This window comes from Bos indicus x Bos taurus, chromosome 5 (assembly GCF_003369695.1).
Source record: "Bos indicus x Bos taurus breed Angus x Brahman F1 hybrid chromosome 5, Bos_hybrid_MaternalHap_v2.0, whole genome shotgun sequence".
In the NCBI taxonomy this organism is placed as follows: Eukaryota; Metazoa; Chordata; class Mammalia; order Artiodactyla; family Bovidae; genus Bos; species Bos indicus x Bos taurus.
The window spans coordinates 62939077-63077561 of record NC_040080.1 but is presented as its reverse complement, the minus strand read 5'-3'; the positions used below and the strand labels follow the sequence as shown (position 1 = coordinate 63077561).

General features: G+C 45.6%; 7 protein-coding genes across 22 annotated transcripts; 1 reads left to right on the top strand and 6 right to left on the bottom strand.

Moving 5' to 3' along the window:
- Positions 1–42729: 42729 nt before the first annotated feature.
- On the bottom strand, positions 42730–45242 carry RPS26 (ribosomal protein S26). The gene is made up of 4 exons (XM_027542187.1): positions 44935–45242; positions 44494–44671; positions 43587–43717; positions 42730–42836 (listed from the first exon to the last, which is right to left on the bottom strand). Exons 1-4 carry the CDS (start codon positions 44935–44937, stop codon positions 42801–42803), a joined length of 348 nt encoding a protein of 115 aa, XP_027397988.1. The 5' UTR covers positions 44938–45242; the 3' UTR covers positions 42730–42800.
- A 6300-nt stretch (positions 45243–51542) lies between these two features.
- Positions 51543–76446, bottom strand: IKZF4 (IKAROS family zinc finger 4). 5 transcript variants are annotated; one of them, XM_027542184.1, is made up of 8 exons: positions 76208–76446; positions 67908–67962; positions 61589–61693; positions 60344–60604; positions 59205–59372; positions 56636–56785; positions 56054–56185; positions 51543–55372 (listed from the first exon to the last, which is right to left on the bottom strand). In XM_027542184.1, exons 2-8 carry the CDS (start codon positions 67945–67947, stop codon positions 54612–54614), a joined length of 1617 nt encoding a protein of 538 aa, XP_027397985.1. In that variant the 5' UTR covers positions 67948–67962; positions 76208–76446; the 3' UTR covers positions 51543–54611. The 5 variants fall into 5 exon arrangements, with proteins under 5 accessions (XP_027397985.1, XP_027397986.1, XP_027397984.1 ...); XM_027542185.1 differs by having other exon boundaries at positions 67908–67959; XM_027542183.1 differs by lacking the exons at positions 67908–67962; positions 76208–76446 and adding exons at positions 62978–63071; positions 64803–65110.
- Positions 76447–77059: 613 nt separating this feature from the next.
- Positions 77060–81588, bottom strand: SUOX (sulfite oxidase). Its single transcript, XM_027542176.1, has 4 exons — positions 81306–81588; positions 79828–79893; positions 79396–79573; positions 77060–78963 (listed from the first exon to the last, which is right to left on the bottom strand). The coding sequence occupies exons 2-4, from the start codon at positions 79881–79883 to the stop codon at positions 77554–77556; spliced, it is 1644 nt and encodes a 547-aa protein (XP_027397977.1). The 5' UTR covers positions 79884–79893; positions 81306–81588; the 3' UTR covers positions 77060–77553.
- A 2260-nt stretch (positions 81589–83848) lies between these two features.
- RAB5B (RAB5B, member RAS oncogene family) lies at positions 83849–99530 on the bottom strand. Of its 4 annotated transcripts, XM_027542178.1 has the most exons (7): positions 99422–99519; positions 98131–98189; positions 89038–89299; positions 87811–87962; positions 87419–87541; positions 86773–86866; positions 83849–86459 (listed from the first exon to the last, which is right to left on the bottom strand). In XM_027542178.1, exons 3-7 carry the CDS (start codon positions 89198–89200, stop codon positions 86344–86346), a joined length of 648 nt encoding a protein of 215 aa, XP_027397979.1. In that variant the 5' UTR covers positions 89201–89299; positions 98131–98189; positions 99422–99519; the 3' UTR covers positions 83849–86343. The 4 variants fall into 4 exon arrangements, with proteins under 4 accessions (XP_027397979.1, XP_027397980.1, XP_027397982.1 ...); XM_027542179.1 differs by lacking the exon at positions 98131–98189 and having other exon boundaries at positions 99422–99530; XM_027542181.1 differs by lacking the exon at positions 98131–98189 and having other exon boundaries at positions 99222–99440.
- A 1486-nt stretch (positions 99531–101016) lies between these two features.
- On the bottom strand, positions 101017–106582 carry CDK2 (cyclin dependent kinase 2). Of its 2 annotated transcripts, XM_027542172.1 has the most exons (8): positions 106231–106566; positions 105420–105497; positions 105182–105302; positions 104362–104532; positions 103811–103912; positions 103001–103144; positions 102494–102697; positions 101017–102239 (listed from the first exon to the last, which is right to left on the bottom strand). In XM_027542172.1, exons 1-8 carry the CDS (start codon positions 106344–106346, stop codon positions 102135–102137), a joined length of 1041 nt encoding a protein of 346 aa, XP_027397973.1. In that variant the 5' UTR covers positions 106347–106566; the 3' UTR covers positions 101017–102134. The 2 variants fall into 2 exon arrangements, with proteins under 2 accessions (XP_027397973.1, XP_027397974.1); XM_027542173.1 differs by lacking the exon at positions 103001–103144 and having other exon boundaries at positions 106231–106582.
- Positions 106583–106681: 99 nt separating this feature from the next.
- PMEL (premelanosome protein) lies at positions 106682–115480 on the top strand. Of its 3 annotated transcripts, none has more exons than XM_027542170.1 (12): positions 106682–107076; positions 107328–107432; positions 109653–109763; positions 109909–110055; positions 111128–111262; positions 111639–111800; positions 112057–112737; positions 113643–113759; positions 114003–114087; positions 114197–114402; positions 114510–114597; positions 115223–115480. In XM_027542170.1, exons 2-12 carry the CDS (start codon positions 107357–107359, stop codon positions 115362–115364), a joined length of 1950 nt encoding a protein of 649 aa, XP_027397971.1. In that variant the 5' UTR covers positions 106682–107076; positions 107328–107356; the 3' UTR covers positions 115365–115480. The 3 variants fall into 3 exon arrangements, with proteins under 3 accessions (XP_027397971.1, XP_027397972.1, XP_027397970.1); XM_027542171.1 differs by having other exon boundaries at positions 107308–107432; positions 112057–112728; XM_027542169.1 differs by having other exon boundaries at positions 107308–107432.
- A 71-nt stretch (positions 115481–115551) lies between these two features.
- DGKA (diacylglycerol kinase alpha) lies at positions 115552–138082 on the bottom strand. Of its 6 annotated transcripts, none has more exons than XM_027542164.1 (24): positions 137874–138082; positions 131997–132144; positions 131504–131577; positions 131046–131178; positions 130703–130777; positions 130280–130329; positions 129630–129704; positions 129321–129440; positions 129094–129208; positions 127958–128046; positions 127707–127826; positions 127415–127513; positions 127152–127235; positions 126890–126963; positions 126538–126612; positions 126053–126138; positions 125872–125961; positions 117792–117952; positions 117470–117534; positions 117147–117237; positions 116659–116857; positions 116418–116538; positions 116165–116225; positions 115552–115911 (listed from the first exon to the last, which is right to left on the bottom strand). In XM_027542164.1, the coding sequence occupies exons 2-24, from the start codon at positions 132058–132060 to the stop codon at positions 115828–115830; spliced, it is 2205 nt and encodes a 734-aa protein (XP_027397965.1). In that variant the 5' UTR covers positions 132061–132144; positions 137874–138082; the 3' UTR covers positions 115552–115827. The 6 variants fall into 6 exon arrangements, with proteins under 6 accessions (XP_027397965.1, XP_027397964.1, XP_027397967.1 ...); XM_027542163.1 differs by lacking the exon at positions 137874–138082 and adding an exon at positions 137063–137167; XM_027542166.1 differs by lacking the exon at positions 137874–138082 and adding an exon at positions 132756–132773.
- Positions 138083–138485: the final 403 nt, after the last annotated feature.

The window sequence follows — 138485 nt, the reverse complement described above, 5'->3', positions numbered from 1 at the left end:
TAAAATTCTTTAAACTTGCTTTGCACCCTGGAGGGCCCGTTCTGTGATTGGAGGCTACCTTTGCCCTCTGAGTGTTGACCTTGTCCTGACCACTTACTTAACAGTCATGATAGTAATAGCAACATTAACATATACATTAGTATACAAGATCGTTTGCAAGTACTTTCTCAAACTTAGAGAATGTTTCACTTAATATAAAAATTATGTGAATTAGGTGACATCACTCTCAGTTTTACAGAACTGGAAATGTGGGACTACTCCAAGATCATCCACCTGGTGACAGTGCTGAGATGATCAGGTGATCAGAAGGAGGGGATCAGGTCTTTGCATAGGACTTCTTGGGTTACAAGCTCTAGACTGGAGCTTCATCTGCTCAGAATTAAAATCCTATCAGATAATCGAGCTATTACCACTTACGGGGCCTTTCATTTGATCACTCATGCATTTTGACCTAGTGTTCAAGGCTCTCATTTCGAAGCAGGAACCCCTCCCTAGTTTCTTTGTTTGTAGAGCAGTCATATTTATAAAGGTTGTTGTCTGTATTTACTAAGAAAAGGCAGGGAGATCTTCATTACTGAATGCTAGCTGTATTTATCTTATTATTATATCTTATGTATCTTATGTATTATATATTCATATATCTTATGTATCTTATGTAGCTGTATGTATCTTATTATTATCAGCAACCCTAATCCTTCCCTCTGCAACCAGATATATCCAGGTGTGCTTGCTGGTATTCACTCTTCAATACGTTATGCTAAATATCAGGGATGTAAGCACTGGAAATATCTGACAAGTAAGGGGCCATCTCTGTTGGGTGCTGTGCTGACCCAGTAAATGAACCAATGGAGACTTTATTTACCAACACTCTCTGCAGTTAGCAGTTATCCTGCATCCCTTTATTTTTCCTTACTCTTAGCTGATAACTTCGGTTCTTATTTTACTGTGAAAGTAATCCAAAGAAATCCTTAGGACTTCCCCGGTGGTCCAGGGAAGAATCCACCTTCCAATACAGGGGACACAGGTTCAATTCCCTGGTCAGGGAACTAAGATCCCACATGCCACAATATTTTAAAAAATAGTAATAATAATAAAGGACTTCCTGGTGATCCAGTGGTTAAGAATCTGCTTGCCAATGCAGGGAACACAGGTTTGATCCCTGGTCCGGGAAGATTCCACATGACTCGAGGCAACTGAACCCTTGCACCACAACTGCTGTGAGCTTCCATGCTCTAAAACCTGTGCTCAAAAAAAGAAGCCACTGCAATGAGAAACCAGTGCACTACAACTAGAGTAGCCCACGCTCACCACAATTAGAGACAGCCTGCATGAAGCAACAAGACCCAGCACAGACAAAAGTAAATAAATTTTAAAAGGAAAAAAAAAGGAAAGCATCCTTATCTACCAGCAATCTGGCCAATTTACCTTCATCCTCGCTTAGGTACTCTGACTTCCATCACATTAAAGTGAATTGTCTTTGTTGCTAGTTAAGCCAGCTGTCCGGCTTCTATGGTGGCTCAGACGGTGAAGAATTCACCTGCAATGCAGGAGACCGGGGTTGGATCCCTGTGGTGGGAAGATCCCCTGGAGAAGGGAATAGCTACCCACTCCAGTATTCTTGCCTGGAGAATTCCATGGGCAGAGGAGCCTGGTGGGCTACAGTCCATGGGGTCACAAAGAGTCGGATACGACTGAGCAACTAAGCACACAGCACAAGCCAGCTGTCGGCCTCCCATTCCTGTCCCTCACCCTGCCCTCTTGTTCTATACCTCAGTCTTCTTGTCTTTCCCCTGTATTATCAATATTTCTCTCTACTGGATAATTTTTTATTTTTTCAATTTGGCTTCCTCCTGTCTTAGTTGCAGCATGCTAGGGCTGGAGGCACTCAGGCTTAGCTGTCCTGCCCTGAATCTTAGTTCCCCAACCAGGGATCTAGTCTGTGTCCCCTACATTGCAAGGTGGATTCTTAACCACAGGACCACCAGAAAAGTCCAAAATGGGCATTTTTTAAAAGCTATTTTTTAGGAGAGAAAACTTCAGAGGAGGTATTTTACATATAGAATCCTATGAACTGGACCTTGTCAAATAAATACTTAGTAGAGGTAAAAGCTATATGCCAAGTACGTTTCACTTAACGTAAAGCCTTGGCAAGAGTAATTAATGCAGAAAGAAACAAATAAAACCCCACATACACAATTACAACTAATAAGAACATTAAAAAGATTTCTGGGAGCTTCCCTGGGGGTCCAGTGGTTAAGAATCCACTTTCCAATACAAAGAACATGAGTTCAATCCCTGATTGGGGAACTAAGAGCCCATCGGATGTGGGGCAGCTAAGCTCACATGGCACAACTAAAGCCCAGGCTTCGAAGACCCAGTACAACCAAAAAAAAAAAAAAAACCTGCACAATTCTTTTTCTAGTTTCTGAAAAGCTTGCATAAAAGTAGCAAGAAACTGTTTTTGAAGGTCAGTAGAACATATCTGTAAAATCATCTGGGTCAAAAGTTTTGGTAGGAAAGTCCTTTAAAAATTTTCAAAAAATATTTCTTTATCTGGCTTTGATGGGTCTTAGTTGCCACAAGGGAGAAGGCAATGGCACCCCACTCCAGTACTCTTGCCTGGAAAATCCCATGGGCGGAGGAGCCTGATGGGCTGCAGTCCGTGGGGTCGCTAACAGTCAGACACGACTGAGCGACTTCACTTTCACTTTTTCACTTTTATGCATTGGAGAAGGAAATGGCAACCCACTCCAGTGTTCTTACCTGGAGAATCCCAGGGACAGGGGAGACTGGTGGGCTGCCGTCTACGGGGTCGCACAGAGTCGGACACGACTGAAGCGACTTAGCAGTAGTAGCAGCAGCAGTTGCCGCAAGGCAGGATCCTCGATCTTTGTACACCAGGCAAGATATTTGTTGTGGCTTGCAAACTCTTAGTAGCGACATGTGGGATCTAGTTCCCTGAACCAGGGATCGAACCTGGGGACCCTGTATTGGGAGCACCAAGTCTTAGCCCAGGCACCTCAGAGGAAGTCCCAGTGAAAGTCTTTGATTAACATTTTATGTATTTATTTATCTTTAAACTTCATTTGTTTATGGCCCCTTTGGGCCCTCCGCAGTGAAAGCATGGAGTCCTAACCACTGGATGGCCAGGGAAGTCCATTTTGCTATTTGTATTTTCCCAGAAATTTATACATTTCGTCTAGGCTTATAAATTCATTAGTGTACGGTTGTTAATACTATTGTACTGTTTTATTTCGTTTCTGGCCACATGGCACGTGGGACTTTACCCCAACCAGGGATGGAATTATCACCCCCTGCAGTGGAAGCACAGAGTCTTCAGCACTGGACCGCCAGGGAAGTCCAATATTGTTTTTTTTTTTTTTTTTTAATCTGTTGAGGGAGCTTCTTAGTTGGGGAACATGTGGAGATGCAGGGACAATGGTACCTGAAAAGGGGATGGAAACTCCCACATACTTTGCCCTTTACATCTCTTCCATTAGACTGTTCCCTGAGTTGTATCCTTTTATAATAAACCAATAATCTAGTGAATAAAATTTTAAAAACCTGTTGTGTCAAAATAAATTCTTAATGGCTTAAAGACTTAAACATAAGATATAACACTATAAAACTCCTAGAAGAAAACATAGGCAAAGCATTCTCTGACATAAATTTACCAGTGTTTTCTTAGCTTAGTCTCCCAAGGGAATAGAAATAAAGCCAAAAATAAACAAATGGTACCTAATCAAACTTATAAGCTTTTGCATAGCAAAGGAAACCATAAAACAAAAAGACAACCTACGGACTGAGAGAAACATTTGCAAATGATGCTACCAACATGGGCTTAATTCCCAAAATATATCAACAGCTTGTTATATATATCAAAATATATCAACAGTTTGTTATAATTCAATAACAAACAACACAATCAGAAAATGGGCAGAAGATTTAATTTTTTTTGGCCACACCACATGGCTTGTAGTCCTAAACACTGGACTGCCAGGGAATTCCCCAGAAGACCCAAATAGACATGTCTCCAAAGAAAACATGTAGATGGCCAATAGGCACATGAAAAAATGCTCATCATTGCTAATTATTAGAGAAATGCAAATCAAAACAATGAGGTGCCATGTTCCACCAGACAGAATGACCATTTTTTTAAGAAATCTACAAACAATCTATGCTGGAAAGGGTGTGGAGAAAATGGAACCCTCCCAAACTGTTGGTGGGAATGTAAGACGATGCAGCCACTATGGTAAACAGTATGAAGATTCCTCAGAAAACTAGAGTTGCCATATGACCCAGCAATCCCACTCCTCTGGGCATTTACCTGGACAAAACTATAATTCAGAAAGATGGGTGCACTCCTATGTTCATAGCAACACTATTTACAATAGCCAAGACATGGAAATAAAAATGTCCATCGACAGATGAATGGATAAAGAAAATGTGGTCTATATATATATAGCGACCCCAGGGAGCCCACTAGGCTCCTCTGTCCATGGGATTTCCCAGCAAGAATACTGGAGTGGGTTGCCATTTTCTTCTTTTATTTATATATACACACACACACACACACACACATATGTATATATATATATACACACATATATATATATACACAAACACACAGACAATGGAATATAGGCCATTAAAAAGAATGAAATAATGCCATTTGCAGCTGCATGGATGGACCTAGAGATTATCATACTAAGCAATGTAAGTCAGAAAAAGACAAATACCATATGATATGACTTGTATGTGGAATCTAAAATACAACAAATGAACATATCTATGAAACAGAAAACAGACTTGTGGTTGCCAAGGGAAGGGGTATCTGGGAGGGAGGAATGGGAGTGTGGGACTAGCAGATGAAAACTATTATGTACAGAGAGGCTAAACTACAAGGTCCTACTGTATAGCACAGAGCACTATAGCACAATTCAATATCCTGTGATAAGCCATAATGGAGAACTGCATTTAAATTAACATAAAACAATCTGTTGTGTTTGTGTTGTGTCTGTGGAGTCTGTCCCATTTTCATTCTATATTTTGCTTATTTGCTGCAGCTGCTGCCGCTCTTTTGTCTTATTATTCTAGATACTGTTCTCTTGTTTCCTCTCTTGTTCACAGGTTATAGTTATTCTATTTCCTCATCATATATTTGACATTGGACTTCCCAAGTGGAGCAGTGGTAAAAAATCACCTACCAATGCAGAAATCCCAGAAGACAGGAGTTTAGTCCCTGGATCGGCAAGATCCCTTGGAGGAGGAAATGGCAACCCACTCCAGTATTCTTGTCTGGAGAATCCCATGGACAGAGGAACTCAGCAGGCTACAGCCCATGTGGTCACAAAGAGTCAGACACAACTGAGCATGCACATGATGGGATATTTCATAAATTTAGCTTCTTAATGCTATCCTTCAGATCTTCTGTACTTCACCCTATTGTTTGCCTGAGAGGGTATGTTAAAAACTACAGTTCTAATAGTTGATTCATTCTTGAGTTGAATGCTTTGTTCATTAGTTTCCAAAATTTTCTTGGTTTCTTTCAAGTATATTTAACATTCTCAGTTCAGTTCAGTCGCTCAGTCATGTCCGACTCTTTGCGACCCCATGAATCGCAGCACGACAGGCCTCCCTGTCCATCACCAACTCCCGGAGTTCACCCAGACTCACGTCCATCGAGTCAGTGATGCCATCCAGCCATCTCATCCTCTGTCGTCCCCTTCTCCTCCTGCCCTCAATCCCTCCCAGCATCAGAGTCTTTTCCAATGAGTCAACTCTTCGCATGAGGTGGCCAAAGTACTGGAGTTTCAGCTTTAGCATCATTCCTTCCAAAGAAATCCCAGAGCTGATCTCCTTCAGAATGGACTGGTTGGATCTCCTTGCAGTCCAAGGGACTCTCAAGAGTCTTCTCCAACACCACAGTTCAAAAGCATCAATTCTTCGGCACTCAGTCTTCTTCACAGTCCAACTCTCACATCCATACATGACTACAGGAAAAACCATAGCCTTGACTAGACAGACCTTTGTTGGCAAAGTAATGTCTCTGCTTCTGAATATGCTATCTAGGTTGGTCATAACTTTCCTTCCAAGGAGGAAACGTCTTTTAATGTCATGGCTACAGTCACCATCTGCAGTGATTTTGGAGCCCCCCAAAATAAAGTCTGACAATGTTTCCACTGTTTCCCCATCTATTTCCCATGAAGTGATGGGACCGGATGCCATGATCTTAGTTTTCTGAATGTTGAGCTTTAAGCCAACTTTTTCACTCTCCACTTTCACTTTCATCAAGAGGCTTTTTAGTTCCTCTTCACTTTCTGCCATAAGGGTAGTGTCATCTGCATATCTGAGGTTATTGCTATTTCTCCCGGCAATCTTGATTCCAGCTTGTGTTTCTTCCAGTCCAGTGTTTCTCATGATGTACTCTGCATATAAGTTAAATAAGCAGGGTGACAATATACAGCCTTGACGTACTCCTTTTCCTATTTGGAAGCAGTCTGTTGTTCCATGTCCAGTTCTAACTGTTGCTTCCTGACCTGCATACAGATTTCTCAAGAGGCAGGTCAGGTGGTCTGGTATTCCCATCTCTTTCAGAATTTTCCACAGTTTCTTGTGATCCACACAGTCAAAGGCTTTGGCATAGTCAATGAAGCAGAAATAGATGTTTTTCTGGAACTCTCTTGCTTTTTCCATGATCCAGTGGATGTTGACAATTTGATCTCTTGTTCCTCTGCTTTTTCTAAAAGCAGCTTGAACATCAGGAAGTTCACGGTTCACATATTGCTGAAGTCTGGCTTGGAGAATTTTGAGCATTACTTTACTAGCATGTGAGATGACTGCAATTGTGCAGTAGTTTGAGCATTCTTTGGCATTGCCTTTCTTTGGGATTGGAATGAAAACTGCCCTTTTCCAGTCCTGTGGCCACTGCTGAGTTTTCCAAATTTGCTGGCGTATTGAGTGCAACACTTTCACAGCATCATCTTTCAGGATTTGAAATAGCTCAACTGGAATTCCATCACCTCCACTAGCTTTGTTCGTAGTGATGCTTTCTAAGGCCCACTTGACTTACATTCCAGGATGTATGGCTCTAGATGAGTGATCACACCATCGTGATTATCTTGGTCGTGAAGCTCTTTTTGTACAGTTCTTCTGTGTATTCTTGCCACCTCTTCTTAATATCTTCTGCTTCTGTTAGGTCCATACCATTTCTGTTCTTTATCGAGCCCATCTTTGCATGAAATGTTCCCTTGGTATCTCTAGTTTTCTTGAAGAGATCTCTAGTCTTTCCCATTCTGCTGTTTTCCTCTATTTCTTTGCATTGATCACTCAGGAAGGCTTTCTTATCTCTTCTTGCTATTCTTTGGAACTCTGCATTCAGATGCTTATACATCTCTAATTAAAGCCTTAGTTGTAGCCTAGAAAGTCGGATAAACTTTTATTTAAAGTATTTCATCATTTCTCTGACTTTTTTTAACCCAAATTTCACTATTAGTGATATGTTTTTAGTCTCCAGACATTTGTCAACTTTAAAAAGTTATCCTTTGCTTAGTAATTTCTCATGTTATTGTATTACAGTCATAGAACATGGCTGTGTAAAACGTATTCTTTAAAACGTAATATTAAGGCTTCCTTTGTAATTTTGTACATGGTCATTTTTTGTAAATGTTTTACACGTGCTAAAAAAAAGTCTATTATCTGTTAGATGTAGAATTCTTCATATATAATATATTGAGCTTATTAATTGTATTATTCAGATATTTTATATCTCTGCTTATTGTCTTTCCTTATTTATTATTTTTGTTTTTTTGGCTGCTTCACATCTTAATTGCTATGAGGCTTATGGGATGTTACTTCCTCAACCAGGTATCAAACCCTCTTCCCATGCATTGCAAGGTGGATTCTTAACCACTGGACCATCGGAGAAGTCCCTGTTTGTCTTCTAGATCCATCTGTTTCTAAGAGACCTATGTAAATATTTCCAGTTCTAACAGTTGATTTATTTTTTTCTTTCCTAAATTTTTAAGTTGTTTTATAACTGCAAAATAGGGAGAATAATAGTATTTTTTTTTTTTGGCTGCACAGTGTGCAGGATCTTAGTTCCCAACCAGGGATCAAACCTGTGCCCCCTGCAGTGGAAGCACAGAGTTTTAACCACTGGACCATCAGGGAATTCTCAGTACTTTCTTATAGGATTGTAATAAAAAGTAAGAATTAATGCATGTAAAGCCTGTAGAGCATGCCCAACAGAAAGAAGGTACTCAATAAAGTTAACTATTAAAATGTGTATATTTTGAGCCTACATTGCTAAACATATTTATTATGATTATATTTTCTTGTTCTCTCTGTGGCAAGAATACACAGAAGAACTGTACAGAAAAGATCTTCACGACCCAGATAATCACGATGGTGTGATCACTCACCTAGAGCCAGATATCCTGAAATGTAAGTCAAGTGGGCCTTAGGAAGCATCACTACGAACAAAGCTAGTGGAGGTGATGGAATTCCAGTTGAGCTATTTCAAATCCTGAAAGATGATGGTGTGAAAGTGCTGCACTCAATATGCCAGCAAATTTGGAAAACTCAGCAATGGCCACAGGACTGGAAAAGGGCAGTTTTCATTCCAATCCCAAAGAAAGGCAATGCCAAAGAATGCTCAAACTACTGCACAGTTGTACTCATCTCACATGCTAGTAAAGTAATGCTCAAAATTCTTCAAGCCAGACTTCAGCAATATGTGAACCGTGAACTTCCTGATGTTCAAGCTGCTTTTAGAAAAGGCAGAGGAACAAGAGATCAAGTCGCCAACATCCACTGGATCATGGAAAAAGCAAGAGAGTTCCAGAAAAACATCTATTTCTGCTTCATTGACTATGCCAAAGCCTTTGACTGTGTGGATCACAAGAAACTGTGGAAAATTCTGAAAGAGATGGGAATACCAGACCACCTGACCTGCCTTTTAAGAAATCTGTATGCAGGTCAGGAAGCAACAGTTAGAACTGGACATGGAACAACAGACTGCTTCCAAATAGGAAAAGGAGTACGTCAAGGCTGTATATTGTCACCCTGCTTATTTAACTTATATGCAGAGTACATCATGAGAAACGCTGGACTGGAAGAAACACAAGCTGGAATCAAGATTGCCAGGAGAAATAGCAATAACCTCAGATATGCAGATGACACCACCCTTATGGCAGAAAGTGAAGAACTAAACAGCCTCTTGATGAAAGTGAAAGAGGAGAGTGAAAAAGTTGGCTTAAAGGTCAACATTCAGAAAACAAAATCATGGCATCCAGTGCCATCACTTCATGGGAAATAGATGGGAAAACAGTGGAAACAGTGTCACACTTTATTTTGGGGGCTCCAAAATCACTGCAGATGGTGACTGCAGCTGTGAAATTAAAAGGCACTTACTCCTTGGAAGGAAAGTTATGACCAACCTAGACAGCATATTAAAAAGCAGAGACATTACTTTGTCAACAAAGGTCCATCTAGTCAAGGCTATGGTTTTTCCAGTGGTCATGTATGGATGTGAGAGTTGGACTATAAAGAAAGCTGAGCACCAAAGAATTGATGCTTTTGAACTGTGGTGTTTGAGAAGACTCTTGAGAGTCCCTTGGATTGCAAGGAGATCTAACCAGTCCATCCTAAAGGAGATCAGTCCTGGGTGTTCTTTGGTAAGACTGATTTTGAAGCTGAAACTCCAGTACTTTGGTCACCTGAGGCGAAGAGCTAACTCACTTGAAAAGACCCTGATGCTGAGAGGGATTGGGGGTAGGAGGAGAAGGGGATGACAGAGGATGAGATGGTTGGATGACATCACAGACTCGATGGATGTGAGTTTGAGTGAACTCTGGGAGTTGGTGATGGACAGGGAGGCCTGGCGTGCTGCGATTCATGGGGTCACAAAGAGTCAGACTGAACTGAGCTGAACTGAACTATCTTCGCCTGGTAAACCTTTCCCTTGGTCACAGGTTGAGTTTCCAGGGAAGCCAATTCTAAGGTGGAGGTTAGAGTGCAGGCAGTTTATTAGTGAGTGCTCTTGGAATCAACACTTGCAAGAAAGGAGGGAAACAGGACTGGACAGAAGGAGAAGTTGGACTGCTGAGCAGTCACAATGCAATAGCTAATTCTGAAAGGAACTCTGAAAAAAGGTTAATACCTCTGTTGCAGGGGAAAGCCAATTCTGACTCCATGTTGGAACTGTTTCTTTGACTTGCTTTTTGTTGCTTTTGTTATGTTGTTGTTGTTCAGTCGCTAAGTTGTGTCATACTCTTTATGATCCCATGGACCGCAGCACACCAGGCTCCCCTGTCTTTCACTGTCTCCTGGAGTTTGCCCAGATTCATGTCCATTGAATCAGTGATGCTATCTAACCATCTCATCCTCTGCCACCCCCTTCTCCTTTTGTCTTCAATCTTTCCCAGCATCAGGGTCTTTTCCAATGAGTCGGCTGTTTGAATCAGGTGGCCAAAGTATTGGAGCTTCAGTTTAAGCATCAGTCCTAATGGACTGATGAATATTCTAATGAATATTCAGGGTTGATCTCCTTTAGGATTGATTGGTTTGATCTCCTTGCAGGCCCTCTCAAGAGTCTTCTCCAGCACCACAATTTGAAAGCATCAGTTCTTTTTTTTTTTTTTAATTTTATTTTATTTTTAAACTTTACATAATTGTATTAGTTTTGCCAAATATCAAAATGAATCCACCACAGGTATACATGTGTTCCCCATCCTGAACCCTCCTCCCTCCTCCCTCCCCATACCATCCCTCTGGGTCATCCCAGTGCACTAGCCCCAAGCATCCAGTATCGTGCATCGAACCTGGACTGGCATCTCGTTTCATACATGATATTTTACATGTTTCAATGCCATTCTCCCAAATCTTCCCACCCTCTCCCTCTCCCACAGAGTCCATAAGACTGTTCTATACATCAGTTCTTTAGTGCTTAGCCTTCTTTATGGTACAGCTCTCACATCCATACATGACTGCTGGAAAAACCGTAGCTTTGACTATAGGGACCTTTGTAAATAAAATGGTGTCTCTGCTTTTTAATATGCTGTCTAGGTTTGTCATAGCTTTTTTTGTCAAGCATCTTTTTTTGTTTGTGTATTTTTAGCTGTGCTGGGTCTTTGTTGCTTTGCAGGCTTTTCTCTAGTTGTAAGTTGGGGCTTCTCATTGTGGCTGCTTCTCTTGGTGCAGTTCCTGGGCTCTAGGGCACAAGCTCAATACTTGTGGTGCATAGGTTTTAGTTGCTCGGCAGCATGTAGGATCTTCTTGGACCAGGGACCTGTGTGTCTTGCATTGGCAGGCAGATTCTTTACCACTGAACCACCAGGGAAGTCCTAGCACGAGTCTTAATTTCATGGCTGCAGTCACCATCCACAGTGATTTTGGAGCCCAAGGAAATAAAATATTTTACTGCTTCCACTTTTTTCCCTTCTGTTTGCTTTGAAGTGTTGGGACCGATGCCATGATCTTAGCTTTTTAATGTTGAGGTTTAAGCCAGCTTTTTCACTCACTTCTTTCACTTCTTTTAGTTTCTCTTCACTTTCTGCCATTAGAGTGGTATCATCCACATATCTGAGGTTGTTGATATTTCTCCCAGCAATCTTGATTTCAGTTTGTGATTTATTCAGCCCAGCCTTTGGTATGATGTTCTCTGCATATAAGTTAAATAACCAAGGTGACTATATACAGCGTTGTCGTACTCCTTTCACAGTTTTGAACCAGTCAGTTGTTCCATGCCTGGTTCTAACAACCAGTCAGTTGTTTGTGTTGCTTCTTGAACCGCATACAGGTTTCTCAGGAGACAGGTAGGGTGGTCTGGTAGGTATTCTCTTCTTTTTAAGAATTTTCTACAGTTTGTAGAGATCCACACAGTCAAAGGCTTTAGCATAGTCAGTGAAGCTGGAGTAGATGTTTTTCTGGAATTCCCTTGCTTTCTCTATGATCCAACGAATGTTGGTAATTTGATCTCTGGTTCTTCTGTCTCTTCTAAACTTGCACATCTGGAAGTTCTTGGTTCATGTACTGTTGAAGCCTAGCTTAAAGGATTTTGAGAATAACTTTACTAGCATGTGAAATGAGCACAATCATATGCTTATTTGTTATTATAATCATAGATAATGGCCTGCCTCAGAGGACCCTGATCCTCTACCTGACTGTTAAACTAAAGTACCTTTGTTCGGAACCTTGTCTACCTGTGGATGGCAAGAAGGAAGAAATTAACACATCCCCTGCCTGAGGCCTGTCATTCTAGGAGATATTTGCAAGATTAATGGCCTTTTTACTTTGTTCTTCACCTCCCCGCATCTCTGATCTATAAACAACCTGGCCTCTAGACCTTGATAAAGTGGTTATTTTGAGACATTAGTCTGCCAAATTCTTATTCCTTGCCTCAACATCTCGTCTCTGATTCATTGGCCTTGGCCTGTCATGCAGCGAGCAGAGCAAGCTTAGACTTGGTAACATACTACCCTCTAGAAAACAAGTGTCTTATCAAAAGGCATCTGACATACTTGCCACTTTCTGCTCAACCAGTCCAATTTACATGATGTTATTAATATAGCAGATCAATATAGTGATGTTCTGAGAGATGTACAGCTGAAGCTGGTCAGGTCCCTTTAGACTCTTTTCTCTTTTTTAAATTTTTTCATTTTGGGGGATGTGCCGGGTGTTGCTGCTCGGGGGCTTTCTCTAGTTGCAGTGAGCGGAGGCCTACTCTCTAGATGCAGTGCAAGGGCTTCTCTTGCTGTGGAGCATGGGCTCCAGGTGCCTGGGATTCAGTAGCTGTGGCGCTTGGCCTTGTTCCCCTGTAGCAGGTGGGATCTTCCTTACCAGAGATCAAACCAGCATCCCCCGCACTGGCGGTGGATTCTCAACTACTGGACCACCAGGGAAGCCCCTAGACTACTTTCTGACAAAGGGTAGGAGATTTAACATAGCCTTGGGGCCAGACTGAAAATGTATATTGTTGCCTTTTCCAAGAGAATGTGAACTGTGTCTGTTCTACTTTCTGATAGGGATGGAAAAGAAAGTTTTCCAGAGCGGTGGTTGCATACCATGTGCTTGCTGCTGCTGCTGCTAAGTCGCTTCAGTCATGTCTGACTCTGTGCGACCCCATAGACGGCAGCCCACTAGGCTCCCCCGTCCCTGGGATTCTCCAGGCAAGAATACTGGAGTGGGTTGCCATTTCCTTCTCCAATGCATGAAAGTGAAAAGTGAAAGTGAAGTCGCTCAGTCATATCCGACTGTTAGCAACCCCATGGACTGCAGCCCACCAGGCTCCCCCGTCCCTGGGATTCTCCAGGCAAGAGCACTGGAGTGGGCTGCTATTGCCTTCTCCACCATGTGCTTAGTGGTGGTGGTTTAACTAAGTCATGTCCCACTCTATATGACCCCATGGATTGGAGCCTGCCAGGCTACCCTGTCCATGGAATTTCCCAGGCAAGAATACTAGAGTGGGTCGCCATTTCTTTCTCCAAGGGATTTTCCCAACCCAGGGATTGAACCTGTATCTCCTGCTTGGCAGGTGGATTCTTTATCAGTGAGCCACCTGGGAAGCCCATACCATATACTTAAGGCCTATTTATTTTTCCACTCTGCAATGATACCACATATGGAAAAGCATCTGCAACTATGGCTAGTAGTTGGTTTAGTTTGCAGTAGTTCACTGCAATCCTCCAGGATCTATTTGTTTTCTGCAGGGAGCAGATTGGTAAATTAAAGATAACAAGTGCAATCATTACCTTTGCATCCTTTAGGTCTTTGTTGTCCAACATGGTAGCCCTACCCATAAGCATCCATTTCGAGAAATCAGAAAAAGAGAACAAATTAAACTCAAAGCAAGTAGAAGAAAGTAAATAATAAAGGTAAGAACTGAAATTAATGAAATACAAAATAATTAAGCAATATTGAAGATCAACAAAACTAAGCTTGTTTCTGTATCAGGAATAAAAAAGGAGACTTCCTATAATTCTACAGATAACAAGAGAATATTATGAGTAACTTTATTAAAATAAGTTTTAAGATTTGGTTGAAAGAAAAATATTCTTAGGAAAACAAACTTACCTAAGCTGATCAAAGAAGTAACAGAAAATTCTGAGGACGTCCCTGGTGGTCCGGTGGCTAAAAGTTGGAGTTTCCAATTCAAGGGGCTTGGGTTCCATCTGTGGTCAGGGAACTAGATCCCACATGCCATAATTAAGAGCTTGCATGCCCCAGCTGAAAAATCCTGCATGCTGCAACTGAAAGATCCCACATAATACAATTAAGACCTGCTGCAGCCAAATAAATTAAAAAAGAAAAAAGAAAACCCTGAATGGTTTCATATTGCTTAAATAAATTGAATACATAATATAAAAACTTTCCCACAAGAAACTTCTAGACCCCAATAGATGTACTGGTCAATTATTCCATTTAAGGAAGATCTTACAAAAACTTTTCTAGATAATAGATAAAAAGAAACAATTTCCTGCAAGCCACAACTACTGAAGCCTGAGCACCCTAGAGCCCCTGCTCTGCAGCAAGAGAAGCCTCTGCAATGAGAGAGTAGCCCCTGTTCGCAGCAACTAGAGAATACCTACACACAGCAATGAAGACCTGGTAGAAGCCATAAATAAATAAACATTTTATTTTTTTTTTTCACTTTAAATAAACATTTTAAAAAGAAACAATTTCGTATTCATTTTATGAGACAATGCAACTTGAACAAATTTATTAAGAAACAGGAAAATTATAAGCCCATCTCTCATTAACTTTGATGCAAAATATTAGCTACACAAAATATTAGCAAACAGAATCCATTGATATGCTAAAATTATACAACATTGTAGTCAGGTAAGATTTATTTCAGGAATTCCAGTGAACGCTGGAAAACCAAGTAATATGATTTACTACATTAACAGTATAAAGGAGAAAAATCATATAAGCCTCTCAATGAATGTAGGAAAACTATTTGATAAAACTCAACACCCATTGATGATTTTTTAAAAAAACACGGGAATTCCCTGGCAGTTCAGTGGTTAGGATTCACTGCCAAGGCCCAGGTTTGATCTCTGGTTGGGGAACTAAGATCTTGCATGTGGCATGGCAGAAAAATAAAAAATAAATGTAAAATATTAAAAAATAAAAATATTGGACTTCCTTGATGGTCCAGCGGTTAGGAATCCTCCTGCCCACGCAGGGGACATGAGTTCCATCCCTGGTCTGGGAAGATTCCACATGTCTTGGAGCAACTAAGCCCATGGGCCACAACTACTGAAGCCCAAGTGCCTACAGCCAGTGCTCCATAATAAAAGAAGCCACTGCAACGAGAAGCTCTCAGACTGCAGCTAGAGTAGCCTCCACTCACTGAAGCTACAGAAAGCGTAAGCAGCAACAAAGACCTAGCACAGCCAATATATATATATATATATATGTTAACTAACTAGGAATAGATAGGAACTTTGAAAAATTTGGTACGGAGTACTTAGCAAAATTACAGTCCATGGAGCTGCGAAAAGTCAGACACGACTGAAGCAACTCAGCAGTAGCAGCAAACCTGATTTAGACTGGATTGAAGAGAGAATGGGAGAAACTATCCAAGACTACTAAGGTTATGTCAGAAGAACTCAAGAGGACCTCCCTGGTGGCTCAGTGGTTACGAATCCACGTGCCAGTGCAGGGGACACGGGTTCAGACCCTGGTCAAGGTCAATCCCATGTGCCACATGGCAACAAAACCTGTTCAGTGCAACTAAACCCATGTAACAGCTACTGAAGCCCTAATGCCCTACAGCCCGTGCTCTGTGACTAGAGAAGCCACTGCGATGAGAAGCCCAGTAATTGAACTAGAGAGTGGCCACCACTCGCTGCAACAAGAGAAAGCTCACATGTAACAGTGAAGATCCAGCGCAGCCAAAAATGAATAAATAAATTAATAAAATTTTATAGTCAAATTATACCTAGAAGGACACATCAAACGATAAACTGCCTGTGATAATGAACTGACTTTGGTTTTTTTCTCTTCCTTTTTTTTTTTGCATTTTTATTTTATATTTTATTTTATTTTTTAACTTTACAATATGTTTTTTTTTTCTTGTAGTGTTTGGTTTCCTATTATGTACATGTTAACTTTTAAGAAATAAATAAAAACCTTTTAAAAATTAATTACTTGATTTAAAAAAATAAAATAATTGGAAAGGAAAGAAGGAGAGAGTAAGGAAAGAAGAAAGGAAGGGAGGAAAATCTTCAGACCAATTATGTTTCTCTGTGATTTCTACCAAGTAGGCCTCATTCTATCCTGTGGTTAATCCCTCTTCTATGTCACAATCCTTCAGATGTTTGAGGATGTCTCTTGTTTCCTCTTTAGTTTTCTTTTCTCCAGCTAAATGCCTCTAAATCCTCCCGCTGTTCTTCAAGCGACTCACTTAACAATCTCTTCCCTATCACCCTGTCTCTCTTGACTGTACATGGTCCAGTTTGTCAAAATGTGTAGCCCAAGACTATAAATCAGATGACAGATGGCACTATCCCTTAGCACATCCTGAACACTGTCTATTAATGGAGCCAAAGACCAAATTAAATGGCCCAGCAATTCCATTTCTGGTTATATACCCAAAAGAATGGAGAAGGGCATGGTAACCCACTCCAGTATCCTTGCCTGGAGAATCCCATGGACAGAGGAGCCTGCTGGGCTACAGTCCATAGGGTCCCAAAGAGTCGGACACACTCAAAAGAAATGAAAACACGTGTCCTCACCAAAACTTGTACATGAATGTTTATTACAGCATGATTCCTAATAGCCAAAATATGCTGAAGGAAACCAGACTATGTCATCTCAAAATATGTCTCTTTGACCAAAAAATATATATATATTTGAGCTTAAGGCAATTAAAAACAGCAAACAGAGAAAAAGCTCTCTCTCTACCCTCCTCCTTTTCTGCCTAAAGGCAGGCTATAAATTCTCCTTTACTAGAGACACTCCACAGTCTAGACTCTTATCAGCCCAGAGATGGCACCAGAAAAATCTGCAGACAAACCTTACTGCATTAGTTTCCTCCCATTTATTTATCTCCCCATAGTTGGCCACCCTTAGAGGCCTAAAACCCTTTTCTTTTGTCCTAGCATTTCTCCACAGATTTATTGTCTTTTTCTTGAAGATACCATGTTAGCTGGAGTTCTAAGTCACTGCTTTGAGTTACTCTTTGCTGAAGTTTCTCATGTGTGATATGCATTGCATGTGTTAATAAATTTATTTTTCTCCTGTTAATCTATCTTTTTGTTAAAGAGCTCCAGCTGAGGACTTGAGATGGGTAGAAGTAAAGTTCTGCCTGCCCTACAATGGAAACAACCCAAATGTCTATAAACAGAAAATGGAGAAACCAAATGTGGTGTATACATACAATTGAATATTATTTGCCCATAAAAAGAATGCTGCTGTTTAGTTGCTAAGTCGTATCTGACTCTTTGTGCCCCATGGACTGTAGCCCACCAGGCTCCTTCTGTCCATGGGATTCTCTAGGCAAGAATACTGGAGTTGGTTGCCATTTCCTTCTAGAGGGGATCTTCCCAACCCAGGGATCAAATCTGCATCTCCTGTTTGGCAGGTGGATTCTTTACCACTGAGCCACCTGGGAAGCCATAGAAAGAATGAAGCACTGATAGTTTTCAATTTCAATTTAATGTATCTTGAAAGCATTACGCTAAATGAAAGAAGCCAGTCAGAAAAGGCCACATAATATATAATTCCATTTTTATGGAAGTCCTGAAATGGATAACCTATAGAGACAAAAAGACAGAGAAGGCAATGGCAACCCACTCCAGTACTCTTGCCCAGAAAGTCCCATGGATGGAGGAGCCTGGTGGGCTGCAGTCCATGGGGTCGCACGGACACGACTGAAGCGACTTAGCAGTAGCAGTAGCAGAGACAAAAAGTAGATTAGTGGTTGCTTAGCGTGGAGAGAAGGGTAATTAGGGGTAGGAGGATGATATTGAATGGGTATGAGGTTTCTTTTTGAGGTGATGGAAATGTTCTAAAATTGATTATAGTAATGGTTGCACATATCTGTGAATATACTAAAAATACTGAATCATATATTTTACTGGATCAATAATGTCATACATGAATCATATCTCAATGTGATTTTTTTTTTTTTTTTGGCTGTGCTGGGTCTTCGTTGCTGCTCAGACTTTTCTCTAGTTGCAGAGAACAGGGCCACTCTCTAGTTGTGGTGCACAGGCTTCTCATGCAGTGGTTTCTCCTGTTGTGGAGTACACACATGGGCTCCAGTAGTTGTGGCTCCTGGGCTCTAGAGCACAGGCTCAGTAGCTGTGGTGAATGGGCTTAGTTGCCCCATGGCACATGGGATATTCCCAGACCGGGGTCAAACCTGTGTGCCCTGTGTTGACAGGCAGATTCTTTACCATTGTGACACCAGGGAAGCCCTCAATGTGAATTTTTAAAACAAGCTATTTTTGTTTTAAAAAAAAAAGCAAGTTAACATTTTTGTTCAACTTAACCATAGTGTCACTTCGTATATTGCTGTTACACAAGCTATTACTTTTCTTATTTGAACTATAGTTGATTTATAATATTGTGTTAATTTCAGATGTACAGGGACTTCATGGTGGTCCAGTGGTTAAGAATCTGCCTGCCAATGCAGGGGACTCAGGCTTGATCCCTGGTCTGGGAACTAAGATCCTGCATGTCACAGGGCAAGTAAACCTGAGATCCCCAACTACTGAGGCCCATGTGCTCTAGGGCCCATGCTTCCCAACAAGAGAAGCCACTGCAGTGGGAAGTCCACCGACAGCAACAAAGACCAGCACAACCAAAAATAAAAATAAATCAATAAAGATAAATTTCAGGTGTATAGCAAAGTATTTCAGTTATATATATTCTTTTTGAGATTCTTTTCCATTATAGGTTATTATAAGATACTAAATATAGTTCTCTGTGCTGTGTCGCTCAGTCATGTCTGACTCTTGGTGGCTGCACAGTCTGTAGCCCACCAGGCTCCTCTGTCATGGGATTTCCCAGGCAAGAATACTGGAGTCGGGTGCCATTGCCTACTCCAGGGATCTTCCCCCTTCCCAGGGATTGAACTCACATCTCTTGCATCTCCTGCATTGGCAGTCGGATTCTTTACCACTAGCGCCACCTGGATTGGAGAAGGAAATGGCAACCCATTCCAGTGTTCTTGCCTGGAGAAGCCCAGGGACAGGGGAGCCTGGTGGGTTGCCGTCTATGGGGTCACACAGAGTTGGACACGACTGAAGCAACTTAGCAGCAGCAGCGCCACCTGGGAAGCCCCATGGTTTCTTGTGCTATACAGTAAATCCTTATTGCTTATCTATTTTATGTATAGCAGTGTATATCTGTTAATCCCATACTCCTAATTTATCCCTCCATCCCTTTAGAAATGTTTGTTTTCTAAGTCAGTGAGTCTGTTTCTGTTTTGTAAATATGTTCATTTGTATTAGTTTTCAGATTCCACATATGTGAAATCACATAATATTTATCTTCCACAAGCTATAATTAAACCAGCCTTACTTGTTCATCAGTTACGAATTAGAGGCCTGAATGAGTGAGCTTTCATTTATCTAGGCTAACTATCATCTTTTTGAGATTCAACCTTCTTCTGGTCATTCTATTGCCCTTTGGGTTCTAATTATGTTTTCCACTGCGTAAGCTATCTGAAAATCAGGTCACTTCAATTCAGTTTTTTTATTCATTATTTATACTCGAATGCTATATTATTCCGATGGAGTCTAATCTCCAGTTTTGCCTCCCACAATCCATTCTCTTTACTGCAGTTTCTGATGTTAAACAAAACAAAACAAAACAAAGTAGATCATCAGATCACTCCCTTGTCTAAATCTTTTAAAGGATTTTCATTGCCTTCAGTATAAAGGACAACCTCCTTAACTGGCTTACAAGACCCTACACTGACCTGGCCCAGTCTTTCAGCTTTATTTCTTACCACTTCTATCCTCCTTTGTGTATCTGCCACAGACTGACTCTTTTCTCTCAACCTCCAAGTAAGGAACATTTTTCTTTCACCAACTATTTTTTGAGCCCCAACTATATCTCCAGGTTCTGTTCCTGAGCTCCCATGGCATTTAGAGTCTATGGATAAAGAGATAATAGACAAGCACACATGTCACTACAACATGAAAAGAGAAGAAAGCATAAGCAGAGTCCCATACCAAAGTAAGAGAGAGGGGTATGTGTGGTGGGGGATATGGCAGCCCTACCTGGCTTTGGGATTTAGCAAATCCTCATCAAAACAAATATGAACACAAAATAGTAACTAGTAGGCAAAAACAAAAAATTACGGGCAGCAACTACAATAAGGTATCCCCACAAACCCCAAATACAAGCAGTGAGAATGACCACCAGAAATCACTAGACCTGCTTGTTATGGGTGTCTATGGAGCAGAGGAAAGAACCGGAGTGTCAGAGAAATACGAGAACAGGAGGAGTTCCAAATGGAAAGCCTGGCAGGCCAGTCTTGACAACTGCAGTTGCAACTGAGAGAAGTTTTGCGCCCCCCAGTGGTGGATAAAGGCAAGGGCCCGCACATTTAGTAAGAACTGAAGTGAAGTGAAAGTCGCTCAGTCGTGTCTGACTCTGCGACCCCATGGACTGTACAGTCCATGGAATTCTCCAGGCAGAATACTGGAGTGGATAGCCTTTCCGTTCTACAGGGAATCTTCCCAACCCAGGGATCAAACCCAGGTCTCCTGCATTGCGTGCGGTTTCTTTACCAGCTGAGCCACAAGGGAAGCCCAAGAATACTGGAGTGAGCAGCCTATCCCTTTTCCAGTGTATCTCCCTGACCCAGGAATCTGGAGTTCGGGGTAATTCTCATATTAAGTATTGTTATTCATGGGCTGCCCAGGTGGCCTAGAGGTAAAGAACCCACCTGCCAGTGCAGAAGACTAACAGATACATGTTCAATCCCTAGGTTGGGAAGATCCCCTGGAGGAGGGCATGGCAACCCACTCCAGAGTTCTTGCCTGGAGAATCCCATGGACAGAGGAGCCTGGTAGGCTGTAGTCCATAGGGTCGTGCAGAGTCGGACAACTGAAATGACTTAGCATCAGCATCCCTTTGAACTCTCCAAACTGACCATCAAGGCTTCCTTTTAGGGAAGGTCCTATACTGAAGAAAGACTGCTGAGAGAGGAATCAAAATTGAGAAGGACAGGGTCAACAGAGACAAAGGAAGAGAAGGTCTGGAGAAAAGAGTGGTGGGGATACAAAGCTGGAAAATCTGAGAGCACGCCACTGTATATTTGCTGCTGCTGCTAAGTCGCTTCAGTCATGTCCAACTCTGTGCAACCCCATAGACCCCCCACCAGGCTCCCCCATCCCTGGGATTCTCCAGGCAAGAATACTGGAGTGGGTTGCCATTTCTTTCTCCAATGCATGAAAGGAAAAGTGAAAGTGAAGTCGCTCAGCCGTGTCCGACTGTTAGCAACCCCATGGACTGCAGCCTACCAGGCTCCCCCATCCCTGGGATTTTCCAGGCAAGAGTACTGGACTGGGGTACCACTGCCTTCTCCAACTGTATATTTGAATACTATTCAAAGCAACAAACAAAAAAGCATTGTCTAGATTGGAAAGCTATCTGAACAAATCCTTCAGAAAATTAAATTCTGCTAAAAATGAGCAGCAGAAAGTATCAACTTAAATGCTATACAAAATTACTAAAAGAATAAAGAGACTCAGGGACTTCCCTGGTTGTCCGGTGGTTAAGAATCTGCCTTCCAACATAGGGAACTCAGATTCAGTCCTGGTCAGGGAACTAAGATCCTACGAGCCTCACAGTGCGGCCAAAGAAAAAGTAAGGGGAAGGAAGTCAAGCAAATAAACACACAAATAATGTCTTTTAAAAAGAAGAAAAAGAGGTAAATTTTTAAAGTAAAAAGAAGTGAAGTAAAAGAATTCAAGAGAAAATGAAAAATCTTAAAACAGATAAGGAAAATATAAAATCCTTGGCTCATGTTTTCTTTTTCTTTCTTTGGCCATAACACTTGGCTTGTGGGAACCTAGTTCCCTGCATTTGGAGCGCAGAGTCTTTTTTTTTAATATTTATTTATTTAATTTTATTTGGCTCCCCCAGGTCTTAGTTGCGGCACACAGAATCTTTAGTTGCAGCATGTGGGATCTAGTTTCTTGAGCAGGGACTGAACCCTGGCTCCTTGCGTTGGGAGCACAGAGTCTCAACCACTGGATCACCGGGGAAGTCCTGATAATGATTTATTTTTAAATAAACATTTCATTTGATTCCATTCATTGCTATTTTTAAACTTTATTGACGTATAACTGACATACAGTGAACTGCAAGTGTATAAGTTGATGCTGTGTGCTAAGTTGCTTCGGTATTGTCTGACTTCATGCAACCCTATGAACTGTAGCCCACCAGGCTCCTCTGTCCATGGGATTCTCCAGGCAAGAATACTTGAGTGGGTTGCCATTCCCTTCTCCAGGGATCTTCCCAACCCAGGGATCGAACCCTTCTCCTCCGTGTCTCCCGCACTGTAGGCAGATTCTTTACCACTGAACCACCAGAAAAGCCCCAAGTATAAGCTGATGTGTGTGTTAGTCACTCAGTTGTGTTCGAGTGTTTGTGACCCCATAGACTGTAGCCCACCAGGCTCCTCTGTCCATGGGATTCTCCAGGCAAGGATATCGGAGTAGGTAGCCTTTCCCTTCTCCAGGGGATCTTTTCGACCTAGGGATCGAACTCCAGTCTCCTGCATTGCAAGCGGATTCTTTACCCTCTGAGACACCAGGGAAGCCCGTATTAGTTGATAAGCTTTGACAAATGTATATGAGGACATAATCACAGTCAAGATAATGAATGTGTCTACGACTCCCACAGTTTCCTCAGCAGCACTTATTTCTAATGCATCACTTGAGTGTGGTGGCTTGGGGGGCACCTGCCCACTGTGTCTGGACTCAGTGGTGTGGGGTTCGCACTGGTGGCAGTGACACTGCCTCAGTAGTGGTTGGGGGGCTGCTCCCTCAGGTTGCACTCCTGGCTAATTTCTCCTCATCCCTGACCCTCAGCCAAGATCAGGTTACTCTTAGAAGCTTTCTCTGACACCGCTAAGTGAGAGGCTGCTTCTGTTCTGCTCTCCCATTGCACCTGCCCCATTGCTGGTCCTTTTTCACAGTTAGTGGTTTCACTGACTTCTTTTCCAAATAGATTATAAGCTTTTTCAGGGCACAGACCATCTCTGTGTTGGTAGCACTATATCCCCAGTACCTTGAGCATAGCAGGCCCTCAAGAAATATTTTTGAATGAATGAATGCTCACTCAGCATTTTAAGTGTTGAAGATGCAAAGGTGAATAAACATTGGATCCTGCCCCGCCCCATATAACCTAATGGAGGAACATATAGGTAAATAGATCCAGTGAAAGTGAAAGTGGCTCAGTCGTGTCTGACTCTTTGAGACCCCATGGACTATACAACCCATGGAATTCTCCAGGCCAGAACACTGGAGTGGGTAGCCTTTCCCTTCTCCAGGGGATCTTCCCAACCTAGGGATTGAACCCAGGCCTCCCACATTGCAGGTGTATTCTTTACCAACTGAACCACAAGAGAAACCCAAGAATACTGGAGTGGGTAGCCTATCCCTTCTCCAGGGGATCTTCCTGACCCAGGAATTGAACCAGGGTCTCCTGCATTGCAGGCAGATTCTTTACCAACTGAGCTACCAGGGAAGCCTAATAGATCCATTACTTTCTATTAAGTTCTGTCAATGCTGATACAGAATACAGAATCATGCAGGTAAAATAGGACTGGTTATCTGTTTCTGCAGGGGACAGGGTCTGAGAAGGTTTCAGGGTGGAACCCCATGAACAGTATGACAAGGCAAAAAGATATGACACTGAAAGATAAACTCCCCAGGTTGGTAGGTGCCCAATAAACTACTGAAGAAGAGCGGAGAAATAACTCTAGAAAGAATGAAGAGACAGAGCCAAAGTGAAAACAACACCCAGTTGTGGATGTGACTGGTGATGGAAGTAAAGTCTGATGCTATAAAGAAGAATATCACTTAGGAACCTGGAATGTTAGGTCCATGAATCAAGGTAAATTGGAAGTGATCAACAGGAGATGGCAAGAGTGAACATCAACATTTTAGGAATCAGTGAACTAAAATGGACTGGAATGGGTGAATTTAACTCAGATGACCATTTTATCTACTATTGTGGGCAAGAATCCCTTAGAGGAAATGAAGTAACCCTCACAGTCAACAAGAATCCAAAATGCAGTACTTGGGTGCAGTCTCAAAAATGGCAGAATGATCTCTGTTCATTTTCAAGGCAAACCATTCAGTATCACAGTAATCCAAGTCTATGCCCCAACCAGTAATGCTAAAGAAGCTGAATGGTTCTGTGAAGACCTACAAGACCTTCTAGAACTAACACCCAAAAAAGATGTCCTTTTCACCATAGGGGACTGGAATGCAAAAGCAGGAAGCCAAGAGATATGTGGAGTAACAGGCAAATTTGGCCTTGCTGTACAAAACGAAGCAGGGTAAAGGCTAATAGAGTTTTGCCAACAGAACACACTGGTCATAGCAAACACCCTCTTCCAACAACACAAGAGATGACTCTATACATGGACATCACCAGATGGTCAATACCAAAGTCAGATTGATAATATTCTTTTTTATATACATATATTCTTTGCAGACAAAGATGGAGAAGCTCTATATAATCAGCAAAACAAGAGCTGGAGCTGACTGTGGCTCAGATCATGAACTCCTTATTGCCAAATTCAGACTAAAATTGAAGAAAGTAGGGAATACCATTAGACCATTCAGGTATGACCTAAATCAAATCCCTTATGATTATACAGTGGAAGTGACAAATAGATTCAAGGGATTAGATCTAATAGAGTGCCTGAAGAACTATGGATGGAGGTTCGTGACATCGTACAGGAGGCAGGGATCAAGACCATCCCCAAGAAAAAAAAATGCAAAAAGGCAAAATGATTGTCTGAGGAAGCCTTACAAATAGCTGTGAAAAGAAGAGAATCTAAAGGCAAAGAAGAAAAGGAAAGATATACCCATTTGAATGCAGAGTTCCAAAGAATAGCAAGGAGAGATAAGGAAGCCTTCCTCAGTGATCAATGCAAAGAAATAGAGGAAAAAAATAGAATGGGAAGACTAGAGATGTCTTCAAGAAAACTAGAGATACCAAGGAAACATTTCATGCAAAGGTGAACACAATAAAGGACAGAAATGGTATGGACCTAACAGAAGCAGAAGATATTAAGAAGAGATGGCAAGAATACACAGAAGAACTATACAAAAAAGATCTTCACGACCCAGATAATGATGATGGTGTGATCATTCACCTAGAGCCAGACATCCTGGAATGTGAAGTCAAGTGGTCCTTAGGAAGCATCACTACAAGCAAAGCTAGTGGAAGTGATGGAATTCCAGTTGAGCTATTTCAAATCCTAAACGATGATGCTGTGAAAGTGTTGCACTCAATATGCCAGCAAATTTGGAAAACTCAGCAGTGGCCACAGGACTGGAAAAGGTCAGTTTTCATTCCAATCCCAAAGAAAAGTGATGCCAAAGAATGTTCAAACTACCACACAATTACACTCATCTCACACGCTAGTAAAGTAATGCTAAAAATTTTCCAATCGAGGCTTCAACAGTACATGAACTGAGAACTTCCAGATGTTCAAGCTGGATTTAGAAAAGGCAGAGGAACAAGAGATCAAATTGCCAACATTCACTGGATCATCAAAAAAGCAAGAGAGTTCCAGAAAAACATCTACTTCTGCTTTATTGACTATGCCAAAGCTTTTGACTGTGAATCACAGCAAACTGTGGAAAATTCTTAAAGAGATGGGAATACCAGACCACCTGACCTGCCTCCTGAGAAATCTGTATGCAGCTCAAGAAGCAACAGTTAGAACTGGACATGGAACAACAGACTGGTTCCAAATTGGGAATGAAGTGTGTCAAGGCTGTATATTGTCACCTTGCTTATTTAACTTAATGCAGAATACATCATGTGAAATTCCAGGCTGGAAGAAGCAAAAGCTGGAATCAAGATTGCTGGGAGAAATATAATAACCTCAGATATGCAGATGACACCACTCCTATGGCAGAAAGAGAAGAACTAAAGAGCCTCCTGATAAAAGTGAAAAAGGAGAGTGAAAAAGTTGGCTTAAAACTCAACATTCAGACAACTAAGATCATGGCATCTGGTCCCATCACTTCATGGCAAACAGATGGGGAAACAGTGGAAACAGTGACAGACTTTATTCTGGGGGGCTCCAAAATCACTGCAGATGGTGACTGCAGCCATGAAATTAAAAGATGCTTGCTCCTTGGAAGAAAAGCTATGACCTACCTAGACAGCATATTACAAAGCAGAGACATTACTTTGCCAACAAAGGTCCATCTTAGTCAAAGGTATGATTTTTCCAATAGTCATATATGGATGTGAGAGTTGAACTATAAAGAAAGCTGAGCGCCAAAGAATTGATGCTTTTGAACTATGGTGTTGGAGAAGACTCTTGAGAGTCCCTTGGACTGCAAGGAGATCCAACCAGTCCATCCTAAAGGAAATCAATCCTGAATATTCATTGGAAGGACTGATGTTGAAGCTGAAACTCCAATACTTTGGCCACCTGATGGGAAGAACTGACTCATTGGAAAAGACCCTGATGCTGGGAAAGATTGAAGGCAGGAAGAGAAGGGGATGACAGAGTGTAAGATGGTTGGATGACATCACGGACTTGATGAACATGAGTTTGAGCAAGCCCCGGGAGTTGGTGATAGACAGAGAAGCCTGGCGTGCTGCAGTCCATGGAGTGGCAAAGAATTGGACACGACTGAGCAACTGAACTGACTGACTGCTCTGTTTCTGCAGGAGCAGGGTCTGAGAAGGTTTCAGGGTGGAAGCAATCCTTGAGTTAGGGTGACTAAACTAGGATAGATACTTTTGGTTGTTGTAGTCTGATTAATGACCCCCAAAGATGTCCAGATCCTAATCTATGAAGGCTGTGAATATGTTACCTGACATGGTAAAAGAGACTTTGAAGATGTGATGTAGTTAAGAATCTTGAGACTGGAAAATTACCCTGCTTTATCTGGGTTGGCCCATTGAGATTATAAGGATCTTTACAAGAGGGAGGTACAACTGTCAGGGAAATCTGAAGATGCTACGGTGCTGACCCTGAAGAGGGAAAGAGAGGCCACACAGCCAAGGAATGCAGATAGCCTGTCAAAACTGGAAGATGGAAGAAAGTGGATTCTCCATGAGCCTCTAGAAGGAACTCAGCTCTACTGCTGTCTTTTTCTTTTTTCCCTTTTTTATGGCCGCACCACGAAGCTTGTGGGATCTTAGATCTCTGACCAGGAGTCAAACCTGGGCTCCTGACAGTGAAAGTCTGGAATCCTAACCACTGGACCACCATGGAATTCCACTTTTACATATTTTTAATCAATTTTTTATTAGGGTATAATTGATTTACAATATTGCATTAGTTTTTGCTGTACAGCAAAGTGAATCTGTAATACATATATCCACTCTTTTTTAGAGTCTTTTTCCATATAGGCCATTGTACAGTATTGAGTAGAATTCCCTGTGCTGTACAGTAGGTCCTTATTAGTTATCTATTTTACATGTAATAGTGTGTATGTGTCAATCCCAGTCTCCCAATTTATCCCTCCTCCTCCATTCTCCGCAGTAACCATAAGCTTGTCTTTTACATCTGTGACTGCATTTCTGCTTTGTTAATAAGTTCATTTGTATCATTTCTTTAGATTCCACATGTGAGTGATATTATTCTGCTGCTGTCTTGATTTTAGCTCTGTATGACTCATATCAGCCTTCTGACATTTAGAACTGTAAGATAATAAAGCTATGCTGTTTTAAGCCACTGACTTTGTGGTAATTAGTTACAACCACCATGGGAACTAACAACAGTCGACAACCTGAAGCCTTCTTATGTGACTTCAAACGTTATCCCACTGCAATGTCGGTGAGAGGTGGTGATGGTTAGACCAGGGTCCACAGCCTGGAGGCAACCACAGCAGTTTCTTGAAAATCCTAGAACTGTTCCATGTACAAACACAGCAAGTGTATTTTAAAATTTTTTTTGCAAATTTGTTTTTGTTGATTTTTTTGGCTGCCCTGGGTCTTCACTGCTGGGAGAGTATTTTCTCTAGTTGCAGCGAGTGGGTGTTATTCTCTAGTTGTGGTGCAGGAACTTCTCATTGTGGGGGAGGGAGGGCTTCTCTTGTTGCAGAGCTCAGGCTCTAGAGCACGCAGACTCAATAGTTGTTCACAGGTTTAGTTGCCCCGTGACATGTGAAATCTTCCTAGAGCAGGGATTGAACTCATGTCCCTTGCATTGGCAGGTGGATTCTTAACCACTGAAAGTGAAAATTGCTTAGTCGTGTCCAGCTGTTTGCGACCCCATGGACTATATAGCCCATGGAATTCTCCAGACCAGAATACTGGAGTGGGTAGCCTTTCCCTTCTCCAGGGGTTCTTCCCAACCCAGGGATTGAACCCAGGTCTCCTGCATTGCAGGCAGATTTTTTACCAGCTGAGCCACCAGGGAAGCCCTTAACCACTGAACCAACATGGCAGTCCCATTTTTTTTTTTTTAATGACAATTTTAAAAGGTTAACAGGAATGCATCCTTCTTACAGAAGGAGGGTGTGTTGTGTTTATACTGAAATGATCTTCTCTAGATAAAATTGTCCCTAGAGGAGAGAGGGGCAATTTACTTCTTCAGCCCTGATCCTGTGCTGATTAAACAATCCTGTTTTTCACTTTGGTCTCCTGAGTTAACCCACTTGCCTGGAGGGACTGACTCACAGAAGTAACTGATGTTGATTCTTTTGTTAGGGATAGGTGTTATTAGAAATACATACATAGATTGGCACCTTCATTTTAGGAGACAGCTGAACAAAGAATAAATCTGGGCCTTTAAAAAAAAAAAATCTGGGCCTTTTTATTGTGTTTAATAATTAGAAAAAAAGAGAGCAGGAGTAAGCAGAAAACCACGCCCTTGGTACAGAAGGTGAGGTCCGTTTGGACTATGCCGAGTTGGAAGGCAACAGCACTAGGGGCTGGTGGCACCCAGGCTGCAGGCCGCACTGATGGAGCAGGGAGGCCTGGAGGGAAAGACCTCAGAGGATTTGGGCAGCAGGATTCTAAGCCCCTGTCTTCAGTGGCCACTGTAGATGGATAACATAAGGGTCCTCAGCTTTTCTACATTCAGCTTTTAATGCCAGCATTTTTGCATCTTATATTTGCACTCTCAATCTCCTTCTTAACATCAGTAGAGGAATTATTCCCATCATGTGGTTGCACGATGATGCTTCCTAGAAGCCAACAGTTTGGTTTCAACAGTGACACTTTCTTTACTTTTGGAGCTATTCTGCAATTATAGCACCTGTGTGGGGTGGTTTCCTTTGTTTTTTACTTTTTCTGAAATATTTTTCAAACTGTGTGCCTGGGATCCCTAGAGGTAGTGCCCTCAAAGAGCTAACAATCGGCCTGGAAAGGGAGACAAACCATCAGTAACCTTACAGGGAGACCAACGCTGGGGCAGGTGCAATGGGAGAACAGACAGGAGCAGTCACCTCTTTGGAGGTGTCAGAGACGGCTTCTAAGAGTATGTGGTCTTGGCTGAGGGTCAAGGATGAGAAGGCATTAACCAGGAGTGCAACCTGAGGGACCACTTACTATGAAGCCTCAGTGATCAAGATAATGTGATATTGGAATAGAGAGAGACAAGCAGATCAATGGAACAGAAAAGAGTCCAGAAATAGTCCTCCAAATATATAGTCAAGTGATTTTTGAGAAAAGTGCAAAGGGAATTCAAGAAAGGGTAGTCTTTTCAACAAATAGCACTGGAAGACTTCCCTGGTGGCTCAGTGGTAAAGAATCCACCTACAAATGATATTTAGTCCAGGAAGGGCCCACGTGCCTCGGGGCAACTAAGCGCACGCACCCCAATTTCTGAATCCTGTGAATCCTAGAGCCTGCACTCTGTAACAAGAGAAGCCACCACAGTGAGAAGTCTGAGCACCGCGACAAGGAGTCATCCCCAATAACCACAACTAGAGAAAGTTCACACACAGCGTGGGAGACCAAGCGCTGCCGAAAAGAAAGAAATCAATTTAACATGGGCTTCCCTGGTGGCTCAGTGGTAAAGAATCTGCCTGCCAGTGCAGGAGACACAGGCTCAATCCTCTGGTCCAGAAAGATCCCACATGTCTTGGAACAACTAAGCCTGTATGCCACAACTATTGAGCTTGTTCTCTAGAGCCCAGGAACTGCAATTACTTTGCCCACACTGCCGTAACTACTGAAGCCCACACCCTAGAGCTGGTGCTCCACGACAAGAGAAGTCACTGCAATGAGAAGGCTGAGCATCGCAATGAAGACCCATCAAAGCCAAAAATAAATATATAAAATTATTAACTAAATACATAAAAACAAAGTACTGGAACAATGGAATATCATTAAGCAAAAAAAAAAAAAAATTCAATATTTACCTCATACTGGATACAAAAATTAATTTAAATGCATCACAAGGACTTCCCTGGTGGTCCAGTGGTTAAGACTTGAGGGGGCATGGGTTCAATCCCTAGGCAGGGAACTAAAGATCCCGCATCCCACATTCCACAGGGTATGGCCAAAATTTTTTAAATAATTAATTAAATGCGTCACAAACCTGATGTAAAACCTACATGTACAAAGCTTCCAGGAGAAAAGCTTTGTGACACTGAGTAAGGAACATATCTTAGTTTCAATACCAAAAGCAGGATCCATAAAAGAAAACAAACTTGATTAACAAAATTAATGACCTCTGCTTTCAGAAGACACTGTTCAAACAATGAAAGGGTAAGTGGAAGGAAAAATATGCACATTGTATATTTGATAAATGATTTGCATTCAGAATAAGGGACTTGAAAAACTCAGTAATAAAAAAAAAGCAATCTGTGATATAAAATATCAAATTATTACGTTATGCATTAAGAACTAATATCGTGTTGTAGGTCAGTTATACTTTAAAAACAAAGAAAAAAACTCAGAAAAAGATTAGATTTGTGTTACCAGCATGGGGTGTGGGAGGAATTGGAAAAAGGGGGTAAAAAGTTACAAATTTCAAGTTATAAGATAAATAAGTACTAGAAATGTAGTATGCAATATGTACCTCTATAGTTTTTTGTAATTCATTCATTAATTTACCTATTTTTGGCTGCCCTGGGTCTTCATCGTGGGCTCAGGCTCTTCATTGCTGCCCTAGGGCTTTCTCTAGGTAAGGTGCGTGGGCTTCTCGTTTCTGTGGTTTCTCTTGTTGCCCAGCACAGCTTTTGGGCCTGAGGGCTCAGTAGTTGTGGCTCTCCGGGTTAGTTACTCTGGGGCACATGGGATCTTATTTCCTGGACCAGAGATGGAATGTTCCTCCCCTCCCTTGGCAGGCCAATTCTTAACTGCTGACCACCAGGCAAGTCCCACCTAGAGTTTTTAATTGAGTGAACCAATACATTTCCTTTATTACAGAAAACAAAAAAAAAAGTTAAGAGTAAATCCTAAGAGTTCTCATCACAAGGAAAAAACATTTCTTTCTTTTATTTTGTATCTTTATGAGATGATACATGGTCACTAAACTGATACTGCTGCTGCTAAGTCACTTCAGTCGTGTCAGACTCTGTGCAACCCCATAGACGGCAGCCCATCAGGCTCCCCCGTCCCTGGGATTCTCCAGGCAAGAACACTGGAGTGGGTTGCCATTTCCTTCTCCAATGCATGCAAGTGAAAAGTGAAAGTGAAGTCGCTCAGTCGTGTCCGACTGTTAGCGACCCCTTGGACTGCAGCCCACCAGGCTCCTCTGTCCATGGGACTTTCCAGGCAAGAATACTGGAGTGGGGTGCCATCGCCTTCTCCGAAACTGACACATATAAGTCAAATCTTTATGTTGTACACTTTTAACTTATACAGTGCTGTATGCCAATTATATTTCAATAAAACTGGAAAAAAAAAAAAAGCAGCCTAATTTTAAAAATAGGAGAAAAAGATTCGAAAAGACATTTCACTAAGGAAGCTGTATATCTGTGGACTTCCCTGGCAGTCCAGGAATAAGACTCTTAACTTCCACTACAAGCAGCACATTTTGATCCCTGCTCAGGGAACTAAGATCCTGAATGCTGTGTGGCAGAGAAAAAAAAAAAAAGATATATCTGGCAAATAAGCACATGAAAAGATGCTAGACGTCATTAGTTATTATGGAAAAACAAAAAAGTCTTTATGGAAAAACAGATTAAAACTACAATGAGACATCATTAAACATCTGTTAGAATTTCTAAAATTAAAAAGACAGACAAGTGTTGAAGAGAATGTCAGGAAACAGGGACTCTCATACACTGCTGGTAGGAATGTAAAATGATACAATCACTTTTGGAAAACAATTTGGCAGTTTTTTAAAAAGTTAAGTATATACCTACAGTGTGACTCATTCAGTGCTTCCATTCCTAGGCATTCATACCGAGAAATAAAAACATATGTCCACACAAACTGTACATAAATGTTTGTAACAGCTTTATTTATAATAGCCAAGATTAGAAACACACACAAATGCCCATCAGCAGGTGAATGGATAAACAAACTGGGATATTTATAAAATGAAATCCTACTCAGGAATAAAAATGAAACAACTACTGATATATGCAATAGTGAAGACTCTCAAAATAATTGAGTGAAAAAAAAGCCAAGGCAAAGAAGTATCTACTGTGGGATTTCATTGATATAAAATTCTAAAGAATGCAAACCAATATATAGTGACAAAAAGCAGAGTAGTGATTGTCTGGGTATGGGACTGGGAGTTACAGGATAGTGAGATTACAAAGGAGGAAGAAACTTTTGGGGTGACCTATATGTTCATTATCCTGAGTATTGTGATGGTTTCATAGGAACACATGTCAAAATTTTTCAAATAGTACACTTTAAATATCTACAATTTATTGTATATCAATTACCTTCAATAAAGCTTTTTTTTTGGCCATGCCACCTGCCTTGCGGGATTTTAGTTCCCAGACGAGGGATTGAACTTGTGGCCCCTGTAGGGGAATCACTGTACTGCCAGGGAAGTTCCTAATAAAGCTATTTTTTAAATTGAGTTTTTTGGGCTTCCTTGGCGGCTCAGTGGTAAAGAATCCGCCTGCCAATGCCAGGTATACAGGTTCAATCCCTGGTTCTGGGAAGATCCCACATGCCTCAGAACAACTAAGCCCTTGCACCACAATTATTAAGCCTATGCTCCAGAGCCTGGAAGCTGCAACAAGAGAAACCATGGCAACGAGGAGCCCCAACACCACAACTAGATAGTAGCCCCAACCTCCGAAACGAGAGAAAAGCCTGTGGAGCAATGAAGAACTAGCACAGCCAAAAATACATAAATAAATACATAAAGTTATTTTTTTTTAAAGTTGACTCAAAAAATAAATAAATAAAATCTGAGTTTGTAAAACATGCAAAGCTGAAGCCTGGGCCAGGAATAATAGGTACCACCATTTGTAATGCCAAATTACCTAGCAGGTTTTATGCAAAGTCCCTTGCATATATTATTTTATTCTCAAAACAGTCCCGTGGAATAACTACTACTACCATTTTTATTTTTTATTTATTTTTTAAAATTTTGTTGGAGTATAGTTTCTCTACAGTGTTGAGTCAGTTTCTCCTGTGCGTACAGTCAGTCGTGTCTGGCTCTTTTGCAACCCCAAGGACGATAGCTTGCCAGGCTTTCCTGTCCATGGGATTTTCCAAGCAAGAATACTGAAGTGGGTTGCCATGCCCTCCTCCAGAGTTTCTACTGCACAGCAAAGTGAATCAGCTATACATAAACATATATCCCTCTTTTTTGGATTGCCTTCCCATTTAGGTCACCACAGAGCATTGACTAGAGTTTCCTGTGCTATACAGCTACTACTATTTTTAAATGAATGTATGGAGGTTCAGGGGCTTCCCTGGTGGCTCAGTGGGTAAAGAATCCACCTGCGATGCAGGAGACAAAGCATTTGTCTGGGTGCCTGTAGACAGGTGAGCTGGGACTCAGTGCTCCACTGCACGTGGGGCTTGTGAGCCATAATGTCTGCCAGGAGTCATTGTACCAGGACTCATTGTACCTCGGCCCTCATCCTTGTTCATGTGCAGTGAGGTCACCATAAGGGGCCTAGGACTCCAGGTCACCCTTCAGGCATCTCCCAGGTTCAAATGCCCATGCAGTCATTTCTGATCCCATTTTTTTTCTCCATCTCCTGAAACATTTTCACGGCCCTCAGACCTCAGGGTTCATTATCAGTAAAAACCCCCAACTTTAACACTCCCTTCACCATCTGCTCTAAAGGAAACCTGGTTCTCCCAAAAGGACCCTTGACCAGTAACGAAAACTCTCTGCTTCCTGCCCCCACAGCCCCAACTGCAGGGTCTTTTTACATATTTATTTATTCAACTGTGCCAGGTCTCAGTTGTGGCGTGAGGGATCTTCGATCTTTGTTGCAGCATGAGAGATTTTTAGTTTTGGCACATGGGATCTAGTTAACTGTTGCTGTTGTTTAGTCACTATGTCCCCTCCAATTCTTTTGAGACCCCATGGGCTGTAACCTGCCAGGCTTCTCTGCCCATGGAATTCTCCAGGCAAGAATACTGGAGTGGGTTACCATTTCCTTCTCCAGGGGATCTTCCCAACCGGGGGATCAAACCCACGTCTCCTGTTTGGCAGGCGGATTCTTTACTGCTGAGCCACAATCCAGCCTCCTGCATTGGGAACATGGAGTCTTAGCCGCTGGACAACCAGGGAAGTCCCAGCTTGCACAATCTTAATTCCCTGATTAGGTTTGATTTCCTTGCAGTCCAATGGACTCTCAAGAATCTTCTCCAACATCACAGTTCAAAAGCATCATTTCAGAGAGTGGGATGTGGCATTCTACTGGTTAGGACTCAACACTTTCACTGCTGAGGGTTCAATGCCTAGTCAGGGACAAAAAAAAATCAATATTTTCAATATGTTTTATTTATTGCTGTGCTGCACAGCTTGCAGGATCTTAATTCCCTGACAAGGGAGGGAACCCATTCCCCTGCAGTGAAAGTGCAGAGCCTTAACTACTGGACCACCAGGGAAGTCCCAATTTTCTTCTCTTGCAGAGTATAGTGTGCCACCATGTGTCTGGGCTTTCCAGGTGGCTTTTGGTAAAAAACCCACCTGCCAATGAAGGAGATACAGAGGGGAGTTTGATCCCTGGGTCAGGCAGATCCCCTGGAGGAGGAAATGGCAACCCACTCTAGTATTCTTGCCTGGAGAATCCCATGGACAAAGGAGCCTGGAGGGATACAGTCCATAGGGTTGAAAAGAATCTGACATGACTGAGCAACTGAGCACACTCACACAATGTGTAAAATATATATGTATTTGCTTGTGTGCTGCATGCTAAGTCACTTTAGTCACACCTGACTCTTTGTGATCCTATGGACTGTAGCCCGCCAGGTTTCTCTGTCCATGAGATTCTCCAGGCAAGAATCCTGGAGTGGGTTGCCAGGTCTTCCTTCAGGGGATCTTCCCAATCCAGGGATCAAACCTGCGTCTCTTGCATCTCCTGCTTTGGCAGGCAGGTTCTTTACTGCTGGCGCCACTTGGGAAGCCCTGTATTTGCTTGTAGTATATATATTTATTCAGGAAACTAGTTATAAAAGTTTATCTCCTGTATAGCTGGGGGGATTTAAGTTATTTTCACCCTGTATGCTTTTGCACTTTTTGAATTCCTTACTTTCTGCATTATAACTAGTTGTGAAGGGGGATCAAGCCACTTCCCCCATACCATACCTTTTGAATTTGCCCTTTTGCTCAAGACTCTGAGTCCCTCAGTCACTCTTGTTTTTCCCAATCAGTTCCTTTTTGGCCTTCCTTTTCTCTCGGTTGATCTTGGACTCCTCCATCCACCAATCAGCCATGACTGAAAGAGCACCATGATTTCCATGTTTATATTCTCAAACCAGAGCAAACCAATCATGCTTAGTCTTCTTCTTTCCCTAGAACAATTCTTTAATATTTTTCAAAGTGTGGTCTGCAGACCAATTGTGTCAGAATTTTGGGGGTATGCTGTAAAATTGCAGATTTCCAGACCGAATCCCAGGCACTTTGAATCATGCTGTGCATTGTATTTAAATGGTAGGGGTGATTCTACAAGGGAAATTATTTCATTAACCCCTGACTTTTCCATTGGTCAAGCATATTTATTCATCCACCAATGTTGAGCTCCTGCTGTATGTCAGGCAATATAACTGACTATCTAGACACTGCCCCTGACCTTGTGAAGCACTTCCCAGGGACATTCTTGGGATGCTACCAGTTTTTTTTGTACCATTTTGGTGATAAAAAGTAGTGATGAACCCTTTTAAAAATTACTTATTTTTGACTGTGCTGTGTTGTGGTGCACAGGCTCTTTGTTGCTGTGAGTTGCAGTGGGTTCTCTTGTTGTGGAGCACAGGCTCTAGGGCTCTCAGCCTCAGTATACAATACTGAGGCTTAGTTGCCTGGTGGCATGTGGGATCCTATTTCTCGGACCATGGATTGAACCCATGTTCTGCATTGGCAGTCGGATTCTTGACCACTGGACCACCAGGGAAGTCCCCGGTGGACCCCAAATTTACACTGTAGAGTTTAAAAATTACCTTCTAAGAGTTGTTAGTTTTCCAGGAGGAATACTGATACAATTTTTTTCTTTGCTAATAAACATATGACCAAATGGAAACAATAAAGCTTTTTGCAGCAGATAATAAACATATGTGAAAAGTGAGTCAATTTAAAGAAAATGACTGCATATGTACACCAGAAATAGCAAGAGGTACAAAAATGCCTGACGTTTGGGAGATACTCATCTGGCCTCCAGAGGTACCTATGATATAAGAAAAAGAATCAGAGGGACTTCCATGTGGTCCAGTGGTTAAGACTCCGTGCTTCCACTGCAGGGTGCACACAGGTATGGTCCCTTGTGGGGGAACTATTAATAAGATCCCACATGCTGTGCAGCATGGCCCAAAACCAACCAAGCAAAAGTATCAGAAAAAGGATAGCTGGGCATGAGGAGAGGGGGGATTGGATGAAGGTGGTCACAGGCACAAATTTCCAGTTATAAGATAGATAAGTACTAGGGATTAATGTACATGATAAATCGCTGTATGTTATATATGAAAGATGTTACGAGTAAATCCTAAGAATTCTCATCACAAGGAAAAAAATATTTCTTTAATTTTGTGTTTAAATGAGACAGTGTTCACTATTGTGGTAGTAATTTCTGATTTATGTTAAGTCAAATCGTTATGCTATACATCTTAAACTTATACAGTGTTGTATGTTAATTATATTTCAATAAAACTGGAAGAAAAAAAAGAAAAAGAAAAGCTAGTATTTTTTATGAACTGACTAGATCAGTCAGATTATGTCACTGCTCTGCTCAAAATTTTCCAATAGATTACTATCACATTTTTTGTGTGATATATTTTTGTAATAGGTTTATTGAGCTGTAAATTCACATACCACACTAATCACATCACCCACATAAAATGTGCAACTCAGTAGTTTTTAATAGCTTCACAGAACTGTGCAACTGTACTGCAATTTCAGAATATTTTCATTACCTCTAAAAGAAATCCCATACCATTTAACAACTGGTCCCCTTTCCCCCACCTTCCTATCCCTAATCTATTTTCTGTCTTTATTGATCTATTTATACAATCAGCAGTTGATGGACATTTTTTCCTATTTTTCAGCTATCATGCTGTTCTGAACATTCATGTACAAGTCTTTGTGTGGATATGTGTAAGTTTCATGTTCTTTTGGGTACATGGAATGCTGGGTGATATGGTAACTCCCTGTTGAATATTTTTAGGAAACTGCCAGATTGTTTTCCAAAGTGGTTACACCATTTTACATTTTTATCAGAAGTGTGTAAAGGTTCGTTTCACCACACTGTCACCAGCACTTTATTATTATAGCTGTCTTAGTAGTGTGAAGTGATATCTCATTGTTTACTATCAGACTTTGAGTAGAGTCCAGAGTCTGCCAGGGCCTAAAAGGCCCCATGTGATCTGGACATGTCTTTTGTTATATTTTTTAGTATCTGTCTATCTGCTGGCTGCTTTGGGTCTTTGTTGCAGCACACAATATCTTCATTGTGGCATGTGGACTGCAGAGCACTTGGGCTCAGAAGTCGTAGCTTTGGGGTTTAGTTGCCCCTCGGCACCGCCCATGGGATCTTAGTTCCTGGATCAGAAATTGAACTTGTGTCTCCTGCTCTGTAAGGTGGATTCTTTTTTTTTTTTTGTAAGGTGGATTCTTAACCACTGGACCACCAGGGAAGTCCTCTGGACCTGTCTTCTCTAACTTTGTGTATCAGTTACACAATCCCTTGTTTGCAACTGAAAAAACAAAACAGCTCTAAAACTCAAGATTTTTTGAACTCATGGCAGCAAAACCTGACATGAAATATAGTCTTCCTTTTTTCTACTTAACATGACCATTTTTGTATTTTACTGCAGAAACCCTCGGAGAAGGCAATGGCACCCCACTCCAGTACTCTTGCCTGGAAAATCCCACGGACGGAGGAGCCTGGTAGGCTGCAGTCCATGGGGTTGCTAAGAGTTGGACACGACTGAGCGACTTCACTTTCACTTTTTACTTTCATGTATTGGAGAAGGAAATGGCAACCCACTCCAGTACTCTTGCCTGGAAAATCCCATGGACAGAGGAGCCTGGGGGCTACAGTCCATGGGGTTGCAGAGTTGGACACGACTGAGCGACTAACACTTTCATGTCACTTTGAGAATGTTATCTATTAAATAGTATATGGTCTGTATTACCGTTCTAAAATCAAAAAGTAATTCCAATGCAAATAAGTTTTCAAGGATTTCAAATAAAGGATTTTAGACCTGAACCACTTTCCCCCAGTCCACTGGAATTCAGCCAGTGACTGCTTTGCTTTTTGTGACATGCCAGGTGCTAATAAAGGTCCATCTAGTCAAAGCTATGGTTTTTCCAGTAGTCATGTATGCATGTGAGTTGGACCATAAAGAAAACAGAGCACTGAAGAACTGATGCTTTTGAACTGTGGTGTTGGAGAGGACTCTTGAATGTCCCTTGGACTGCAAGATCAAACCTGTCAATCCTAAAGGAAATCAGTCCTGAATATTCATTGGAAGGACTGATGCTGAAGCTGAAGTTCTAATACTTTGGCCACCTGATGCGAAGAGCTGACTTATTGGAAAAGACCCTGATGCTGGGAAATGAAGGTGGGAGAAGATTACGACAGAGGATGAGATGGTTAGCCTGCATCACCGACTTGATGGACGTGAGTTTGAGCAAGCTCCAGGAGTTGGTGATGGACAGGGAAGCCTGGTGCCCTGCAGTCCATGGGGTTGCAAAGGTCAGACACGACTGAGTGACTGAACTGAACCGAGGGATACTCTTGCCTCAGGGCATTTGTAGTTGTTATTATCTCTGCTGGAGAGCTATTTCTCCATTTATGTAAATGGCTTCTCTTTCACTTTTTCTAATTGTTATCTATCAATCTTACTAGACCATCTTTTATAAAACTGTAGCCCTTCCTCAGGCCTAACCACCCTCTCACACTCCTCCCCAAATAAAATGTAATGCTCTGAGACCAGAGTCTTGGTCACCACTTATGTCTTTAGCACTTAGAAATGTTGGCACCTAGTAGGTTCTCAATATTTCTTGAATAAAAGATCGTTTTGTATCACTTAAGCCACACCAAAATACTGATATAGGAATGACTTTCCTAAAGATTAGAAAATTGAAGGCAGAGGTTAGGTAACTCACCCACTGTGGTTGGAGAAGACTCTTGAGAGTCCCTTGGATTGCAAGATCCCCAGTCCATCCTAAAGGAGATCAGTCCTGGGTGTTCATTGGAAGGACTGATGTTGAAGCTGAAACTCCAATACTTTGGCCACTTCATGTGAAGAGTTGACTCATTGGAAAAGACCCTAATGCTGGGAAGGATTGGGGGCAGGAGAAGGGGTGACAGAGGATGAGATGGTTGGATGACATCACTGACTCGATGGACATGGGTTTGGGTAGACTCCGGAGTTGGTGATGGACAGGGAGGCCTGGAGTGCTGCAGTTCATGGGGTCAGAGTCAGACACGACTGAGCGACTGTACTGAACTTACCCAAGGTCGCATAGTTCCAAGTATGAGGTGAGATTTACATTTAGAAGTCAGGTCTCTTAAATCAACTAGCATTTTGTGTATTTATTTAGCTGTGCCAGGTCTTAACTGCACACACAGCATCTTTTTAGTTGCAACTTTCAAACTCTTAGCTGTCGCATGTGGGATCTAGTTCCCTGACCAGGGATTGAACCCAGGCCCCCTGCATTGGGAGCAGTCTTAGCCACTGATCACGAGACAGTCAGATGCTTGTTTTAATAGAGAACTTGTACTCAAACAAAGTACCCATACATGCTAAGTTATGGAGAGAGAGGCAAACAAATATGAAAAGCCAGGAATTGAGGTTGAAGGAAAGGATGGTCCAGGACCTCAATGAAACCTGGTTACCACAGGGAATTGACTTGAAATCCAATAACCTCACAGGTGGACATTGGACCAATGACTGAAAAGCCCTGAAGCTTCTACCTGGCTTGAATACTCTTCACCAGAAATGTTACAGAGGTGAGGCGGTGAGACTGCAATTCTCCCGTTTCTAATAGTCCATTAGAACAAGCTGAGGGTGAGGGGTAAGAGGTAAGGGCTCAAAGATCTGTTATCATCTTTTTTGTGACTAACTGTCTCAGAGAGTAAAGCTCCTGCCTGCAATCCCTGGGTCAGGAAGTTCCCCTGGAGAAGGAAATGGCAACCCACTCCAGTATTCTTGCCTGGAGAATCCCATGGATGGCAGAGCCTGGTGGGCTACAGTCCACGGGGTTGCAGAGTCGGACTCCGACTGAGAGAGCTCGCTTCACTTCACTAAAATTATCAGCCCACAAGAGCTTAAGAACAGACCACTGATCTTGCAGTGCAAACATCTGAAAATGATCTGTGGGCTACTTCTAAGTGGCATTCTTTCCTAAGACAAATTATGGATGTCTATATAGGGCTTAAACTTTTAACAGGTGGAACATTAGATATCCTGATTGCCCATTAGACACAACTTCGAAACTGGTGGTAGATTGGGAGGTGGGGTGGGGCTATTTTAAAGCCTGAAGCATGTGGAGTCCTTTTGTGAGTTTTTTCTGGCAGTCAAAAGTCAGAGATTATCTTCTAGTCGACAGCTACACCAATTCTTAGCCTTCAGGCTCTTGAATCCTTGGAGATAGGATTGTACTTTGCACATTAATCCATTTTTAAACCCATGGGAGAGCCAAGGATAGGTTGTGCCTACCTATAAACATCTCAAGAGATATCTCACAGCAGTTATATGGTTGATTTACTACTTGAACCTGGTTTTACTGAGCAAACTGGGATTTGGGACCACCAGGTTTACCATTTGTTTTCACCATGAACGGGACTTTCTTCTATCCAATGTTTTATCATTGGTGTTAACGGGGTCATAAATGTAGAGGAATGAAGGAGCACAGATATTGGCGGAAGTCTCCCCAAAGGATGGAAACCCACACCTACAGTGTTCTAACAAATCCAGGACTTGCCACAGCTGTTTCAGCACATGTATAAGTATGCAGACCATAAGCAAGACAGAGCAACAATTTCCAACTGGGTTTCTTTAGTTAAAGGTTCTCCCATTAACAGGACCACCATTCTGCTCCAAAACAATCCACCCCTTCTTTGCTATCATATCCTTTGAATACAAACATTTGCGAAAACTTGTTTCCCAGAACAATGTGTACTTTAATCAAAACTTCCAAGCTACTAGTTTAGCTTAAGGTAAAAAATTCATACAACCTAACCAGCAAAAGTCCTTAGCACACATTTACATATAATTTTGGACAAAGCATTGGTTAGGGGCACCATCTCTTCAAAAATCCGTATATAATTAATTTTAGAGTTAGCCTTTTGTATCTGTCTGTACTTTCACACTTGAGGATTCAACAACTGTGGATGGTGTATTATGTATTTACTGAAAACAAAACCACCCCCGCCCCCTGCAGTTAAACCCATGTTGTTAAAGGGTCAACTGTGTATTGCTAGCTGGGAACCCTCTAATTTCTGAATTCTGAAACAAATGAGCCATTGTCACACAGACTACAGCCTTTTCCCAGACTTTCTGCACAAAGTTCCCTCTTATGGGACTTCCACAAATTTCTACAAATGCCTGCCATTCAGGGCATTGTCACCTCACAGAGCAATGTACCACAGAAAGATGAAGGCTGGGTGATTAGCTTAGCAGCAGATCAAGGTAGGCAGGTAAACCTGACTTGAGGTTAAGGACCTGAATACAGATCCCCTTATGCTATTCAAGTTGTGGACTTTTATTAAAGTCTTCATGTTGCCACAAGAGGAATGCACACCTTAGTCTAAGTGACTTCCTGATGCACTCCTCCCTCTGCTAGTTTCCTCCCCATTTTTAAGACACCAACTTAAGCCATTTGCCAAGCTGAATTAATCAAACACAGATGCCCTAATTCCTCGCCCTCATCCCTAAGCTATGCAAACTGGGGAGACCAAATGTACACGACCCCCACTTCATCTGACAACATATATTCAACATGCAACATAAAGTATAATTTCCATTTTATTGTCTTTTCAGAGAAACCAATATTCTTCAGTCTTTAAGGACTTGGATCCTTACATGGGCTTTGGTGGAGGACGTGGGGCAGCACCCTGAAAGACAAAGTGAAAGAATTAAAAAACCATCCATGGAAGCGTCCCCTCAAAAAACCCAACCACTACCTCCCCATCACTAACAGTGTATTATTTGGTCCATAAAGGCATGGATAGATGTGGAAGGAGATGACATTACTCAATCTGAAACAGACTAACTTGAAAGCAAATGTTTCAGGTGTGGGTTTTACCAGACTTAGTTGACCCCACCCATAGGCAGAGATCTTAATTTGATTTTCCTTGTCCTCATTTATCTTTCCTCTATTACCCCAACAAAACAGATCTTCATGACCCAGATACTAAATCCCAGATCTGGTTTTGTCCCATTCATGGTGAAAACAAATGGTAAACCTGGTGGTCCCAAATCCCAGTTTGCTCAGTAAAACCAGGTTCAAGTAGTAAATCCGGACCATGTAACTGCTGTGGGATGTCTCCTGAGATGTTTATAGATAGGCACAGCCTATCCTTGGCTCTCCCATGGGTTTAAAAATGGATTAATGTGCAAAGTACAATCCTATCTCCAAGGATTCAAGAACCTGAAGGCTAAGAATTGGTGCAGCTGTCTACTAGAAGATAATCTCTGACTTTTGACTGCCAAAAAAAACTCACAAAAAGGACTTTCTACTTGCTTTTCAAATGTGGTATTGGAGAAGTCTCGCTGCAGTCCATGGGGTTGCAAAGAGTCAGACACGACTGAGTGACTAAACTGAACTACCCCTCTCATTTCCATACCTCTTTTAAGGTACTCACCGCAGGTCTAAATCGGGGTGGAGGTGTTCGGTCCTTACGGGCTTCCCGAGAGCGATTCCTGACTACCTTGCTGTGAATGGCACAACTCACGCAGTAATGTAGTTTCACATACAGCTTGGGAAGTACATAGGCTAAGAAACAAAAATAATTAGAGCTGTGATATTAGATACAGTACCCACTTTGCCCTGTTCTTCTTTGTTCCTTCTAACCCTCAAAAATAAACTCACAAGTCAGGCATACCTACAAGATTTCACTCCCAAAGCCAACTGTTCGGTTTATACCTAAACACAGGCACAGAGTTCACAAATAAATGATCCCCTACCAGCCCATCCTGTCACCACAGGGACTAAATCCACACCAGATGCAATAGGATGGAATGCAGTTCCTTCAGTAATTGCACCAGCCCTAATGCCTACTTCTGTCCCCATTCCCAATTACCTAAGAAATCTAACAAGTCTTATAAAAAGAAAATGACAAGAAAACACATAGCTCTAAAAATTACCCTTGTCAACCCAACTAGACTCCTTCCAGTCTTAAAAAACTCCTTTCCACAAGTTTGCCAACTCAAACGTTTACCAACAATTCAAAACGTTTTTTTACATTTACCACGTTTACAGCCAGTGCTCCCCAAGTTTTCATACAGGATAAGCACTGAAAGTGCTTCTAGAATCTCATCCCCTATAAGACTCAAAGACTGTGCAAGACCACAAAAAAAACTCTCTGTCCAGACAGGGCTCAAAACGGCACATAACGCAGCAAAAACACCATTCTCCTCTACCGACAACAACCGTTAACAGTGCAAGAAAGTGCTGGGGATGCTCCAAAGAACGGAGCCCACGAATGGGGTGGCGGCGGGAGGTGGTTTTAGGTTATCAGGATACTCGCACATTTCGAGCTGCGGACTCACCATCGAAAACACTCGCTTCAGAAATGTCCCTGACGGCTGCGGCCTCTACGATGTTCCGAATGACAAACTTCTTAATGGCCTTATCCTTGGGCACACATCGGGCACAGTTGGTGCAGCGAATAGGCTGCACATGGCCGCGGCCCTTTTTGGCACGACCGTTGTTCCTTCTTTTCTTGGTCTGCGTCAGGATGAAGATTCCATTAAGGAGGAGCAACTTACCCGGCCTTAGCCCCCATCCCGCCACATTCCTTGCCGACCACCCCCAAGAAAGCGCGACTCACATCTCCAGTCCCTCCGCAGATCCCTCCAAGCCGGGAAGAAACATACCCTCTTTCCTTTCTTCCACCGCTGTCCAGGCTTTCAACCCTCCCCGCAATCTCAGAATCGGCTCCTCTCAGTCTCCACCCGGCCCCGAACTATTCCCCACGCGCTAGCACTCACCATCTTGGAAGCACCGAGGCGAGAGAGGACCCAGCTACGGGGCCGGCTCTCTTATATAGAGTGAGATCCCTCCGCTCGCGCCCCCTAGATGTCTCCAGGCCGCACGCCAAAACAGGAATCCATTTTACTCAAATTTTCTTTATTATTCAGTGTTCCTACTTAAATCTAGAGTAGGAAGGTGCTCTTCGAGTTTATTTTCCGTTGCGCAAGGTGACTATGGGACTATTTAATCAACTGGCGGAAGAAAATTAGAGTTATATGTTTCCCAGCAACCCTTGCGACGCCCTGCTCCGGAGGTAATTCTGGCCACTATAACTATCCGTTTTTGCGATGCTAGGCGCGGAAGTTGCCCCACGCAGAACGCAAGTTACAATACCTATTGAGAGGCCAGAGGGGAAGAGATGCATGGTGGGAGTTGTAGTGTGAGGTTGGCAGGCCATGGCCCCCAAGCACTTAGACCGAAGTCTGCACCACACCACTGGGAGACGCTGTTTCTCTGACATTCCAGTTGGTGCAAGATTGAGAAACCCAAGGTGGGGCGTGGTGGGAGGGGAATAAAACATTTTAATTCCTCCTTCCAATACAACATCCACTCAAGGGACCTGAGTCTGAACAAACTCTGGGAGATAGTGAAGGACAGGGAAGCCTGGCATGGTGCAGTACATGGGGTCGCAAAGAGTCGGACACAACTGAGCAACTGAACAACCACCGACCAATGAATATGGAGGAAAACCTACTGATGTGTTGATGCTAGGGCTGTTTCTCACTTTTAAAAAAATTTCTGGAACCTGCTACCACAATGCTAGGCGCTGTAGTAAGCATTATGTAAATACTAACTCATTTAAACCTCAACAAGCCTATAACCTATAAAGTAGGTTATGTTACTATCCTTAATTTACAGATTGAAGAACCGTGTAGACAAGTTGAAATTGAAATTGGCCAAAGTCACATAGTGCTAATAAGAGGTGTTCTGGCTTCACTATACTATGCTGCCTCTTAGCTAACAAATAAATGGATGCGGAAATAGCCTGGACTAGTGACTTAAGACGATTTGACTCAGAATGCTAGTAGAAATATATTTTACATTGGTACTCAGTACATATACAAATACACACACACAAAAGTGAAACACAAACTTCATGAAACCATGCCCTTACAACATAAGGTGCACTGTTATGCTTTATTTTCTTTTAATAAATGTTGATCAATCCACACCAAGGTGATTGCACCACTCTCTGATGAATCTGACCCCCTTCTGAAAATACTTTGTCTTTTCCAAGTTCTCGAACAAGAATGGCTATACATGGGTAGCCAACCACACAGTTCAGTTCAGTTGCTCAGTCATGTCTGATTCTTTGTGACCCCATGGACTGAAGCACGCCAGGCCTCCCTGTCCATCACCAACTCCCAGAGTTTACTCAAGCTCATGTCCATTGAGTCGGTGATGCCATCCAACCATCTCATCCTCTGTTGTCCCCTTCTCCTCCTGCCCTCAATCTTTCCCAGCATGCAGGTGTTTTCCAGTGAGTCAGTTCTTTATCAGGTGGCCAAAGTATTGGAGTTTCAGCTTCAACATCAGTCCTTCCAATGAATATTCAGGACTGATTTCCTTTAGGATGGACTGGTCAGATCTCCTTGCAGTTCAAGGGACTCTCAAGAGTCTTCTCCAACACCACAGTTCAAAAGCATCAATTCTTCGGTGCTCAGCTTTCTTTATAGTTCAACTCTCACATCTGTACATGACTACTGGAAAAACCATAGCTTTGACTAGATGGACCTTTGTTGGCAAAGTAATGTCTCTGCTTTTTAATATGCTGTCTAGGTAGGTCATAGCTTTTCTTCCAAGGGGCAAGTATATTTTAATTTCATGGCTGCAGTCACCATCTGCAGTGATTTTGGAACCCAAAAAAATAAAGTCTGTCACTGTTTCCACTGTATCCCCATCTATTTGCCATGAAGTGATGGGACCAGATGTCATGATCTTAGTTTTCTGAATGTTGAGTTTTAAGCCAACTTTTTCACTCTCCTTTTTCACTTTCATGAGGAGGCTCTTTAGTTTTTCTTTCTGCCATAAGGGTGGTGTCATCTGCATATCTGAGGTTATTATATTTCTCCCAGCAATCTTGATTCCAGCTTGTGCTTCATCCAGCCCAGAATTTCACATGATGTACTCTGTATATAAGCTAAATAAGCAGGGTGACAATATATAGCCTTGAAGTACTCCTTTCCCAATTTGGAACCAGTCTGTTCCATGTCCAGTTCTAACTGTTGCTTCCTGACGTGCATATAGATTTCTCAGGAGGCAGGTCAGGTGGTCTGGTATTCTCAGCTCTTTAAGAATTTTCCACGGTATGTGGTGATCCACACAGTCAAAGGCTTTGGCATAGTCAATAAAGCAGAAGTAGATGTTTTTCTGGAACTCTCTTGCTTTTTCGATGATCCAGCGGATGTTGGCAATTTGATATCCGGTTCCTCTGCCTTTTCTAAATCCAGCTTGAACATCTGGAAGTTCTCGGTTCATGTACTGTTGAAGTCTTGATTGGAGAATTTTGAGCATTACTTTGCTAGCGTGTGAGATGAGTGTAATTGTGTGGTAGTTTGAACATTCTTTGGCATTGCCTTTCTTTGGGATTGGAATGAAAACTGAGCTTTTCCAGTCCTGTGGCCACTGCTGACTTTTCCAAATTTGCTGACATATTGAGTGGAGCACTTTTACAGCATCATCTTCTAGGATTTGAAATAGCTCAACTGAAATTCCATCACTTCCACCAGCTTTGTTCGTAGTGATGCTTCCTAAGGGCCACTTGACTTCGCATTCCAGGATGTCTGGCTCTAGGTGAGTGATCACACCATCGTCATTATCTGGGTCATGAAGATCTTTTTTGTACAGTTCTTCTGTGTGTTCTTGCCACCTCTTCTTAGTATCTTCTGCTTCTGTTAGGTTCATACCATTTCTGTCCTTTATCGAGCCCATCTTTGCATGAAATGTTCCATTGGTATCTCTAATTTTCTTGAAGATATCTCTAGTCTTTCCCATTCTATTATTTTCCTCTATTTCTTTGCATTGATCGCTGAGGAAGGCTTTCTTATCTCTCCTTGCTATACTTTGGAACTCTGCATTCAAATGGATGTATCTTTCCTTTAGCCTTTGCTTTTCGTGTCTCTTCACAGCTATTTGTAAGGCCTCCTCAGACAGCCATTTTGCCTTTTTGCATTTTTTTTCTTGGGGTACAATGTCACAAACCTCTGTCCATAGTTCTTCAGGCACTCTGTCTATCAGATCTAATCCCCTGAATCTATTTATCACTTCTACTGTATAATTGTAAGGGATTTGATTTCGGTCATACCTGAATGGTCTAGTGGTTTTCCCTACTTTCTTCAATTTCAATCTGAATTTGGCAATAAGGAGTTCATGATCTGAGCTACAGTCAGCCCTGGTTTTTGCTGACTGTATAGAGCTTCTCCATCTTTGGCTGCAAATAATATAATCAATCTGATTTTGGTATTGACCATCTCTTGATGTCTAATGTGTAGAGTCTTCTCTTGTGTTGTTGAAAGAGGGTGTTTGCTGTGACCAGTGCGTTCTCTTGGCAAAACTCTATTAGCCTTTGGCCTGCTTCATTCTCTACTCCAAGGCCAGATTTGCCTGTTACTCCAGGTATTTCTTGACTTCCTACTTTTGCATTCCAGTCCCCTATAATGAAAAGGACATCTTTTTAGGTATTAGTTCTAGAAGGTCTTGTAGGTCTGATAAAACGTGGTCCACTGGAGAAGGGAAAGGCAAACCAGTTCAGTATTCTTGCCTTGAGAACCCCGTGAACAGTATGAAAAGACAAAAAGATAGGACACTGAAAGATGAACTCCCTAGGTTGGTAAGTGCCCAATATGCTACTGGAGATCAGTGGAGAAATAACTCCAGAAAGAATGAAGAGATGGAGCCAAAGCAAAAACAACATCCAGTTGTGGATGTGACTGATGATGGAAGTAAAGTCCGATGCTATAAAGAGCAGTATTGCATAGGAACCTGGAATGTTAGGTCCATGAATCAAGGCAGATTGAAAGTGGTCAAACAGGAGATGGCAAGATTGAACATCGACATTTTAGGAATCAGCGAACTAAAATGGACTGGAATGGGTGAATTTAACTCAGACGACCATTATATCTACTACTGTGGACAAGAATATCTTAGAAGAAATGGAGTAGCCATCATAGTCAACAGGAGTCCAAAATGCCTTACTTGGATGCAATCTCAAAAATGACAGAATTATCTCTGTTCATTTCCAAGGCAAACCATTCAATATTACAGTAAGCCAATTCTATGCATCCACCAGTAATGCTGAATGAAGAAGCTGAAGTTGAATGGTTCTTTGAAGACCTACAAGACCTTCTAGAACTAACCACACAATTGTCTCCAAAATTGAAGAAACTTTGGTATCAATGTGACCTCCCAGCATTCAGATCCAAGATAGTACAGATGGAGACGGACCCTTCATTTGTGAGTCATTCAGGAGTCTAAACACACCAGATTCACTGTCCATCTAACAACCCATTATGGTTTCTGCTAATTTGTAACCCATGTAATTGGAGTTAAAATTTATTTCTTAACTTTTGTTTTGGCTTCAAAACAATTATGTTTGTGGTCTTTTCTAGTTTCAATTTGCTAGTTTCAATGGGATATAGGAAATGATAGACTCTAGATGGAAGTGTCTCCAGTTTTCACTTCAACATAGTCTCATGGAAAACACAAAGCAGACAATATTGTATGGAATGGTAATAAGGTAGATAGGACCGATAAAAACTTCAGTGATGGGGACAGAAAATAGTTAATATTTAAGAACAAATAGGAAAAGGAGTATGTCAAGGCTGTATATTGTCACCCTGCTTAGTTAACTTATATGCAGAGTACATCATGAGAAACGCTGGGCTGGAGGAAGCACAAGCTGGAATCAAGATTGCCAGAAGAAATATCAATAACCTCAGATATGCAGATGACACCACCCTTATGGCAGAAAGTGAAGAGGAACTAAAAACCCTCTTGATGAAAGTGAAAGAGGAAAGTGAAAAAGTTGGCTTAAAACTCAACATTCAGAAAGCTAAGATCATGGCATCTGGTCCCATCACTTCATGGGAAATAGATGGGGAAACAGTGGAAACAGTGTCAGACTTTATTTTTTTGGGTTCCAAAATCACTGCAGATGGTGATTGCAGCCATGAAATTAAAAGACGCTTACTCCTTGGAAGGAAAGTTATGACCAACCTAGATAGCATATTAAAAAGCAGAGACATTACTTTGCCAACAAAGGTCTGTCTAGTCAAGGCTATGGTTTTTCCAATGGTCATGTATGGATGTGAGAATTGGACTGTGAAGAAAGCTGAGTGCCAAAGAATTGATGCTTTTGAACTGTGGTATTGGAGAAGACTCTTGAGAGTCCCTTGGACTGCAAGGAGATCCAACCAGTCCATTCTAAAGGAGATCAGTCCTGGGTGTTCTTTGGAAGTAATGATGCTAAAGCTGAAACTCCAGTACTTTGGCCACCTCATGCGAAGAGTTGACTCATTGGAAAAGACTCTGATGCTGGGAGGGATTGGGGGCAGGAGGAGAAGGGGACAACAGAGGATGAGATGGCTGAATAGCATCACTGACTCGATGAACGTGAGTCTGAGTGAACTCCGGGAGTTGGACAGGGAGGCCTGGCATGCTGCAATTCATGGGGTCACAGAAAGTCGGACACAACTGAGTGACTGAACTGAACTGAATGTTCCTATGTTGATTTTTCTTTGGATTTTCATAGCCTGAGTTTTACTGGCTGGATTTCTGGGGTTTAAGGGAAAAACACAGACTTTGGAATAAGACTCCATGTCCTTGGGTTCAAATATGGGTTCTGTCACTTATTGATAAGTCTTAGACAAGTTATTTATTCTCTCTTGGTTTTTAATTCTTCACTAGTAATGAATTATTTTATAGGTTGTCTCTACCTATTCATTTCCCTAAGTTAAATGAATACTTGGCACAGTGCTTTGCATTTATGGATTGCTCAAGAACTGGTAGACTTACTATCATATCATCATCATACATAACTATTCATGTTATGTGTCTTGTATCTCCCTCGGTGTATAGTATGTCTTACATGTAGTAGGTACTCAACAAATGTTTGATGAATCTCTGCTTTGTATGCATGGGCAGGTTGGGCTTTCTCTCCTATCCTGAAGGCACTCCTGGTGGGAAAATCTCCTCCACTTCCCATTCTAGTTTGAAAATTCTTCTGTTCTGTAGTAACATCTTGAGCATTCTTGTTTGGTTTCCTCTCAGTCTTAAGACTTGTTCATCTTCAAAAACGTGCGAAAGTGAAAGTGAATGCTAAGTTGTGTCCGACTCTTTGCAACCCCATGGATTATATAGTCCATGGAATTTTCCAGGCCAGAATACTGGAGTATGTAGCCTTTCCCTTCTCCAGGGGATCTTCCCAACCCAGGTCTCCCACGTTGCAGGCAGATTCTTTACCAGCTGAGCCTCAAAACATTTAGTAGTTGGTATAATACGCTACAAGGAGGCCCCCCTCCCTCCCAGCAGAAAAGCAAGGCAAAGGAAGTCTGCAAAAACAACCAGGGGTGTTAAATTACTCATGTTTATTTATAACAGACCTTCAGCCAGTACAGTACAAAACTTACAGTAGTATATCTCCGTTACACAAATATTTACTTACAATATATTACATATACAAAATGCTTTGCAATAAGTCTCAAAAGCTAGTTTAACTCCTCTTGAGAAAGGAGAAAAACTCTTTAAAAAAAAAAAAAAGGAGGGAGGGGGCCTCAGAGGAAGAGGAGGAGGTGAAGGGGTAAGATCCAAGGAGACACCAAGCATAGGCTACAAATGAAACCCTGGGAGAGAGAGAAGAGAGGTGGTATTGCACTTACTTCTGTGTTTTATTTTTTCTTTTGTTCTCATAACTTCTGATTAAAAATATATATTATATATATATTATGTACACAAGGAAAGAAGCTGCCAGAAGTATTACAAAATCGCATCCGCAGCTTGGACACTGACACGAAAAAACAAAGGTCTGGAAAAGTGTCTATTTAGAAATTTTTTTGTGTGGTGTTGATTTTAAATATCAATATAAAAGGAAAACACCTCTTTTCTCCATGTGGGTTTCAATGTGTGTTTTTTCTTACTTTTTTTTTTTTATGCAAAAGGAGCTAGGAGAGAGCATGAGGATGTTTGAGGTTCCAGAGCTGGAAGGCTCTGGAAAGTAGGATTTTGTACCTAAGACCCTGGTTAAAGTGCAGTGATGGTCTGGAGAGAGACAGAGTGCCCTTCTCTCCCCTCCTTAGCACCTGGTCTTGCCCTTCCAGTCTCTGCTCTCATGGGCTCAGAGTATGGCCTCAGAGCATAGTCCTTCATGTTCCAGGAGGTTACAGGTGCCAAAACTGACAGGGAGGGGATGAGGCACCCCAAGGCTCTGATACCCCAGAAGGGACTAGTCCTTATGAGGTGTCACCAAATACACAGCAGACGCAGAAGAGGTGGTGAGGGCAGGTCTAATAGGAAGGGGCTCGATAACCAGGAGAGTTGAGGGGAACCCCAGATATGAATCTCAACTCTGCTGCCATTCTGAAACAAGGAGCCAGTTCCCTGGGGGTGCTCTCAAGAAGACTCTCCCCTTCTCCAGAGACCACTCTCCTCCCAAGTGGCTCCCTGATCCCCTGCCCTTGGCAGCATCTGTTTATTGCTACATTGTCAAGGAGAAACAATCAACCCACAGTGTCCCTCCCTGACAATCTGGTTCTCTTGGGGAGACCACATAGTGGGGGAGAAGAGGAGAAAGAAGTTTTTAGGGTCTCCCTTCCCATAATAGGATAAGGTAGACTCTCTTAGAGCCCTTAAGAGCCCCAATCCCAGGGTCTGTTCCTTAGCCAACCCTTTACCATCCCCCTGAATTATCCCTGATAGGGAGTGAGAAAAGTAGGAGGCAAAAGAGCCAATAAGGAAAGGACATGTGGAAAGAAAAATGGAAGGGGATAGAAAAGGGGAGGGGGAGAGAGAGAGAGAGAGAGAGAAAGAAAGGACCAAGTGTTACAACTTGTGAGGTGTTCTGTTTGGTTTTTACTTTTTAATCTTTAAATATAGAAAAACAGGCTTTGGTTTGAATCTCAAGGAAGCAGAGAATGGGATGGCTGTGGCCTTGGGCAGGGAACTCTTGTCGAAAGAGACCTCCACTTGGCGGTGGAGCTATCTCCTCCTGCCCCCGTCTCACTATCTAGGTCACCCAAATAGCCAGGAGTCTCTGCAGCAGCCAGGAGAGTGCCCCCTCCTGCCCTACATCTGGGAGCTGAGTGTAGAGGGGGTAGTAAAGGATGACTCTCCCAGCTCAGTTTTGTCCATCCCATTCTTGCTGGCACAAGAGTGGAATCGGGAGAGGGGCCTATGCCCTTGCTCATCCTGGGGATAATTTTTGGTTATACGGAGAGTTAGGAGAGAGAAAAGAGACATCCTTTTCTCCCTGCCACTGATCCTAAGAACAGGGCCCAGGAGTCCGGGGATGAGAGGGTGAATCCTGCTAGGGGGGAGAAGGCAGCATGACTTGGGGGCTGAGGATACCCCCTTGTTATCAGGCAGCAACCCACCAGTTTCTCATAGGACAGGGACCTAGGAGCCCCTGAGAGCCCAAGTAGGTCACTAGAGTGAGGAAGTTTGAGAGGTGGGAGAGAAAGAGAGGAATTTTGACCCATTCCCTTCCCTGGTTCCCAGTTAGGCACCTGTGGCTCCACATGTGTCAGAGACAGAGGATTGCTGACCTAGCCTTGGCCCCTGAGAATATAAAGTCGGGGCATTCCAAGGAGAGAAAAACCACCACTGAGTAGACGGGCAGTTTGAAGAGAGTACAGCAGTGTTGGGCGTTGTTTGAGGAGAGAAGAGAGAGAGATCACATTGGAGAGGCAGATCCCGAATGTGGGCTTTGGGGAACTCTAATTCCTAGTGGGATGTCAAGAGGACCCTCAGTCCCAGGGTGCCTGGGGAGAATTTCTTCAGCCTCTCCTACTTCCAAATGAGGGATTTCTTCATTTGATCAGGAGTTGTGCAAGCTGCCTAAGGTGAGAGGGCACAAGAGGTATGGAGTACCAGGTTGAAGGGTCCCAGAGAGCAGAGGTAATGCCACAGAGCTAAGGTAGGAATAGAGAGAGCGATCAGCATCAAAACAGAAGAATCAGATACAGCAAAAGATGAGGACCTAAATCAGGAAGCCCAGGGCCTCTTAGCACTAAGAGGAGCTTCCTACTCCTGGGGCTGTTGGAGAAAGCGCAAAGAGAAAAATTAGGCCTACAGTGGAAGGGGACTGGGCAGGAAGGTGGGGGTGTGATAAGCGATATAAGTTAAAAAAAAAGAAGCAAAAGAAAACTCAACAAATTATATTAATAAATAACTCAGTGAGTATGGTGGGATGAAAGGAGAAGAGAAAAAGGAGAAAGATAAGCAAAAGACCTGTTTCATCACAACGCTTAGATCAGTCAGGGGGTAGGAGGGGCATGGGTGAGGACGGGTCAGGGTCAAGGGTGAAGTCAGGTAGCCAGTGGTGGGGGCTACACAACCCAACTGCTAGGGACATGGTGGGGGCAGGGCTAGCCTCCTGCAGGCAGGGCAATGGAGTGGTGGACTGCGGTGGGGCAGGAGGTCACTAGCCCACCTTGTGCTCCCCCCGGACAATGTGGGAAGAGAACTCGTACCGGTCCTGGCTGTGGTAACCACAGATGTTGCACTCGAAAGGGTCTCGGAAGCCGTGGCAGCCCATGTGGATAGTGAACATGACGTGGTCCAGGAAGAGGATGCGGCAGTGCTCGCACTTGAAGGCCTTCACCGGCTCACCACTTTCACCCACCACCCGAAGCACTTCCTTGGAGGGGCCTGGGGTGCCCCGCAGTAACCCCTCCTGTGGCTTGGGGTCCTCTTTGGCGTAGGCAGGACTGGGCCGGCCCACCACAACGGCGGGAGGAGGCTGGGGTGGGGGGCCCTGAGGGAGTGACACCACCCCGCCAACTCGATCTTCGTGGTTGCTCTCTGTATCTGTGGAGTCCTGGCAGCCATTGCTGGGGGAGGCCCCAGGGTCAGTCAGGGGGCCTCGGGCCCGGTAGAGGAGGGGACCTCCATCAGCTAGATCCTCGGGCCCCTCACCTGCTTCCCGGGACCCCGGAAGCTCCAGTCGGCCAGGGAGGGGCTGCATTTGAGTGTAGACAGAGCTGATGACGGGCGTGAGTTCTGAGATGCAATTGGTGGGCGGGAGGCGGAGGGGACGCAGATGTTCGGCCCCCACGAAGGCCAGAGAACCTCCAAAGCCAGGCTCCAGGCCGTGGTGTGCCACCAGCTCCACGTCCTTCTCATAGCCGCCCGAGTTCACATCGTAGGGGAGGTCTGAGAGGCTGAAGCGCATCTGCTTCTCACCTGCGGAGAGAAGGGTCTCAGGAGGGCTGACTCTGGGTAAGTCCAAGCTCCCCTAGGATTCCTTCTTTGTAGGAATCCTACAAAGATTCCTAAAAAGGATCCTAAAGAATCCTACAAAGGATTCCTGTAAAGAATCCTTTACACCCTCCTTTCCCTGGGGATGGGTGTAACATTATTCACCACCCTTCATTTACCTCCCACAAGGTCAGGTCCTCTGTGGGGCTGCTCCCCAACCCTGGGCTATAATCTTAGAGAAGGACTTGGTCCCAACCCACTGGTCTTGAAAACTTCCTTCCTTCATTGCTCTCCATAAAGAGAGCTAATGGCCAAGGACCCCCATACACACCTTTTCTCTCTGACTCAAAGGGCCCTTCTCCCAGCCCCCATAAACAGAAGTCCTTGCCATTTTCAAAAACTGGAAAAGCCTGACCCCCAACCCTCTCCTCTTACAACCATCCTGAGAGCCCTCAACTCTGACCCCTCTTCCCCTTCGTGAGGGATGTTCTCCTTCTTCACTCCCCCCCGATTCTGGCAATACATTCTGAACACTAAGAGACCACCAGGCTGCTCTCTTCTACCCCAAGCAAATCTCCAGATCCAGCTGGTCTAATAGCCACCAGTGCTCAGATTTAGACAAGTGGTGGCTTCCAGCTGATGTCTCCTCTCCAACTGGACTCTTACCTACAAACTTCTGGGGGGTGGAACGCTTGCGTTTGGTGAGGCTGTTGGCCAAACGATCAATGAAAGTTGGCCTCTCAGAGGATGAGTGCAGCATGGAGTCTGGCACCATCTCCAGGTCCCGTATCTCATCACCTGGTGGGAGGGAGCAGGAGTGGGGTGGGGAGGGCACGACAGGCAGGAGCAGCTGAGCAGGGGAAGCAGAGGCCCAGCTGCCTTTGCCTGGAGAAAACCAGCAGGTCGGTAGCTGAGGAAGGTAATATCGGATGCCTGGGAAATGGCACTCTGCTTACTACACCCCATCTAGAGCTCACTACAGCACATTTCCGGCGATGTGGGGACAATTATATGCATCTGGCCCTTGAGTGCATACCTCCTGGGTGCTCTCTCTCTCTCCCATTAGACTGACAACATAGATGAAATCCTCCCTACCTCTGGATCTCCCTGCAGCACCCACCATGGGGCTCTGCACCAACTCGGGTGCTCGGCACATATATCTGTTTCAGAGATCCCATCCCTCTGTGAGGGTAGGTGCTGGGGTCGCCCCTGTCCTGCACTCCTTGATGGTCCTGCCTGCGGCCTCACCTGATTGGCCAGCCAGAGCTTGGGCTTCAGTGCTGAGACTCTGCAGGTAGTTATGGCACCGCTCCTTGTGCTCCTCCAGGGTGCTCTGCTGTTTGTAGCTCCGGCCGCAGTAGTTGCACTTGTAGGGCTTGCCCACCGTGGGGGAGGAGACTGCAGAGGAGAGGGAAGAGAGGGCATTAGAGTCACTGCCTGCTGGTGCTGCAGAATCATCCAGGAGCAGGTATGCACGGGAGTGAGGAGGAAGGGACGTGGCTCAGTTGAGTTCTCTGGCTCATCTTTCTTTCCCCAGCTTCAGTGGCCAGATGGCTGAACCTTGAAGAAGAGAGACAATGCACTGGGATGGGAGGAGAGAGGGCACGTGGCTTCGGACTGTTGGTGGGCCTCAAGATGGCCACGTTGCTGTTCAAAGGGAGGAAGGACCCAGGGACTTTGCAGGGGATCATCCCTGGCAGGCAGGCTGGCCCCACCCCAGGATCTCAGAGTCTGGGGCCCAGACTGTGGTTTAACCTTTCCATGTGGCAGGCGGGTGTAAGGGCTGTTTATCAGACAAGGGGATTTTTTTGCTTACGAACTATCTGCTTCAGTTTGGGGGAAACTGGTGGGCTGGGGTGACAGAAATGAGAGCCCTCAGCTCTGCCAGGGTGGGGAGGGGCATGTTCACTGACCTTTACTTATATTTTTACCTCCATCCCCAGCCTGGTTTTAACTGCTCAGTTTTCTTTTTCGCTACACTGAGATATACCAAGAGAGCCCCAGAAAAACCATAACTGATACAGAAATTCTGAGAAGAGAAAAATAAATAAAATAACCAGAGGAAAGTAAAGGGAGAAAACACCAATTTTGGGGGTCTTCGTTTTTTTTTTAAACAAAGAAGAGGTTATAAAGATTTTGTTTCCAGTGATGAAAAAAAGGTTGGGAAAACTGAGATCAACACTTCCTTTGAAAACAACTTGAGAGAGGATATTTGTGAAAGTATGTTGCCACTACTGAACAGGGAGACAGGAGAGGGTATCTTCAGGAGGCTGGTAATTACTACTGGCCCCTGCACCTACTCACATACACCTAACCTGGGCCTAGACTAAGTCACCAACTGCCTTTTTGCTCTTTCTTTGTAAACCCAAGCGGCTGGGGGATAAGATGAATGCTGCAGTCCTCGTCCACCCAAGACTCTTGGGGAGACGGTCTAACATCTGGGAGGGGAACTCCCTTTTCTTTCGTATAGTGTGGGCTGTGATAGAAAACATCTCACAGAGATGAGACCCAACAGTGTATCTCTGTCCACCTGTGTCCCTAAAATGTCCTGCACAACAACATCCAGTGTCCTCCCAGCTGGCTTCGCTGTGGTTGGTAAGAATTCTAGGGGGCCAAGCCATCCTTGTTCCAAACCAGCAGGGGGAGCCACCCTTTTCCTCAGAAAAGGAGTCTGACTTGCTCGCACCTGCTGCTCACACCTGCCATTAACTGGATTCCAGCGAGGCTATAGAAAGCTCTGTGATAATAACATCTACCTTGGAATTGTTATGAGAATTACATGAGGGAGGAGACACATGTAAAATATTTGTAGATTATAATGCCTGAATCAATAATGATCTTTCTCCCTAGTTCTCCACATACATAGAGAGAAAGAGGTCTCAGTTCCAAAGTAAGAGAAGCTAGAACGAGGTAGGTGGCTGGGGAAATCTGGAACAAGAGGGTGGTGAGGTGATTGTTCTGGCCCTTTAAATCCTGGCCCAGGAGAGTTTAAGAAAAGAGAAAAAACAAGGAAAGTTTCCAAGGACAGACCCTACTAATCGTTTCCCCTCTGCCCTTCTTCCTTCCTTTTCCCAATCTTGAGCTCCCTCCTTCCTGCCAGCTCAGCTCCTGGCCTTTTCCCAAGTCCAATTCAAAAGCTTAAAACTTAAAGGCTTCAAAAGTGCTGCCTGTCCAGCTGATCCAGAAAGATGTTGACTTAACCTGTCTTGGCTGGGGCTAGGAAACCTGGTTAGTCCGGGTCCCTGGCAGTGTTCCCAACACTGACCTCCCGGCACCCTCTGGATTTGCTCTTGCCTCTAGGAAGGTGACGACCTCGTGAGATGGGAAACAGAAATGGGACACTCTTTTCCTAGGCTCCCTTTCTTCTAGTTTTAGAGGCCTGTGGAAATTTACAGGAACCAGCCGGAAGTCTCGGGGAGGACAGACAGAGGTTGCCAGAGACCTCTGGTGTTTGTGCGGGGTGGTGAAGATGGTGACAGGTGTGGGGCTGGAGCACATCAGAGTGGAAGGAGGGGTGTCCCTGGTGCTCAGAAGGGAGGGTGATAGGCCCCAGATGGTTCTGGCATCAGCATGAACGTTAAAAGCCAAGTTAGGGAGGGTGACTATTGACAGCCAGGAATATCACCCATGCTCTTCTTGCTCCATGTCGCAGAGCATGGCAGATGTAAAATATCCCATCAAAGAGCCCCAAATGCCCTGGGGCCTGCTGCTCTGTTCTGGGAGTGCTCTTCTGCCCTCAGTGGTAGACACTGTAACCCTCCAATACTACAGAAGTGGCTGAGCTCTATTTATTGGGTATTCCGGACATGCGGCCTACCCGAGTGTGTGCGGAGGTGGCCAGTGAGTGCGTCGCGCCGGCGGCAGGCATAGTTGCAGAAGGGGCACTTGAAGGGCTTCTCCCCGGAGTGCAGCTTGATGTGACGCAGCAGGTTGCCCTTCTGGGTGAAGGAGGCACCGCACTGGTTGCAGTGGAAGGGCCTTTCCCCTGTGAGGGGAAGAAGAGATCACAGATGAGCGAGGGTAAGGAACCATGAAGGTTGAACCTAGTCCCTCACCCTCTGCTCTACCCAGCCCAGGGAAGGAAGGTGCTCAGAACACATTTGCAAGGCAGGGCAGTGCCACACACACACACACAAATGCTGCTTGAAAAGGACCCCTTGGGTACAGTCTCACCCTGAGAAGTGGACTAGAGGTGTGTGGCAGGGCGAAGGGTACTGGGCCTGGAATGCTGGGCCTAAGACTGTTAGCAAGAACTGAGCCCCACAGGGCCTGCTCTGCCCCAGGAGCCTGGAGCCCAAGATAACTGTGAAGAGGCTTCTGTTTTCCTTTATTTAAAAGCTCATCAGACAGGGACTTCCCCTGGTGGTCCGGTGGTTAACTCAGCGCTTCCATGGTAAGGGGCACAGGTTTGATCCCTGGTGGGGCACTAAGTTCCCACATGCCAACTGGCATAGTTAAAAAAAACCCCATAAGACAGAAGAGCCCAAACAATACCCTGTTGGACTATAGGATCCTTCTTTTTGTAAAAAAAATTTATTTATTTGGCTGTGCCCGGTCTTAGTTTCAGCCCTTGGATCTTTGCTCTTCGTTACAACATGTAGGACCTTTAGTTGTGGCATCTCTGAGTTGTGGCATGTGGGATCTAGTTCCCTGATTAGGGATCGAACCCATGCCCCCTGAAGTGGAAGTTTGGAGACTTAACCCCTAGACCACCAGGGAAGACCCCTATAGGACACTTCTTGAGGCAACACGTCTTCTCCTCCATCACCTCCTGAGACAAACACCAGCTTGCCTTTATAACTACAGTTGAGGAAAGTGCCAGGAAATACAGGTGTTGATGGGAGTCCAGATTTCATCCCCCACCTTTTTTTAGCAGCTAGAAACAGTGCTGGGAGAGACCTCCCCTTCCTCAGACGACCCCGCATGGCCTGGGCCTGGGGCGCCTGTGGTACTCACCCGTGTGGCTGCGCTTGTGCACCATGAGCACATTGGGTCCAATGCAGACCATGCCGCAGACGTCACACTTGAGCTTGCCATTGGGCAGGCGGATGCCCCCCGGGGAGTGAGGCTCCGGCCCGCTTCCATCACAGTAGCCCAGCGGCTCTGACAAGGAGTCTTCCACGATCACACTGTCATCCTTCTCCAGGAGACGCTCATCCGGCCCCAGCAGTCTGCTCGACTCCTCATCACTGTACATCTCCACCTTGATGGAGTTGGCTGGAGGGTGGGAGCGTGTTTAGGATAGAGACAGACCAAGGAGGGAGCCTGCCCATGGGCCAAAGTGGCCCTCCTTAAGTCCCAAAGACTGTCTCCAAGCCCTGAGACATTCAGGCTTTAAGAGAAGCTGATCTCCTAAGTATCCTGGGTGGTGCTATGGGGTCTTGCTGGGACCTGAGACAACCTTTGTCCTCCTCTCCCACCCAGGAGGCAAACAGGTTTCCAGAGGAAAAAAGTTGGGGTACATGGGATGTCTTCAGTTACTGGGGAGAGGGGGAAACTAAGCGGAGCCTTTTCCTCCACTCTCTTGTCATTAAGGAAGATGTCTGGCTTGGCCCCAGGCAGGAAGCCAGGGAGTAACAGTGGCGGGAAAACGGTCCTAGGAAGATGGAGACGGCGGGCTGAAAAGAGAGCAAAACTGGAAGACAGACATAGCTCACGTTATCCTCCCACCCCATAGGACCGGACACCTCTATTCCCCTCTGTGAAAATCTGGAGGGGACTGGAGGAGGGAGGAGCCATTGAGGAGAGAGCTTTGGCTCTGGCTCTGACCTACATTCCTGGCTATTCCAACCATTTAGAGAATGTCACAGATCCAGGGCCAGCGAGGAGGGGCAGTCATGGGGACCCTGTCTGGCAGGAGACTGGCGGGGGTGAGGAGGGGATCCTTCTCATCTCTATTTCCTATTTAACTCCAGCTCATGACCACTTCCATCTGCTCAGTTCCAGAGTTTCTCTTTGGAGCCTTTACCTTAATCCCACCCGTGCCTCTTTCAATTCCACCCTAGTCACTAGGCAGTGAAGGTTCACCCTCCTCTCAGAAGTCACGGAAACCCTAGACACGGAGCTCCTTAGTGCTGTTAGGTACTCTGGGCCGGAAATCAGAGGGAGGCAGTGAGCGGGAAATGGCTGCCATGGAAGGTGAACTGAGGGCCAGACACACACTGGGTGCCCAGGGCCCGGGAGGCTGGAGGCTGCACTTACCACTGAGGGAGCGGCTGGGAGAAGAGTGCTGGCTGTTGGGGGTGCTCACTGAGGGCCCCACTGGGGCCCCGAGGAATTCCTTCTCCAGAGATGAGTCCCCGCTACCTTGGAGGAGAGAACAAGAAGGAAGGTGAAGCTGCAGCTTGAGCCATTTTCCGTCTACATCTGATCTCTTCAAAGTTCAGTTACATTTCACAAACATTTATCTTGTAGCCACGTACGAGGCAGCATTGTATGTGGGGCACCATACCTGGTGCCCTCGCCAGCCTGGGTGCCCGGTGCTGACTTCCGCGAGCTCAGTGGCTGCGCCTTGCCCACCCTACCTTCATCTAGGCCTGAGGGGAAGAGCATCACTGCCTGACGTCCACAGGAAGCAGGGCTGGGGCTAGGCGGGCCGGGGTGGAGAGGAAAATGGGGGCCTTGCGAGGGAGGCAGTTCAGGACAGACGTTCTTCCCTACTGTTACTCTCCGGAGCCCCCGACACTGGATTCGGGATCTGCAGGAAGGGCAGCTGGAATTGTCCCTGAATCTAATGATAATAATAGTAATCATAATGATAGCAGCTAACATTAATTGAGTGCTTACTACATGCTAGGCATCATTCTATGCACTTTAAAAGAATTATCTCATTGAATCTTCACAACAACCCTGTGAAGTAAGGGCTGGTATGATCTTTAATTTTACAGATGAGGAAACTGAGGCACAAAAACAGCTCTGTTACTTGTCCAAGGTCACAGAGCTGGTAGCGGTGGAACCTGGATCTGATCACAAATAGTAAGTACCCGTGTCCTTAACCCTCACCTGTGTAGAGCTAACTGGGAGTCACTGTTTCAGAAGGGGAGACCTGGGTCCATCTCACTCTAAAATCAGCAAAAATGTAGCTATTCTAGAAAACCTCCATCTGATAGTATTCCAATCACATAGTTACTATTTGACATTCCCTTGACAGTGAAATAATCAGTGTATTCTCAATATATATGCATTTTAACTTGTTGACAAATAGCTTTGTAAAAATGCTTTCTATGAGTGTCACGTATGTTTTTAAAAATCAGATAACATACCTGAATATACGAATCATGTCTTTAAAAAAAACCCTCCTCCCCACAATCTTCTGCACAAATATACATGTGAAATACAACACACGTAGATAAACACAGACACGGACACATATCACATAGGTAGATAGACATAAAGAGAACATACCTACGGGGATAAACACTGGGCTAGCCGTCTACATTATCTGCTAACATGAACATGCATAGATGTGTGCACACAGGTCTAAATATGGAAGACACAGAGAGAGAGAGAAAGAGAGAGAAACCCTAAAATTCATCCCTAAAGTCCACCTATTAGCACTTTACCCAATTTCCCAGCTATGTACATACTTACTTTCACAAAATAAAGATTCCATTATAAAATGGTTGGAGTCTTGGGCCTGAGGCAAGAAATCCGGAACACACCCTCCTGAGGGATCCCTCTCCAGCTTTGGTCAGTGGGAAGAAAACAACCACTCAGGACTTTGGGACCATTTCCCATTCATCTCCTCTACTAAAAGTCCCATTTCCCCCACTCTAGCCCATCAAAGCCTGAGGACATTCATTCACTACCTATCGAAGAAGCCTTACGGCTTGAAACCGAGGTTCCCCAGCTGCGGCTCTTTAGATGAGCCGTGGTTATCTAAAAAAAAAAAAAAAATGTTGCCCCCTATCAATACCACACACATATCACCAAGTGAGCATCTCAGAGCTGTGGGTTGAGACCTGTAGACTCAGACCCAGTTTTAAAATATGTCCTTTTAACTGAGTAGGGTTGGCTAAGGTTGGAAGGGCTGAAAGGGCTGACTTGTCCTAAATCACTGGATGTTAGTAATGGGGGAAGAACAGGGCTCCAGGGCCTGGTGCTAAGTCCTTGACCCTAAAAGGATGAGTGAGGTTGCTGGAAATCCATCGCTGGTCCCAGCCTACTGGGCTGAGGCTGCCTCTTGGGGCCTGGGGCTTGATATATGGGGAAAACATCCCTAAAGGGATATTTAGGGACAGTAAGGGGAAACGTTCTCTTCAGCTCTCCCTCTTAAGGCCTGGGTACAGGAGGAGCAGGTACTTCCAGGGTCACACCTGTAGTTCAAGAGGCTCTTTGATGCCATTGCCCTCCCTAGGATACACGTAAGAGGCGAAACAGGCTCAGGCCAGCTTTTATGGGACTAATACCTGAAATAAATCCATTTCAGGGGTTAGAAAGTCTTTGGGGGCTCCAGGGATTTTGAGTTTTAGCCAGATGGTGAAGAGAACAAGAGTCCGATTTAGGAAGTTCAGCAGTTCCTCTCTCGGCCCCAGAAAACCCAGTGAGGGAATTTCAAATGCCTGGGACTCCCGAGAAATCCCAGACTACCAAAGCCGAGAATTAGGGTTGCCCTTAGGTCTCAGAGAAATTTTCTTGGTCAAAGTCATCCTAGGTTGGCTGAATCCAAACCCCCTGGAGGGCAAAGCCAAATCATGAGGTTCACATCAGAGGAACCAGGAGGTGGGTAAAGGGCAGAAAAGCAGGAAGGAGAGAAAGGAACTGGAGCAGTGTCCCACCAGCTAGATGTGTTTCCCAGTTGAGGGGGCCCAGCCCTCGGGTCCTGCTGCCCTTCCTCCATTCCTCCAAACAGAGGGAGGAGCCAGCTGTGGGGTCCCAGAGCCTCCACGCTTTTCTGAAGGGACCTCGTCCTAACTGCTTTGCCTTCTTGACCATGGGCTCCAGGGGGCAGGATGCTAGCCCGCTGGCAGGGAAGAGTGGGGACAGGAGCAGAGAAAGATGCCCATCCCCAGCTCTATTGTGGGGAGGAGGCTGAGGCCCCTCGCATCTCAGTTCCAGGTGGAGGCATCTGCTGCCGGGGCACCCCTCTTTACCTAGGTTCTTTTATGACCCATTCCCACCCCAGCCTGTCTCGGCATTTCACCCCAGGCAGCTCTACATCTGTCCCCAAGGCCTAATCAAGATGTCACCACAAGCTCGCACTGACCAAGTCACAGCCTTTGCTTAGCAACACCAAACACCCTTCCCCATCCTCCGCAAGTGTGAGGAGGAACGCCCCCTCCCCCGCTCCACACACAGCCCCCAGTCCTCTCCCTCTCCTCAGGCTCGGGGAGTTGTTACTGAATTGGCTCCCCAGCCCCAGCAGCAGCCCCCCCTCCCCGCCCCCCTCCACTAGCCACCTTCTGCCTGAACTTACATTATCCTTCCCTTGCCGTTGAGACCCTGGGGTGCGAGCGCGGCCGCCGCCTTGGAAACGGCGAGCGAGTGCGGGTGGTGTGTGCATGTCTGCGTCTCGGTGGCAGGCAGGGGTGAGCCCAGCCACTCACCTTCCAGGAAGCGTGGATTCCTGGAAGTGAGGGGAACCGCCGTCATTTCGCAGGCAGCGGCAGCGGCTCGGTGAGCAGAGGCCCACGGCTGCAGCCAGCGAGAAGAACTCAGCCCAGGGTGTGTGTGTGTGTGTGTGTGTGTATGAGTGTGTGTGTGTGTATGAGTGTGTGTGTGTGTGTGTGTGAGTGTGTGAGAGAGAGAGAGAGAGAGAGAGAGAGAGAGAGAGGGTGCGAGAGGTGGGGGGGAGAGAGAGAGAGGGAGAGAGCGCAAGCAGCACACGCTTGAATGTGCCTGGGGAGGGGGCTGGAGAGTGTGTCTGTGCCTCTGGTGGGGGGGTCGCTAGGCTACAGCATCCCTTTCTCAATACGGTGAAGGGCTTGGGGTGGGGGGTGCACAGGGAGGGAGGCAGATGCTGCTGCCCTCGTGCCCAGCAGACAAAGAGGAACTGCACAACAAATGCCTGAGAGACACAAGAGTGTGTGCAAGAGAGAGAGGGAGATGGATGGGCCCGCGGGGTAGGGGGAGAAAGAGGGGGGCCCCAGGGAAGGCCCAATCCTTTGCCAGCTGGGGAAGACAAGGCCTCAGAGGTCATGGGGCCCAGGACAAGGGGCAGCTTCAAGGCTCCAGATCAGCAGAAAGCCCCTCCCCCACCGAACTCAGGCCCTTGTCTTCCCTCCTTTTCTTCCTCCTCCAGGAGGGAGGTTGCTCTCCAGATTGGGGTGGGGTGGGGTGGGCGGGACTGACAGCCTCCCCCTTCCCAGCAGCCAGAGGGCCCTGCACAGTCTGATCTCGGGGCTAGTGTTGCACTGTGGCCTGGAGCCCTTTCGGATCCCAGGCAAAGTGCTGGTCTGGTCTCCCCACCTCCCATCCCCTCCTGTGCCCCTGGGGCCCCAGCCCCCGACAGCCCTGGATGAATCCGCCCTCCATCAAGACAAGGCCTCGGCTCCCTTCCCTTCCAGAAGAGCTGCTCACGGCCGTGCTGACCTACTTTGGAAGACTAGATTTTCTGATTCCAAGAATTAGGGGATGGGAGGGGCTGGAAAACTTTGGGCTGCCTACCTCTGGACCCCTTTCTGCCAAGGTTCCCTTAAACATTTCACAGTACCAGAAAACTTCGAACAAGCACTGCTCAGTCAATTAATTGCATGAGCTGGGTTTGAGCAACTCAGTTTCCCTAGAAAGATAGGGAGTGGGGGCGGGGAGAGCATCTGTGTGGTAAACAAATGGACTCTCCTTTCTTCCCTCTCTCCCCACCCCACTGCCCTCCCCCAACCCCAGGGAATGATCTTTCCAAAGAAAGAGATAAGGAAGGAAGAGGTGGACTTTCTGTAATTGGTTCTGTGCGGCGAAAACCTCTTTGGAGAACAGGAGAGATTCCCCCTTCATCAGTTGGCCAGGCAAGGGAAAGTCCCCGGGTATAGAGGCAGAAGAGTGGTGGTGACCCTCCGCCACGCGCTTTAGGGGGTGCACACTGCGACCTCTCCCACCGCTTCCCCATCAGTCCAGGAGAGATGGCTCAGCGCAGGGCAGGGGTGCGGAGGCAGCTCTCAGGAGACCCTCACATGGACTGTCTCAGCCATGTCTGGTCCTGCAGGGGTTGCTTTTCAGAGCTCATGTTAGCCCTTCCTTGACTCCCGGCCCCCCTCCCCCAGTCCCCGTCCCTCTCTATGGTAGCTGCTGACATCTAGAATTCTCAAAACACAGGTGAGTGGTTTCTGGCCTCCACTTTCATTCAAAAACAATCCTTTGCTGAGGACTCTTCTCATCTAGGAAGTGCCAACTTGCTGAAAGCTGGGAAAGCTTGGTTTCATAGCACAGTGATGCTAATACACTCAGTTTTCTTCTAATATCCAACGTTCTCCAGGGATAGGCTGAAAAGTGCTCCGTGGGTATTTCCTCAGCCAGCTTCCCAGTTTCTCACTTGCCTGCCTTAGGGGAGGGACTAGTTTTCCTCTGAGTGTCCTCAGCTCCAAGGCAGGGTCCTGAGAACAGGTGTTGTCCAGCATGTAGCAGGTATCAATGCCTGTACCAATCCCAACTCCTTCCCTCCTTAAGTGAGAAAGGGGTCAGAGTCAACTTCTTACTTTGACATTATGTGGGTGCTGCCAATAACTCTCATATGTGTATCTGGTCCATCTTGCAATCTCCCTTTTTATCCATTTTAGGGATATGAAAGTATCCCTAAAAGCCATCCATACTACAAGCTGGGATCTCTTCTGCCTCATAAGAGTATTTGGCAGGTATAAAAAGCTTTATGATCATGGAAAAGATAGGGGGAGAATTGGTCTCCCTCTCTCTCTACTTCAAATGTGTAAGCTCTTGGCCCACTGGCTGAATTCAGACTATAGACAAATTTGGCTTGCCCCATGGAACATTTCTTAAAATACAAATTATTATTTTTAAAGGGAGACATTCCATATAAAATCCTGATTTCTGATTTCTTTTGAAAAACTGGAAGCTTTGGCCACACTGGATACACATTCCGGTGGACCCTACAGAGCTGTTGCTCCTTGAGGAAGGACATGTACTCTCCAGCCCATGACCATCCCCATCACTTTCTTCTGCTCATTATCTGAGCCCAGTTCACTCTGTTACATCCTACCTGGCCCCTTCAGGCCTTTGAGGTTTGAAACCCTGGGTGTCATGTTTGGTTAGTGACCTCGGCACAGGAGAAGGAACCAGATCTTGCTTCCACTACTTTGTTTCAAATCTCTTCTCTCTAGTAGTCTCCACTCACAGTACCCCTCTTATTTCCTTCCCCTGCTCCTATCCTCCCAGAAGTCTGGGAAGAGAATCACTTTTTAGGGAAAGTAAAATTAACAAAATAAACCACTCTATCTAGCACTACCAAAAGTGACAGTTCCAAGACTGCGATGCACTGGGAGGTCACGTGCTAAGCTGAAGGCTCTCCACTCTGCTCCACAGGAGAGCGCGCTCCCAGCCCCTGACAAACAGAAAGCACAAGAGGACATACCAGACATATAGGAGCGGCCATTGCAGTCTTCTATGTCCATCTTAGAGAGACTCTGCTGGAAGAGAAAACAGCTACTATTAGAAGCCAGATCTGGAAAGGGAGTAGTTTTTCTAACATCCTGGAGTTAGCAAGAACCCTAAAGGACTACTTAAGTGTGCTCTGACCCTATTCTAACAAAGCAAAACCTCAGACTTTGTCCTGATGACAAAGACGATGTACCCTGACTTCCAAACCCCAGGGTCTCCTCCAACCCCCAACTTCTGCAGGCTTCCCCAGTCTCTCAGGTGGAAACGCTGTCTCATTCCGAACTGGTCCCTGATTGTGTTGTTTGGAGAGTAGACCCTCTCTCTGTAAGTGAAGCTGATGGTGTAGGAAGGGAGACACGTTACAGCTCAGTGCTCATCAGGCAAAGAAACAACCCCACAGAGTCGCTACACTTTGTTAAGAAGGGAGTAGTAATCTAAGAAGTTTAGATCCAGTCATTCAAGGGAAACATGTTTGGGTGGGCGGAGGAAGGGGGACGGGAAAGTAGAAGATAGAGGAGAGTGGCCCATCTCAGGTTCAGAAAGGGGACATTAAATCCTTAAGTGGTTTCTTCTTACTTTTTGTCAATTACTTTGCTACCTTTATTTTTTTTAAAGGGGAGTTGAGGGGGGACCTGAATTTAAAATGCAGATTAGTCTATTTGAGGGAAGGCAAACAGTAATTGGCAGTAGAGTATTAAACAATCCAGAAGTGAGGACAATTAAAAGTGATAATTTGTTGCAATGAATTATCTTCTTAGGAGCCTGTGGGAGGAGAAAAAAAAAATCCCTATTTGGTAGAAATTTACATACATCCATCTCCTATCTAGAACAATAGTAGATGTTCAGAGCAGTGGAATTCATCCTTACATTTTCCAAAAAGTGAAAACCAAAAATGCAAAATTTTGAGAAAAGTCTTTGAGAATACTAGCAACAGTCTAGAAGAATGGAACTTAAAGTTTATTAAATAAGCAAATATAGTAGTAGCATTGACTGAATAGGGCTTCCCTGGTGGCTCAGCTGGTAAAGAATTTGCCTGCAATGCGGGAGACCTGGGTTTGATCCCTGGGTTGGGAAGATCCCCTGGAGAAAAGAAAGGCTACCCACTCCAGTATTCTGGCCTTGAGAATTCCATGGACCATACAGTTTATGGGGTCACAAAGAGTTGGACACGACTGAGTGACTTTTACTGCTGCTGCTGCTACTGCAGCACTTCAGTCGTGTCCAACTCTGTGTGACCCCATAAATGGCACCCACCAGGCTCCACCATCCCTGGGATTCTCCAGGCAAGAACACTGGAGTGGGTTGCCATTTCCTTCTCCATTGCATGAAAGTGAAAAGTGAAAGTGAAGTCGCTCAGTCATGTCTGACTCGTAGCAACCCCAGGGACTGCAGGCAACCAGGCTCCTCTGTCCATGGGATTTTCCAGGCAAGAGTACTGGAATGGGGTGCCATTGCCTTCTCCACTACATACATCTAAAATTGCTTCCACCAGTCATCTAATGAAAAATAAATACCCCAGGGGCAGATTTTGGGGAGCTAGAGTGGGGCAAGGAGAAGTAAGAAGGCCTTCCTAAATGAACAATGCAAAGAAATAGAGGAAAACAATAGAATGGGAAAAACTAGAGATCTTTCCAAGAAAATTGGAGATATCAAGGGAACATTTCATGCAAAGACAGGCACGATAAAGGACAGAAACAGGAAGGACCTAACAGAAGCAGAAGAGATTAAGAAGAGGTGGCAAAAATACACAAAACTATACAAAAAAGGTCTTAATGACCTGGATAACCACGATGGTGTGGTAACTCACCTAAAGTCAAACATCCTGGAGTATGAAGTCAAGTGGGCCTTAGAAAGCATTACTACAAACAAAGCGCTAGTGGAGGTGACAGCATTCCAGCTGAGCTATTTAAAATCCTCAAGCTGATGCTGTCAAAGTGCTGCACTCAGGACTGCAAAAGGTCAGTTTTCATTCTAATTCCAAAGAAGGACAATGACAAAGAATGTTCAAACTACCATATGATTGCGCTCATTTCACATGCTAGCAAGGTTATGCTCAAAATCCTTCAAGCTAGGCTTCAGCAGTACATGAACCAAGAACATGCAAGTGAACAACCTGGGTTTAGAAAAGGCAGAGGAATCAGAGATCAAATTGCCAACATTTGTTGGATCATGGAGAAAGCAAGGGAATTCCAGAAAAACATCTACTTCTGCTTCATTGACTACCCTAAAGCCTTTGACTGTGTGGATCACAGCAAACCATGGAAAATTCTTAAAGAGACAGGAGTACCAGACCACCTTACTGTCTCCTGAGAAACCTGAAAGTGAGTCAAGGAGCAAAAGTTAGAACATTACATGGAACAACTGGCTGGTTCAAAATTGGGAAAGGAGTACGTCAAGGCTATATATTGTCACCCTGTTTATTTAACTTCTATGCAGAGTACATCATGCGAAATGCCAGGCTGGATGACTCAGAAGCTGGAATCAAGATTGCTGGGAGAAATATCATATCTGGATATCAGATATGCAAATATATCACTCTAACAGCACAAAGTAAAGAGGAACTAAAGAGCCTCTTGATGGGAGTGAAAGAGGAGAGTGAAAAAACTGGCTTAAAAACTCAACATTCACAAAACTAAGATCATGGCATTTGATCCCAGACTTCAGGGCAAATAGAAGGGGAAAAAGTGGAAACAGTGACAGATTTTATTTTCTTGGGCTCTAAAATCACTGTGGACGGTGATTGCAGCCATTATATTAAAAGACACTTGCTCCTTGGAAGGAAAGCTATGACCAACCTAGACAGGGTATTAAAAAGCAGAGACATCACTTTGCTGACAAAGGTCTATATAGTCAAAGTTATTATTTTTTCCAGTAGTCACATATGGATTTGAGACTTGAACCATAAAGAAGGCCGAGCACCAAAGAGTTGATGCTTTTGTATTGTGGTGCTAGAGAAGACTCTTAAAGAGTTCCCTGGACTGCAAAGAGATCAAACCAGTCAATCCTAAAGGAAATCAACCCTGAATATTCATTGAGAGGACTGATGCTGAAGCTCTAATACTTTGGCCACCTGGTGCAAAGAGCCAACTCACTGGAAAAGACCCTGATGCTGGGAAAGACTGAGGGCAAAAGGAGAAGGGGGCATCAGAGGATGAGACAGTTAGATACCATCACTGACTCAATGGACATGAATTGAACAAACTCTGGGAGATAGTGGAAGACAGAGGGCGTGCTACAGTCCATGGGGTTGCAAAGAGTTGAACACAACTTAGTGACTGAACAACAACAGAGTGGGGCAACAGAACAGCCTGAGCTGCTATCAGGATTCTTGGGTCTCTTTGAAGGATCTCACTGAAGCAAATGGGTGAAAGTTTGGTTTGAGTGTACTACTATATTGACTGAGGTGAGGGTGGGGGGTTCTGGAGGGCACATATCAGGAAAGCATCTATTATTCTGTTTCACCACCACCACACCCCTTATCGTTCTTGTCTAGTGCTGAGAGATATCATGCTCTAAAAAGTCTCACGAGAAAGCCTGAGACATGGGGCTTTGCTTCACTTCACAAAGCAGTTCTCCCTAGATTTCATTAGAGAGATTTCTAGTCTCACCTAGGAAGCCTGGATGTGGAAAAAAAAATTTCTCTAGGTTTATTTCCAGCTCCTTTTTTCTTGACATCCTCCCTGGTATGGACTGAGCTTTAGGACCAGACTGCTAGACCATGCCAATAATAAGTGGTTCCTTGAAGGGTCTCTTAGGGGCAATGATGAGAAGAGCCCAAGTCCACAGTGGCTAGTGAACTCTCTGGAATTAGCCTAGAACTTCGGTAGTTAGAGATGCAAATATGAGGGAGGGCCTTCCCATACTCATGGGATCCCTTTCATTTCCGAATCATTAGCTATATAATTGCCCTTTGGGATTTTGTAAAACTCAAGATGCCACAGGTTATTTCCCTCACACACACACACACACACACACACACACACACTCACACACACACACTCACACACACACACTCACACACACACACTCACACCCCCCAATGCAGGAGAAGCAAGAGTGAGCATGTTTTTCTCCATTTTCTGCTTGGAGAAACTGAGGCTCAGAGCAGATAAGTGACTTGTCTTAGGGCTCACAGTGAAGCTGGAACAACGAAAGGAACCCCCGTTTCCTGTCTCTCTGAGGTGTGCTCTTTCCATTAAACCGTCTTACTTCCTTTCTTAAGCCAGGGTACTCAATGCCTTTGGATTTTCTTGCTTTTCCCTGGTTCTAGTATCAATTTCCCTGGTTCTTACATCTTTTCCTTTGCTGTGATCCCCATGGGAGTGGGGTCTGTTACTTAAAAGAAAAAGCCAGTTCAACAGGCTCTACCGGGAGAAACATCCTAATGGGATTGTGTGTTTGTATGAACCCGGAGCTAGAAAGGCACTAGGTGGGCAGAGCAGTTGAAGCATAGAATTTCAGTTAGTACTGGCTCAGGAAGTGCATCTCATTTTTGGACACCTGTCCAAATGGTCTTAAAACAATTTCCAGAAGGGTCTGAAGGAGTTGTTTTCTGAGTTGAACTTGATTCCTAGAAGTAAACTGAGCTCTTCTGCTTCTTAATTGTTCTCAACAGGTGCTCTATGACACATCTTGGGCAAAATCAGTCTTTAGCTGCCTCCAACTGGTCTAAATGCCAAGTTGGGAGCCCTGGGAGTGGGATGGAACTGAGATTCTGCTGCTCCTGATTCTGGTATTCTGAGAGCCAGGAGCACATCAAGAGATGTACTTCACTGTTTGCTCAAATCTCCAGGCAGCATATCCGTCTCCACCTTCCCATTCCCGGCTCCCTGGCCTGCCAGGCCTCTCCTTAGAGGAACTGGGTCAAATTAGGCAGTGCAGATTGGAGACACACCAGAGGGGGAGGAGGTATAATGTGAGAGAAATTAGCAACACAAGATAGGCTTAGTTCAAAGATCTCAAAAGGAAACTGACTTTACAGCAACACAGACATCATTCAGTGATGGAGGTAGGCATATATGTACTGTAAATTCAGTTCAGTGAGCTGAATACAAAGTACCTAGAAACAGCCAGCTTCCCAATTTAAAAGGAAGTATCTCTGTGAGGAGGGAGGAAAGGTTGGTCATTGTAACCTGAGACAAAGATTTTCTTCCTTGTTCTTTCAAATGCACCTGGCACCCTAAACAGAGCCCTCCAAGGCCCTGGCTTTCTCTCATCAACATAATGTTGCATTTGAACAGGAATGGGCAGGAACAGGTATTCCCTTCTAGACAGAAGATTTCCCACCACACTTCCTGACAAGCAGCAACTGAGACCAGTCCAAGGTCTGACTTCCAAGGTCAGGCTTCAGCTACCATCCCCATCTCCACAAAAACATACCCACAGCTCTAACTATTGGTGACAAAAATATCAGAAAGTCAAGTTTTCTCTATGTACTGGCTCTGAAAGCCTGAAATAAGGTGGACATCACAAGTAATGAAAGCTCTTCAAATCCTCCAAAGAATCCTGTTTGACCCAGTGATACTCCAAAATTGGAATTTAAAACACACTCCATGTGGCTTCATGGGTAGAAAGGTAGTGACAAGGATGTTGCTGAAAAATGCAGGTGGAAGTGGAGAGAGGGCTAAGTCTCCATGTCATCCTTTTGGTTGCAGTAGGGAGAAGGGGAATTTTTTTCCTTTGGTCTCACTTAGGATCTGAAGTGAAGCCCAGGGATCATTATTATTTTTAAAATATTTATTTATTTGGCTGCACCAGGTCTTAGTTGTGGTATGTGGGATCTTTGATCTTCCTTGCAGCATGTGGAATATAGTTCTCTGACCAGGGGTCAAACCCAGGCCCCCTTGGGAGCGTTGAGCCATAGCCACTGGACCACCAGGGAGGTCCCTCCCCAGTGATGATGATGATGATGATTTTAATTTTTATGGAGGTTTAGTTGATTTACAATGTTGTGTTAGTTTCGAGTGTACAGCAAAGTGAATCTCTTACACATATATCCACTCAGTGGGCAGCAAAGTCATTATGTTTTGTGCTTGAGAAGTCAACATCTGTTGAGTAGAACAAGATATAATTCTGAAGCTGCCAAATTGAGGGCATCTCCCACCATCCTGGGGCCCACCCCAGAAGGTCCACTGAGACCTCTTCTGATTCCCAATGGTAAGGCTATTTTCTTTTATAAAGACTTTATCTCAGGAGCCACTAGTTTGACGGTTCTTGTGATCCAGGGAGCTGTCTGGATTCTCTGAATTAGGCTGTAAGTGGGGAAGGCCGAATACCGCATACCGCATACCCCAAAGAAAGATTCACTGACCTACTGGCAGACCCATGAGGAGATGAGGAATTCCTGGCTGGACATTTCACATACCCTACCAAATAAGATGCCACACCCAGAGTGTCTAATTTGGCCTTTTATCTGGTCTTGTCCTCAGAATTTGAGTTATCTTAAGTGGAAATATTCTAGGTAGTCAGACACCTGTTGTTAATTCTTCCTAAAGTGGCTCAGATAGTAAAGAATCTGCCTGCAATGCAGGAGACCCATGTACAATCCCTGGGTCAGGAAGATCCCCTGGAGAAGGGAATGGCTACACACTCCAGTATTTTTGCCTGGAGAATTCCATGGGAAGAGGAACCTGGCAAGCTACAGTCCATGTAGCCACAGAGCTAGACAAGACTGAGCGACATTTTTTTTTTTTTTTTTCCTCCCAAGGAAAAGTAGCAGTAAGGGGAAACAGTCAGGCCTCAATAGTCTTCTGTTTGGTCATGATATTGGAAGGCCTAGAGTTGATCTGTGAGCAAGTCACAACCACACCAGGCTCACCACTGATGCTCTGAGGGCTCAGACTGGAGAGACTAGGGTAAGCTGGAGCTCTCAAACATGTAAGTGGGGGTGTTTAAGTCACAACAGTAGACAGTTTTGGAGAAGGAAATGGCAACCCACTGCAGTATTACTGCCTGGAAAATCCCATGGATAGAAGAATCTGGCACGCTACAATCCATGGGGTAGCAAAGAGTCAGACAAAACTGAGGGATTTTCACTTTTTTTTTTCCCCCAAGGATATGAACATGTACCTTCACACAGGCAAGGTGAACAAGTAGCAGTAAGGGGAAGTAGCCAGGCCTCAAAAGACTTCTGTTTGGTCATAATATTGGAAGGCCTAGAGTTGACCTATAAGTCACAATCATACCAAGCTCACCACTGATGCTTTGAGGGCTCATACTGGGGAGACTGGGGCATAGCTGGAGCTCTCAAATATGTAAATAAATGGAGGTGTTTAAGTCACGACAGTAGACAATTTTGCTTTATAAGAGAAGGGACTGAGGTGAAAGAAGTTGTTCAGTGTTGACACACTGTGGTTGGTGATATATCAAATCTTCCTGGAAGCAGAGTCAGTAAATTCATGACCTTGGGGGGTACCATATTTTCTAAATATCTCCTATCTAAAGTCCCATGTTCCCACTAAACATTGTCACTAGACAGGATCACTCATAGTTTGTTTTTTTTTTTTAAAACACAGAAATCAAACAATGAGATTCTACAACTCTAGCAAACTGGGGTAAGAAAATAACTGGGATGGGGCTGTGTGAGGAGGTACAAGGAAGGCTGTTTTAGTTTAGACTTGCTTCCCAGGTCTGTTTTTCTCTCTGGTTGTCTGCCCCAAGACTTCTGCCTGTTACATTTCTTTCTTAAGGCTCCTATGCAATGAATCTCTTCCTTCCCAGCCTTGCTTCTCAGGTTCCCCGGACTTCTCACCCTGCATAGTGCCGCACACAGCACTTTTTGCTCCACCCTAAGTTTCTTCTCTACCACTTGTTTCTCCCACTCTGCTCATTGCCTTCCCATTTAGGCCTATGTCTTTCTCGCTAACCTTCTTGACCGACATCTCCCCCTAGCCACCCGCAGCCTCTTGCTTCTTTGCCAAAGTACCCAGTCTAAACCTTTCTCCACCCTATCCTATTCTACCCCAGCCTCACCCAACGAAGGAGCGTCGCGCACGCCAGGTCTTGCCTGTCCTCGGTTCTCTGTTTTGACCCATCTCCCGCCTTTTTAGGACGCCTAGGTCCCTGCTACATCCCTGTCAATCTTATGGCCTCGCGCCAACCCCTACCCCCCACCGCCAGCTTCCTCCCTTAGGCCTCAGCCCACCCAGCGACCCTCTCCCCACCAGGCCCCCGCCCACGTGTCCCCCTCCCTTCACGCCCAGGCCCCTCAGGCCCCGCCCCCGGCGGCCGAGGCCCCGCCTCTCGCGCTTCGCCCAAACCCCGCCCCTCACTCACCTGAGGCAGCTCCGCGCGCGCGCAGGATGGGGGGGTGAGGGAGAGGGGACGGAATTGGGAGAGAGGGAGGCGGGGCAGCGGGGGTCCCCCACTCTGGCCCGGACGGCCCAGTGCGGGGGGAGTGGGGTCACTGAGCTGGCCACAACCGGGCCGGAGGCGGGACCCGGGCGCTCAGCGGCGGCGGCGGCTCCATCTCCATCAGCGGCTTCACCTGAGGAGGGACAGGCCCCCCCCCATAAACCCCCCCAGTACGACTGTCCCCCTCCCCTGAACAACTTCCGGTCCCACTACCAGGCGACAGGCGGTGTGGCCGAACACCGAGCGCCTCCAAGCTGGGGAGACCAGGGAAGGAGAGCTAGGGGAGAGTAGTCGAGCGCCGAAAGATTCAAGTCCTAAAGGCGCGGTCGCAGGCAAAGGAAAACTCAAGGACTGACCCTTCATCTACATCTACTTTGCAAACAAGTCCACGTTGGGCGCTCTAGTTGCCCTGGCATGCCTGCCTCTACTGCCAAGTTTTGCCTTTGCCCCTTCTACGACAATATTGATTTTAACCTCCTTAACATTCTTCGCCTTTCCTGCAAGGGCGAAGGAATTGTGTAGCGGAGGGACTTAAGAATGACAAATTAAAAAAAATTTCCTCTTGGAGGGATATCTTGAGGTCATTCACCTAAGTAGTCCTGCAGACACGGACAGACTTCAGAGAACGAAACCCCACTTCTTGACTTCCCTTCACCTTTTGTTTTGAGTTCTCAAGAGATATCCCAATACCAGTGCATTTCCCTCTCTTCAATTTGCTCACTCCCCAGCCTCAAGAAGTCCCCCAAATCATCTTTAAAAAATTTTTCAAAGTGGTAGTCTTAAGCAGATATTTTATTGATGTATTTAGAAAAGTGGAACTATAAAGGGAGAGGGTTGTGTTGCGCTCTTCACAACCCTTGGCAACCTAGAGGCAGTAAAAAGTTACATATACACACATTTTCTGAAGAATCCCAAGGACAAAGGCAAAATAAGGCCTCAGTGGTGACAGTCATTAGAAATGGAGATAGGGCAGATAGAGAAAATAGTGCTTATTTCCAGAATTACTCTTCCTGCTTCTAGTCCTTTGCTCCAATAGCTCTTACCTTCTGGCACAGGGTCAGTGGCCTGTGACTATAAATAGTGTCCAAGGAGGAGTGAGTGCTTGGGTGGAAATGTGTGAGGAATGTATTTGTATGTGGCTTCAGAATGCATAGTCAGTGTTGTGATACAAGACATGGAGAAGAGGTGGAGGGAAAAGATTTTTTGTGCTAATGAGGCCAAAGAATGGGTATGGAAAGAGGCTCAGAATGTGGTTCTGCTTCACCTTCTCATGGGGTGACATGGACATGGACACGGTGCCAGGCATTGTTGAGCACCCCTCGCAGGTTCCAGATTGGGGCCACTGTGTCTGGCTGCACATTGTAGCTCTCATCTACAGCCTTACAGACAATGTTCAGTTCCTTTATCCCAGCTGGCAAAGGGGCTTGCAGGTGCCATAGTCGCCAGGCCCAGGCCTTTCGGGCACGCTGCTCCTCTCCTTCCAGCTCAGCCACTTGCCAGGTTAGGCCCCCATCCAGAGACACATCCACCCTGACCACAGCTCTTCCTCCACCACTCCATGCATAGCCTTTGACAGTCACCTCCCCTGACCCTATTGTCTCCCCTTCTTTGGGTTGTGTGATGGCTGACTGGATAGGAAGTTCTTGGATAGATGGAGCTGAATCAAAATCTACAGTGTCCCAGTCCACAGATGGAGAAAAGCCTTTGTAATCCCGCCGCTGCCAGTGGCTGAAACTTTCCTCTGGTTCCACACTCACTTTGCCCAGCCATTTGACATGGCGGGCACCCACCACACCAGGAACCACCACTCGCACAGGAAAGCCATGGTCACGAGGCAGAGGTTGCCCATTCATCTCATATGCCAGCAGGACCTCAGCTTCAGGGTCCATGGCCCGAGCCAGAGGGATGGATGCTCCATAGGCAGTCCCTGTGGGGTCTGAGTCCAGTCCCTCAAAGCAGACATGGGCCTCAGTTTCACAGAGCTGGTAACCAGCCTGGGCTAACACATCACAAAGCCGTGCCCCAGCCCAGCGTGCAGTGCTAATGGCCCCCAAACTCCACTCCAGACCTCTTACTTCTTTGAACTGAGTCATCTCGGAGCGCCGGTTGCCAGCACACTGCAGAGTGACCGTGATCTCGTGCTTAGGGAACTGGTACAAGTCATCCAGGGACAGGCACAGTGACTGACCCCCTGGTGGCCCTACTACATTCAGGCGATAGGTGTCTGGGTCCACGTTAGGTACAGGCAAATGATTCCGGGTGAAGAATATAGGGTTTGGTGTGATGTAGTTTTCTGTCAGCAACTCAGGGGGGGGCTCCGCATTAAAGGGGCGCTGGGTGTTGACCTTCAGAGCTGAGTGACGTATAGGATCATCCGCATAAGGATCAGAGGTCTTCAAGATGGAGGGTGCCTTGTCGTCAGGGCTCAGCTCCCCAATCTTGTACTGAGCTAGTATCTCTCGCACGTGGGGCTGGTTGTGAACAGCATAGAGGGCCCAGAAGGGCTCTAAAGGACCCCCGGCTGCTAGCATCAGCTTTGATGCCCCCCCTGGGTGTATGTCCACAAATTCTGTGATATCAAAAACCTCACAGCCCAAAGTTACCCAGACCCCAGTCTCAGGGCTGCTGTGGGATTTCACTTCCTCCCTGGTATATCTGCGTGGTGACTCTTGAGAAGCCTGAGGCAAAAGGGAACAGAATGTTAAGAAGAAATCACTCTACCTCACTCTGACCCTGTGCTTCCCTGGTGGCTCAGATGGTTAAGAATCTGCCCACAATGCGAGAGACCTGGGTTTGATCCATGGTTCAGGAAGATCCCCTGGAAAAAGGCATGGCAACCCACTCCAGTATTCTGTCCTGGAGAATTCCATGGACAGAGGAGCCTGATGAGGTCCATGGGGTCGCAAAGAGTCAGACACAACTGAGTGACTAACACCCTGACCCAACCCACAAAGTTATGGCCACTGGGAAGGTAGAAGATTCCATCTGTGCTGTGCATGAAGACCATGAAGGCTGTGTAATCATGGGGTCTGTGATAAAGCCTGGGTTGCCAGGGGAACTCACTCAGGCCCCTTGGTTCTGATAGTGAAGTCCCTTCCTTCCCTACTTACCCTGCACTGCTGATCATGACAGGCCAACACTGCCCCGAGGCCTAGCAGTGTGCCCATGACTCTCCATCCCCTGGTGCTGGAGTTATCACCAGAGAAGGTGAAGCTGGAGCGCTGGGGCTGAAAAGAATCATTTGTACAGCAGGCCCGAATGCAGAGCCTTGCAGGGGTTGACTTGAGTCTGGAAGAGAGAGAAGTCTTAGTAGCACACTTGTGATCATAAGAAAGGGCTGGGGAAGGCCTGGGGTGTACCTCTCCCAGGTTAGCCATTGGTTCCTTCAGTTGGGACTTAGTTTCTCAGCAATGGGTGGGACAAGTGAGATGTGGCTTTCCCTTTCCTCCTAGGCCACTATCTCAACCATCTTATCTGACAGTTAAGATAAGTGTCATAAAAGTACTTAAAAGGAGATATGGACTAGGAACTGGATGGCCTACCTGTAGGCCTGTCGGAGCCCTGGGGCCACAGCTCTGTGCAGCAGCAGCAGCAGCATTATGGCAGACCTAGGATAGGAGGAAGATTCCAGGATCAAGATAGGGAGTGCTGGGAGGTGATGAGATTAGGGCAGCTTGAGGCAATGGGTAGGAGGATGACACAGAGACCAGCTAGGAGCTCTCTGGACAAATGGGGAAACTTTTTCTGTGGTAACGAGGCCAAAGAATGGGAGTAGGGGTCCAAATGGGCCCTTAGAGAAAACCTGGAGGAGTTCAGAGACAGAATATGCTGACAGGATGGAAAGGAACAGGGGGTGGGAGGGAGTCCTCTGAGAATCACCTGTTCTACATCCTCTACTCTCTACTTTGTCCACTACAGAGAACAATGGGAGCCAAAAGTCTATCGTCCAGTTTGCCAGTTAATTCTTTCTGAAGCTAGCAGAGGACAACTGAGGGGTATGCTCACATAAAAGGAGACAAAAAAGTAAAATATAGATAGTGGCAGCCTAATGAGGTAAAGGAAGCTCAGATTCTGGAGTCAAAAACTGCTTTGCATTTATAAAAACCAGTCCCGCCATTAACCAGCCCTGTTCCTGGGCAAGATACCAGGCCTCTCTGAACCTGTGTCCTCATCTATGAAATGAGATCTACGTAGCAGAGTTGCTATGATGTGCAAACAAGTAATAACATTGTCATTGAAGGACTTTCCCTCCTCTCCCTCCACCCACCCCTAAAAAAATGAAAATTGAACCCAGCTGGGAACTGGATCCCAACCTGGGTCCACACCCCTACCTTGTCTATGCCATTTCAGTGAGCTCAGCAAATTGAGTAGTTAATGGTCAGGGTGTCAGGGAACTGGCTAGAGAAGGAAGAAGGTAATTTTTCTGCTCGGGCTCGCAGCAGTTTTTTCTTCATAGCACTGAGCAGATCACTGATTACAGGAGGGCCAACGTTGGGGGTGGGGTGGGGTGAGAAGCGTCAGAATTGCTGATGAGATGCAAGAAAGCTAGGAGTAGGAGCAGAGGCTGCACTGTACTCCCGGCCCTTGGGACCCTCACTCTCCCGCCCACTTCCCATCAGTGCCAGCAGCCCACTCTATGCTGGAGCAGTGGGGTAGAGCTGACTTATAGTGAACTCGATAAGCCCAAGGTCCGTCTTGGGAGAAGCAGTCTTCTGCTACAGAACAGATGACACCCCCTTGTGCGGGTGGTGACCAGTCACTCCCCAGGGTCACTCTGGTCAGAATATGGATATTTTACCGGGGCGCAAGCAGCTGGTTCCACGTCACTGCCTAACAGCTGGCCCGAGAGTATCTTGTAGCAATAGCCCAAGGCCCCAGGAGCACCCGGCTAAAGGGGGTGGAGGCGGGTACCGGCAGTTTTGCTGTGCCTGGGATTCGGAGCACCCCCGGGTGCCAAGCCCCCGCCCAGGTTATTGGCCTTGCCCCCTCCTCTTCCCTTTCCTGGCCCCAGGATCCTTACCCGGCTCAACGTACGCTGGGTAGCTGTTTTACCCGCTCCGCACCCAGCGGCTATCGGCGAAGGGGTGGGGCCTGGGCCGTGACGTTGTTGCGGAGTAAAGGACCACTCTCACCCCTCGGCTCGTCCTCCAGCCATTGGCGGGCGGCGGGCCGCCTCCCAGCTGCTGTGCCCGCCTCCTGGAGGCCAAGGAAGGCCGGACGCCACCCAGGCTTGGAGACAGGACAGGCTGTTTTTCCTTCCACCCGCGCCAGACGAGGAGTGGGAGCCTCAGGATGTTAGGAACCCGAGCAATGTAAGGTGATGAGGACTCCCAAGGGTTGGGCTGAGAGGTGCTCCCGCCCCGCCCCTCCCCGCCCGCTGAGACACAAGGTGCTTTCGCTAGAGGCCTCGGCATCCAGTCGGCTTCCTCCCGGTGGTGAGCTCCGCCTCTTGTCAAGCGTCTCTGTTGCAACTACCACAGCCCTGTTTGTCTTTTAAAGAAAACAAGATCAAAAGCTCAAGTCTTTTATTTTCAGGAATGAGGGCAGAAATGGAGTCTAAACAGTGGTTCAAAGGCTTCGAGATTCCTTGGTCTAACAATTTCTCCTCAAATTGTAGAAATAACAACACTGAATAACCATCTTTTATATTTTGCTTAGTTGTCAATTTATTTTAAAAGGTCGTTATTTAATGACATTTTAACACCTCAAAGTAGGAAGATTATAGTTGCTCATAATATCAGAGTAAAGGACACTAACATAAATTGTTTGCTATTACCCTTTTATCATTTGGCTAGGGAAAACTTCGGAGAAGGCAATGGCACCCCACTCCAATACTCTCGCCTGGAAAATCCCACGGACGGAGGAGCCTGGTAGGCTGCAGTCCATGGGGTCTCGAAGAGTCGGACACGACTGAGCGACTTCACTTTCACTTTTCACTTTCATGCATTGGAGAAGGAAATGGCAACCCACTCCAGTGTTCTTGCCTGGAGAATCCCAGGGACGGGGGAGCCTGGTGGGCTGCCGTCTATGGGGTCGCACAGAGTCGGACACGACTGAAGCGACTTAGCAGCAGCAGGGAAAACTTGTCATTGGCGAGCTGTGGACCTGGGGCAAACGTACCCAACACTGCCCTCTAGAGGTGAGAAGGCTCAGTTACAACCTTACTTTAAAAGTCAACTGAGCGACCAACACTTTGACTTTTTTCCCCCACCTTTAACTTTGGAAGATCATATCCCCTCCTTCCCTTTCTTCTTTCCAAAACTGAACTAGAAGAGCTTTTACTAGAAATGAAGAAGTCGTGTGGGGGTGGTAATATAAAGAAAGGGGAACTGACAGTGAAAAGGTAATTTTGGCTCTAAGGTTTTTGGAAAAAAAGATTCCCAATTTAACTGTACAATTTAATCATCAGACAGGGCTGATGCCCAACCTATCCTTCCAGTCTTAAAAAACAGGCTCAGTCCAAGGATACAGAGGAATCAGTTAAGGATTATCTGAAGCCATGAGATGAGATTTCTGCCTTGTAACTGTCACCCTACATAAAGCTACACACAGGCTTTATAGAATTGACCTTTTAAATCTCAAAAATTTTCATTTTACAGAGGAAACTGAGGCAGAGAACAGTTAAGTAACTTGACTAAGGCCATAGTTAATAAACTGTCAGAGGTGGGACTGAATTCCAGGCTATCTTTCCTGTCCTTCAGATTCTTTGGAATTTAAAACTCCTCCTGCAACCACACCTAATCTTTTCTCTGTATCATTCTCCCCGACCACTTCCACTTAGACTGTGAGGGTCAGAGCTTCAAGAATACATGGAAAAGGAGGACAATTTCCTGCTGAAATCTTCCTATTGGGGTAGAAGTCACATGATCAATCAACAATGTTAATTCAGTGATTTTTTAAAAACTTTCTTTAGGTCATGGACCCCTTTGAGATACTAATTAAGGCAGTGGGCCCTCTCCCTAGAGAGGTGCACATAAATTTTTGCATAATACTTAAAAGTATTTACAAACACCTCTCCCTCCAGTCTCATCAACTGTCTGCCCACAGGTCCATAGATGACCAACCCCTTCCATATATACATTCTGTAAGGATAGCCTAAAAAACTAAGCTAGGGACAGATTTGATGAGCTCTCTAATGGCTTGCAGTGATTAAACAGCAGTAAAAGGGCTATTTTACAAATTGGATTATCTCACTATTCAAGGAAAGATGAGTAATGAGGAGTTACCAAGATGCAGGGCTTCCTTGGTGGCTTAGCAGTAAAGAAGGTTCAATCCCTGGTGGTAAAGATCCCCTGGAGGAGGGCATAGCAACCCACTCCAGTATTCTTGCCTGCAGAATCCCATAGACAGAGGAGCCTGGCGGGCTACAGTCCATAGGGTCACAAAGTTGGACATGACTGAAACAACTAAGCATGTACATACATACGCACGCACACATGCATGCACCAAGATGCAAAGGCAGGTGTGTTTCTGGTTCAGTGAAACATTACTGGGTTGCCTTGCAAATTTCTAGTATTAGAGAAATAGCAAAAAAAAAAGAGAAGAGAAGAAGCAACACTCCAATACACCTTTTTTTCTCCTTTTTTACTTACATTAAATACATCGGTAAATCAGCAGTCGCATTCTGTTACCACGATTGTTATGTTGGGAGAGGAAGAAAAGGGGAAAAAGGCAAATGCTTTCTTAGAGGCAAAAAAAAGAAAAAGATACCCCCCCTTAAAAAACAAACAAACTGATCAGAAGAAAAAATGAAGAGCTGGGAAATAAAAACTAAGATTCCCCAAGCCCACCAGAGCTCAAAGAAAAGCAGAAGAGCTCCTAGAAAGTAGAAGGAAGGCAACAGACAGGCCCGTAAGTTAAGGCCAATCCTGTTCCTAAGGGGGGTAGTGGGAGGGAGAAGCCTGGAGAAATGGTTTCCCAGCCCCAAGGCAATGAAACGTCTTCACTCCTGCTCCATGGGGAAAACTGCACAAAGAACTTCATTTCTCAGAAACGTATGAGAGCCATCCTAGTTCTTCCACTTCTAAGGACACACTGGGTGCTTTAGGGGGCTAATGGGTGCTGGGAAAAGAGGGGGAGAATACGCGTCTCAGGGCCGTGGGAACTAAGGCTGCCCCTGGGAAAGGAAGGGAATTGAGGCATAAGTGGAAGAACCTAAGCTCAGTCCTTCAGAATCTCAGCGTCATGGATTTCTCAGCTGCTCTGGGACAGAAAGCAGTCTACAAGCCCAAAGGGCAAAATGGTTCCTAGTTCACTATGGCCTCTCCTATCTTATTTCCCCCAATTTCCCCAAAATTCTAAGCTAGAACAAGAAGGAATTTAGAGTTCTCTCTTGCCTTGATGGCTTCCCAAAGACATTCTAAAATATCTGTGAGGGACGTGGAGAGAGGCTAGAGATTTAGAAAGGACCAATGTCCTCTGGTGATGTGAGACAGTTGTGAGGGACCTTGAGTGCCAGTCATTCCCTGTCCACAGGAACAGGTGTTATGATATGAGGGGGCCACAGGTAGACCTCTGTGGTACAACTCCCTAGTGGTATGTGGATTAAACCACTGGCTGCATGGGGGATGGGTTTGGGGCAGTAAGCATGACAAACTGAAGATACTAACAAAGGAGAAAAGAAATCGGGCCTGATGGGAGGTAGGGGGGCAGAACAGACTGTACAGTGGGAATAAAGATCATACCTATTTACAGGGAAGTAGAAAAGACATGGTAATGGGTGGATCAAATTGAATGGGAACCCTGGAAAAGCACAGAAAACTCCTCCCTCTGGCCGGACTCTTCTTCACTCCCCTACAGTGAGTCGCCTATGCTATCCTGAGACTGCTCTCCAGCTGCTCAGTTAATTTCCCAGGAAAGGTAAACCTATACCCAAGAGTCAGGTTGGCAAGAATATAGGTGAAGTAAGAATTAGAGTTAGAGGAAGCTAGCAGTGGAGATTGGGCTTGACTAGCTGCCACCGGTAAAGTTCTTTGCAGCCCCTCCTCAAATCTCATATACACATTGGATTCCACTTCATTAAAAAGAGGGCAAGTAAATCAACCAAACCGCCCATTAAACAAGTATCACAAGTGAACTACCATCAATTAAAGTGCAAACTGCAGGGGGATATGGTGGCTGGGGCTGAGGCCATCTGAAGGCCAGAGAGAAAAAAATGCCTAAGTCAGAGGATGGGTATCAGAAACTGGTCCCTCCTCCATTTAGATCACAACAGAGCCAAAAGGCAGGCAACCAGTGAAGATTCTTTGGAGGACTCTGGGGTCCGGAATCTCCCCCATTATGGGGGAGAAGCTACCTAAGAAGCTGGGTGAGGGGGAAATAGGCCTTGGAAGAGTTCTTGAGCCACAGATGACGCTGCTTCTCCACCTCTTCCACTTCTGCCCAGTCAGACAATAGCAAGACTCCAACCTGGTGCCCAGGAGCTGGCCGTCCCATTCCCACCTCTACCTAGAAAAACCCTCCACAAGGCCAACTCACGGATGCTGCAGTGCTTTCAGATAGGAGAATCTCCAACCAAACAAAAACAAAAAGGCAATGTTTCCTTACTACCCCCTGCTCTGAGCCTTACTTTCCTCCAAGGCCCTTAATGTGACTGAACTGGAAACCTTCCTCAGTTCCTGGGTTTACCACCTTCTCCATCCTGGGGAGAGGAGGAAAAGGAGATCAAGAACAGAGACTGACCAAAAGCAGAAGGGGCAGGGGCAGGAGACAAAAAAAAAAAAAAGTTTTCTGAAAAAATGGGCAGAAGGAGGAGGAAAGATGAGTAGGTCACTGTCTTGCACCTATAATACAAAGTGAAGAAAGTTTGTTTTGGAAGGTAAGTCCTGGGGGATCTGACCCCCAAGCCCCAGAGTAGGGGTAGGAGGCCAGTGGCAACAGCTGCCTGGTGTTGTTGCTGAAGCGTTAAAAAGTGCCATGACGGAGCTGTCAAGAGGCAGCCCTTGGGAGCCAGGGCTCAGTGTGCTGTTACCGTAGGGGCTATGTGCTGAGGGGTGGGGATGGAGGTTATTTCTTAGCTCTCGTGCTAGCTCCATACTTGTTTGCTGCTAGCCACCCCCTCAGTTGCTACAACACTGGCTCTTGTTCTGCTGGGACTGCTCGTGAAGATCCACACCCCGGGTTCGGCCTGCTGCACCCCCCAGATTCTGGGGTTCACTCTTTGGCAACTTCTTAGCTAGAAATAAAAACAGAAGGGAACAAAGTATGGTAGATTTTACTCATTTCCCCAAAAAAGACTATTGGGGGAAAGGGGAAATGTGAGAGACTAATGTTCTCAAGAGGGGAGGGTTCATTGCAAACAACATTGAAGATGAGGGAGCTCAAGCTGGAACGAAAGGATGGAGGTCACGATGGAAAGTTACAGTATTTCCACACCTAAAGTTTTCATAAAGGGAGATACTCCCATTTACCTTTATGACCTGGGTTAGTGATCTTGCCTAGAGGCAAGGGAAAAACGACAGGAAGACCTCAGGCTGCTCTGACCTTACCTATTGCCAGGAAGAGATCGTTCACGTTCATAGCTGTCTTGGCTGAAGTCTCCATAAACAATAAGCTGTTGTCATCTGCATACGCCTGGGCCTCCTGCAAGGGGTGGGGTGTACTGGTACTCAGACTGTAGGGCAGAGACAAGTACTGCCTTTCCACTCCCATGCAGCACTGGAGCTAGGCAACATCCTAGGTTCCCTCCCCTCTGAGCCAGCTGGCCCTGGACCCATAATTTGGTGATGACTCCCTCAAGGGATATCCCATGGTCTCCACCACTTAATCCAACAAACAGATGTCAGGAAACTTAATTACAGGGAAGAAGGTAAGTTGGTTAGGGGCTTTTGGGTTCTGACACTTTTGAGTCCCTTACCTCAAATTCAATTGCTCCCTCCTTCCTCTTTTCACACTGGTACCCCCACAGCTGGTACTGGTACTCCCCTACCCCTCTGCTTTGGAATTTTCTTCTGACTCCTCTAAAATCTCCTGGCTGGCATTAGGGTCACAGTGCTGCTGTATTTAACTTGGTGCAGAACTGGGGAATGAGATGATGAATGTCCTCAGATGAGGTTTTCAGAGAGGGCAGGTTTGGAAAAAAGAGGTCCCAAGCATAGAGGGAGTGTGTCAGGAAGGACTCGGTGGCCAGCTTACTTCATACTCCACCATGCGCTTGTTGGCCAGGTCAGCTTTGTTCCCTGCCAGGGCAATAACGATGCTAGGACTGGCCTGTCGCTGTAGTTCTTTTACCCATGTCTTCGCTCGGGCGAAGGTTTCCTGGGAAAACACAAGGATGAGAATGGGTAGGCTGGAACAACCGCCAATCTAGGGCTATCACCTTCAGGTCCAATCTCAAAATTCACCTCTTCTAAGCAGCCGTTACTCATTGAAACCATTTGTTTCTGGTAATTCATTACCTCTGTCTTCTCAACACTTGGAAGCGTAATTTGTATTCTTATTTTGCTATTGCAAGAACCAGTTTTCTCTCCCCCACCTAATGTAATTCCTATAAATAAAAGCAAGGACAATCTTCTCAGCCCACTTACCTGATTAGTAATGTCATAAACCACAATGGCAGCTTGGGCACCTCTGTAGTACATGGGGGCCAAGCTATGGTATCGCTCCTGCCCAGCTGTGTCCCAGATCTCAAACTTGACTGTCGTGTCATCTAGACAAACAGACTGGGTAAGGAAGGCCGCTATGAATGAGAAAACAGAGGAGAAGTTGGTGTAAGTGGGAGAATGCACTGGAACATCCCACCCTCCTTCAAAATATCTCCACTGTCAGTCTAAGAGCAGTGACTACCCAGGCCGTTCAGCTACAGGAAAGGTTTAGCATTCTCCTTCTTATACCCTGGAAAGGTTTAGCATTTTCCTTCGGGTCCTGGCACCAGAATTAAGCCTGCTCTTGGCTAAATCCTTCCTGCCAGAAGTCTTTCCAGCTAAGGAATGGGGGCGCCATGGTAAAACTCTGAGGGCTAGAAAGAACCAGCTTTAATACCAGAGTCAACACTCTTCTAACCAAAACAGATTAAGAGATAATGAGAGACAATAAGCATCAGATAAAAGTTGATTAGAAGATTTTAAAGCCTGATGTGAGGTCCCACCATTATATTATTTGGCTGTTAAACTTTTTTGTATCACTTCTGCTGGTCTAAGAATGTATTTCCAAGGTAAGTAATAAAAGTGGAGAAGGAGAAATATGGGGAGTTCTCATATTGAATTAGCACCCTATTTCGGGATAGTGGCAGAGAGAAGGTAGCCAAGGTAGGAAAGGAATATTTCTTTATCTTTTGTATTTAGTTCTAACCTCTGCTTTACCAGATGTGTGCATCGAAGATCATCTAAGGAGCTTTTCCAAACATACACATCTATACTGCCATAAATCTCACCCTCCTTCCGAAACTAATCAGCCAATCTGAGGTAGGGCCCAGCATGCTCCCCAGGAGTTTCAGATGTACACCTTTGATTATGAGCCACTGCCTCAAATCAACCCTGCTCAAGATGACCCTCAACTGAACTTCACTGGGAAGAGGAAAATAGTCTGAGCTTAAAACAAAAAGTGTTTTTTTTTGGTGCTCAAAGGCCAACCTTTCTTTCTTCTAGGAAGAGGATGAACAGAGACCTGTTTTGGGGTATTTTGGCAATTTTTTTGTTTCATAAAAGATTTCCTTTTCAGGGAGCTAAGAGGGCCAGCGGCATAATCAGATCCCTAGATCTCCCCTTCAATAGCCCTTCTAAACACTAACTCTCTTCTCTCCCTGAAGTACTTACCTCCAATGGTGCTCTCCTGATACTCGTGGAACTGCCCTTTGACAAAACGTAATACCAGGCTAGATTTCCCCACTGCAGATTCACCCAGCAGGACCAGTTTGAACTGGCATATTTTGCTGGCCTGGGGCTGCCCATTGGGCCTGGCTGTGCTTCTGCTAGTCATGGCTAGATTATCAGAGTGGGAAAGGGTGGAGGGAGGGGGATGCCACAAAGCGGCAGAGGGGGGAGGGGGAGGGGAGGGGACGTCCAGGCTTCAACAATTCTGCAAGAAAAAAAGTGGGTAAAATTAAACATAGGGCCATGACAATGGCAATCATTTTTTAAGAGAAAGGACAGAATCTCCATTTCTTTGCTCCAATAAGGACTTAAGTCTTATAATCACCCACCATTAAAAGCTTACACCACTGAGAGGGTCCCAGGCACCTGGCACTCAGTGGTTAAGAGTGGACATCAAGAAAATAAGAATAGCATTTAAAGTAGAGTGTGCTGCAACAGAAAGACTAAAAACTGCGTGAGAGTAGTCTTTAATCTCCCAACCATTCCCCACCAGGTCTTCAAAGAACAGCAAATCGATCAACTTTTAGTTGGCCTAAAGAACACCCAGGTCCACCCAAAAGTGCCCCAGATCCCTACTATCTCTTTGGTGTCCTGGTGCTGTCCTTTTTTTACCCCTTTTTTCTAGCCTTCAAAATGAGAAATTCACTCTAGGGGTGTAGGTAACAGTCATCCCTGTGAAGAGCAAAGGGATAGCTTCTGGTTCTATATCCTTCATACATGACCATTTCTGAAAACTGACATTTCTGAAAATCAAACCAGGATCCAATTACCAGAAAAATCTATCCTCATTTCTGCTCAAAGGTAACAGAGAAACAGACTACATTCAGTGTTAACTCTTTCCCTTTGTTTCTGCCACCCCTCTGAGTCTGAAAATCTATCAAGTCTGAGTCAGTAGGCTTGATTTACTCTCAACTTGCAGCTCTCTTCTTGATGCCTAGGGATAAGACTACTCTCGGGATAAGACTACTCTCCACACTGAAAAGGCCTAATAGCTATAGCCCTCCAAATCAGAGGCAGAGAAAGAAGCTGTACCTTCTAAACACATGCAGCAATCTCCAGAAGATGGCACAGGAATAAGTCTTCAAGCAATAAATACTTGATGAAAGAATATAACTGAACCACCTTCTCTACCTTATAAGTGGCTAGGAAAGCTGGTGGTACAGAGGAAAGAGAGAGAAGTTGGGACTTTGAGTGTTCAATCATCCAAACCTGACTCTGAGGGGAAAAGAACTATGAGATTCAAAGAAGTGTTAGCATGATCAGAACATGCAAAACCACCTCACCCCAAAACTAAGCACTGCTTGGACTGTACTTTGTTGGTTCAAACTGATGTTTCCCTTCTCCAAGACTGATTCTAGTGACTCCATAAACATCATATTCTGTGACATATATAGTGAAAAAATAATTGCTTTGGGTTAAATGTATCTGCAATATCAGGGTTAAAAATATATCTGCAATATTAGTAAACATGGAAAGGATAGAAAAGCCATAGAGGAAGAAGCATAGAGGAACAAAAGCTGTGGAGTCCAATTCATTGGATTCATTTTAGTTCTGCTTATTAGCTATGAACTTTTGGACAAATTACTAAATCTACCTGTGCATCTGTTTCCTCATCTGTAAAATGGGATAACAGTCTATGAGCACCTACTTCAAAAGGTGTTGTGAGGACTAAATGCAATAATACATATAAAGAACATAAATATTTGACAAAAGGCACTATTAAGCTACTAATCATTATTAATATGACATCAAGAAAATTTCTCTTCCTGAGCCTTACCTTCTACCTTTATAAAATGGAAAAAATACCTATCTCGTACAATAGCCCTAAGGATTACGTGAAACATGTGTTTAATATAGAGCTAATAAATAGTAAGACAGGTATTATTTAGTGGCCCTGATTCACAGAAATAATCAATTTAATATATTAAAGGACATCTCAATATTAGTTGTTATCAATATAATCCTAAAGAGCAGCCATCACATGAAGGAGGTAGAGGAAAAAAAGAGAAAAAAAAAAGTGTAAGAGGAAGTTAACAGAGAAATGAGATAGAAATGAGAAAGCCCAGAAAAGTCTCAGCATAGACTAGATTAAGACAGAGGACTGAATAAAATTACTCTGATCTTACTGGGTATTTTGTAGTCCCCCAGGTCAATGAGTCCTAAGAATTCAGATATACATGTGCCACTTTGTGATGAACTTTTCACTGGTTTATGATGAAATGATTAAAATTAAAATGATACAGCAAGTTTTTCACAAAGCTAAATTTATTCAATTTAAGAGTATCCTTTATAACATGATTTCTAACTTCTTAGTATCAATTTTCTCTCAAAGGTAAATATGTATTTATTGCATGGATAAGCCTCTAAGACCTATAGTTCAATTTTAAAAAAAGCAAAACACTCGGCTGATTCTATTTCTATAAACAAAGCAAAATTCTACAAAGACAAAGGTATGGAAAGATACATACTCATCTTCCCTCTAGGGAGAATGAGACTAAGGAAAATGGTATGTAAAGAACTCAGATATTTTCATGCTACATAAATCTTTCTTTTATTAACAGGAAATATATAAAGTTTCCTACATAACTTTTTTTAAAAATAAATAATGGTGTTGCTAGTCAGTAGTAAGCTTTTTAAATATACTTATGTGGAAAAACAGAAACCCTTAAATTTAATTTGTCTGTTAAATCCAAAATTCTGGGAACCAGTACTGCAACTGCAAGAATTAGTATTAATTAGCTTCTTAACTACTAGTCACAGTTCTTTAGCTCTTTTCATCCTCAAACCTTTAAAGGAGTGTTTTTATTGTGTAAGCCAAGTAGTGATCTTGAAATTGCTTGGTGGATCATGATCAGTATATTAAAAAAAAAAGAAAGAAATTACCATGTGGCATGCAAATAATAAGCACAAGAATCATTTTGTGAAAATGCTTCTTCACTTGTGGTTGTATGTACACACACTGAATTTTGATGTAAAAAAACTTTTTTTTTTTTTTGAGCCATGATCAAAAAAAAAAAATTCAACAAACATTGCTTTGGAGAGGCCTGCCACTGAAGATGGGTTAGTAGGAAGTCTAATCTCTGGCTGGCCTACAAAAGCACTTCCAGGTGAAATTAAGATGAGGGCTGAATATAGCTCTCCAGGGGTCAGAGGTTTTCTAATCCTGCCACTAAAGTTATGGAGCAATTAGGAAAATGGAATGCTAAAGTCAACAGAGGCAGTCCTGCACAGTGGTAAGGGCTCTGGAATCAGGCAAGCCTTAGTTTTTTCTCTGCTTTGTCAATTAACCCACTGTGATCCTAGGCCACTCACTCCTTTTACCTTTCTTGGCTTCAGCTTCCTTATCTATGAGGATCTGGGGGTGGAGTAAGAAGGATAATAGGGGAAAATAGTAAAAGGCAGAATTTGAATTCAAAGTTCTGGGTACCTTTAAGAAATATGTTTCTTTATACAGTTTCTCAGCATCTGTGAGGATTATTTTTAAAAATATATTTATGTAATACTTCATATACATTGTTTCACAGGTAAAGAGGATAAGCCATTATAACTCTACACTTGAAAACAGATGAAATGATAGGGAGAAAAAAAAAACCTACAGATGATAAGCTGATTAAGTTTCCTTTAGGTTGATACACATATACTATACTCTTAAGAAACAACAGGAAAAGTGACTAGATTCTTTGACTTACTTCCTCACATTTCAAAGCAACTGATCCAAGGGGCAGAACACTAAGTTAGAGTGAACTAAATTCTCATTTGCAGACACATCTTTCTAGGCCTGGGAAAACAGTAGGAGTTGGAAGTGTGAAGATAGGAAACAGTAGGGAATTCCCTGGCGGTCCAGTGGTTAAGACTCCATGCTTTCATTGCCGTGGCCTGGGTTCAATCCCTGGTCAGGGACCTGCAAGTGGCATGGCGTGGCCAGGAAAATTAAAAAAAAAGGTAGGAAACAGTCACAGACACTCGGGTCGAAAAGCCCCTCGTCACTGACCCCAACAGATGGTAAGTCAAGCCAGAGTCAATGAGCAAACTTTCTTGAACTGTCAGAGATTAGTAACTACTGGGTTAGGAAAGACTAACTCCCACTCCAGTATTTCAGCTCAAGACTGTGTCCTATCTTCTCTGTTCACGGTAATTGACCAGCTGCCCATCTCTGTGCCTTCATCTTTAATCCCAGCTTGTTAATAAGAGTATCACATTTTCTATGCAACAGCTAGACTCTTGAAAGATCAGGGGTACAGAAATGGAATAATACACATAAGATTCAATTGATTTCTCCCCTATTCTGGTGATGATTTTTTTGGCTGACAATTGACAGTGGGCAAACGAGCTATCCGAAGGCAAAAAACTAAACACAGCCAACCAGTCAGGTGGTGTGATGACTATTACCTTCAAACCTGAGGCAAGAAAGGGAGGAGATTTTTCTCCCCTTCAGCCCTTTCAGTTCAGATGAGAATGACTTAACTTCCCTCAGAATTCCAGCTTCACAAGAATGGCTTATCAAATGACTAAGGCTTGACTCTGTCATCAGTCCACTGGGGAAGGGGAACGTGGAGAATGAGGGGCAAGTTCTTTAGTGTAGGTAGCTCTCCCAGCAGAGGAAAATATGAACAGGAAAGCTTTCTAAGGGACTTCCCTGGCGGTCCAGTGGTTAAACTGAGATTTCACTGCAAGGCGGGCAAGAGTTTGATCCCTGGTTGGGGAACCAAGATCCCACAAGCAGCATGGCAAAAAAACCAAACAAACAAGCAAACCAACACAAAGGGTTGTTAGCAGCTTAGCCTGCTGATGCCTAGTAGGGCAGGACTCCATTCCTCAGATCCCTTCCCACTTGGTAACTTTGAGTTCCTATGTCAATTACATATGATGTGTATGTTAGTCACTCAGTAGTGTCTCTTTGTGACCCCGTGGACTGTAGCCTGCCAGGCTCCTTTGTCCATGTCCATGGAATTCTCCAGGCAAGAATACTGGAGTAGGTTGCCATTTCCTTTTCCATGGGATCTTCCCAACCCAGTGATTGAACCTGGGTCTCCTGTACTGCAGGCAGATTCTTTACCATTTGAGCCACCAGGGAAGCCCAACTACATATAATGGATGCCTCCAGAAGTCTGTCATCTATCAATAGAGACTGAGTTTCAGATAAAGAGCCACTGGAGTCTAGCTCCCTCCCTTATGTTAGCCCTATAAATTCAGTTTTGCAGATTAGAGGCAGTTTAGAGGTCATCTAGTCCAATCTGTACTTTACAGTGAGGAAACTGAGGCAAATAAAATCAACCAACTTGCCCATACAGCCAGCTATCACACAACAGATTAGTAGCAAATATCCTTCTAGCAAGTACTCCTAGTAAGGCACTCTTGCTCCTATAATACCACTATACCACTTAAGGAAGCAGGAGATGCTGAACTCTGAACTGAAATTCAAAGAAAGTACCAGGACAGGAACAAGAGCTTAGACTGGATAGTTTCTGCCTCTATACAGTTTGGATAAGTACTTCCTTTGGGACTGAAAACAAGTTAGGAAGCCCCAGGCCTTCCCTGGGAACTAGAATCTAGTCCCATATCCTTCTGATAGAAGCAATCATTTATTACTATGCTTCTCTAAAAGGTATTGACCAACCCCTGCCAGGAGAGCTGAAATAGGAGCAATTCAATGGCGGGCACTAGGGAAAGAAGTGGTAATTTCTGCAGAATTCAATGGGCCGTGGGATTAATGTGAGATTTACTGAATAGAAAGACAGCACAGAAGCTAGTAAGTGTCTTCAACTCTCCAACTTTGTTTAGACCCCAAGTTACCAAAATCTTAAATTGAATTTCACTACTTGGCTCATTGCACTGATCCAATGTTAACCAATGAGTCATGGGCTTAAAAGAGTTTTTCCACTTCCCCTTACCCTCTCCCTGCTGTTCAGTAGCTCCAGTCATGTTTGACTCTGTGTAGCCTACCAGGTTTCTTTGTCCATGGGATTTCCCAGGCAAGAATACTGCAGTGCGTTGCCAGTTCCTTCTCCAATCCTCTCCCTTATATTTCCCCAAAAGCAAAAAAGCACACTTAATCTCTTATCAGCATGGTACTGCAAAGTCCCTCATATTGACCTAGGAAAGACTGGAATGCCTTTCTCCACTTTGTCTGCCTAGCAAATGCCTAATGTATCTTTTAAGGACAAACTCAAATGTCACATTCTCTGTGAAATTGTGTAATTACCCTCTCACCCCAAGAGAATTCACCATTGCTTCCTCTGGAATCCCATAGTATTAAGACTACATTCTTGGGAATTCCCTGGTAGTCCTGTGGTTAGGATTCAGGGCCTTCACGGCCTGGGGCCAGGTTCAATCTCTGGTTGGGGAACTAAGATCCCACAAGCCATGTGGCCTGGTCAAAAAATAAAAAAAACTGCATTCTTATCACAACATTTACTACATTATTTAAGTGTATCTGTCTGCTCTGCTAAACTAAGAACTTCTCAAAAAGAGTGACTATTTATGTCATTTTCAATCTCCAGAGCAAAACACAATGTCGGGGTTCCTAGTTCAGGCCTCCCTGTCCATCACCAACTCCCGGAGTTCACTCAAACTCACGTCCATCAAGTCGGTGATGCCATCCAGCCATCTCATTTTCTGTCGTCCCCTAGTAGGTATTCATTAATGTCAAAGCAATCCTGCTTGCTTCCTCCATCTACTCCTCCCCTTCTGGACAGAATCTTATTTCCATTTGGGAACGTTTTTAATAGGCCAAATTGCTCTCTCGCCTGTTTGTCATCTCCCCTGGATAGAGGGCCCTCTTGGGACCCAGCCCACAAGGTACTGTTGCAACTCACATGGGCTAACTGCTTTTCCTGTCACCCGTTACTTTACTATGCTTCAGATGGCCTAATCACACCAAATATGCAGCCCTCCCACTGTAACACTGAGGCAACTATGGTTAAAAACAAAGTTTTCTGAATCTTCAGTTAATGTTAAGTGCTAAAAAAAACTTTGGTTCAATATCTCCATTAATTCTTAAACTTAAGAAACACAAGTTTAAAAAAAGGAAAAATAAAAAATCATACATCTGAAAAGGTTTCTGCCCCTCAACAGAAACTACAACCTGACCTAGAATATGCACACTTTGCTCACCTGGGTGGCTCCTTACTCAGCTCAGTTACTGTTCAGTCAATGACTAAATCTTTCCTAAAACACTCTTTTGGGAAGTGGGAGTGTATTGTGTAGGGTTTTAAGGTATCCCTCCTCCAACCAGGCTGTTGCATTTCCTTAATTTAAATACACTGTCTCACACTTTGGTTATTACTTACCAATCTGAAATGCCATAGGATTAGGGAGCAGGCACTTGCTTCTCATACCTATGTCCCCTCCTAAGTCAAATTCGTATCAGTGAGCACAAACAAGCAAACTGTAAAAGAGCAATCCTTGCTCCTGGGCAAAAAGAAGGGATGAGGTATGATTTCAAGAGCAATGGGAAACTCCTCTTCTCCAAATATATTTTTGTAACTCCAGATCTATGTTTGAAATTCTATACTGATAATTTCCATTCTTTAACTCCCTCTTTAAAAAGCAAGAATTCTTGGGAGGATTAATACTTTAAATGACTTCGTTATTTACACCCTAATGTGGAGCAATTTTAGACCATTTTTCTTGAAAGTAGGCTTTGATTAAGGGGAAGGTAGAAAAGATAAGAAGAGATGTATAGAAGAAAGTGACAAAAAAAAAAAAAGGGACAGGATACCATCAGGATGTAGGAAATGGCAAAGCCTAGTGAGGATTTAAAACACATACACATCTACACAATTTTCTCTAGGACTGGCTTTGTAGAAGAGAAAACAAAAGCTTCTGGAGGGACAACAATCAAGGTTTCCAAGGGCACTGTACAAAGGCTGGGCACATCACAGGGCTTCTAAAGCCAGTAAGGACAAATTCAATTAATAAGGTGGTGTAAAAAAGTGTCCCAGTTGTGTTGAGGTTTAGAGGAAAACCAATTTCAAAGCCAGAAAAATTTGGAAGCTTCTCATATCACTATAGAAAGACAGACACAAAGGGCCTTTAGAAGAACCACCATCTTCTTTGGGGATAATGAAGGGAGAGTCATATAATTTGAACATGCAGAGACCATGAACCACAGGACAGAAATCTCAAATTCCTCACTTTAGCAAAAATGCCAATAATTTTCCCAAACAAAATGATTCACTTTAACTTTTCTTTCCTGCCCATAAAAGAGAAAGACGTTTTGGCCACCTATTTGGGCATTTCCTTAGGATACCCGGGAAGATCCTCTTGAAGAGGCTTCCCTGGTGGCTCCAGACGGTAAAGTGTCTGCCTGCAATGCGGGAGACCTGGGTTTGATTCCTGGATCGGGAAGATCCCCTGGAGAAGGAAATGGCAATCCACTCCAGCACTCTTGCCTGGAAAATCCCATGGGTGGAGGAGCCTGATAGGCTACCGTCCATGGGGTCGCAAAGAGTCGGACACGACTGAGCGACTTCACTTTCCTTTTAGGATACCCAGTGCACAAGTAGGGTGTGTGCGTTTGTGTAAGAATGTGAAGGGATAACCCAGAGTACAGCTCTCTACTTGTCTGAATTTGATAAAAGCAAGACAGAATGAACTGTGAAAGGAGCACAATAAATAACAGAGTATCATCCCAGAAGGGAAAACTGGAAAGGAGAAGCCAGAGCATGGTGGGAACATGAAAACAGAACTGCCTTTGGTGGCACATTCCCCAAAGTGAAGTAAGATTAGTTTGATCTACTGTCTCTTATCTCTGACCTTTCTGGATGAAATGAGCAGGGTATATGTGGGAGGTTTTACACTTTTTACACTTCCATAAAACCTGAATATTTTAATATGTACATACCACTTGTCTAATTAAAAAGAAAGTAGTTATAAAATACAGTGGTATAAAATGGAAAAAGGAGGAAGTATAATAAGGGAAAATCCAATAAGCTCCAATCTATGGGGGGAACTAAGGAGGTCAGTAGACTGTTAAAAATATATGAGGAAGGGACCTCTGGGTCTTAGAAATCCATCTTCCTTTTCTCTACTCACCTCCTTCCCCGAGTGCCTCTGTTTGACCCAGCTTTCTAATAGCTCAGAAACCCCGGCTCCTGAAGAAGGAGACAAAGAACGGGTGATGCCAACCTTCTGGAATGAAATTTCTCTCTTCCCCAAATCCCTTCCTCTGTGATATCACCTCATATTTCCAGGCTTGATTCCACATAATCATTACCTGCCTGGGAAATACCCAAGTCTAAGTACCACAGAAGTTTCACCAACTATGGTCAGACGATCTTTGGATGGTTGGGGATACATAAGCCCATTTCTAGAGCAGAAAATGAATCACTAATTCCCCACTTCCAGGTGAGAGATATGGTCCCCAATATAGACCACATTATTAAGCAGGAAAGAAAGGAACAAACATCCCCCAAACCCAACTTCTTAGCTTTTTCACAGGACATGAAACAGGAGGTAAGAAGAAACACCGAGACTGCAGCCTAAACCAGCTTGAGGCCAAGGGAGAGAGTAGGGGCTGAGTTGAGAACTGCCAACAGTCACAGAAAAAAAACAATTTGTCTTCACTGTCTACCCTGAGAGTATCAGAAAACTTCAACTTGCCACATCTCCACACCAATGGGAACAAAAGCGCGAGTACTCGCAAAACCCAAGGCCCCCAGCTCACCCTTCAGCATTCCCTGAAGTTCCCATCACTGATTCGTGGCCCTGCTTCCACTAGTCCGGCTACCTGAGTCTTCTAGATTAGGAAAGCTTTCTTCGCTTGTGTCAGTCCTCCCACACTGATCCCTCTCGGCTCAACTCTGGGGCACCCTAGTTATTTTTATAATAGCCACTTTGCCTGAAAAGAATGCCTCTTACCCAGTTAAGAGCCCTTCCCTCACCCTTCCAATGAGACCTCTCGAGAGTCCCGCCCCGGTTCCCCTCGGGGCCAGGGCGTCGGGTTTGACCCCTCCTCACCTCCCGGCGAATGACTTACCTCACCCGCCGCCCAGTCCCTTTCCCCCAGCTCCTCCTTCTTCGGCGCCGCTCATTGAGGCCTGCCCCTGCCCGCACGCGAGCCCCGGGCCTCCTGCGCCGGCCCCCAGCCCAGCCGCCAAAACCTCCCGGCCGCTTCCCCGACTCACCAACTTCGGGCTCCCAGCCCGCCCGGCCCCCTCCTCAGCGCCCCCATTAGGCCTGCCGGGGCCTGGTCCCCTTCTCCCCTCTCCAGTGGGCCATTCTAACCCCTCGCAGAGGCCCAGACCCTCCTCTGCCCTCAGACCAGGCCGCTTTCCTTTCCGGGGTGCCTCCGCCCCTGCCCTTGCGGGCTCCATCAGCCCGGTACCTGGGGCTCCGTCTCCCCCGTCGGGCCCAAGCCTGTGTCGAACAGACAAACAGCTGCAGCTCAACCAAACCCTCTTGCCCCTCCTCCTCCTCCTCCTCGCCCTGGGGCGGGGCCCCAGCCAATTGCACGACTACCCGCCTACCATCAAGGGTGGGCTCTCTGCGTGCTAATCCGCCAATCCTCTGGAGAAAGGCGGGACTCTTTCGGCGCTGTCACCAACGAGTACGAGAAAAGGACTGGATAGGCGAGACTCCAGACCAATACAGTGAGGGAAACCTTGAAGATGGACGAGGTGAGGAGCCACTAAAGGGCGAACTCTTCAAGGTAGGGGGCGGCACCCCATTGATAGGCGTATACTTTAACCAATAAAATCTCGATGCCCTCATGACCCCGCCTTTTAACTTATAAACATCTAATCAGGTGAGCGATGGAGGCGGGCCAAAGTGAAACTTCAACCAGTACTGAGAAAAGTCGGGACTTGAATGGCAGGCAAGGCGGGGTTGAAAGAGGCCTTAGGAACGCCGCTACTGACCTTCGCCCCTCCCCCGGGGTTTGGCGGGGGCTACCTCCAGCGCCCCGCCTTGGATGACAAATTCGCGGGCGTGAAGGGAAATACCTCTCCTAAGGACCCGGAGCCTGGGAATTTAAGCAGCCTTCACGTCGGTGCTTCCTCCTTTTAGTTGGGGCCTCAGAGCACAGGAATTTCGGGGGTGGCCCTCGGGCAGTCTGAGATGTTTTGTGGTGAGCTGAGACAGTGGCAGGTCCAAGAACTGGTAGTTTGGGGAGGCTTTAACCGGAGAAGGCGATGGCACCCCACTCTAGTACTCTTGCCTGGAAAATCCCACGGACGGAGGAGCCTGGTGGGCTGCAGTCCATGGGGTCGCGAAGAGTCGGACACGACTGAACGACTTCCTTTTCACTTTTCACTTTCATGCACTGGAGAAGGAAATGGCAACCTACTCCAGTGTTCTTGCCTGGAGAATCCCAGGGACAGGGGAGCCTGGTGGGCTGCCGTCTATGGGGTCACACAGAGTCGGACACGACTGAAGTGACTTAACAAAAAAAAAAATTAGCCCCTTTACAATAATTTTCGTACAGACGGTTGATACATTCAGAATCATATGTAAATGTGAATAAATATATTTGAAAAACTCTGCTGTTTGTAATATGCAAAAAGAAAAGAAAAAAAGGCAAACTTATTGGGAAACGCAGCGTCAATGCGAATTCCCTTGGAGCTCACTTCCAACATAGTGCTGCTCCTGAGCCCTAACAAACACTGCAAATCTCGAACTGGAGCCTTGTATGTATGTATGTGTGATATATAGGTGGGGGGTAGGGTGGTAAGATGCGCAGGTTTAGGGGGAAATGAAGCAGGAAATACATAAGCTTCACTTTCCCCAGCCGTAAAATGGGGGCAATAATTCCCGCTTCGCCCACCCGCACACTATCACATTGCTTCACAGAGGTCGAAATGGAGTGAGGTGGGTAGCCGTGCTCAGACATATTAAGAGGGGTCTGAAATCTATTATCACATACACACATCCATATTCTCTCTCACACCATTCTTTCAATAAATACACAAAAGGGGAAAGAGATGAACTGTAAAACTAGGAACTTTTTTTAATCAGTTACAAACTAAATTACAAATAATATTAACAGCAAGAACACTCAAGGACAAAAGGTGGGAGAAGAGAGACAAAATCATAAAAAGAAAAAGAGCTTTAAAAAAAAAACAAAAACATATTTGCATTACAGACCCCAAGGTGCACATGGCAACAAATCCCCACCCATTCCCACTTAAAAAACTACTATAAACTGAAATATAAATATAATTGTTCATCCTTCTTTTAAAGAAATATTTTTCCCCCAATGTCCCCGCTCAGTCACAGCCCTAAGTGTCAGAATTCTCAAAATGATGTCTCAACCTTAACTTTTACGGGGTGGCCTTCAGAGGAAAATGGGACCTAGCACCTTAAGAATCTTAAGAGAAAAATTCAAACATCTTTCACTTGCCTAATAAGGCCAAGGTGAAGCACAGTCCCTGTCCCAGAGCCTCCTAGACACATCTTGCCCATAGGAGGGACAGGCAAGAAGCCTAGGAGCCATCATTTCTACTGCAGCCCCACTGGGACCACAGAGGCTGGGAGTCTTGAGTCTCCCAGAGTTAGGTGAGATGAAACACTAAAACTAGGGTATAAACCGGTTGGATCTATTTTTTTAAACCTAATTCTTTGAAACAGGCCCCTCCATAATGTTTTTGTTTTGTGTGGTTTTTAAAGTTCCAACTTAGCCCCCACTGCTATAAGTTGGCCTTACACAGTGGCTCTGGAGGCTTGGGGTCTTTATCATCCCAGATACAGAAAATAATTAATAGTGGGGCTTTCAGAGACTGGGATGGCAAACTTATGTGGACGGAAGAGAAAGTCTTTTTTTTTTTTGTCTTTTTAAAAAAATACCAGCCCTCTTAAGCAACGACTAAGAGGAGGGAGAGAGGGTAGTGGAGGCTGACTTAAGTGCATCTAATACTGAAGCGTCCTTTCAATTCCGCCTATTTCTTCCCTCCACCCCATCACTCCAGAGTGGATTGGCTAAGAGGGGCAGCTGAGTGCTAAGGCAACCAGACAAGATCAGTGAGCTAAGCGCCCGGGCTGAGCCAGATCACACTCACACTGGAGAAGAGGGTGATACTGGGGGTAGGGGCTTGAGAAGGCGATCAGAGTCGAAGGTGAGGTACTGGCTTGGTCACATCTTGGAAGAAAGGGTGAGCCAGAGCTGCCTTGGCTGAAATCCGCTTGTTAGGGTCGTAGTGCAGCATTTGCTGGAGGGAGAGATGCATGCTGACTTCAGTAATGTGGTAATGGACTAAATGGGCAGCAGGTATTGAGAAACTGGGAAACAGAATTCTTTCACCCCGAGTTCCCATTTCCTCCTCCCTATATCTAACAAGAGGGAAGCAGAGACAAGGGAAATGCTGAGACCAGGAGTCCAGGGCCTCATTCTTCCTTCATGCTAGAAAAACTCTGCCCAGGGGGAGGGAACAAGAGGAAATGGATGCCCACTCCCTAGTCTCACCGATAACAAGCTCCGTCCATCTTCATCCAGGGGAGGCACCACTTTGCTAAAATCCTGCCTGGCCCACTTGGGGAAACTTGGCTTATAATCAGGCATAGAAGTAACTCCTGGCCAAACCACCTCATCTGGGGTTCCCAGGGTCCGAAAGATCCGGAAGAGTTGGTCGATCTCAGAATCTCCGGGGAATAGGGCCCGGCGGGTCACCTGAAAATGGGGAAAGAGGAAAGGCCAAGACTGACATTGACGTCAATCAGAACTGCCCAAAGGATAATGGAGGTTCCCACAGGCAGTGGAAGGTCAGTAGGGCCCCCTGACTCCCTCCCCAGGGTCTTTCATGGGGTCAGTCACACAGAGCCTGAGACAATGAAGTCCCTTCATCTGCCTCCTCGCTCCCTCCTTCCTTCCCCCAACCATGGCTTTGCAGATCCCCAAGGCTGGGTGGGGCTGGGAGGGGGTGAATGTCTGGGGTGCCACTGACATGTAGCAAAGGGATGTCAAGCCACTCACGGGGTATGGGGTAGACACTGCGGTCATCCCCCCTCCTTGTGATGCAGCCACTTCTAGATAGGAGCACAGCGGGCAGAGACTGTGTCTTCCATTTCTTCTGTGTTCCCCACAGCACCTAGCATGGTGCTGGGTACACACTAGGTGCTTAACAAATATTTTTTGATGAATTGAGAGACGTATATGGGCAATTGTAAAGTATTGCACTGGGGGATAAATGCATGTTATATATATGGGCTAATGGTCTCCATGCCCCCAGTTACAACCCAGATAAGGGACCATAAAACATACTGCTGATTTGATTCGAAAACTCAGCTCACTCCACTGTTGTATTAAAGGGAATGAGAGCTCCCTTATAAGGCTGGGCCTCAGGGATCCTTCAATCTGAAAAGCCAGAGGTTGAGGGGGGGACATGTCTGAAGTTTAAATAAAAGGTGTGGATAAGGTGAATACAGCTGGCCTCACCACTTCCTGATGCCCTAAAATAAGGTCTATAGGCAAATGAAGGAGATGCTAAATGGAACTTATTTTCCCAAATATATGTAGGCTAAAGCTAGCGCAGTTGCAGAAATGATTTAGCTCAGTTTGAGATAAGATTTGTATACTGGATGCTAAGCTGTTTGAGGCTATCCTAACATTGTGGTTGACATCAGCGATGACAGCCCTCTCCTTTCTCCACCACCCTCTTTGTGCTACTCTAGAGGAAAAACCCTGTGATAAGAGAAGGACCATGGGTCTGGGCCAAGAAACAGTTCTGTTGTTCTTGAGTGTGGGAAGGAGTGGGCTGGGTAGACCATGGGCATGCCTCCATACCATCTCAGCAAAGATGCAACCGAGGCTCCATATGTCCACTGCTGTGGAGTAGTATTTGCAGCCCAGAAGGATTTCCGGTGCTCGGTACCACAGAGTCACCACCTAAGGACAAGAGTACAGGACATGAAGATACCCACATGTCAGTTCCTAAACACTATTCTGCTAACTCAATTCTTAACAAGCAGCTTCTATCCCTACATCCTTCCCTTCCCTCTCATTGCCCCTAAGTAAAATAACTGGGTACAACTTCTTAGCCCAGAGTTAGCCTAATCCATGGTTCTGGGGAACATATATTCTGAACCCCCAATTTGCAACCTCTTGGAAAACTTGAGGCAAATGGTCATAATTTTAAATTTCATGCCTTCCACCTGTCTCCTGGCTCGGTATCTATCAATATATGAACTCTATGCATACTCTAAGACCTCCCGGGGTGTCAGAAATACTTTCCATGTAGTGAGAAACTGCTGGCCAGATCGTTACTAAAAACTCTGTGAATGTCCTTGTTAACACCTCCCAGGAAGTTCAGAGAAGACATGCAGAGGAGGACTCACCTCGTGGGTATAAGTACGAACAGGGACCCCAAAAGCTCTGGCTAGTCCAAAGTCTGCTAGCTTGATGGACCCATCTGCGTTGATAAGCAGGTTCTGAGGTTTAAGGTCTCGGTGCAGGACTCGATGAGAGTGGCAGAAAGCTAGGCCCTGGAGCAGCTGGAACAAGTAGCTCTGACAAGGGGAGAGAAAAGACTGTGTTTTTCCACCACCATGAGCAGATTAGGGTCTCCTCTGTAACTCCAAAGTTCTACTAAAGCCTTTACTATTTAAATTGTAATTATATGTTTTCAAGCTATTTCTCCAATTGGATTGTCAATCCATTGAGGATAAAATCAGGTCTCATTCAGTTTTGCATTTATGTTCCATATCGTGAGACCAGCACATTGAAGGTGTTCAATAAATATGTGTTGGATGTTTGCTGGTTGATCGAAAGTAGCTTCTGAAGTAAGGAACCCAGAAAAACGGACAACAGAGACTCACTGGCTATTGCTCCCACCAAACAGGTGGAAGGGCTTTCTGGAGGCGTCTACCAAGTACCCCCCAGTCCCATTTATCTGAGTTTCATCTCAAGAACCTTCCACCTGAGCTGCTAAGTTGACTCACTAGAGTTTCAACGTCTTTGATTCCCCTGCCCAGCCCTAGGGTTAAAGCATAATGAGCAGTGAAAGAGCCACAAGAAAAGGTGTGTATGTGTGTGTGTGTCGGGGGGTGAAGGCTGGGAAGGAAGCCAAGATCACAAATCAACACTCAGTCCAGACTGTCTGCCTTCAGTCCCCCTAAGACACGCCCATGTTGGGGAGGAGTTGATGAGAAGGAGTACCTTTATGAGCGGAAGAGGAATGCCAGTGAGCGCAGAGGCATCCATGAATTTCTTGAGATCCTGGTGCAGAAACTCAAAAACCAGGTAGAGTTTGTTTTCTGTGTGAATGACATCCAGCAGCCTAGGGAAGGGGGAGGTCCAGGAATACACGTGAGGGAGAGAAAGGCCCAGATAATACAAACAGAAGACATCCTCCTTTACTGTCAGAGCACCTCCCACCTCCCAGATACATACTTACTTGACAATATTAGGGTGATTAAGCTCCTTAAGCAGAGAGATCTCTCGTATGGCAGTACTGGGTACACCCTCTGTCTCACTTGGAGAAGTTGGGAAAGCAGAGATGGGAATGTGGTTACAAATATTCCTCTTCCCTCAGCAGTACAGTCATTCCCCCCACACCACCCCCAGCCCCCACCATCCCAGCATCCCCTACGAAAGTGAGAGAAAGGGTGCTTCAGGGGTTAATTCATGGATGGACAGGAGTGGCTTTTTAGACACTTTAAGATCATCATTTCTTCTTTGCCCAGGGTTAGGTTAGCAAAGCCTCTTGGTGAAGGTGAAGTTAAAAGGGGGAAAAGTGTATGTATGTCGGGGGGGAGTAACAGCACCCAGCCTCTCTAGAGGTGCCAGTGAGGTTCAACTGCCATTCTTTTGAAAGAGAGAATTCTAAGATGCGGGTGGGGTTGGAGTACTGAGGGCTCGTCTAGTCATTTATAAGGGTGCTCTTTACCGCTTATCACAAAACCCATCTCCTCGTCGGGGAGTCCTGGATCCCATCTCAAAAGGCTCCTTCCTCTTCCTGACTCTTTCTGACTGTACATTTGGGGACATTAACCGCTTTGGGGGAGGAAATTTCCCATGGATTCGACACTACCCTATAGTCTCCACCGGGAAACCTTCTACTCGTCCTTCAACCCACCTCTCCACTTCAAAAGACTTCCCTCCCTGCTACCTTCCGGTCCCTGGAAGGCTACCCGCCTGTTGCGGTGGGGGTGGGGGGCACTCAAGGAGCTCCCGAGTTAGGAGTCCCGGGTACAGAGGCCACTCACGTGTCCAGGCGGATTTTTTTAAGCGCCACCACTTCTCCCGTCAACTTGTTTTTGGCTTTGTACACAACTCCGTACGTTCCCTCTCCGATCTTTTCCACTTTTTGGAAGTTCTCCATGAAGCGCTAGCGAGTCGGGTCAGCCCGGCCCTGGAGCGGGGGCCTGGGAACCCTGCAGAAAACGGCACCCAGTTCTCGGGGGCCGAGGAGGGAAACAGGGCCCAGCACCGCGACCCGAGGTCGGGATGGAACGCAGTGTATCTCCCGCTCTTGTCAATTTGTCCAACTTGAAACAATATTGCCGCCTCCCCTCTGTAGTTCCCTACCGCCACCAGAAGCCCCGCCTCTCCTTCCCGCGTTTCCCTGGCTCCTCCCTCAGATCTTCCTATTGGTCTACGTCATGGAGGGCGGGGCCATCCTTGCGTCCCTCGCAGCAAACGACCCCACCCAGAGCAACTTTGGTTCCGAGGAGTATTAAGGATAAATTTTTATCTGGGAGGGGAGACTGAACACCTTTTTCCAAGTATCTGATTTGGGATCGAGTTGTCTCCCTGTGTCCTGAGTCTATAGGGATTTCCTGATCTCTAATTCGCCACCCCTAGGAAAATATGTATTGATCTAAGATTAAATTCCACCTCGCCCTGGAGCCTCCTCTGAAAGCAGGAAACTGGAAATCTCATTGTAAGGGTTTCCTGGGGCTCCGAAGAGTCGTTGTCCCGCTTCTCTCAGCCTACCCCAATACTGTCTGTTTTTGGATCCAGGGTCACTGCTTCTACAGTTATTTTGAGAGGTTCCTGGTTTGACTCACAATAGATTGATCCTCTCCCCAATGATGAACTGTGTGTGTCTGGTACGTGTTATGTTTTGTAGCTGCCCTTCAGTCATTTTTTCCCCCCGAGGGGAGATGGAGTGCTTTAAGATGAGACTGACCTTGTGAAGTCAGAAACTGTCAATGAGTAGCAGGATGTCCAGGGACCAGGATCCCTACTCAGTTCTTTCTCAGGTCCTTCTGCTCCTCCCAGGATTTGCCTGGAGGGAGGGGAGGAAGGGCTATGCAAATAAGCACCCCCTTCTTATACAGGGGTTTGTCCAATGCCCCAGAGTCTTTGGTTGCTGGAAGGAAGAACAGGATGGATCTGGTGCTGAGAAAATACCTTCTCCATGTGGCTCTGATGGGTGTTCTTCTGGCTGTAGGGACCACAGAAGGTGAGTGTGGGATGTTGGACATGAACAAGTGTGAATTTGGGGTTGCACACCTGCTCTGGTTTTTCTCTCCCTAAAATGGAAGATATCAGTAGTGCTTCAGGTGTCTCCCACCCATTTGATTTAGTGAGGACATGGGCAACTGAGCTCCCTCCCCACATGAAGATTTGGGTGCATGTGTGTTCAGGCACTTGGGACTGAACCTGAAAACAACCCCATCTACCTGGATGGGTGAGAGAACAGTATGTCTCCGTGGCCCTAATTTTGAGATGCTCTGAATAGTGAGCTGGAACATGGGTGCCAAGGTAGTAAAATGAGTGGAAACTCATTTAGGCTTTGTCTCAGGCACTTGGGATAGGGTATTTAGGAGATAGAGAAAGATAGGAGATAGGAGAAAGGAGAAAGAGGATGTGGTATTGGATAGAAGGGTAATGAGGCACCTCATCCCCTCTTTGGGATGGGCATGGGTGAACACAGCCCAGGCTTTTGTTCTGGGGCTGGAAGAGACAGGCAGAAGGGTCTCAGCTGAGCATCACATGAAAGGGCTCTGGGGGATTGGGGCCTCGTGACAGGAGCAAGGCGGGTGGGGTGGGGATGGTGAGAGGGTCTGGAATGTCCCGTGCTGCTCTGAGGAGGGAGGATTGGGAGTGGAGAAAGAATGGGGCATCTTATGATTCTCTTGTTCTTGTGGTGAGGTATTCAGTGGGATAATTCTAGATCCTCCCCCAAGAGAATCAACCAGGTTTCTGGTACATGTTAGAGATGGAGTGAGGATAGTCTGTGATGTGCAGAAATATCTACATTGTACCCCAGTGCCCCCTTTCTCTAGATCCCTGGTCTCACAGACTTCTTGGAACTTCTCCTTGATCTGACTTCCCTCATTCATGGTGTCATTTCAAGTCTTATTCTTTTACTATGTTCGTTATTGTATTCTGGAAATATCCTGTTCATATGTGTCCACCCAAGGCTCTTAATATGTTGTGCTTACTTTTTGGATCCAGATTTTTAAAATCATAAGAAGACATTTTTATATAGTTCATGAAATTTTGCATGGACTGAGTTTGATAATTTTGTTTAGTGTGAATTAACATTGTGTTTATTTAAGAAAAAAAAATATTTTTTTACAGAAACCTACTGAATTTGTAGGGTTTTAAAATAACATGATGTCTGGGATTTGCTTTTGAATGCTTCAGCCAAAAAACAAACGAACAACAAAAATAAAGGATAGATAAAGCAAATGTGACAAAATGCTGATAGTTGTTGGACCTTGGGGAGACACATGCAGAGCCATCACATCACTTTTTTTCAGACATCTTTCTTGGTCAGTTATAATCATTTTGTTTGTCCCCACTCCCAATTTCTACTTGCCTCTAGTCCATCCTCCTCACTGCTTGCCAAAGTGATCCTTCTAAAACACAAATCTGATCATATTCAAAAAGCTTTTGAAGGGTAAGTTTTATGGTATATGCCATATATCAGTACAACAAACAAAATCGTCTGAGGTGCCGTTGCCTACAGGATAAAGTCCAAACTCCTTTGCCTGGCACTCCAAGCCCCCACTCTATTTTCTTGGCCTCATCTCTCATGATGTACATCAGCCACATTGCTAGTGTCTGCTCATGGCCTTCTGCCTAGAATGCTTTATGCCCCAGCCAACTATTTACTGTCTTCTTCAGTCGACCAGAGTGCAATTTACCTGTTTAAAATCTATCATTTTGTTATACATTGTGCATGTCTATTATGGCTCATATTAAGCAATGCCTTGGATTATAGTAATTTATGTATATGTCTATTTCATATACTTTAACCTGAACCCCTTCAGAACCATTTCTTTTTCATTTCTTAAGTTCTTTGCACCTAGCCCAGTGCCTGGTACGTCGTGGGTATTCAGTAGATTAAAATGCACTTTAAGGAACTTCCCTTGTTGTCCATCAAGTGGCTAAGGCTCTGTGCTCCCAATGCAGGGGACCAGGGTTCAATCTCAGGTCAGGGAACTAGATCCCACAGGTCACAACTAAGAGTTTGCAAGCCACAACTACCTGACCTCACATGCCACAACTAATCGAAGATCCCTCGTGCTGCAACTAAGTCCTAGTGCAGTTAAATATATTTTTTTAATGCACTTTGAATGTGAGAATGAATGATGTGTCACAGACACTGTTGTCCCCTGAGAAGGGAGTGAGTAATGATTTGAGGGCCCTCATAGTATATCTTCCTTTTTAGGACCCAGAGACAGGGACTGGCTTGGTGTCTCAAGGCAGCTCAGAATTAAAGCATGGAACAGACAGCTGTATCCAGAGTGGACAGAAAGCCAGGGGCCTGACTGCTGGAGAGGTAGGAACTTGGCAATTTCCAGGGAGGATATGGTGGAAATGGGTGGGGAGGGGAATGGGGTTGAATGTACTTAGGAAGATAGGGAAGGAAAAGGCATACAGGGAGGAGAAGCCAAGGAGCTAATTAATGCAGCTGCCCTTTTCAGGTGGCCACATATCCCTGAAGGTCAGCAATGATGGGCCTACACTGATTGGGGCAAATGCTTCCTTCTCTATTGCCTTGCACTTTCCTAAAAGCCAAAAGGTGCTGCCAGATGGGCAGGTCATCTGGGCCAACAACACCATCATCAATGGTGAGTACCTCTCCGCCTCCTTCCCAAGGTCCAGAATCCCTGGTATCCCCAATGAGCTCAAGGAATCCTCCTCCTCTTTTTTTTTTTTTTTTACAAATTATATATGTAACACATATTCACTGCAGAAAAATTAGAAAACACAGATAAACCAAAAAGAAAAAAAATTATAGTTCCCCAAATGGGGCACAGAAGACCCAGTGGACATAGAAGTTGGATAGACTTGGATTTAAACTGGTTACCAGTATGTGACCCTGGACAAGTCACTGAATTGTTTTGTTCTTCCATTCCCTTATCTATAGAATGGGGATGATAACACTTTAAAAGGTTCTTGTAAGGATTAAAATGTGATAATATATAAAGATTTTAGCATAATGCCTGCCCTATGCTGTGCTTAGTACCTTAGTTTAGACGCTTTGCAACCCCATGGACTGTAGCCCACCAGGCTCCTCTGTCCATGTGGATTCTGCAGGCAAGAATACTGGAGTGGGTCACCATGCACTCCTCCAGGGGATCTTCCCAACTCAGGGATCGAACCCAGGTCCTAGCCTACAGTATTAATTGATGCTGTTATTTTTACTTTTATCCCACTAGCTAGAGCACATCATCCTAGACATTTTGATACATGGCCTACCAATTTGTTTCCAGTGTAAGAATATACATGTGTGTGCTCAGTGGCTCAGTCGTGTCTGACTCTTTGCAACCCCATGGACTGTAGCCCGCGAAAGCTCCTCTGCCCATGGGATTGCCCAGCCAAGAATACTGGAGCAGGTTGCCATTTCTTCCTCCAGGGGATCTTTCAACACAGGGATTGAATCCTTGTCTCCTGTGTTTCCTGCATTGGCAGGTGTATTCTTTACCACTGAGCCACCTGGGAAACCCCTTAAGTATATACACATGAATCTTTTATAGTTTCCATTCTCCCTTCTACCACTCCAAATAGGTTATACCAAGGAGAATGTATTTTGGTAGCTAGGCAGTATTCCTGGAGCCCCTCTCTGGGAGTCATGTTAAAGGTTTTGGTGTACAGTGAGGAATGCCAGGGATTGAGGGAGACTTGCTGTCTTCTTTTCAGGGAGCCAGGTGTGGGGAGGACAGCTGGTATATCCCCAAGAACCTGATGATACCTGCATCTTCCCCGATGGGGAGCCCTGCCCTTCTGGCCCTCTATCTCAGAAAAGATGCTTTGTTTATGTCTGGAAGACCTGGGGTAAGAGTTTCCCTTCTCTGGCCTGTCATTCACACTTAAATTCACTTCTTCCTACCTGATCCCCTTTCTTTTGGTCTCATCCTTAAATTCTGTGAGTTTCCCTAATCTTCACTTCCCCCATGACTCCTTCCTCTTCCACAGCACCTAGTCAACTCTATTATACTTCTTTCTGGGAGCCCTGCTCCAATTATAGTCCCATCCCATGGACCCTCTCATAAGGACTTTTTTCCTGCCCAACATATGCAAGCTTAAACTCTCTGAAATAACCATCCTTGATACATCTCCTGACCTTCCTTCTCTGGTTCCATCTCTAACCCTGCCCCAGTCTCCTTTGACCAGTAACCCCCTTCCCTACTCTTCTTTCCAAAAACCTCAGACCAATACTGGCAAGTTCTGGGGGGCCCAGTGTCTGGACTGAGCATCGGGACAGACAAGGCAATGCTGGGCACATATAACATGGAAGTGACTGTCTACCACCGCCGGGGGTCCCAGAGCTATGTGCCCCTCGCTCACTCCAGTTCAGCCTTCACCATTACTGGTAAGGACTGAGGAGGGGACAAGGCCAGTTGCAGGGCAGGAGAAGGTGGGGAGGCTGGGCTGGACAGGAAAGGGGAAAGAGGAAATGGTGTGTAACCTTACAGGGGCAGAACCAGGAAGATGTGGGCAGAGGGATGTGGGGCTTGGAGCCCGTGAAGGGCCAGGCAGCTTGGGTTGGTTGAAAAATATGGCTGTGAAAGAAGAAGCTGACAGAAAGAAGAACTTATGGTTCTCACTTTCTCTGACTCCAATCCCAGACCAGGTGCCCTTCTCTGTGAGTGTGTCTCAGCTGCAGGCCTTGGATGGAAGGAACAAGCGCTTCCTGAGAAAGCAGCCTCTGACCTTTGCCCTCCAGCTCCATGATCCCAGTGGCTATTTGGCTGGGGCTGACCTTTCCTACACCTGGGACTTTGGTGACAGTACAGGGACCCTGATCTCTCGGGCACTCACGGTCACTCACACTTACCTAGAGTCTGGCCCAGTCACTGCACAGGTGGTGCTGCAGGCTGCCATTCCTCTCACCTCCTGTGGCTCCTCTCCAGTTCCAGGCACTACAGATAGGCATGTGACAACTGCAGAGGCTCCTGGAACCACAGCTGGCCAAGTGCCTACTACAGAAGTCATGGGCACCACACCTGGCCAGGTGCCAACTGCAGAGGCCCCTGGCACCACAGTTGGGTGGGTGCCAACCACAGAGGATGTAGGTACCACACCTGAGCAGGTGGCAACCTCCAAAGTCTTAAGTACCACACCAGTGGAGATGCCAACTGCAAAAGCTACAGGTAGGACACCTGAAGTGTCAACTACAGAGCCCTCTGGAACCACAGTTACACAGGGAACAACTCCAGAGCTGGTGGAGACCACAGCTGGAGAGGTGTCCACTCCTGAGCCTGCGGGTTCAAATACTAGCTCATTCATGCCTACAGAAGGTACTGCAGGTAAGGGGGCCACCATGAATGAGTTCATAGAGGTGGGGCATTTGTCACAGCTCTGAAGACCTGAAAGAATTGCTCAGGACCCAGATGTTACTCAATCCTTAGCTTAGCAGTGGAGTCCCCTCAGAATCTTCACTGGTTTTAAAACCCCCTAAGTCCCTCTTAATGGCACAGAATAGATCCAGAGTTCAGGAAACCAGGGTCTTCTCCTAGGCCAGGGGTAGAGAGCTTATTCTCTCTTCCTGAAGAGAAGTTCAGGAAGCAGTGTGTGATCATTTGGTGGTGGTGCTCAGTCATGTCTGACTCTGTGACCTCATGGACTATGGCCCACCAGGCTCCTCTGTCCATAGAATTCTCCAGGCAAGAATACTGGAGTGGGTGGCCATTTCCTTCTCCAGGGGATTTTCCCTGCCCAGGGATTAAACCCGAATTGGCAGGTGGATTCTTTACCCGAGCCACCTAGAAAGTCCCATGTGATCATTAGATAATACTTATACCTCATTTTCTGATTAAGTGTAAACACAGAAATCTTTCTGACACCACTTCCCACCCCTGGATTCCCATCCCAAAGTAGGTTTACCTGGAATTGTGGTAGGAATACTAAAAAGGGAGAAGTGAGATAGTGACACTATGACTTAACACATGTCAAATGTCTGACCCAGGACCTGGCACAGTGTAGGGTGTGATAAACATTTGGGATGTCTAAAATTCTGACTCTAACCCTGTGACTCTGGGGCAGTCATTTCTCTTGGGCCTTTCTTTATCTTAAAAAATGAGAGTTTCCAGCTCTTGTCTGATTCTAAGCCTGGATCCAGTAGCTCTGACTCTACCTGGAAAAATGCTTGTTGGGCCTGTTTTCAGGTTAGTCATTTGCTTTTTGACTTTGCCTCTTTAATCCTCTCCTCCAGGCTCCCTGAGTCCCCTGCCGGATGACACTGCCACCTTAGTCCTGGAGAAGCGCCAAGCCCCCCTGGATTGTGTTCTGTATCGCTATGGCTCCTTTTCCCTCACCCTGGACATTGTCCGTGAGTCTTGCCTACATTGTCCGTAAGCTGGTGGAGGGAGGCGTGTGCTGCTTAGGGTTGCCCAGTGGAAGCACACCTTGGAAGGAATTACTCACCTGGACAAGGAGAATACCCAGATCCCAGGGGTTTCATATGAAGGCAGAATGGGATTAGGGAGGCAGCCCGAGGACCTTCCTGGCCATGGGCCTTGGGGGAGGATAAGTAGAGGAGTCTCAGACTTAAAAAAATCTTGCAACTTTGCAGAGGGTATTGAGAGTGCTGAGATCCTACAGGCTGTGTCATCCAGTGAAGGAGATGCATTTGAGCTGACTGTGTCTTGCCAAGGCGGGTGAGTGTCCCACGGTTGCCCTGAGAACTCCTGGGGTGACTGCTGTCCTGTTCTCTGGTGTCTAGTGTCCCTTCCCAGATTCCCTGACGTAAGCTGACATCTCTCCCAGGCTACCCAAGGAAGCCTGCATGGACATCTCATCGCCAGGGTGTCAGCTGCCTGCCCAGCGGCTGTGTCAGCCTGTGCCCCCCAGCCCAGCCTGCCAGCTGGTTTTGCACCAGGTACTGAAGGGTGGCTCAGGGACCTACTGCCTCAATGTGTCTTTGGCTGATGCCAATAGCCTGGCGATGGTCAGCACCCAGCTTGTCATGCCTGGTAGGTAGTTGGACAAGAGGTAGGATGAAGACACGGGGAGATGGTAGAGGTTACCTACTAGAGGAAGCAGACACTGAATGCAGCCGTATCTGGGATTCCACCCATAGGGCAAGAAGCAGGCCTCAGGCAGGCTCCTCTGTTCGTGGGCATCTTGCTGGTGCTAACAGCTTTGTTGCTTGCATCTCTGATATACAGGTGAGATCCCCGCCATCCTGCTCCCACTCCTTTACCCCTTATTACCACCACCACTCTTCCTCATGGGAAGAAGAAACCACCAACCCCTTTGGGAAAGTGTAGAGTCCAAGAAAGAGCCCAGACTTGGAAGTTCAACAGGTCTAGGCTGCAGTCTTGCTGGTGGGACCCTGGGGAAGTCCATTAACCCTTCTGAGCCACTGAAAAGTAGGAAACATAATACCTGTCCTGTGGGGCTGTTTTCAGGGCTCTAGACAATGTGAGTAAAACACCTGGTTCTGAAACAAAAGTGGAATAAATGATGATCTCAATGACTGTTGTTATGAATAATATCAACAGTGGAGAAGAACTCAGTGAACTGAGTTCTCCACCTGCCAGAAAGGCAAATCCCTAGGCCTGGAGGGCTGAGGTCCTCAAAGCAGGGAAGCCTGTAGGGTGAGAGGAAAATGGTCAGAGCTTACCATAAACATAAGAGAGGATAAACCCTGTTGGTGAGAAGAGGAGGGAGCCAGGATCAAGACCAAGTCAACCTGGGTTATGGTTTAGTCTTTTTTTTTTTTTAGAGAAGCACAAAGAGGTTGCCATTGACCACCACTAACCAGTATCCCTGCTTTTCTCCCAATATCAGGCGAAGACTTATGAAGCAAGGCTCAGCAGTCCCCCTTCCCCAGCTGCCACACGGTAGAACCCAGTGGCTACGTCTGCCCTGGGTCTTCCGCTCTTGCCCCATTGGTGAGAGCAAACCCCTCCTCAGTGGACAGCAGGTCTGAGTGCTCTTATGTGAAGTCATGATTTACCCAGGTGGAGAGCAAGGCCTGTCTTTTCTCTGGTCTTCCCTCAGAGACTACCATTGCCTGAAATAAAGACTCAGAACTTGATGCTGTTATTTCCTTGTTTCTGGAAGAATCTATGTCACTTAAGGGGTGGAGGGATAAAGGAAGGAGGTGTACCACTTACTTAACAGCTATCCCAGTGGGGAAAAAAGTTCATTTTATTCAGATGAGGCACTTTAAATGAATTATTTGTGATGTGTGTATGTGTGTGTGTGTGTATGTGTGTGTGTGCACATATGCATGGGGAGTAGTGGAGGTGGTGCAGGATAATAAATACTGTGAGGGTGGAGGAACACCCCCCTGAGCTAGCAGGAGGGTGTGGCAGCAATTTACAGAGCCTGGGGAGGACAGTCCAGGGACAAGGAGGTTCACAGCTGGCTTGGAGGCTGAGATGTCCCCATTAGCACAAGAAGCCAAAAAAATTGGAGGAGCGAGGGGGTGGGCCCACGAGCATAGGCATCTGGTTCCTGTGGGTGATCTTGATCTGGAAGGGAAGGAGGAACATTCAGAGGCAGGACCTGGTGCCTTGGGGCTAGAGCAGCAGAGACTTAGGGGAAAATCTGTTCAGGGTCCTAGAGAGGCCACAGTTGGAAGGCCAGGGGCTGAGAAATCAGGATTTAGGAGGAAGATGCACAGGGGAACTTCAGGCCTCAGAAGGAAGTAAAGAATCCATGGAATGGAAATTTAGGATCCATAGAGCCCAGAGGTTGTTTCTGGCAGGCACAGGCAATACTCACTGTACAAGGTGTCTGCATCCAGGGTTCTCCGTCAATTTGCATGGGGAGGGTTTTTGTGGTGCTGTGTAAGGTCAAGACAAATTGGTGGCGGCCTCTTTGCCAGCTGAGTACCACAACTCTGTTCCCAGGTTGGCTTTAAGCCCCTTTGTTACCAAGGAAGATCTGGGACAGGCCCTCCCCACCATTCCCATAATCTGTCTGCTTTCCTGGCTCCACTGCTTCCCTCAGAGCCCCCAGCTGGAGTTTTTCTTACTGGAAGGTGATCTCAGAGCACTTGGCCAGCCGATGTCCAGCATTCTTGAGCTTGGTATAGATCTGGCCTATCTCAATTGCACCCTCCAGCCCCACTACTTCCAGCCGCTTGTCACTTAGGTCTGCAGGGTGGGAAGTAGGGAGATAGGTTTTGTAGAAGCAGGGTGCCACCAAAGAGTCATACTTTGCCCTTAGTACCGCCCACCCACCCCCAACTCAGCTCCCAAGGCTGCTCCTCTCACCTGGTACACAGGTCTTCAGGATATCAGGGTCGGTGATGACTTTGGCAGTAGCACCTAAGGCCTGGTTGATCCCATGGATATCGCCATGTGGTCTCTTGGTGTCACCCCAGAGATTGGAGCCACCATGTGTGCTTGGGATGTTCAGCACTGCAATGCCTTCTAGGGACAGGTTGCTCAGATCCAGTGGTTTCCCACAGATCTGAGACGGGGAGAGCACAGATCCTTGCCTCATGGCATCACAATGGCCGTGCCCATTCCCTCCACCAGGTAACACACAGGGAAGGCTAGGACGTGCAGGTTTGCAAGGGGTGGAGAGAATGAAGGACTGGTGTTTCTTGAGAGCTTGGGAAATCAGAATTAGAGAGCTGAGAGGTCAAAGTATAGGTTCAAGAATATGGGAAGTTCCCGAGGGCTCCTGCAGAGGGTGAAATTACTAATAAGATACAAGAAGCTGAAAAGGATGTGGGGTTGGCTCTCAACACACCCACCTCAACTGTCAAAGATTCCTCCAGCTTTTTGCACGTTGAGAAGATGGATTCAGAAGTGGCAAATTCGAAGTACCATAGCTTGTTCTTCATTCTGTGTTGGCCCCAACGCCAGGCCCAGGAGGGACGGGACAAGTTATACAGTGCTGGCAGAGGTAGATTAAGTGACAGGGAAGGGCATCACCCCCCAACTGCTGTCCCAGTGGGAACAGGGAAGCTTGGTCAAGGGGCTTCCTACAAGTGTCACTGCCCACCAAAGCATGGAGTCAAACTTGGCCAAAGCTGGTCCTTGCCACTGTGTATGCCCACACTCTCCCTTCCCTCACCTGCTGTTGAACTTCTCAGGATATTTCTCTCGCATAATGTGGAATCGGTGAGCAATAGAGGCATCCTGGGGAGTCCAGGGCAAGTGAGATCAGAGACTGCCTCCTTTCTCAGCACAGAACCCTCTTTCTTTCACTCTCCAGTTTGGGAGTGATACATCCCACATTCTCTTCTTGCAATTCATACCACTATCCCCCAACTCCTCATTTCCCTGGGTCATGGCTCCCTTAGCCTCTACGTTCCTTTTCTGCCCTCTTCTAGCCTTTCCCTGCTTGACCCCCACTCCCTCCTCTCCCTCCCCTGCCCATGCCCCACTCTACTGACCACACCGATGGAGAAGTAGTTATTGATGATTTGAAAGGGGACTGGGTCACTCTTTTCTTCAGTTTGTTGGGGTATCACCTCCACAGACCATCGATCCATATGTACCACCTTACTTGTCTCTAAATCCTTGAGGATCTTCCCCAGATTCTGTCCCTCATACCCTAAGGATGGGGGAGAAAACAGGTTAGTACTAAGCCCTGGGTCCCAGAGGAGGGACCTCCTCTAAGCTCCCAGCTCCACAAATTCTCAGGGAGACTATGCTCTTGTGCTGCAGACCCTACCAGCCCTAAGCACACAAGGGCAGGGTGCTCAGTCAGGGCTTCCATGAACCAGTCTTAAGGTCAGACACTTACTGACCCTTTTCTCCACACTGTCACTGTCATAGAGGGTGAAAGTTTCCAATGTGTGTGCACATCTAACCATAATGCCAAAGTTCATCTGGAAAAGTAAAGAAAATTGCCAGGAAAATGAAAAGCGCTGAAAAAGATGAGTGATGAATGGCAATGATCTCTTTCTCTGATGCTTTCTCTTCTCCCAGATAGAACACAGTATAAAGCAACAGTATCAAAACAGGCTGATACTGGCATGAATGCCATGAATAGAATAAAAAGTTCAATAGCAAAGAACAGAGTGTCCCAGAAATAGACTCGAGTGTATGTGGGAATTTAGTATATGATGACATTTCAAAGAAATGGAAAAAGAAAGATTATTCAGTAAATGGTGCTGGATGCAGAAGTAACAACCCCTGATACTAAGATAAATTCAAGATGGGTCAAAGAATTTAAAAGTAAGCAAAATTTGTACTAGCAGAAAACATGAATGAATGTTTTATCATTTTTGAGTGGAAAAAGCCTTTCTAAAGCATAGTATAGCCTAGATGGGTAGGGGGAGAATGGCTACATGTATATGTATGGCTGAGTCCCTTTGCTGTCCATCTGAAACTATCACAACATTGTTAATCAGCTGTATGCCATAAAATATATAAAAATTTTTATTTTATAAATATTTGTATAAAAATATAACTTTTATTTTATAAAATAAAAAATTTTAGAAACATAGTACAAAACTTAGAGCCAAATAAAAAGGCCAATAAATCCAATCATATTAAAATTAAATTAAAAATTTCTGAAATCAAACAAAAGTAAAGCAAATATATTTTGGAATTTTCAAAATTGACATAAAATAAACAGAAATAGTTCTGACCAAAAGAAAAAAAGGCCCAAACATACAACTTCTGTATGGTTAAATAAACACACACCTTTAAAAAAGACAAACTGGGAAAAAGTACCTGTAGCACATATAATAGACTAACTTATCCAACATTTGAAAAGTACTTACAAAACATTATATTCAAAAAGTCAATAGAAAAATGGGCAAACAACTCAAGCCAATCACAAAAGAAAAAATATGCATGGCCAATATGCCTATTACAGATGCTTAGTATTACTAATAACTAAAAGAATTGTAAATTAAAACTGTAAAGTAGTTAACTTTTTGTTGCCTGTCAGATTGACAAATTATAAAGAGGCTGAGAAAACCAAGTGTTAATGGGATTATGAATAAACTGGCACTCTCATCTGCTGTTAGTTGGAGCATAAATTGGTATTTCATTTTTGGAAAACAATTTGGCAACTTTTATTGAAATGTTATCAAAACATATTCTCTGACACAGCAATTCCACTTTTAGGAATTTCTCCTCCAGAAACACAAATGTATATAGAGATGGATGGATGTACAAGGATTCTTGCTGAGGTACTCACTCTCTAAAACAGCAAAAAAAAAAACCCCAAAAAACTAAATATCCATTATGAGGGGAAAGCTATATAAATTATGCCAAATCCATGCCATGAAATAATGTGCAGCTATTATAATCTAATTCAAATCTCTAAGAAATAACTTGGAAAGTTCTCCAAGACATATTCAAAGAAAAAAGAAGTGCCAGGACAATGTGTGATCCCATTTGTTTGTTTAAAAGCTCTCTGTGTTTGTGTAAACAGAAAAATGAGTGCAAATAGGGAACAGTGGTTATCTCTGGGGAGGAATGTGGAATTTGGTGAGGGGGTAGGGAAGAGGAAACTTTTATGTGAAGACTCACATATTTTACTTTTTAAAATCTTTCACAGTGAAAATGTACTGATGCAATATTTGTATAATTTTTAAAAGATAAAATAACCAGTAAAATGTTTATACTCTTTGAGCCAGCAATTCCACTTTTAGAAATCTCTCCTAGAGAAATTCTCACAGCTGTGTACAGAAATAGAGTGCAGCATGGTATATGATTAAAAAATTGAATGCTACCCGGATGTCTATCAATATGAGACTAGTTAGGAAGTTCCCTGGTAGTCCAGTGGTTAGGACTTGATACTTTTACTACCAAGGCTCAGGTTCAGTCTCTGGTTGGGGAACTGTAATCCTGCAAGCCTCATGGTATGGCCGAAAAAAAGGGTGGGTGGGTGGAGGGGGCTACTTAAATAAATTATGGCATATTCACACAATGGAATGCCGCTCAGTAGTAAAAAAAAAAAGTGAGGCAAACCTGACCATATTGAAATATAACTAAGATGAACCGTTTATTGAAAATAGAAAATCATCAATAAAATGATCTTATTGCTTAAATACATATTAGTATGTGTCTAGAGAGAAAAATATGGAAGAACAGACTCCAAAACTTGAGGAGGTAGATTCCAGGGAACTTTCATTTTCTTGGCAAGTATATCTGAGATGTTTGACTTTTTTTTTGGCCAGGACATGGAACTTTTCTGATGAGGGATCGAACCTCTCTGCCTCTTGCAGTGGAAGAATGAAGTGTTAACCACTGAACCACTGGGGAAGTCCTGAATTATTATTATTATTATTTACCACGTGCATGTATTATTTTTGTAATCAAGAAAAAAAAAGATTAAAAAAATATCTTCGCTTCCTCACATTTCATCAATGGTTCAACCCACTATAATTTGCCTTTCTCAATACCACCCTGTGAAACTCTTCTGGCAAAGACTGCCAGTGATTCCTGCCAAAACCAACAGTATATCTTTAGTTCTCATTTTAATTCATGAAACTCCTCACTTAGCCTCTAAAATACCACCAAATTACAGAGGACCTGTTCTGTTTTTTCTGAGTCTCTGTGGTAAGCAAAACAATGGCCCTTCAGGGAAGTCCACAACCTAATCTGCAAAATTGGTGAATAAATGGCAAAAGAGACTTTGCAGACAAGATTAAACTAAGGACTTTAAGATGAGGAGATCATCCTGGATTATCTGGCTGGGCCCTGTGTAACCACAGGGCTCATTATAAGTGAAAGAAGGCTACAAGAGAGAAGAGTCATGGAAGGAGATATGACAAGGAAGCAGAGCTTGGAATGATAACACTGTTGGTCGGAAGGTGGGCCATGAGCCAGAGAACGCAGGCAGCCTCTAGTAACTGGAAAAGGCAAGGCGAGGGATTCTCCCCTAGAGCCTCTAGAAAAAAATATAGCCCTGTATTATATTGGAGTATAGCCAATTAAGAACGTTGTGATAGTTTCAGCCATATACATACATGTATCCATTTTCCCCCAAACTCCCTTCCATCCAGACTACCACATAACAGTGAGCAGTTCCCTGTGCTATTCAGAAGGTCATTGTTGGTTATCCATTTTAAATATAGCAGTGTGTACATGTTGATTCCAAGCTCCCTAACTATCCCTTCCCCCAACTCTTCCCCCCGGTTACCATAAGTTTGTTCTCTAAGTCTCTGAGTATGTTTTCACCCCTGCCAAGATTTTAGCTCAGTGGAAATGATTATGGATTTGTGCCCTCCAGAACTGTTAAGATAATAAATCTGTGTTGATTTAAGGCACCATGGTGATTTGTTACAGCAGCAATAGGACACTAGTACAGACTCCTTTAATAATTCATCTTTTCTGTTCAACCTTTAAATAGAATGTTTACCAAGATCTGGCTGTCCTTATCTACCTTCTCTTCTTATCTCTTTCCCTGGGTAACTCATCTCCTCTGAGGACATCAATTCTCTCTTTGGAGCAGATGTCTCTCAAACACGTATCTTCAGCCCTGACTTCTCTCCTAAATTCCTAACGTCAAGTTCTAACTACCCACCACACATCTCCATCTGGGAGCTCCACTGATACCTGAACTCGATATATCCAAAACAGAATCTATCTTTCTTCCTTAAACTGGTCCTCCTTCTAAATTCCCTGTCTTAATAAATAGTAGCCCATCTGCTTAGTTCACAAACCTAGAAAATGTCTTAGACTTGTCTTCACCTCATCCCCCAGTCTATTAGTTACCAAGTACTGTGGCTTCCCTGGTGGCTCAGACTGTAAAGTATCTGTCTACAATGTGGGAGACCCGGGTTCGATCCCTGGGTCGGGAAGATCTCCTGGAGAAGGAAATGGCAATCCACTCCAGTACTATTACCTGGAAAATCCCTTAGACAGAGGAGCCTGGTAGGCTACAGTCCATGGGGTCGCAAAGAGCTGGACACGACTGAGCGGCTTCACTTTCCTTCACTTTCACTGTGGCTTCTACCTCATGACTTCACTGGTCATGCTGCCTTTGCTTCTGTGTTCATCTTCTCTTGACTGTGTACTGTGTTCAGTGTCCAACTCTGTGCGGCCCCATGGACTGTAGCTCACCAAGCTCCTCTGTCCATGTCATTTTTCGGGCAAGAACACTGGAGTGGGTTGTTGTTTCCTCCTCCAGGGGCTCTTCCCAACCCAAGGATCAAACCTGCATCTCTTGTGTCTCCTGCATTGCAGGCACATTCTTTACCCACTGAGGAATCAACTAGACTACTGCAATTGAGGTATTGCTTTCTGCATCCAATCCATCCTCCATAGAGCTCCCATAGCAGTATTCCTTTCATCAATTCCTCTTCGAATCTTAGGATTTTTTTCAATATCAATACAAATTTTTCATTAGCGCTGTATTCAAATAATTATTTTCATGGTTCAGATGGAATTAGCAGAAACTGCTATGAGATCTCATTTGTAAAGCACAAAGTGAAAGGACATCTCTGGTGGTCCAGATGCAAGACTCTGAGCTCCCAATGCCAGAGGCCTGGGTTCAATCCCTGGTCAGGGAACTAGATCCCGCACGCCACAACGAAGAGCGTGCGTGCTGCAACTAAAGATCCTGCATGCCACAACTAAGATTGGGTGCGGCCAAATAAATAACTAATAAATAAAATAACTGTATGTTTCTTTAGAAAAAAAAAGAGTGAAGATTCAAAGTTCATGATTTCAAAGAGTCTAATACTGCAATGAAACCAGTCAGGAATTTCCCCGGTGGTTCGACAGTTAAGAATCTGCTCTCCAATGCAGGGAACACGGGTTTGGGAAGATTCTCATGCCTCAGGGCAATTAAACCCGTGTGCCACAACCATTGAGCCGGCACCTAGAGCCCATACTCCACAACAAGAGAAGCCTTGCAATGAGAAGCCTGTGTAACACAACTAGAGAGTAACCCCTGCTTGCCGCAACTAAAGAAAAGCCCAAGTAGCAACAAAGACCCAGAGCAGCCAAAAAAAGATAAAAAGACCCAGTGCAACCAAATAAAATAAATAAATGTTTAAAAAAACAGTAACTGTAATGAAAAAAGAAACAAAGTCAGATGCTGAGAATTTAAGAACACCCCTCCAAAAATGGTCATATGTTTACATACAAGATTCAAATTACTATATACAGAGATATTTCTACTTTCTGGGATAATATTTTATATGAAGAGTAATTTTGGACTTCTCTGGTGGCACAGCGGATAAGAATTCTCCTGCCAATTTAGGAGACACAGGTTTGAACCCTGGTCCGGAAAGATTCCACGTGCCGCAGAGCAACTAAGTCCATGTGCCACAACTATTGAGCCCATGTGCTCCAACTACTGAACCTGTGAGCCACAACCATTGAAGCCTGAGCGCCTAGGGCCTGTGCTCTGCAACAAGAGAAGCCACCACAATGAGAAGCCTGAGCATCACGATGAAGAGTGGCCCCTGCTCGCTGAAACTAGAGAAAGCCCTTGCAAAAGCAACGAAAACCCAATGCGGCCAAAAAAAATTTTATTATATACAAAGTAATATTACATATTACTTTGAGGAGAAGGGGACAACAGAGGATGAGATGGTTGGATGGCATCACTGACTTGATGGACATGAGTCTGAGCAAACTTCGGGAGTTGGTGATGGACTAGGGAAGCCTGGCGTGCTGCAGTCCGTGTGGTCCCAAAGAGTCGGACACAAGTGAGTGACTGAACTGATAGAAAGTAATATATTTGTATCTATATACCTATATATATATTTCACGAGTTCCAGAGTTCCCCATGGTTCAGGGATGGCACATTCAAATGCCTCAGAGGCTAGAAAGGTAAAGTGAATGAGTAGCAGGGAGCTGAGAGAATTATGGTGAATTGAAGAATACATGATCCATTTTTAGATATAGCCAAGGTCAAAAAAGTTTAAAACTCTGCAAGGCAAACATACTAGTATGAAACAGTACGAATCATGTCTGTGGGCTGTCAGCTTTCAGTCTCTGGCAGGATGAAGTTAGAAACTCCGCAGCATTCATGACCCTCTGTTGTCTGAACCCTGCTTCGGTCGAGCTTCCCTCTCCCCACAGCCCACTGTGCGTCCTAGTCCCAGTCACAGTGAATGACTCACACTTCCCAAAACGCATCACCATGTTGTTTGGTGGCTCTGCTGGTCTTACACAACTTCTTTCACCTAGAATACCTTTTTCTCTCCTTAGCAAGCTCCCATTCCATAATCTCCTGTGAGATCTCAAAGCTGGACTCTGAATCCAAGAGCCTCAACTCCAAGACAACTTCCTCATTCCAAGACAGTTTCAACCTTCCCCCACACTGACCTCTTTATCTATCAATACCATCCCTCAAACCTTCTCTTCGAAGGGATAAAAAAAGACTAGAAATGGGAGAGCCCTTAGGGGACTGTTGCAATAGACTTGGGAAAAAAACTATGATGAATGAATGAATGATTTCTGATTATAGTTGACCTTTGAATAACATAGGGGTTAATCTGAGTATAACTTATAGTTAGCCCTCCAAATCCACTGTTCCTCTGCATCTGTAGATACAACCAACCATGGACTGTGTAATCCTGTAACACTTACTACCAAAAAATATCCTCAGTAAGTGGATCAGCACAGTTCAAGATCATGCTGTTCAAGGGCCAACTGTAATTGGCTGAATAAATGAATGAGCCACAGCCAAGTTCCCTGCTAGCTTCATCACTCAGTATCTGGCTTAGCTCTTGTACATAGCTCTTACATATAGCCCTTTCTTATTCCCACATTGTCTTCTTCACTCACATTTTCTTTGATTCTGAGCTCTAAGACCTGGGAGAAACAAAAGAGTATTTTCAAGTTTATAGGGAAGAGGACTGTCTCCCTTGACCCTTCTAAGTCCAGACTGTCATCCTTGACCCTTCAGGTCCTTGGCTTCTTCCAGAGCCCTCTTCCTTTGAGACGATCTACTTTAGGACCCACCTATCTGTGCCTCTCTTCTCCACCAACACTTTTTCTTCACCAGATGCCTAAATGCCTATTTTAAATTAAAAAACAAACAAACAAAACTTTTGGCTGCTCCGCATGGCATGTGGGATCTTAGTTTCCTAACCAGGGATTGAACCTGTACCCCTTGCAGTGGAAGCTTGGAGTCTGAACCATTGGACCACCAGGGAAGTCCCCTAAATGCCTTCTCTATGTGCCTTCCCCTTCCTACCCAACTCCCTCACTCCCCTGTGCTTAGCTGCTCAGTCATGTCCAACTCTTTGTGACCCCATGTACTATAGCCCACCAGGCTCCTCTGTCCATGGGGATTCCCCAAGCAAGAATACTGGAGTGGATTGCCAAACCCTCCTCCAGGGGATCTTCCCAACCCAGGAATCGAACCCAGGTCTCCCACATTGTAGGTGGGTTCTTTACTGTCTGAGCCACCAGGGAAGCCAATGATTACTACAGTGGATAGCCTATCCCTTCTTCCTGGGATCTTCCAGACCCAGGAATTGAACCGGGGTCTCCTGCGTTGCAGGCGGACTCTTTACTAGCTGAGCTACCAAACAATTTCTAACCACTTACCTCCTCCCCATCTTAGGCAACGAGCCAGATCATTTCCAGTGCCCAGGGGCAACACAGCGACAGGAGGCACAAAAGGCAAGTTGGCTTTGTCTGGGGAGGCAGGTGAGGAGATGGATGGAGAGAGTTAGCTCTGGAGGGACACTCCCCCTGAGCCCAGCCTGAAGCCTCTGCCTTCACTGACCAATGGACTCTAGAATCCAGCCTACTGTGCCATCTCCGCCGCACACCAAAATCCTGTAATCAGGAACATCTCTGAAGAATCTGAGTCTGAGACAAAAAGTGAAAGGGAAAATGACAAAGGCTATCAGGACTAAGGCTCCCCAACTCTTGGAAAGGCAGGGTAAGTACTCATTGTCTCTCATTCCTTATAATGCCCTTTCCCTTTGTCAAAAGACTTGTTTCCATTAAGGCTAAAAAAAGTACAACCTTATAGCCACTCCTCAGTGAAGAGACAGAAACAGTTATCTCCTTCCATTGAGAGCAGAGCAAAGATGAGCCAGAGAATTCAGGGTTGGGGATACCCAGCAAAAGCAGCATCGTGAAGTCTGGTTTTCTGGGCTTCCCTGGCCCTTCCCTCCCAACATGCACTCTTTCCTGCTCTCTTCCAACGTACACAGAAAGGCAGACACACACAACCCTGTGATACAGCCCCTAATCTATCCTCACCCTGGCTCAGGACCATCCTTTAGGAGGTTGAACACCTGTCGAGGGTTCAGCAGATACTGGAATTTCCAAAGCACCCTGTGTGGAGAAAAAAGAAAGCTCATGGAGGGGATGGACATTCTGTACTCCACTCTTTTTTTTGCGTGGCATGCAGAACCTTAGTTCCCCAACAAGTGATGGGATCCCTGCCCCCCACAGTGGAAGCTCAGAGTCTTAACCACTGGACCTCCAAGGAAGTCCCTGTACTCCACACTCTTAATGTCCGTAAGGTATGTCCCCTCCATACATATAGATTCCCAACTTCTGCTGGTCTTCTCCCTCGATTTCACAAAGGCTATTCTCTCTCTCTCCTCACCTCTCGCCTTGCTTCCCGCCACTCTTGGGGTTCACAAAGACCAGAAGTGGGTGGGTGTTAGAAACAGGATCAATCTGCATTGAGGGAAGAAAGTAAGGATAAGGAAAGCAGGATTTTGTCAGAGTGAAGATGGACCCTAGAAACAGGGGCAGAGGGCTGGCTTCCCCCCAGAAGGCTTTCCCCTCCCCTCCCAGGGAGCAGGCTCCAACACCCAGGTTTCCTCCCATGAAGTCCCCACCATGAAGCCCTCTTGGCCCTGTACCCGCAGAGCCTCAGAAGTGCTCAAACTTAAATCATCCATGGTCTTCTGGCTTATTTTGCTAGTTTTACGCTCCTGTCCAGAGGCCTAGGAAGGGAAGGAGGCAGAGGGAAGGAAAACTGGATTGTGTGACTCCATAAACAGATGACAATCTGACTTGAATCCCAGAAATGTAGGCTCTCTGCTCTAAGTGACATTGTATGTGTCCGTGTTTAAAGTGGGGAAGCTCTCCTGCTCCCTTCCCAAGTGCTGCCCAAGAGTCTCACCAGGACGCTGGGATAGATGGAAGACGGAGGCAGGATGTGATCTCGGAGCAGCCCACAGTCACACTCATGGCCCATGGCTGGAAGGCAGTCATCATGGATCTGAAAGACAAGGCAGGTGTGGAGAGATCATGAAGGGAACCCCATCACCTGTCAACTTGCAGTCTAGTATAACCAAGGCTGTTAGGGAGACGTGCTGGAGGAGGCGGGCGTGGGTGGTGGTGGGTAGTGGGGTGGAAAGGGCCGCTCATGTAGGGGCCCAGAGCAAGGCTGGGCTGATTGCTCCCAAACTGACCTCTAGGTGGCACCACACACAATGCAGCCCAACCAGACTGTGGTAGATCCGGATCTTTTTCTGACAGCGGTCACACCGTCCAGATTCACAGCCTCCTCGCACCCACACGTGTGATTGGACCTTGGGGAGAAAGGCAATCTCTTGTCTGAGAGGGTCTGAGGCAGGGACTTGGGGAAGGTCTCAGGGCAGCTACGGGCCAAGACCCAGGGCCAGGATGTGGGTGGTGATTGAGTGGGCATGGGGTCACTCACACCAATGTCCTTCCGAGACTTGGCATAGGTGCTGACTTCACAGGGCAGGGCCTTCATGGCACATTGGTCGTGAACGATGTATTTACAGACTGGGCCAGAGGGAGAAAGGTCAGCACCTTAACTGCTGCCCCCATCCCCTATTTCCTCCTTACCTGGGGGCCAGGCAGCATTACTCACTGCAGCCGACATCTAACCCCTTGCTGTGAGGGTGTGGCACAGAATTAAAGTTTGAGGTGGACTTGGACTTGGACTCACCTCCAAGACCTGGGTCTTTTGCTCACTCTTCCCCCTAAAAGAGCAATTGCTACCAAATGCTCAACCCCACTCCATTCACGTGTCAAGAAACTGAGCTGGATGATGTAAAAGGATGCCCAGATATAACACCACCAAAAATAATAGCTAATTTTTATTGCAGACTTAATAGTAGATACATGCAATGAATGAAGTACTTTTCTGGTATCAACTTATTTAACGCTCATATTATCTCATTTTCAGTTGAAGAAACTAAGACTTAAAGATGTTATGTGGCTAGACCTAGATGCTACTTAAATGTCCATCGATAAAGGACTGGATAAAGAAGATGTGGTATGTATATACAATGGAATATTACTCAGTCATTAAAAAGAATGAAGCAATGCCATTTGCAGCAACATGGATGGACCTAGAGAATGTCATACTGAGTGAAGTAAGTCAGACAGAGAAGGAGAACTATCGTATGACATTCCTTATATGTGGAATCTAAAAAGAAATGATACAAATGAACTTACAAAACAGAAAGAAACTCACAGACTGAAAGCATGGACTTATGGTTGCTGGGGGGAAGGGATAGTTAGAGAGTTTGGCAAGGTCATGAACACACTGCTATATTCAAAATGGATAACCAACAAGGACCTATTGTATGGCACATGGAACTCTGCTTAATGTTATGTGGCAGCCTGGATGGGAGGGGGGTCGGGGGAAGAATGGATACATGTATATGTATGGCTGAGACCTGAAACAATCACAACAAGGTCACATAACCAGTCACTGGAAGAGCCCAGGATTCAAACTCAGGTCTCTCGGAGTTCAGAGCACCGTGTTCCCACATATAGCTGGGCTTCCCCTCTTCTCCCACAATTCTAGGCCCCATCACTCACGGTTACAGCTCAGCCCCTGTTTGCCAAGACCAATGCTCGACTCGCACAGGTTGCAGTAGACTGGTCGGGGGAATCTCTTGGGTCTCCACATGTGCTGCCCATTGTCCTTCAGGGTCTGGGAGGGCATAGCAGACACTGGGGAATGTCTAAGCCCTTAGAGAGCCAACTCTGGCAATTACAACCCAAGACAACTGTTTTACCCATCCTCACAAATCTCTCCTACTCACCATCTCCAGGCCCAGCAGCACGAGCAGTGGCACGGTGGTGGCCCCAGCCCGGAGCCACTCAGCCAGGGACACAGAGCCACTGCCATCATAGTCAATCTCTTTCATCATCTCTTGAAGAATCTGAGCAGAGAAGGCAGGGAGATACACTTATGGGGTGAGTAACCCCTTACTTCTACTGCCCCCTAGGACACTCAGCCTAACCATCCTAGCCGAGGGCAACCAAGCTGCCTGTCAGAAATGGGGGAGGACAAATAAAGGACTGACTAAGGAGGAAGTATAAGAAGGGACATGCAGGAAGAATCGCCTTACCGGCCTCAGCTCAGACACATCCCAATCCAGGTATTCAGCCATTCGCATCATCTGTATGATGATCCTGTCCACTTCCTGGGGACGAAGAGGGTAAGAGCCACAGCCATATCCCACCTCACTACCAACTGTCCAAACTCTCTAGAGATCAAGGTTCCACCCACAGACCCCCTCTCATTCTCAAGTGCCTCTGTCAAGTAAATGAGTGCCTATGTGTTTATCTTTGCAAGGGAGTCCCCAGATCATGTCTCCAGCATCCACTTTTAGGCGTCAAGAGCTTCTTGGGTTGTGGTTGTTTAGTCGCTAAGTCATGCCCAACTCTTTGAGACCCCATGGACTATATAGCCCACAAGGCTCCTCCATCCATGGAATTCTCCATGTAAGGATACTGGAGTGGGTTGCCATTTCCTTCTCCAGGAGATCTTCTTGATCCAGGGATCAGACCTGAGTCTCCTGCACTGGCAAGCAGATTCTTTACCACTGAGCCATCAAGGAAGCCCCAAGAGCTTGGGACCTACTCCCAAATTTAGTCCTGGAGGACTCAGCTTCTCCCTCTAGCTTCCTCTGCTTAAGGTCCTGGAAGAGTTGGGACAGGAGAGCACAGACAAACGGACACATACTCCCTTGCCCAGCATATAGGTCCCCCAACTCACTGAGCTGTCCAGGATCCCATTTCTGTCCGTGTCGTACAGCTTGAAGGTGACTGTGGGGTGTTTTAGGGGTCAGTTTGTGAGGGATATCCAAAGAATTCATAACCGAATACAGGGGAAACAAAGAGATAAGGAGAGACTGTTTGGATGAAGAACTCAGGACTTGGGGCTGGGACTGAGACAGGAGACAAAAAGGGAGGGGCAACGGTATACACCTCCCAAATCCCAAGAACATCCTAGGTCACCCACGTGAAAATATATAAGACATGGGAACTAGGGTGACTCTGGTAGATGGCGTTAGGTATAAGGAGTCTGGGGAAACAAAGGAAATGGGGCCCATTCTCTGACCCCACCTTTGTCTGGCTAGGGAATACCCTCTTTCCCTTCACCTTTCCTCCCCTCTCCCAGTCCAGAATGGCAACTCACATTCTAGCTTGTCTTCTGGCCGGCCACCCTCCAGAAGAGAAAAGTAGCAGGAGACATCACTGAGACACACCACATCTGGTCACAAAAAGTGCAGCAGATCTCAGGTTGGGGCTCCCTCCATCTGGCTCTTCTCTTTTCCTTTGTTTGTTTCAACTCTCCCCTTTCACCTTTCACTTTTCTCCCTCTGGCTCCTAGACCAGCCTGGCTACCCTCTACCTCTCCTTCCCACCACCCTGCCCCCAAGATGTGACTCAATTCAACTCTCACTCCCCAAACTCCCACGTAATTTGACTTTTCTTCTGGGCTGGAGGCCCAGCCCAGTCCCACCCATGTGTGACCATACCTTCTCTTACAGTGTCTTCTATGTAGTAGCCAGTCTGGAAGGACTGAAACAGTGCCTGGCTTAGGTGATCTGGAACATTATCCACCTCCAGGTAGATTTTCAGGAATTGCTGGAACCCCTCGTATCCAATGGCCTATGATGAGAGCAAGCATTACCCCAGGGAGATCTGCGGGATGGGAATTGGGGAGTGCGCTGGGAGTGGTGGGGACATGACAATAAATGCAGAGTTGAGAAGCATCCAAGGCAGGAGTGTGGTTTATTGGGCTAAGTCCCGAATTCACAGAATCTCGTTTTGTCCTAAGTAACAGCTGCAGTAACCATGGGTGCGGGGGGAATCTGGAGAGAGGACAGCAAGGATTCGGCCAGAATAATCCCTGGAAGTTGGGGATCCCAATCGAGTAGCAAAAACAAAGGTGGGAGGAATTGGTGAAGGAGACGATTTCCCAGTGGCCACTTACATCTCCTTGGAGATATTCAGCCATTTCACCATCCTCAAAGAGCTTCAGAACATCACTGACCTTTTTGGTGGAGTCTAGGGAGTGAAGAGAGGGAAGATAGTGTTATTCTGGTTCAGATTTCCCTACCCTCTGCTAGCCACCCCCTCCCCCGACATCCAACAGGAAAGAAGATTCCAGCGAGTTGAAAAAGAAATTTCAAGAAAAAACAGAAATACAGAGAGAAAAACCTTTCAGTTCCTCCAAATCGGTTGCCCTCTTTACTTCTCTTCTCTGAGATTTGAAGCAGGCAGTTAAGATTTAGAGAAGGTGAGTAGAAAGCTAAGACCCCAGGTGTCTCCCGATTTGCCTGCCCTCCTTCTCCCAGTCAGGCATATGTCAAGAGCATCCAGTCTCAAGGCCACTAGGGAAAAGAGGGGGAGCTGGGGGGAATGAGGAGGAGGGATTGTCTAAGGGTAGGGTCTCCAGGACTGAATGACTGAGAGGGAAGACTCACATTCCATGTATTTTTGCAGCTGGGCAAAATCACTGGGGCTTATTAGGCCCCTCTCCTTGGCCATCTTTCTTTTTTTCTTAAGGATGAACACAAAGGCAGCTTGTTTGTAGTACTTCTGGGCCTTGGAACTTTGCTTCCAAGGGCAGTTCTGGAAGAAGATGACAAGAGCATGTGGTAGGACTGATCAACTCTCTGTGCCTCTTCGCTTCTGTCTGCTCCATTCATTTCCCACTCCTACTATTGTTTCTCTTCCTTCTCTGTCTGAGTCCCTCCCCAAGTATCTTCCTTTTCTTCTGTTACTCTCCTTTGTGTCTCCATCTCTCCCTGACAGTGTCTGTTCTCTGTGTCTGTTTCTCTGACTCATCCTTGACTCCATCTCCAACATTTCTGGATCCTTCTCCAGCTCTCTGATTTCTGCCCCAGTCTGTCTTGATTCATCTCTTGACCACCCTCACTTCCCCGCCCCCACCCCCGCTTTCCTAGGCTACAGTGTCTCTGCGGGTGTGTCCTTCGTCCGCTTTTCTACCTTTTCTCCCTCCACCCCCAATCTCCACAATCTCAGTTTCGGCCGGCCCTGAGCTCAGTCCCATCTCCCTTTCCTCCCTTTCCTTTCGGATCCCGCAGTCCCGGCCCTGCAGTGGTTCTCACTGAGATGGCCGCACGCCTCCCGGGCCACGACCCCATCTTGCTCCGCCTCCAGCCCTGGTCCCCAGCCCCGCTCAGCCACCACTCCCAGAGTCACCCACGCCCCGCAACGACCTCTAGCGCTTCTGATGCGCGCGACACAGAACCAGCTCTAGCCGGGCCCCCAGCCCCGGCTCCGCCTGTCTGCGTCCTGCGGAGCTCCACTGGGGAAGGGCGGGCCCCAGGCAGGAGACAAGTGGGAGGAGGTAGGGGAAGAAGGCGCTGAGCATCAGCTCCAGGACGGTTGTGCTGAGTGAGGGAGCTTTCTTTCCACCCTGCTAGGTTGGCAGTGTTTAGGAAGCCCCAGCATTCAGCTGTGGGACTCAGGAACCAAGGACGAGCCCTGTGTGGATCATATTGACCACTGCTGGCCCAGGGGCCAAGCTGCAGGGGGCAACTTGCCTTGAAGATTCAATAACAGCAGTAACAATAATAAATTACATTAGCATAGTACAGCACCACTTTGGAATCAGACAGAACTGGGGTTAGTCATATGGGGATTCCATTCTTAGCTCTGATACCATCGTGTGACTTGGGCAAGTTATATCTATAAAATGGGGAGAATGATGTCTATCTTTCATAGTTGCGAGGATTAAGTCAAATAATGCATGAGAAAAGAAAAGAAAAAAAGAATGTATGAAAAGTACCTAGTATAACACCTGGCATATATAGACGGTCTATAAGGAATGGTAGTTATTATTGTATTAAGAAGTAAAATCAAACTCTGAGATAAGAAATCATTGGTATAGCCATTCTATAGATGAAAAACAGGACAGGGAGGACAGGGAGGCCTGGCGTGCTGTGATTCATGGGGTCACAACGAGTCGGACACGACTGAGTGACTGATCTGATCTGATCTGATAGATGAAAAAAATCGGAGCTCAAAGAGGTTGGGACTTCCCATGGCAGGTAAAAAGTGGAGGCGCCAAGGCTCCAACCCAAGAACTGTGCGGTGCGTTCCCCCCATACCCCCGCCCACTTCTCCCCACACACACCCCTGCCTCTCTGTCCTTTTGTTCCACTCTCCCCTTCACACAGTGCTCTCTAGTCTCACTGCCCTCCTTTCTGTTCCTCCAGCACACGAAGTTCTTCCCTGCTCAGGGCCATGAGACTTACTGTTCTGTCTGCCTGGAACACCCTTCCCTGCTCTTGGCAGAGATGACTTCTTGCCTAAGCTGAAATGTCAGCTCCTCCAAGAGACCTTTCCAGATCATTCTGTCCTAAGGTAGGCCCCCTCCTTTACATAGCAACCTCCTTTGTTTCCTTGGCAGAACTTATCACAACTGAAAATTATCTTGTCAATTCATTTGCTTCTTTGTTTACTGTTTGTCATCTCCTACCAAAATATAAGTTTCACAGGGCAGGAGCTTATCAGACTTGTTCACCACTCTGTCCTCAGTACCTAACGCCCATCATGTTTTAAGTGTTCCGTAACAGTTGTACAGATAGTTGTATCAAGTTAGGGAGTCATATTTGGGGAATATTAATCCAAAAATGATAAATGGGACACTAGAGCATCCATCTGGACAGCGAGGGGAATACGAGAAAACGTGGAGCACATGTGGTGGTGGTGGTGGTTTAGTTGCTAAGTCGTGTCTGACTCTTTGCAACCCCGTGAACTGCAGCCCTCCAGGCTCCTCTGTCCATGGGATTTCCCAGGCAAAAATATTGGAGTGGGTTGCCATTTCCTCATCCAGGGGATCTTCCCAATCCAGGGATCAAACCCAGGTCTCCTGCATTGCAAGCAGATTCTTTACCACTGAGCCACTGGGAAGCCTGGAACACATACAGTAGGTGCTAACTAATTATTTGCTGGCTTCCCTGGTGGCTCAGAGGTTAAAGCATCTGCCTGCAATGCGGGAGACCTGGGTTCAATCCCTGGGTTTGGGAAGATCCCCTGGAGAAGGAAAATGATGAATGATGTTTAAAAGCCACTTACTGTGGTACTCAACCCAAGGCCCTAACCTTCTGTCTCACTTCTGCCCACTTATTTAGGGTTGTTGGGGCAGGCTTAAGGAGGCTGTTAGGGCCCACTAAAATTTCTTTTCTGATGACGCAAGAACCTTCTCTGCAGCCTCTGCCTTTGGGGCATCTCTGCCACATACCTCCAAGTATAGCATTCCTATTCTGGACACTCTCTGGGAACACTTAAAAGCAGGTACTGAGACACTAATATTCTGAAGAAAGGACTCCACCCATCTGGCCCTTTCATTGACTACAATCTAACTTTGTCTGCCAACAGATCTAATGAATACATAATTGTCTTATGCTTAATGGGGCCCGTATGGCTTAATTAGCCTCTGATTACCCCTGGGGATTCTTAGATGGCTCCAAGGTTCCAGGAAATGGAATGTGAGAGAGAAAATGACTGAGTGAGCAAGCAAGGGGCAAACAGGAAAGGCACAATACTCCTCTCTTGCCTGTCTTTTCAAACCCTTCTGGTCTTAAATGTAGTATATAGTAGAAGTTAAAAGAATGGATTTTTTAATTAGATAGGCATGGATTGGAATTCTAGCTCTTGGATGAGTTATTTCATCTCCCTTTTCTTATCTGTAAAATGGGTACCTGGAGAAATCAGTCACCACATGGAGATTACATAAGGTAAAACATGCAATATACTTAGCAAACTGCATGGCACAGAGAAATAACTCAATAAACATTAGCTTGTTGTTATTATACAAGGGTGGTACCTAGAGAAACATGTCTGAAGATTAGGAAAAATGATGCCTTGGACCCAGGATGGCATAAATTCCAAGGGACTCCCAGAGGCAGGGAAGCCCAGTTGTACAGCTTCCCACTTGTGCCATGTCTCAGGCACAGACATGTAATATCAAGATCCTGCACTTTGCCTCTGGGAGGGTGAGGAGGTGGCTACAGAAACTAGATGATCAGGGTCCAACGACACGTCTGGGCTGAGAACTTGGACATAAAGCCTCCTGGGATTTTTTTCAGGTGTCCAGGGCCTTAAAAATCTGAAACAAGTCCAGTTTTGTCCTGCTGCATCCCAACCCTGAAGCCATAACCTGGGCTAGTCCAGGCGAATGCTAGGGCTGGGAGGGTGGGGTCTGCTGCCCGCCTGCCAGCTATTTGTGACTCACCCTTCCCTTCCCTTCCCTCCTCTGGTTTCCCTGCCTGCCCCTACTAACTTGGGGTGAGAAAGTAAGAAGTTGACATGGAGGCGGAGAATCCTAGAACATCCTCCAAGCTGGGAGGCACCAACTCTCTTATCTTACAGAGGAGAAAACTGCGGCCCAGAGAGAGAACTACTCTCTCAAGGTCACACCCAGACTCTAGACATTCTATCCTTAGTCCATTCCATTAAATCTTAGTGTCTCTGGTCTTCTAGATCTTATTTTAAACATTAAGTACTAAAATTGCTGGTAACTGAGAGATAAATATGATTTCCAAAGCCTGTGCTAACATTTAAAGTTTCTTTTTCACTTCAACACTCACGGCTCACGTTCCAAGTCATGTAGGTTTACCACTACCCAAGAATCAGCTATGTCCCCAGAACACTCAGGCTGATCAGCAAGGAACCCCAAGGGGCAGGCACTCCTCTTTGACCGCCCAGAACAGATTACCTGGACTTCTGAATCCCTTAGCCATTCCAGGGCTTGCATCCTCCTCCTCTTTCTGAGGTTTGAGGGAGGATCCCTTCTTTCCTGCCCATCCTTGCTATCAGTGGCCCCTGAGAGGGAATCATTTGGCTTGAAGCCTTGAAATTTGTTAAGCTTCCACAAACATCGCAGACGGTAGTGCTCTCTGATTAAGGAGGTGCTATTTGTGTGTGTGGGGTGGTGGGAGTGTCGCTGTGTAGTACAGGAGGAAGTTACAATGTTGGCATGGTTGGGGGATGTGGGTTCATATGGTTAGGAGGTTGGGAAGATGCCCGGTAATATTTGCATGCCTTCCTCCATAAACCTCATTTTCCCAATTTAAAGGTGAAAAGTGGGATTCAGACCCTGGTAGTTTCAGAAACTTCCCGCTGACAGGTGTAGAAAGGAGAGGGGTGGGAAGTTGGGCACCAGGAGGCCAAACAAGTACCCTTCACCCGTGCAGCGCTGTGGAGGTTCCAAAGCTGAGTTTCCTCCGACTCGGGTCCCTAGGAGCCAGCTTCAGCATCCGTCCGAGTGATCAGGGATCCGAGAGATGGAGGGGAAGGTATAGGGAAAACGCTGCCTATGGGGTTCTGGGCCAACCCTCCTGCTGCCCCCGGCTCCTGGCGCAAACCTTTCTAGCTACCCACTCCAGCTGTCACGCTTCCTCCTTCTCGGCCCAGCAGCCCTACCCCAGCCCGTGGGGCGTCCCCTCCCGCGGCCTCCGACCCGACCCGCTCGAGTGCGGGAGGGTGGGAGGCGGCGCGGGGCTCGCGGGGTCTCTACCTTGCATGCGGAGGGCGCGCGGTCGGAGCTGGAGCGCCGGCGCGGGAGCTGGAGCTCGAGCTGGGCTGGAGGGGACGGGCCAGGCAGGCGCGGCCGCCGCGGGGCCGCCCCGCTCCTGACGACACAGCTGCCCGCCCCCCACCCCGGCCAGCCCGCCCGCCAGCCGGCGCCCAGCGCCCCCAACTCGGGGAACTTCTAGTTCATCAGAACCGATTCCCTCCTCCCCCGATCCCCAGATCTCCAAGGCTCTGGTTTGTGCCACTTTCTCCGCATTCCAACGCTGCTCATCTTCCCGCCCCGGTAACAGCTCTGTTTCCGTCTTTCCAGTAACTTACAGCCTCTCCCCGAATCCCAACCCAGGCAGGCGAAGATAGGTGGGAATGGGATGGGGAGCCCGCTGATGAGACAGCTTGGCAGTTGCCCACCCAGCCACCTTCTCACCCTCTCCTAAATGCTGCCATCAGGGGACTTCCCAAGTCCTTTCAGTCCACCATGGATTGAATTTACACTCAGGAGATGCTTCAGCAGCAAGGCCAGAGTGCCAAACTGCACATCCTATGACCAAACACTTCCCTGCCACCACGGGCTCCACACTGCTTGACACAGTTTGAGAGAATCTGCCCACCTTTGCCTCCAGTTTTCTCGCCTCCGTTAAACCCAAACCCCAGATGTCTCAGATTTGTTTTCCCCAGGCTAAGAACAACTCCTTTCAAGACACAGATTCTTCCCTTAATTCTGGGGTCAAGGTTCAGGTGCAAAGAGCATTTTCCTCTGTGTCCACCCTTTCTTTGTGCTCTAACCCTCACTTTACCTGCTGGCCTTGGCAGGTGGTGTGGAAGCCCTGGTCAAAAGTCGGGGTGAAAGGAGATCCTTTCAGCTTCTCCTGTCTGGAATCTGCTCCGAGTTAAGGCTCTTGGGGCAGCATGGATGGTGGTGAGGCTGGTAGAGCAGGGGAGAAAGACAGAGGCCTAGGGACTCACTGGTAGGAACTGAGGACCCAGGCATCCAGCTCCCTGGCCCCGCCCCAACGCCGGTCTAACCCCGTCCTACCCTTCATTGAAATAGGACACAGTAACAAAGGCTTGAGTTCTTGGAATCTTCCCTTTTACACCTGGTGGTGGAGAGTAGGGAGGGGGGAGCTCTGATTGGAAGGGTGTATTTGGGTGTTGTGTGTATGTTGTGCATGTAAGTACACATAAACACACGTGTAATATACACATATTTTTGGTGGGGGTTGGAGAGGAGAAGGAATGAATACATGAGGCCCTCTAGTGGAAACAGGGATCTAAGCAGCTCCTGACTTTTGAGACTTGGAAGAGAACCCTCCATTTTTATCAGAAATATAGCTGCTGAGTAATAAGAGTTTGGAGTATTATTGTTGCATCTGAACTGGAGATCTGAGGTAGGGAGTGGAGACAGCCTG

Bases quoted from the DNA above. Each gene is read 5' to 3' on its own strand.
- RAB5B (XM_027542179.1), bottom strand. From the start codon at position 89,200: ATGACTAGCAGAAGCACAGCCAGGCCCAATGGGCAGCCCCAGGCCAGC. The intron at 87,542-87,810 runs GTAAGTGGGCTG...GTGTTTTCCCAG, and splicing joins TTTATGACATTACTAATCAG to GAAACCTTCGCCCGAGCGAA. The intron at 86,460-86,772 runs GTAAGGTCAGAG...TTTTATTTCTAG, and splicing joins CGATCTCTTCCTGGCAATAG to CTAAGAAGTTGCCAAAGAGT.
- PMEL (XM_027542170.1), top strand. From the start codon at position 107,357: ATGGATCTGGTGCTGAGAAAATACCTTCTCCATGTGGCTCTGATGGGT. The intron at 110,056-111,127 runs GTGAGTACCTCT...TCTTCTTTTCAG, and splicing joins CAACAACACCATCATCAATG to GGAGCCAGGTGTGGGGAGGA. The intron at 114,088-114,196 runs GTGAGTGTCCCA...CATCTCTCCCAG, and splicing joins ACTGTGTCTTGCCAAGGCGG to GCTACCCAAGGAAGCCTGCA.
- CDK2 (XM_027542172.1), bottom strand. From the start codon at position 106,346: ATGGAGAACTTCCAAAAAGTGGAAAAGATCGGAGAGGGAACGTACGGA. The intron at 104,533-105,181 runs GTACTCCTTCTC...TCCCCTTGTCAG, and splicing joins TTCCTCTTCCGCTCATAAAG to AGCTACTTGTTCCAGCTGCT. The intron at 102,240-102,493 runs GTGAGACTAGGG...CTCTCCCTCCAG, and splicing joins ATGGACGGAGCTTGTTATCG to CAAATGCTGCACTACGACCC.
- SUOX (XM_027542176.1), bottom strand. From the start codon at position 79,883: ATGCTGCTGCTGCTGCTGCACAGAGCTGTGGCCCCAGGGCTCCGACAG. The intron at 79,574-79,827 runs GTAGGCCATCCA...TCTCTCTTCCAG, and splicing joins GGGCTCCGACAGGCCTACAG to ACTCAAGTCAACCCCTGCAA. The intron at 78,964-79,395 runs GTAAGTAGGGAA...CTTTTGCCTCAG, and splicing joins GTCATGATCAGCAGTGCAGG to GCTTCTCAAGAGTCACCACG.
- IKZF4 (XM_027542182.1), bottom strand. From the start codon at position 62,158: ATGTTAGCTGCTATCATTATGATTACTATTATTATCATTAGATTCAGG. The intron at 56,786-59,204 runs GTAGGCCGCATG...TCTCCTCTGCAG, and splicing joins CCACCTCCGCACACACTCGG to TCTCCTCCCCCACGGTGGGC. The intron at 56,186-56,635 runs GTGAGGCCGCAG...CCCTCCCACCAG, and splicing joins AGCTCTGGCTGGCCAATCAG to GTGATGAGATACGGGACCTG.
- RPS26 (XM_027542187.1), bottom strand. The intron at 43,718-44,493 runs GTGAGTCCGCAG...TTTGTTTCTTAG, and splicing joins TGAAGCGAGTGTTTTCGATG to CCTATGTACTTCCCAAGCTG. The intron at 42,837-43,586 runs GTGAGTACCTTA...TTTGTCTTTCAG, and splicing joins CACCCCGATTTAGACCTGCG to GGTGCTGCCCCACGTCCTCC.
- DGKA (XM_027542162.1), bottom strand. From the start codon at position 132,680: ATGGGGTCGTGGCCCGGGAGGCGTGCGGCCATCTCA. The intron at 131,179-131,503 runs GTAAGTGGCCAC...CTCTCATCATAG, and splicing joins CTGAATATCTCCAAGGAGAT to GCCATTGGATACGAGGGGTT. The intron at 126,964-127,151 runs GTACAGGGCCAA...CCCTCAATGCAG, and splicing joins GCACTTCTGAGGCTCTGCGG to ATTGATCCTGTTTCTAACAC.